At 37.2% G+C, this 121,896-nt stretch overlaps 1 protein-coding gene across 3 annotated transcripts; it reads right to left on the bottom strand.

Annotated features, from left to right (window-relative positions):
• Window positions 1-5,501: 5,501 nt before the first annotated feature.
• Window positions 5,502-76,338, bottom strand: Il15 (interleukin 15). 3 transcript variants are annotated; one of them, XM_026386189.2, is made up of 8 exons: window positions 75,916-76,338; window positions 53,931-54,052; window positions 14,869-14,967; window positions 13,659-13,756; window positions 12,571-12,655; window positions 10,884-10,928; window positions 8,883-9,020; window positions 5,502-6,194 (listed from the first exon to the last, which is right to left on the bottom strand). In XM_026386189.2, the coding sequence occupies exons 3-8, from the start codon at window positions 14,878-14,880 to the stop codon at window positions 6,084-6,086; spliced, it is 489 nt and encodes a 162-aa protein (XP_026241974.1). In that variant the 5' UTR covers window positions 14,881-14,967; window positions 53,931-54,052; window positions 75,916-76,338; the 3' UTR covers window positions 5,502-6,083. The 3 variants fall into 3 exon arrangements, with proteins under 3 accessions (XP_026241974.1, XP_026241973.1, XP_026241975.1); XM_026386188.2 differs by lacking the exon at window positions 75,916-76,338 and adding an exon at window positions 75,422-75,888; XM_026386190.2 differs by lacking the exon at window positions 75,916-76,338 and adding an exon at window positions 74,199-74,239.
• Between the last annotated feature and the right edge of the window lie 45,558 nt (window positions 76,339-121,896).

The raw sequence follows: 121,896 nt of genomic DNA, 5'->3' as shown, positions 1-121,896 counted from the left end.
AGTCTTGATCATGCTGGAGTCTTTACTAGAGCCTTTAGTGTTACTTGGTATTTAGTAGTACTTTTTCTTCTCCATTATTAAAAATGCAAATTCTGTTGTTTGGAATTTTGCTAACATTTCCTCTCTTCTTCAATGTCTGTACCCTTAGGACAGGACTCATTATCAGTGTAGTTTCATGTTGCTTTGAGTTCCCCATGCAAATTTATTTACAAAATTCAGAATAATCATGAAATAGTTGCAGTTTAACAAAAGTACTACAAAAAAAAATAAGTCCTTCTAAGTTTATGGAGAACTAAAACCACAACTATTTATTTTGTTTACATCTACATAACAGTTTAGACTTTGTTTAATAACAAGTTTGATAGAATAAATAAATTATGCGAATAACTAGAAACTAGTAAGTAAATTTTAGCAAAACTAAAACATCTGCAAAAGATGCATATCAGGCAACTACAAAATTATACCACTAATATAAACTTTTATTTTCTTTGGGTTTCCTTTAGTTTTAAATCCAACAACTCATTTCAAAGTCAAAGATACTAATTGTGTTTAATAAATTATCATTTGAGGAATGAGCCAACATTTGAATGGACTAAACTATTACACCACCAAATTTACTGGGGTTTTTTTTCACTATTTTGAAAGTTAAATACAAATTGAAATCTCTAGCAAACACAAAGAAAAATAAATTGAAGCAAGATCAGTTTCCTCATCTTCACAGTCAGAGTGCTATGTAATTGTTTATTCCAATCTATTTAAGTGCAAAACTCTGCAGGACCAGACCAGTAAAAACAGTGCCAACCATGTTCCAAACTGGTATGAATAAATCTGAGCCCTGTAGAAATGAGAGTTGACCACCTAACCAAGGTCACCGAATGAACTTCTCTGTAGAGCACTCATTTAAGAATACATACAAAATATCCTAAATGGGATTTTACATGTGTATCATTAAAAAAAATGATAATCTGAGCAATTGCTTAAAATTTAGAGTAAAAAAATTCCTTTAGGGAGGCGTCCCCTTTCCCAGTCAGTGTCCACACATGGGAATCCTGAGGCAGAGGATGCACCAGTTGCAGAAAGGCAGAGAGAGGGCTGAGACGGTGGCTCAGCGGTAGAGTGCCTGCCTAGCACATGCGAGGCACTGGGTTTGATCCTCAGCAACACATAAAAATAAAAACAAATAAAAATAAAGGTATTGTGTCCAACTAAAAAAGTATTTAAAAAAAAAAAAGAAAGAAAGGCAGAAAGGTTCTTGGTTTTATTATCTCTGCATTCTCCACAGAGAGTGAGCTTCCTTGAAGTCTTCACTGGGAACTTGCATCCCTCGTTCTAGGTGTCACTGCTTTCAAATAGTCAATCCTTTGAGCCTATATTATGTTTGCTGTTAGAAATAAAATAAAGGTGATTAAGAAATGAAGTGAATTCTTAGGGGTGATTGGGTTCTGCTGAGAAATGGTGTCCTCTCGGAAAACTAAGTCATTTCCCACGGGAAGTTGGAAGCCCCACCAGAGGCCCAGGAGTCTTGATTTCATCACGGGGACAAGGGCTCTCCTGCCTCTCACCTTTCCTGGCTCAGGCACTAGAAGGCCTCTTTGTGAAGGTAAAGAGCTCTTCTGCTTAGCAAACCACTCTCTCTTAGCAAACAACACATCTCTTCTGGAATGGCATATACCCTCTCAAAAAGCCATCCAACTGAAGAGCTGAGAATGGTATCTTGTGGCCCTTTAGAGCAAGGCTGTGGGTGCCCGCTCACTGTCTGTTTGTAGGGAGAGGTGCTTTGCTGTCTAGATTCCCAACATGCAAGGCACTGAAGAGTGAGGGCCAAGGGATCAGCAAAGACAACAACGATTTAAAAGTGTACTGTCTCTGGTTTGCTGTTTTGAATTGAGTACTTCAGAGACAGTGTGACATTTTTTTGATGCCACAGTGTGGATAACAGGTCTGTGGTTTTCACTCTTTAACAATCTCCGAGACACCAAGAGTTTACCATATATTAAAAAGAACAGATTTCTTTTCAGATGAAATGTTTGAAGCGATGCTATTAATAATGCTGTGTATAACAGCTGCTTTCATTTATTCATAAACACTGCACAAACATCTTACTTGTCAAAAGGAAAGGATTTTCTCTTACTATAAAAAGATAATTAATTCAGGCTGGATACACTTAATGGTGCATTTGCCATCTGGGCAGAGCAAACAAGACACTAGAATAGGATTGTTCGAAGGAAAAATATCAAAATAGGGAACTAAAATATATACTTAAACTTTATTTTGATTTCTGGAATAACAAATAATTTCCCCTCCTGAGTATTATACTCATGCTTATTTAAAAAGAAATATAAAAGGCAGAACGGTGTAGAAAAATACACAGCTGAACTTGGGCACAATTTCAGGTCATTTCTTTTTTTTTTTTTCTGTATACATCAGTGACAAAAGTAAACCATTTCTGAGGCTCCGCACATCTTCTCCTCTATGCCCAAGATAGATGGACAATCTCACTGAATAAAATAACATAGATAAAAGTGTTTTGTGAACTTTGAAGAATCACAACTGACTCTCGGCCAGGTCCTTAGAGAGAAGAACCCACAGACATGTTGGGGGCTTTGACTTAATAGTTGAACTCAGGAAGCTGAGCTTGTCTGATAACCTCGATCTGGAAAACCATAGAAAACACTGGTGCTTGTCCTGCAGGACCGTCACCAGGCTGACACTCTCACTTCACCCTCAGAAGGCCAGCTGACTCTTCTTCAGAAACTCAGCTTCCTGCCTATGCTCTCCATAAACCCACCCGCTTTGTCCCTTCTGACCCTCCGCAAGGCCAAACTCTGATTATATGCAGTGTCATTGTGCTTCTAGAACTTTCTCAGCCTGGCCACATCTTGGCTCTGTCCAGCTCCCTCTTTAACTTAGCAGAACACAGTCCTCATGCTCTTGAGCCTTCTCCTCTACCCTTTCTCCTGATGAGAAGAATTGGCTTCCCTTATAGCAAACTGTTCTCAGTGAAGAGTGACGTAGAAAGTCCTTCTTTCAAGAAGTCTTCCCTGTGGCAAAATGTGGAGCATAGACCAATTCTGAAAGTCCCCAGAACCTCACAAATTAACCCTGATGACTCTCATGTCCTGTGTGCCGTGAACACTAGTGTCGATGGAGAGTCATTACTTGTGAGGTTGCTTTCCATTAAGAAATTTATTAAATGACTTCAGTGATGGAGCTCTTGTGAGATGACGCTCTTAGATATAATTTAATGAAGCTGAGATTAAGTGGTGAGATTTTTTTTACTCTTCAACTCTTCCCTTGACAGTGGAAAATTCTGCTTCCAATATTTTTTTTCTATGCATGTCAGAATAAGGGTCCTATTTGTTTGGGGATGTATAGCAGAGCCTGTGACACCAGTTGATATTGACCTTGCCAGCTGTCCCTTGCAATCCTTTCTCCTTCCCTGGACATTTTAGACTTCCTTTCATAGAAGCAATAGAACAGGCAGCAACCCAGCAAGCACTCAGCTGGTTAGGTTGATAACGTGACTTTCCTAATGAAATGGAGACGCCATGGGGGCTTTTTCACAACTACAACTGTAGTCCCTAGCAAAAAGTTTCCATGTAGTAGGCTTTCAATATACAAGGTTCCGAAGTGATTGAGAGTGAATTCCTTAATTAAGGAAGAACAGTGATAAAACAATGATGATGAAGACAAGCAACTTGCAGGTTGACCCCAGATTCCCTGATGATAATATGCTGATAGGGTTGACACTGTTTACAAAAACCAAATGTACAATTTTCATTTCTGCTTCTGTGTAGCCATTTCTTCTTCACTACCTTTGAAGCTTATTTTAAAATTCAGTGTTGAAGGAGTGAAATGTAAGATATAAGCATGGCTCTTTATTAATGATTGGTTAATTTTTCTCCTCTGTTGCACTAGAGAATGCAGTTATGATTAGAGGACTTCTTTAGGCAGTAAAGTGTAATCTTGAATAATAAATTCCCTAGTGAGGACCCGGTTGTCAAGAGACACATTCAGAAACATTGAACCAAATCTCTATGGAAATGGGGTTTCCTTTGGGCCAAAGATTTACATATGGCATGCATTGTTAATCATAACTCACCTGTGTGTGCAGAGAGCTATGCTAAGCCTGATATAACAGGAATAATAAATAATGCATTCTCTAATATTTCTGTGTTGGGTGGGGGCAGAGAGGAGGGAACAATCACATTATTTGATTTTATATTGTATATTTTGGTTTGATATTATGAATTATTGAATCTGATGACCATAAACAGTAACACATAAAAATAGCAGTAACACATGAAAACATACAAGCTCATTTTTTTCAACTACATCATCATCACCATCATCATCATCATTAGCAGCAAAACAATCCCCTTGATTCACTTTTTAAGACAAAGAATAAGATTATATACAAGTAATTGGGTTTTACAGATTCTCCTGACTCCCTAATTATGCACTGGTTCTGCTACATTTCCACGTCCCCTGCCTTCTAGTCCTTTCTGTTTATTGCCAGGGAGAATGTAGAGATGATTTTTTCTCATATATTTTTTCTTTGCCTGCAATTAAGAAAATGCAAGAACATAATTCATCAATGTGACTTAGAACTGTAAATCTAATTTTTATTAGGCTTACCTTTACTATTTGAGGTTCAATATATGATTTTGTACTTTCTTTATTATATACAGTGTGTGGCAAATATTTTCAGCATTTAGGGCAGTGGGCCAGTAAACACAAGATCCTCTAGGCAAATGACACTGGGCAGGTAAATCAGGGTGGAGATATAAAAAGGGAAGTTTTTAAAATAAGATTGATTTTTTTAAGAGCACAAAGCATGAAAAATAAAATTTAGACTGTTATATATGATTGCTTTGTTTCTCATGCTAAGAGGGTTTTAAATAAATTGCAAACTTATGCCCTGAGTTTCCTAAGATCAATGGAATTGATCCAGACTAAGTAGCTAATTTGAGAATAATTCTAATTTTGAGCACTGGAAAATTCCAAATTTTATATCCACTGTATGTATATATGTCCAAAATGGGCTAATGGCCACTATAAAATATTATGGGAATACAACTGGTATTACAGTTTTTCCTTCCCCCATCCCAATGAACTTCAGGTGGGGGACTAACCTTTATCTAAGGATTAGATTGGAAACTTAGAATTAAAAATGGTATTTTTAAAATTTTTAATACTTTGCACCAATAGAAAAGCTAGAGAACTTGCTAATTTTACATAGTGAAATGCAAAGAAATTATAATAAAGTGTCAACAGAAAATTACAAACCATTATTTTCTGTTCAATAAGTTTGACTCTTACAAATCAGCAGTTTTTATTTTACAACATAAAATGCCTCTACTTGGGAAAGCATGAATATAAATGTTGTTGAAACCATCAGTTTTCTGTTCACTGTTCTGCCTTTCAGTGAAGGTGTGTTTATTACCACTACCACCTAAGATTTACTGGTACACACTGTACACCAGGCATTGCAATGTCTTTCTTTAATAACAAGTGCTGTATATATCTATAACTAAATTACAGCAGAAAGCACAGGGGGCCCATATAGTTCCTCTTTTGTTGGTAGCCAGTTCCTTCTCTGGGTGCTGCAGTGACTGGAGAAGTAAATGACAGCCAGTAGTCAGTGGTTCCATACATGCCCACCAGCCCAGCTATGGCATTGGTCAGGCCCCGCTATGCTATATAATTAGACTAGACCCTTTAAACAAATGCTGCCCCCCAACCCGTTTTCCTACAGGAGGTAAAATATCAGTGCAATTTCAACTGATGAAAAGTACACAATTTTATTCACAATTTTACATTATGTTACAAATATGTACAATTTCAATAATAAATTAAAAATAAATGAGGAAAATAAGTCTGAGAAAAGTGCACAGTTAACTTTGTCACTGACATTTTTCTGCCTTCATTTCTAGGAGTTCACATGATCCAAGATCCTGCTCATCTTCTTGCTGGAACATCTTGTTTTGGCAGCACATTTGAAATGCAGAGTGTTTTGTTGCTTCTAAGCATCGGGGAAGATGTTTGTTAATAACAGAAACACTGAAGAGGATCAATTGCAATCAAGGAGGGTTGATGAACATTTGTACAATATGTTTAAAACTCTCCAAAAATTCTGTAATATTTTTTTCCTCCAGTTCTTCACATACTTTGCATCCAGATTCTGTTATATTCTGCCAAATAAAAAGGAAGAATTACATTGTTGAGTCTAATATACTTCTCTCTTGGAATATCACATCTGAACTCTATGGTGAGGTCTTGAGACATGAGAGCTTTGACAAATTAATATCATAGAAAGAAGAACTATGAGAAAAGAGAATTGGGACTTTTACGATACAGCTTATTTTTCCTCTAATGGATTAAGGTCATTGAAAAAAGTAAGCCATGCCTATCAGACTTCCTGCTTAGAGTGCTTCCACGGTTTCTTATCATCTCCTCCTAGCATGGTATAGGGCCCTTTGCCTCCCTGCATCCTGCATGAGCCCTCCAAGAGCTGTTCCTATTCCTGTCGCCTTTCCCCACTGCTTCAAATGTTATGCTCTGAGAACATCCAGTGAGCTCCATTACTCCTCCCCAGGCACACAGCATGCTATTGAAGGCCTCTCTGCTTCTGTTTTTCTGTTAATTTCTTCCTATTTTAGCTACTGCCATGTACCTCTAAGAATATTCGACTGTTGTCTCCTTTAGGAAGGTTTTTCTGAATCCCTGAGCTCCTTACGGCTCTGCTCCATGTCCTGTCTCTCAGAACTCCTCGTTTAGACCTCTCTCATATCCACTTCCCGTTTTACATTCACTTGATGAAGATTTACCCCTTTTACACTACTAGACTCTAAGCTCTCCCAGGAGGGCAAGGTCATCCATTTCTGCTTCTCCAGCATGAAGCATAGGGCCTGGCACACAAAAATCACTCAATCCTTATGGGTGGCATTAATCCACATAGGCAGATACTACAAACTGTTGTAATCCCACAACACTATCATGAATAACCAGAATATTCCAAATGTAGCAATCCCGAACAAACATTTCAGAGGTCATCTGAACCAACCATGAAGGCTGTGCCAGCAAAAATTAGAACTAGATTTTATAATCAGGCACTTGGAATTCAGATTCACCAATATTTGTCAAGCACATACCATGTGCTAAGTATTGTCAGATTGTATATACTACTGTCCTATTTGATCTTGAAAATAATCATCAGAGAGGAAGGCGAAGATATTAAGTGATCCAGCTCCGTTGACATATTCAATTGAAATTCTCCACATCCAGGTCTTTCGATTGTGCAGACCTGCTCCCTTGAACCACTACACACATTCCACACTGTGCACTGTGTCCTGAGGGAGCTGACTGTCCACAAACACTTTAAATGGTTCCACATTGATACTGTCATGAGTTATCTGTTGTATGATTCACTCTCTCCACTGATAAGATGGAGGTAACATCTTAAGTGTTAAGCAGCCATAACTGTGTTTGCAAACGTATTGGCTATTGAGTACAGGTGAGCCATTATTCTGAAAATTGGCATAGAACACTGAGAAAAATGCCTTACCCTTTGAAGCTGACATTCTGAGGGGAAAGAAATGGACACTATTCATTAAGTAAAGTGCATGATATGTCAGGAAGTGGGACGTACACAGGAGGGGAAGGAGGCTGCTAAAAGGGGGAAGAGCTTGCATTGAAAACAGGTGACATTTAAGCCAAAGACCTAAAGTAGCCTGGCATTTTTAGGGAAAAGTCAAGGTCTCCAGCCACGCTCCCTCTGAATCACTATTCTTTCAATTGCCTCTGCCTGAACATACTTCCCCAGACAACCTGAAGGCTCATTCCTTCCCATCGTTGTCACAGGTCATCTTAGGGAAAACTTATCTAAGCCTACAGCCTTTGCCTGTTCCCTTTACCTGCCTTCTTTATTGCCACTGGACTTAATGAATAACTGACTTTTTACTCATTTGCTTCCTGACTGGTTGACTTCTATTTCCTCCCTCCTTAAGAGCAGGGGTCATGGGTGTTTTTCAGACCGTATCCTGAAGGCCAAAATGAATTTATTAAATGGCCTAATTTGAGGACACCCTCTCTGTTTCTGTCATTTTGCCTTTGCCACGAGTGTTCTGCCACGAAAGCCATGATTCTTTGTGCTTTAGGACTCTGCCCAGCTGGTTCCCCCACCTACCATGGCTCCAGAGCATCAGCTCTCTTAGAACCCTCTATTGCTTACGTGGCCTGGGATGTCCTAAACTACACTCCAGTCATTAATCATTAATTATGATTATCCTTTTCCAGCATCAGGAGACAGACTCTGCTTGGTTAGAATTCTGGCTTCCCATTTTACTAGCTACATGAATTGGAGCAAATGATTTAAGCTCCCAATACTCCAGTTTCTTCACCTTTCAACTAGAAATGAGGTTCACTGGATTTAAAAAAAAAGATATAAGGATAATAATCTCACAGATTTATTTTGAGGATTAAATGAATATCAGTTTAAAGCTTTAAGAACAGTGTCAGGAAGTGGGACTGAGTACACAGTAAGACCCCAATGTGAGTTACTGTTACTGATGTTGAACATGTGATTATGTAATTAGATTAATGTTTATTTAAAGCACCTGTTTGGTTCACCACTGTGACTGCAGCACTGAAGCACACTGCCTGGCATTATTTAGCAAATGTCTATTTTATCAAATCAGTCAATGAACAGTTGAGGACTGTGAGTATATGCCAGCTATGGTACCACTTTTGGATGCCACTCCACTAGAAATGAATTCTTTCTCCTGAGCACTGCTGAGAAAGACCTGCTTGTCTACTAATAACTTCTTGCAATCAAGCCAAAAACATCAGATGTAGCACTGTAAAACTATTGGATAACTCACCCCATTAGAAGATAAACTACTGTTTGCTAGGAGGATCAGGTTTTTTACTGTTTCCTCTATGTCTCCATCTCTGGACTCATGTGAAATGACTTCTAGCTCCAGGAGAAAGCAGTTCATTGCTGTTACTTTGCAACGGGGCTAGAAGTAAGAGTTACAAAGAGACATTTTGAAAAAAAAATTTTCATTATTCATTTTTACATTGATGTCAGTTTGATTATATAAAAAATCAAGCCAAATATTTTATAAAGACATATGATACTCATAAAAGATTTTACATAGGAAGCAGCTTAATATTTTTTTCTTTTTGGCTTTGAAATCAAAACCAAACCAACCAATCACAAATAAGAAAGGTGCTATTATGCAGGAGAAAGAAGTTAATACCAGAAAACATGAATGTACTCAACTGTTTTCACTGTGCACATTTCCCTCGTGGAAAGCATGATAACACTGGCCCTAGACTTTCTAAACCTCAGTGCAGATAGTCAGTGAGAATTTTGGAAACAGATTTATGTTAACATTTTAAATAGTGGTAGCTGCTAATCACACTATTCCTAAAATTTCCCAAGTTCCAGAGGCAGAAGGGACTCTAAGAAATATAAATATAAAGAAGGAATAGTGTTGATTCAAAAGTTGGCCAAATCATAAAGGGACCTTAAAGTATACTTTCCACAACAAAAACCTAAACTTAAAAGAAAAAAAAAAACATTAAATGATGATTTGACCATGACTTATTAGACTTTGGGTACCCAAAGCCTGGTACAATATCTATATCCCTGCAAGCACTTATTAAATGCTCACTAAATGGATGAATAAATGGACACCCCATGTGCCTGCCCCTACAGTATCCTTACCTCCCACTGCAGCTGCTCATGATTGAAAGGTGGACCCTATTACCATATAAACAATAATAAAACTGAGGTTCAGAAATGTTAAGTGACTTCTGAAGTAACACAGGTAAGAAGTGGTTGTGTCAGTTTAAATCTAAATTTCAATTTCCCCAAAGCCCACGAGTTGCAAGGTTTTCTTCTTGCAAAAAAGTAACCCCAGGATGCTGAGAGTTGGTGGTTCTCTGACTGATTTCTGTTTAGAAAAAAAAAATGCAAAGAAAAACAGAAAACGTGCTGAAGCCAGGGGAGGGAGACAGGAAACAATTTCCATGTTCAGCAGCACTACCCAAGTGTTTGATGGACATCTGCTTTTCCTGGTTTTTAGCTACAGATTCTTTTCAGTGCACATGAAATGTTAGTGGGGGAAAAGCCAATTTCAGCGAATTTCTAATTGAAGAATAACAGAGAGGACACTGTTTTGAACACATACAGCACAGAGTGTGTTTTTTCACAAAGAAATTGAGAACTCATTTCTTGGTTTTAGTGATAATCCGGGGAGAAAGACTAACAGGAAAACCAAAAACCTACAAGCCCCAGGCAATGTCGGTATATTAATGAAACCAATTCATCATTTTGAATTCTGGTAAGTTTTATGAACTATGTGTATATTCCCTCATACAGAGAACTTAATCAGAATGCTTTTCTGACATATGTAAAGATCCATGCAAAATATGGAACACGAATGCTCCTAAGCAGTTTGTACAAAATGCGATTTGAGATGATGATACATGACAGCCTAGAAATAACTGATGTGGGGATACTTTTAAATTGAATCAGTTAACCTGACTCTAGCATCATGATTTGACCACATCACAAAAGCATATAATCTATTTTGTTTGACACTGATGGAAAAGGCTTTTGTGTATGTGTGTGTGTGTGTATTTTGATTGGCACCATTAAAAAAAAACAGTATTTATGTAGCTCTTTGTCCCCAAGCCCCACAACCTCAACAATCACATCTAAAATTTGCAGATGTTAAGGACATAGCATATGTTATAAACACACATCAAAGTTATATTTGAAAGCTATACACACTTCAATTTTGAAAATATGCTTCTTAGATATTTGAAAACTGAAAAGAAAATCAATTTTGAAAAAGAAAAGAACTACTTACATGGACATCACTCTCTGTATATAAAGTAGCATCCATATGTAAAGACTGAAAAGAAACAAAATTACATAACATGTAAAACTTTGCCCTGATTCAGATATCATGAGAGCAATTTACTGAAAACAGTAAATTAAGCCATTTAAATCATTTTTATAACTTCTGCATAATTTTAGATTCCTATGCAATTTTGAGAGAAAACAGAGGGATCCTGTGTACCCTTCACCAAGTTTCCCCCAGTGGCAATATCTTGCAGAACCATAGTACAATATTACAACCAGGGAATTGATAATGACATAATCTACCTTCGTTTTTCAACTTTACCAGTTTTATGAGCAATAATGTGTGCATACATGTGAGTGAAATTCTTATGTGATTCTGTCTCATAGGTTCACATAACCATACCATAGTTAAGATACAAAATTATCACCATCAACCCAAAGATCTTCCTGCTATACTTTAATAGTCAAACCCTTCTTCCTTCCCACATATCATTATTCAACCCACTACAGTACGGTATGTTTTCTTCTATTCTGTAATTTAAGGCTTCCCGTCATTATACTTGAAGAAGCTTCTTATAGATAGCATAGCTAGCCTGTGTTTTCATATCAACTCTGCCTTTACTTGGTGGAACCTCTCCTCTTCTTCTATGAAGCCCATATCAGAAATGCTGGATTTTTTGTCATTGTTGTTGTTATTGTCCCCAAGGTCCCTGAGCCTCCCTACCTCCTTTTCCCTCTCGTATTCTATCTTCAGGTTCACTGTCTTGTCATAACCATTCTGCTAATGAGCCTTTCCAGCTTGTTCTGTGGTTCAGCTATCCCAGTTTTTAGTTTTATAATTTCCAACTGGTTCCTTTTAGATTTTCTAGTTATTTGCTAAGGCTTTCTATTATTTTTATTTGTTTCAAGGATATTTGTAGCTGCTTTTTGAAGCACGTTTATAATGGCTGCTTTGAATCCATGTTAGATAGTTCCAACATCTGGTCCAACTTGATTGTGATGCTCCTCTTCTTGGTACAGTGATTTTCGTTGGTATTGTGGCACTGTGACTATTATGTTAAGAGAACCTGGTCCTGTTTAAATCCATTTTAACATGCAGTCAGCTTCTTCTGATTTGGCAAGTTCTGACCTATTTCTGTATGTAGTGATTCCAATGGCAGCTAAGTTTCAGGATCTTTTTGGTGTCACCTCCTGTGGTAGGAGGAATTTCTCTCGGCCAGGCTGCCTGGTTTCTTAGGCAGAGGATGGGATACCCACATCCCCCTGGGATAAAGTGTACCACTTCAGACTGTTGTTTTGTATGGGGCCCCTGCTCATCATATCTGAGCTGATTCTGGTGGTATTTCTTGGTGGAAGAAGGGGGGGTCTTTAGTCTAGAGACAAGACATCCTTTCTTGGAGTCAGGTCTACCCCGTGTTTGCCTGCAGGTGGCTACCAAGATACCTGGCAGTCTGACCTGTGAAAAGTGGAACTTTTCAGGTAGGCCACTTTTAATTAAATTTTAAAGATAACCAGAACCTAAAAATACTATGGAAAAAGATGTATTTTCAGACTATAAAATGCTAATAAATTTCCACAAAAACATTATTCTTTAATGTGACATTTCATTAAGGTTGATAGAAAAATATAAGGAGAAAAAATACACCCTAGAAATTATACCAGCTATTTATGGAAAATAAATGAGTACTCACTTGAATAAGATTTTCAATTTTTTGCAAATCCCTTCTTACATCTTCCCAGTTAGCCTCTGTTTTAGGAATACCTGCACTAATACAGCTGGGGAGGAAAAAAAAAAACAGAGCAAAGCATTTGAATGATATATTACTGTCTTACTATAAGCAACAGAGCAATTGAAATGTTTTTATTCTGTCCGGTGTGAAGGTCAGTGTTATCCCAGTCTCTGTGCATTCAATAGTCTTGAAGATGAACTTAAGCACTGAATACAGCGCGCACCTTGACACTTTGGGTCAATTGCAGGACTGGCCAACCTCAAGGATTACCGAAAAGTCAAATTAATGAAGCAGAAACAATACAAGATGTATGGCCATGCTCAATAACTGTTCTTGAATGAGTTACTACTTTTCTTTAGGTAGAGGCTCCAGGAGCCTACTATGCAGATCATTTTCATATAACAGCTGTATCAGTAAATGTTCTTTCCAGTATGTTCAGTTCCATGGTGCTCACACTATTCTTATGCTTGTAGCAGTTTCCTTCATATACTTTGCAAACTTTAGCCTGATCTGGGCTAAATGATTATATTCTTAGTAACTTTGGTAAAATTTGCAATTTAATATCCAGGTGAAAGATACTGACCATGTAACTGTGGAATAATTGCTAGAGTTTGGGGGAAAACAGTCTTTTTTGATGGATCTTGTACAGAAGCATGATAATCAAGGCTAATCTAGTTTATGAGGAACATTTACCTGAACTAACCTATGGTTCCCCATACTATGAAGGTATTAGTGGAGGAAAAGTAAACTGTGATAAGATTAGACAATAACAAATCTGGTGATGGTGGCCAACTGGGTGCAGTTGGAAATCAAAGGTGAGGGGCAAAGACTTATTTGAAATATTAGGAGAATGGAGAAATGCACAGTTAGCTGATCACCCAGCCTCCTTTGAATTGCTATAATCTAGCCCCTCATACTCCAGATTCTTCGTTCCTAGAGATAAGAGCAAACTGACCATTTTTCTGGGGACAAGTTTCATGGGGAAGACATTCAAGGACAACAGTCATAGCCTTTGATATGCTGATTATGATATCTAAAGGTAAAATTACCCCAAAATGAAGACACGCATGCCAGCCTCAGTTAAAAAATGAGTATTTAGAAGTAAACACACATAGCACTGGATGGAAGTAATTCTCAAATGTGGTTTCTGAAAAATATAATCATAGACATATAGTGAAATATTTTTAATTGAAAAGTTAAATGTAAAATAACATTTTATATTTATAGGTTCAAAAATGTAAAATTCTTATTTCATGATTAATATTCTTTATCAAATCATGAAACTAGAATTTATTTTTTTCTTTATCACTCACCTCCAAATCTATCTGTATGCTCAAAATTATTTTTTCTAAACATTAATTTTTTTAGTTATAGGTGGACACAATATCTTTATTTTATTTTTATGTGGGGTTGAGGATTGAACCCAGCACCTCATGCATGCAAAGTAAGTGCTCTTCCTCTCCGCCACAATCCCAGCTCCTCAAAATTGTTTAATAAGTGTTACTCTGGATGCACGTTTCTGATAATCACTTAACAAAGTTTACATATTTAGTACTATAGTTATATACTAATGTCACTTAATTTTTTCTATTATCTTTCAAATCCTGTCATCCTTCTCTTCTTTTTAATAGACCAACATATTTTATGCAACACAGATTTAAAAAATGCACTGATAACAGGTACACCAGTTATATATTAGTTTCATGCCACAATTTGAAAATTAATAACATATTAACATGTGATCACTTGGAAAAAAACATATATGAATAGATTCAAATAAAGATGTTTTATTCTATTCTAAGAGCCTCAGTATAAGAATTTTTCTTGGTGACTTAGGAAAATCATTTATCTCAGACATTCCCAAAGTTTCAATACTTTTGCCTACTCTTTGTGTTTTCAAAGCTTTTATAGTTCTGTGCTTCATTTGGTCTCCACAGAAGAGATGAATTATTCTCAGACCTTGCCCTCAAAGACTGCACAATTTACTGCACAGACAGACATTTTAAGAACAAAATAGAGTGGAATGAGTGACATAATGCATTTACAGTGACACGAAAGGCCTCGCAAAATTGTTAATCTTGTTTTGAAAACTCCATTTAATTTATTTTCAAAATAAAGACAATCCTAGGTGAACAGATATCTGTGACACCCCAAGGTCTTTCGCAACTAATCGTATAGCTTGTTATGAAGTGTCTGAGATTCAAATGACCTTTGAAAGAAAAGTGCATACGCTATTTTCCTCCTTTTTTTTTTTCTTACCGAAATTCTCATTACTCAATGCCAGAGTAAGTCCTCAGGTATTGAAGAAGAGCCTGCTATGGTAATGGGTTTCCAGCAGCCATCCATCCAGAATACCTCCTGTAATACAATTCCAGGTGAAGGACAATCCATGAAAGTCACGAGGAGACGTTTTGGAAAGAAAGGGAAGGAATTGATGTTTACTGAGCACCTACTTTTTAAAAAGGAAATTCCCTGCTCTATGCTTCACATTTAATCCTCATGACAGTCCTGTGGGGTAAGGTAAGCAGTTTGGGTAAGCTGCCCCAGCCCCACGTCCTGTATGTGGCAGCCAGGATATGAGACCTGGTTTGTCTGATTATAAAGAACAAACATTTTCATTATATTGTGTCCCTGAACTGAAAATTTCTGAAACCAGATTAGTGAAAAGTAGATGCATGTAAATTCTTAGATTTGTATGACTACTCTTTGACAATCCAATTTCCAATAGCAGTAGCTACTCCTACAGACATTGAACAGATGTGTTCAATCTCTGAAATAAGTCATTGCTAATTGGAACATCATTTGAGAATTTCTTAAGTACAAAATTCTATTTTTTATAATTTAAGGTATGGGAAGAATGCAAGAGTCAAAATATATTCACCTCCCTTATATTAAATATTTAAAATAAAAAATAATTCATTGTTGTTCTGTAGAAATAATATATAAAATAATACAGATTTATAGGCCTCATCCACAAAAATATCAAAATCTGCCACATCTCCTGAGATAAGTGTTTACTACAACTATTTCTTTTCTTTTTTTTTTTTTTTTTTTAAAGAGGGAGTGAGAGAGGAGAGAGAGAGAGAAAGAATTTTTTTTTAATATTTATTTTTTAGTTCTCGGCGGACACAACATCTTTGTTGGTATGTGGTGCTGAGGATCGAACCTGGGTCGCACGCATACCAGGCGAGCGCGCTACCGCTTGAGCCACATCCCCAGCCCAACTACAACTATTTCATAAGGTCAAACAGGTAAATTCTTACACTTTTAAGATCTTTCTAAAACATAAAATGATTGCTTTAAAAATCAATAATGTACTAGTTTAAAAGGAAAAACAACTATTTATCAAGGTATTAAACAAAATATTACAAGGATATGTTTGAGGAGTATTTTTCCTCAAGAATGTATTAAACCTAATTTTCCTGTACATCTGACCTAACCGGCCCATTGATCGATTTATTTAAAACAATAAAATTGCTGTTCTTACTGTTCTCATTTCATAATCATACTCTGTCTACATTATTTCAGTGTTCAACATTTCTTACATCATTTCACAATTATTGTTGTAATTTCATCCAAATCATCTTAAACTCTCTACATTTTTTTATAGTATCCCAGATTCTACATTTAAAAAAAATACTATTCATTGATTTGGGATTGAAAAAATGAATGCTAAGAGTGATGCAATGTTTAGTAAGGCCTTGGAAAGCTACTTTAATAGAGAATGAGGCTTTCTTTCCCTCCTGGGTTTCTGTAGCAGTGACCCCCTCTGTCCTGTCTGGCTACCTCCTGCTGGCATGAGGAAAAGAAGACTAAGTGCTTTAGCCAGAATGTTCCACAGTTGCAAGGGGTTCTCAAGCATGATGACGGAATGCGGTAAGAAATGTCCTCAGAAGCTTCCAACAACATAACCATAACAGAAAACCATGTAGCTGAAAAAGGAAAACATGTTATGGCTCTGTCTGGCATCTGGCAAAAGGATGTAAGTATCTTTATGGTTTGAAACAGCAAACCTGGCTTTCACCAGCAGCTTTGGAGGTATTCAACTTGCCACATACTATCATTCTATGGAGCACCAATTCTCCTAAGAACATATGTGTTTGTGAGTGGATGTAATCCCTGGGGGTTAAAAAAACAAAACAAACAATTTTTTTTCTTTTACTAAAATTTTTTATTTATTTATATTTTAAATTGTTCTAATTAGCTACATATGACAGTAGAATGCATTTTGACACATTGTACACAAAGGGAGCACAACTCCTCCTTCCTCTGACTGAACATGTTGTAGAGTCACACAGGTAGTGGGATCACACAGGTATCTAGGGTAATAAGGTCCGATCCATTCTACCGTTCTTCTCCACACTCCCTCCCCTCCCCTCTGCACAATCCAGAGTTCCCTCATTCTTCCCCACTCCATTCCCATTATGGATTAGCATCTGGTTATCAGAGAAAACATTTGGCCTTTGGTGTTTAGGGGATTGGCTTAATTTGCTTAGCATGATTTTTCTCCAGCTCCATTCATTTACCTGCAAATGCCATAATTTCATTTTTCTTTAAGGCTGATTAATATTCCATTGTGTATATGTATCACAGTTTCTTTATCCATTCATCTGTTGAAGGGCATCTAGGTTAGTTCCATAGTTTTTGTGATTTGAGCTGCTATAAACATTGATGTGGCTGCATCACTGTAGTATGCTGATTTTAAGTCCTTTGTTTATAAACTGAGGAGTGGAATAACTAGGTCAAGTGGTGGTTCCATACCAAGTTTTCTGAGAAATTTCCATACTGCTTTCCATAATGGTTGCATCAATTTGCAGTCCCACCAGAAATGTATGAGTGTACCCTCCCCGCCCCCAACCTGCATCATTGTCAACACTTATTGTTGCTTGTATTCTTAGTAATTGCCATTCTGACCAGAATGAGATGAAATCTTAGAGAAATGCAAATCAAACCTTCGATAATTGCTATAGATAATGAAAAAATTTTTTTCATACGTTTGTCGATCAATTGTATATCTTCTGTGAAGTGTCTGTTCAGTTCCTTAGCCCATTTATTGATTGGGTTATTTGGGGTTTTTTTTTTTTGGTATTGTTTTTTGAGTTCTTCATATATCCTGGAGATTAGTGCTCTATCTGAGGTGCATGTGGTAAAGATTTTCTCCCATTCTGTAGGCTCTCTCTTCATTTATTGTTTCCTTTGCTGAAAAGAAGCTTTTTAGTTTGAGTTCATCCCATTAATTGATTCTTGATTTTACTTCTTGGGCTTTAGGAGTCTTGTTAAGGAAGTCAGGTCCTAAGCTAACATGGTGGGGATTTGGTTGTACTTCTTCCTTTGTTAGGTACAGAGTCTCTGTTCTAGGGCCTAAATCTTTGATCTACTTTGAGTTGATTTTTGTGCAAGGTGAGAGATAGAGGTTTAATTTCATTTTGCTTCATATGGATTTCTAGTTTTCAAGCACCATTTAGTGAAGAGGCTACCTTTTCTCCAATATATGTTTTTGGCACCTTTGTCTAATATGAGATAACCATATTTATGTGGGTTTGTCTCTGTGTCTTCTATTGTGTACCATTGGTGTGCATGACTATTTGGGGGCCAATATTATGCTGTTTTTGTTACTATAGCTCAGTAGTATAGTTTAAGGTCTGATACTGTGATGTCTCCTGCTTCACTCTTCTTGCTAAGAATTGCATAGGCTATTCTGGGTCTCTTATTTTTCCAAATGAATTCCAAGATTGTTTTTTCTAGTTCTATAAAGAATGTCATTGGGCAAAACTATCATTGTTTTATAAAACAGAACATGGTAATCATTTTCAATAAAGAGCCAAATAAGAAACACCTTAGGCGTTGCAAATCTTGTGGTCTTTCTCATTATTACTTAGTAAGACCACTACAGTGAAAACAGCCATAGACAACACATGAATGAATGGGTTTGACTGTCTTTCAATACAACTTCCTGTGTCAATGGGTGATTGGGGCCTTGGATCTCCCAACCACCTACGTAAGTAAAAAGTTCATTTATTGATGATCTTATGCATCCCTTCATCAGCCCTAATTTGAATATAGCCCAGAAAGTATATTTTTAAGTGTCATGAATTGTGCTGGCATTTTTTTTTACACTAATTGCTTCTTTCAAATAAGAGACTCCCTCAAACACATTCTAAGTACAATATTAAAACTAAAACATAAATCATTATGAACTCTGTTACCAGGGACTACTGCTAAATTTTCAAAAATTAATTTATAAAATTAAAAGACCTGAAGTGGGCATTTAATTATTCGCTAATGCTGCACAACATATTCAAGGGCCTTGCTATGGTCTGCAATGTCCCTCAAAGGTGCAGGAGTTGGAAGCTCGGTCCTCTGTGTGACAGTACCAACAAGTGGTTGAGTGTTTAAGAGGTAGGGCCTGTAGGATGTGGTTAAGTTGCTGAAATTGTGCTTGTGGAAGGGGCTGATGTTCTCAAGGCCTCCAGCTGTTTCTGTGAGAGTGAGTTATTATAAAAGAACAAGCTTGACTCATGAATCCCTTGGGCTGAAAAGAAGCTTTTTAGTTTGAGTTTCAGTTTGTCTCACCATGTGATCTCTTCTTCTTTAGGGCACCCTGCAATTGTGATGCCACCTACCACGAGGCCCTTGGCAAATGTCAAACTGATGGGACTACCCAATCTAAAACTTCCAGCCTCTGAAACAGTGAGCTAAATAAACCTCTTTTCTTTAGCAGCCTCCAGCTTCAGGTGTTTTGTCTTAGCAACAGAAACATACTATTATAGGCCTATAAATCTCACAGTATTAACAAAACAACAAAAACAAATGACAAGTCAGAACGTTTATTCTTTTAAAAAACAGCATTTCATACATAAGTGTATAAAATACCTAAAAGCATGCTAAGAGTAGCATATATTACATAATTTTGGATTTAACTACATTGGGCCCATTCTCACAACCACCAGCTTCTTAGCTGAGCTTGCTTCCCCATACCACAGGTGCCTTGGTCCCTGCAATGCTTTCCCAAGTAGATACTAACATCCCCAAATACTTTGTCTTTCTCCAACATTCATTTTGCCCATTTCACATTCCAATCTGCTAAGTATTTGTGAAAAAGAGTAATGTCTTTATAATTTTATGAGCTCTAAAAATTAAAAAAATCTGAAATCATACCTGCTACATTATATGATTACAAACCAACAATAATAATATCAAACTACTGAATGTTTAGTTACAGTAATTTCAAAAATACTGAGTCATCAATCTCTGCAATCTGTTAATTATTTCTTACTCTCCCTAACATCCATCCCTACGTCTTGAAGTCAAGTTTATCAGGGTACCATGTCAAGATAATAAAATCTACACACTTTAAGCAAATAGTATGCAGAGTTCTAACAATCCATGTTTTCATGAAATCAGCACCACCACCATGATATGGACCGAATTGATAATCACAAAACATTCTCTGTGCAGTTTTTCCATCTTCAACCCCAAGTCAGTTACTGATTTAATCATGCATTTTCAAATAGCAACGTAGAAGGAAAATCATGGATAATGATGTGGAAAAAGGAAGAAGCAGCAAGTCAGGCAATGGTTATTGTTTTATCTGGGTATTTGAAACATATTCATACTGATTAATGGGAAAAGTCAAGAGAAAATTTAACTATGGAAAGAACAAACAATTTCCAAACTCATAAAAATAGGAGAAAAGATGAAGATACCTTGAGCAATCTAACAGAAGGTGGTAGTGGTGGGTTGTGGCAATCAGAGAAGGAGAAAAATAACTCTTAGAAAAAAAAAGCACAGTAGGTGGGTAGGTAGGTATGTAGTTAGGTAGATAGATGATAGATAAATAGCAATGTGACCTATCTCAGAAATACCCATATACTATTATTTCTCTCAGCTCCTGTTGGAAAACTCTTGGCTTCACGACTTCCTCTAAGGACTCCTAAGTTGTTTCTATATAACAAAAACACTCTAAAATGGTCCGTGTATGCTCTCTCCAACTCTCCTCCCCACAGAATTTCCTTCCTTCCAGAATAGTGCTTGGAACACAGGATGTCCTCATTTTTTTTTTTTTTTTGGAGTAACTAATGAAATTTTCTTGTTTGTTTAATAGACATAGAGTGTGCTGAAATTAATTAATATTAATTTATTTTGTTTACTGTTCTCTAGAGGTAACATTCATATAAGTGGCTCAAAAAATACTTACTGAATGAATGAATTCTAAACTCATCAATTTTCACAGGGATATTGAAAATATAAGAAGAAATGAAATCAGGAAATGCACAAGGGTCTCAGAATCTACTGGTCTTAGTGCTCCCCAGCAGAGGAGTATCTGGTATGTGACAGGTGCTAGGCCTACAGGCAAATCCTTATAGCTCTGTCCTTTAGAAACATAGCACAGGCTTTCGTTGTAGTCTTATAGGTTGAAAGGAAACATTCCAGAGATGATGAAAATAAATTACTTTACAGGATGATCAAAGTCAGGCCAACAAAGGAGAAAAGGGCTCTCTGGTCACAGGCAAGAAGGCATGGAAGATAATGGGCCAAAGTTCGGAGGCATGAACAACAGGAGGCCCACGGGGAGACCGGAGCAGTCCACCTTGCCTAGCACATCAAGTTGGAGAAAGGGAGTGGAGTGGCGTGGTAAATGAGAAATGGGAGTCAGTCATGCAGACCTTGGCTGAACCTGACCGAAGTTCCTTTTCATTGCGCTCAGGCATATAATGGCAGGACTAGGTTTGCATTTAAATAGATTGTCTCCACCACTGCACACAGGGTATGCTTAAAGGAAGTAAGACCAAAGGTAGGGAAATGAGCATTTATTATTGTCGAATCTCAACCAAGGAGTGGTAATAAGAGTTGAGGGTGGCTGGGCCTGGGGGCACACCCGTGTAATCCCAGTGGCTCAGGAGGCTGAGACAGGAGGATGGCAAGTTCAAAGCCAGCCTCAGCAATGGTGAGGTGCTTAGCGATTCAGTGAGATCCTGTCTCTAAATAAAATATAAAATAGGGCTGGGGATGTGGCTCAGTGGTTGAGTGCCCCTGAGTTCAATCCCTGGTACAAAAAAAAAGACTTCAGGGTGGAGGTGGAGCTAGTGGTGGGGCATGTGCTTGGCCTGCAGGAGACCCTGGGTTCAATCCTCAGCACCAAAAACAAAGCAAAGAAATGAAAAGAGAGACCTGGCTGGGGTGATTCTTCATAAGCCAAGTGGAAGATCTTGACTGTGTGGCTATGTAGCGTGAGGGAGGGGAAGAGTCTAGTGTGACTAAGATGTTATGGCTTGGAATATCAGGATAGTGGTGCCACTGACGGACATTGGAAACAAAATGTTAACTCTGCGACATCAGAAGGATATCAAAGAAAAGGTTCTGGCAGACAGATGAATAAGTAAACCAGAACTCAGGAGAGGGCAGGACTGCAGATGCAATGTAATGGCCCAGAACCATGAGTTCAAAAGAGATCAAGCCAGGAGCATATGTAAAGAGAAAACTGAAGCAAGGAGAGGACAGATCAACCGTCTTTAACCTTTCTTTAGATAATGGCCTAATGAAGGCTTCTAATTGCTTCAAGTGGTTGGTCATAGCTAAAACGATCATGCAGCAAGCAATTATAGCATTCTCATGGTCTCCGAGGGCTTTTTTCCTTGAAGGTAAGAAACATGTTTCGTTTCATTTTGTTTTTTTGAGGGGAGGAGAGGTACTGGGGCTTGAACTCAGGAGCACTTGACCACTAAGCCACATCCCTAGCCCAATTTTGTATTTTATTTAGAGACAGGGTCTCACTGAGTTGCTTAGTGCCTTGCTGTTGCTGAGGCTCACTTTAAACTCGCGATCCTCCTGCCTCAGCCTCCAAGCCGCTGGGATTACAGGCACGTGCCACTGCACCTGACTGACAGGTTGTTTTCTATTTGTATATTTCTGAAACTGGGTTTCATATTCTAAAGGCTCTTTTCTTTCATCCTCAGAAAAGCAACCATTAAAAAGATTGTGCTTCTTAACAGTGGTTCTTCAGGAGTCTGAGACAGTTTTTATGCATGCGAAGTATATGAGGACATGTCTTAAGGATATCTGTGTGGAAGAAGGAAGATAGTTTAACTGGACAGAAGGAAGAGAACCGAAGTCACTGTGCAATCATTAGCAAGAGGCTCTGAGGCTGGGATGGAGCCTGAGAGTTGTACCGAAGTGGGAGAATGGGAACGGAAGCCTTTAGGAACCACCCCCCCACCCCTCCACTTCCACCCAAGGAACACTGGGCAAAGGCTGCCTCCAGGGAGGTGTGACCTTGGGCAAGAGGAGTTTGTCCTCAAGAAACTCTAGGACGGCTAGAGTTGTCAGCTGGGAACCAGCAAGCAGCAGACCCTGGCAACTGGCCTAACAGATTCTTCATTCTTGAAGGGGATAATGGCCACAGAATGGTGATCTACAAGTGATATTTAAGGATAAAGGGAATGTGGCTTTTAAAATCTCAAGATGATTTGATCTTAATCTGATCATGAAGCACGAACCTAAATTTGTTCACTCATCTCAACATGCACTTTAGGAAAAGGCTGGGTTACCTGAAATCCTACCCTGTTCGGAATAAAGTAGAGAAAGAGAATTATTCCTCAAAATGAAATCATACACAAGATCAAAAAGGCATTTATTGCAAAATTCCTAGAGACTGACTGAAAAACTCTTTGGCAAGGAAAGAGTAAAATAATAAGGGAGAGTGTTAACTGACTGAACTCCTAGAAACAAGGCAGAATTTTCACGAAACCGGAGCTTAGATTTCAGCTCTACTCTCCTGCGTGCTTGTGGTGAGAGACCACAGCCTGGTACTATGATGGAGGCATGGAGGGCAGCCCCGCCCGGTGCCCACCTTCTGCCTCCTGAAATCATCCTGGCCTTGCAGCAGGTAGTACCGGCAAGGAGATGCGGGCATTTCCTTCACTCTATCTACACTCCAATGACAGCCCGACCCCAGTAGACCTCAGGCAGAATCCAGACCTGACTTGGGATCTTAAGGATATCAGGGAAAAGGCTTGGACATCACCATTTCTCAGGCCCCTTGGCTATTCTCTTCTTCTTCTCCTCATCTCTCCCAGCAAGACCTGCCCAGAAGGGTGAGGATGGAGAGTCAAGAGGGAGCCAGCCAGTTGCACCTCCTGACTGAGATCATGCCCAGGAAGACCCAGAAGCTGGATTTCTCCATGGCTTCCCCCTAAACAGGCATTGCTTGAGCAAGAAGCCACAGAGCAAGTTAGGTATGTGATGTTTCTGGTCATTATGGAGGTGAGTGAATACTTCCTAAACCATCAATGACAAAAAAAAAAAAAAAAAAAAAACAACCAAAACCCGCCCCCCCCCCAAATTCTCAATTCACTGTGCTAGAAAAAAGAATGATTTTTCTTTATATTATTTTGTGGAAAATATTAAAATTCATAAATGTCTGAAAGAGAAAATTTGAGTATAGGTGTCTAAAAATCTTTAGGAAAGGAAATATTATAAATATGAGTCTGAAACTTAGTGATGATAACTTTTTATGGTATTTTTCAATATCTGTAATTTGTGATTTCTTTCCCCACTCTGAAGAGATACCTAAAAAGTGATCCAGTTAACTAATTCTGCAGTTCTGATTTGGGAATCTTTTGCAGTACTGAGGACTGAACTCAGGAGTGCCCTATCATTGAGCTACATCCCCAGGCTGCCTCAAATGTGGGATCCTCCTGTCTCAGCCTCCAAAGCAGCTGGGAATACAGGCAGGTGTCACCATGCTTGGCTTTCTTTTTCTTAAGGAGCCTGGATGTAGTAAGTGCTGGAGACCCCTCCAACTGGATCATCCCTTGCTTATGAAGTGCAAGGGCTCTTCCAAGTAGCCAAGAAGAGACAGAGAACCAGCCTCATAACTCCGTGCATGCCTGAACTTGTCTTATACTAATTCATTATCTTTTTTTTTTAAATGACATGATCATTGCCACTGTGGGCACATTTTTATAGTGGAGATAAAATAAGCATTCAACTACAAACTCAGCATACTAATTGATTATGACTCTACATGCAATAAAAGTTTATGGTTAGGAGAAGACAGTACCTATAACAGAAGGGACTCAGTATATATTTGTTGTATGATTGGGAATACATGTATAAATGGGTAATAAATAATATTTAATAAATGCTGTTGCAAATAGAGAAGGTTTTTGGTTTATGTGGAAATTGAGGTTAGTTCTGAGGAGTGGATAAAACCTGAATAGAAAGGAGGTTATCCCAAGCTAATATAGACCTGCATAAATAATATTATATTATGAGAAAGCCTAAAAGATGCCACTCACTGAAGAGCATTGAAGGAAGCCAAAGGAAATACACATGAATAGCACCTTGGAAACAGATTGCCCATGACCTTCAAAGCTGAATTGAGGAATCTAATTTGATTTGCTATGCAATGCGAAACTACTTCAGATTCTTAGTGATGTTACCTCATAATTATAATTGACAGGAATTAGTTGTGAATTAAATGAATTAGTTGTGAATTAAATGAATAATCGATTAAAGAGCAAAAAAAAAATATGTATCAGCTAGTATAAAAACTCAGGCCAGATGTGTACCTCTTAGAAAACTATGACTCTAATCTTCTCAGTGGCCTTTCTACTTGAAGGAATTACTTTGTGATTCTTGGCTACCCATGATCATTCTTTTTACAAGAAAGGAGAGATTATCAATTATTGAAGAATGAAAATTTATAGTTGACCGCATCGTAAAGTTACATGTTAATTATTAGTTCTCTAGGTAAAGAATTTGGGGATAATTAGTTGAAATCTAATTAGGCTTAAAATCTTTCAGCCTCCCCAACATATATGTCCAACAGAGGCTTCTATTTGGACGGTGACACTGTTATGTTTTGAATATGAGGTGTCCCCCAAAAGCTCATGTGTGAGACAATGTAAGAAGGTCCACAGGAAAAATATTGGGTTATGGGAGCCTTAACCCCTGAGGGGATTAACTGAGTGGTACTGAAGGTGGGTGGGGTGTGGCTGGAGGAGGTGGGTCATGAGGGCTGGGCCTTTGAGGTATCTATTTTGTATTTGGCAAATGAAGTCTCTCTTTCTGCTTCCTAATCATCCTGGGAGCTACTTCCCTTGGCCACACTCTTCCACCACGGTGTGCTGCCTCACCTCCAGTCCTGAGGAATGGAGTCAGCTGACTATGGACCAAGACCTCTGAAACTGGGAGCCCTCAAATAAATGTTTTCTCCTCTGATTGTTCAGGTCAGGTCTTTTAGTCACAGTGGTGATAAAGCTCACGAAAACAGATACTATTTGTAATAGTAGCTGTGTGGTTTTAAAAACATTTGTTTTATCAAGTACTTATACTATTTTTGCACTTTGGCCTGCCTCCTAAAGCTGGACATTACTCAGACCCCTATAAACCATGAATTGTACTCTCACCATAGATAAAAATTTAAAAAAAAATAATTGCCCTAGAAAAATTTTAACATACTCTTTCCCACCCAAATGTCTCTTTTGCTACTTTAACTTTACCTTCTTCATTTAAATCATTATTCGACTAAATGAGAAACTAAATTTTGGAACTTACCCTTATACATTTATACTCTGATACCTGGAATCCACCATGGATACCAACATCTGTAGATGCTTAATACAGACTTAATGACCAACGCGCTTCCTCCCAAACACCTGCTATCCTCTCTAGATTACTTATAATATAGTGTAAATAGCTATACTATTTGTTTAAGAAATAATAACCAAAAAATGTTTTTACATGTTCAGTAAAGACACAATTTTTTTCCAAATACTTTTCATCTATTGTCAGTTAAATCATAGATGTGGAACTCATTCATATGGAGGGATGACTGTAAATGGACAAGATAAAAGTCAGCCAGAAGTTATTAGATGATTTGTTCCAGGTTCCCTCAGTAAGGTTAGTAGAACAACCAAGGGAAGACACCGATTCTACTTTACTCACTGCTAACAAATGTTCCTATTATAATCACATTGTCTCTCAGCTTTCCCAAGGTGTCCAGAGAAACCTTACAATTTGACTTTCCACTCGCTATGTGCCACTGTAGAGAACAAAAGGAATGAAATCCCTTTCTTCATACATATTATTTATTTCTCAAAGCAAATGTACTCCTACATATTATTTATTTCTCAAAGTAAATTATTTCTCAAAGTAAATTAATATATTATGAATATATGTCATAGACCTATGGAGAAAAATAGAAGTGACTTTCTGATAGATATATTTTAGTCAGAACTTAATATTTTAGATAGTTTTGATCAAAAGATTGAGGGAGTGGTGACACATTCAGTTACTCAGGAGGCCCAGGCAGGAAGATGCTGATTCAAGGACAGATTCAACAACATAGCAAGACCCTGTCTCAAAGTGGAAAAAAAAAAAAAAGAAAAAGAAAAAGGGTTGGGGATATAGTCAGTGGTATTATACCCCTGAGTTCAATTCCTAGTTATGACCACCAAAAAAAAAAAGTTTGTAGTTTGTACTATTCTTGATAAATTTAATTTTTTTATGGTTAAATTAAGAAGAGGGAAGTATCTAGAAGTATATAGGTAGAAAACAAAGGTGGATGTTAGTGGTTAAGTGCATTAATCATTTACATGAGGATAATAAATTACCTTAGTTTTGTTGTTAATAAATGTTTATGAGAAAACACAGATCAGCAAAACCCATTTCTGATAGAGAAAGGAACACTACAAGAAGAAGTCTTCCCTGAGTAGTCTTCATCTTCCAGTACACCAATTCACACGATCTTTGTAATGTCAACTCTTTAAAAATTTGAACTACTCTCTAGAAAAAAAATTGCTTCTTAGCAGGCATCATTTCAAAAGTTTGTGAATTAAACTGAAGTTTGCAATCAGTAAACTCCAAAAGAGAATGATGATTCTTGGCCTCAGGAACAACTAAAAGGGTCACTTAATTCTGGGAGTAACACACAACCAATGGACAGAATAAGCTCTCTTGCAGTCAAGTACCCTTAGTCAAACCAATTAATGACTTAACATGAGCACCTAAAGAGATACTGTGCATTACTAACTAGAAAGGATGTCTTTCCATAAGATAGAAAGGCTATGCAGGGTAATTACCTTTGGGGGGAAAAAGTGTTTTCTCAGTTTCTAGTAGAAATGTGTGAAACATAAATTGTATAGGAATAAAAAATATGCTAAGAATCTTGTTATTTCACTTTAATTCCCTGAGGCACCTATTATCATGCCGGAACAGAATGTTTATATCAAGTAAAAAACATTAGCAGGAAAGAAGATGAAAGAAATTCTTTTCTTGCTTATAGCATTTCAACATATGGGCTACCATAAGGAAGGAAGGCACAACTAGCTAGCCTGTCTGAGCTGCCACTTGCCTTTTTATTTATTTATTTTTAAATGAAAAAGTTCTTGTGTAGTTTAGATCCCCTTTGGACACTGAGCAACCTGTTCCCATGCAAAGCAGAAGATTAATATTGACTTCTTTTACCCTTAAAAAAAATGTTTTCCTTCTTTTTACTCGAGGTAATTAAACATGAGAATTCTATTAGCATTCTCTAGAGGAACAGAATTGTTAGGATATATGTAGGTCATATATATATAATTATACAAGGGAATTTATTAGATTGGTCATTGGCTTACGTGACCAGAGGCTGGATAGTCCTACAGTGGCCATCTGCAGCCAAGAGAGCAGAGCAATCAGTAGCTGTTCAGTATAAAACGCTGGAGGCCTCAGAACAAGAGAGACCAATGTTGTGGCCTCAGTCTGAAACTGAAGGTGTGGAAACCCCTGGAAAGTCACTGGTATGAATCCACGTGGAAAGGCTGAAGATGGAGTCTGATGTCCACAGGTAAGGGCAACAGCAACAGATTCTCCTGCTCAATAAGACTGGAGCTTGCCAGCACTGGTAGGCTTCTCCCCCTTCCTCCATCCGAGCCTCCAGTCTAATGGATGATGCCACCCACCTGCCCATCATCTCTGGAAATATCCTCATAGGCACACCCAGGAGTTTACTATTCTTAGTTTACTATTTCTTAGGTTCTCTTAATATAGTGAAGTTGAGAACCAAAGTTAATCATAGGTACACCCCTTGTCAAATGGACATCCAACCATATCTCTATAAACCATGCTTAATCTTCAAATAAACACAGTAACAAGGTCACAACTCCACCTAACTCAATGTCATTATTCCTTGTAATGACATCTGTATCTACCACTGAAAATACACTCATTCCTTTCCCAGTAGGGGAGGCAAGGTTTTTGAGCGATGCTTACTCTATCTTGACAGTCTACAACTTAAATCTACAACAAATATTTTAAAACACTTAGGAATTGATATTAAATCTATTAATATTATGTTACCTAACAAAGGAATAAGAGCAAGAAAACAAAGATTCCACTTAAATGTTTCTGTGCACAAACTTATTCTTAATAAAATAGGAAAGAAACACTCATGACAACTACAGTCCTTGGTTCAGTCACTGGCCACAGGGCCACAGCGGTTTTGCAGCTACCTTCTTCTACAACACTTTCTCTTCACTAGAAGAGTGACCCACACCTTCATTCCTGAAAGGTCTTGTCCATGTGTCATCCTGACTGGATTGGGTTGTTGTACTTTCCCATTGACCTTGAAGACAGGACATGGTACTATTAAAAGATGGATTTCCTGCATCCTGGCATACTCTTTCTTACCTCCATTGTGGAGTGATAGTCCAATTTCCCCTTGGTAATCTGGATCAATCACTTTAACTTTCTCCCTTATTAGCCTGTTGACTCAGAGGCCTGAGGAGCTCAAAGTGGCCAGGGAAAGTCATTTCTTCCAGTTCAATGGAAACATTGTTGCACCTCCTGGCAGAAGTATTCTTCTTCTGTAACTAAGACTTGTAGTTCAGCAGAACAGAAGTTTGTGGGACAAGAAGCAAAAAATAAAATAAAACAAAAAAATAAAAATAGAAAAGGAATTGTGCTAGTGGGTCACTAGGAGTACTGGTGAGTCAACTATACCATTCCCCTTTGCACCTCTTAATTCTTGGACCCGTGAATCCTAGCCATACAAGAAAGAGAATCATACACTGAATGCTAACTCAGAGCACATGCAGCCTTCTGGAGAGCTTTGCCCCAGCCCTGCAAGGTACTGCCACCTCACTGGCACTTAAACTGCATTTTCAAAAGGCTATTCCACATTCTATCACATCAGCTGCTTTAGGATGGGAGGGAACACGGTAAGACCAGTGAATCCCATGTGCATGAGCCCATGGCTGTAATTCTTTGGCTGTCAAGAGACTTCCTTGGCCAGAAGCAATGCTTTGTGGAATAAGATGATGATGGATTAGGTATCCTGTAAAACCAACATGAGTGGTTTGGAAGCATTACATGCAGGGGAAGCAAATCTATCCCAGTAAGAACAGAGTCCTATCCCTTCCATGATGGAGGTGGTCCACTGTAATCAACAGCAACCTGATTGCTGCCTGATCACCTTGGCAGCTTAGTGCTAGTCTCTGCTGCTGGCCAACTGGGCACTCAGCAGTGGCCATTACCATGTCACTGGACGTAAGTAGAAGTCCATGCTGCTGAACCCATGTATAGCCTCCATCCCTGCCATAATGGCCACTGTGTTCATTAGCCCATTGGTCAATAATGGGGAGGTGTGGTGCGGCTGCGGAAAGACTTTGACTGCTATCCACAGACATGGCTGTCTTATCCACTTAGTTATTAGGAGGTTCTTCTCTATTGAAATCATTTTTTTTTTTCTGCGAATTTAGATGGCTCACAAATGTTTTCACATACTTCACCTATTGGAGAGGTCCAGCCACATACTTCTTCCCCAAATTTCTTGGTCACTAATTTTCTAATAATGTTCCTTCAAATCCCTGAATATCCAGCCAAACACCTGGCTAGTCTAGGCATCAATATATAGTAGCACATTTGATCATTCTTCCTTCCAAATGAAATGAACAACCAAGTTCACTGCTTGAAGTTCTGCACACTATGAAGATTTTCCTTCATTACTGTCCTTCAGAGATGTCCCAGAAAAGTTCTGTAGTGATGCAGCTGTCCACTTTTGGATAGCAATACAAATGAAGCAGAAACATCCTTAAACCAGACCCTTCTCTTCCTCTATGAACCACTCATATGGTACACTCCATGAGGTCGTAGGTTCAGGAAGGGACACAGAGGTATTGTAGCAGGGGTAAGAACCATGGACAATTAGGTCACTTCTTCATGCAAAGTACTTGTGCCTTCAGTATCTGACCACAGCCCAATCACATATGTACCATTTCCATTTGAAGATGGATTGCTGCTGCAGACATCTACTTCTATGGCTTGGTGGGAACTTGCTCTCATGGCAAGTTCCATCATGAAAAGAAAAGCAATGATAAAATTCTTCAAGGCTGCTGGTGCTCCCCTCACAAATCCGTTTGTTAAAGTATTGGTGGAGAACACGTATTCTGAATCCAACCAGCATGAAGGAGAAGGTTGTACATGGAAAATCCAGTATCTCTCTGAGCTGTTGAATCCTGTCATTAAAGGTAAACTGAGGGCTATCAGGGGTATATCTCCAGCTCATTCAGTGTGACATCTTTTCATCCATGTTCCAGTGACACCAGGAGTAACCAGCCAACATCATTCCATTTCTAGTTTTCTGGAAATATTCGAAAGTATCATGTATAGAGCCTCTGAACTCCTTGCCTCTCATGAGTGGTGAATTAGGAGTATTAAATGCATTTGTTTTGCATATTGCTTCTAAGAGTTCATGCCATGCATCATCAGCACCTTCTATACCCTCAGAAAGAGATTGTTTAGCAGCTTTAGATCAAACCAACTTAGAGAGCCAACTCCAGACACCACAAAACCAATTAAGGAAGGAAACTTATCCTTACAACTTGGTTTCTCTAGAACCACTCCTGGTACCAGAATCTGTAGTAGTCAGGGTTATCTATCTATCTATCCATCCATCCATCTATCTATTCATTTATTAGATTTGCTTACAATATCAGAGACTGGATAGTCCCACAATGGCTGTCTACAGGCTAGAGAGCCACAGAAACCAGTAGCTGCTCAGTCGAGGAAGCTGGACCCTTAGGTCAAGAGGGTATGATGATATAGCCCCAATCTGAGGCTGAAGGCCTGAAAGCCCCTGGAGAATCAAGACATATTGAAGGACTGAAGAAGATGGAGTCTAATGATGGAAGGCAATGGAAGCAGTGATAGATGCACCTACTCAGGAAGAATTGAACCTGCATGCAAAGAAGGGCTTACTCCCACTCTTGCTTTTCTGCCGTCCAGGTCTCAGCCTATCCTTTTCTGCCCACATGCGAATCACCTCGGGAAGCACCCTCACAGATGCCCAGAGGCATGCTTCTCCCAGGCACTTCTCAATACAATCAAGCTAAAAGTCAAGATTAACCATTAACTCATCAGAGAAGAAGATAGGAATTCTGTTTCACAGTGCCCCAATAAAAAAAATCAGAGCAAGAATCCAAAGATGTTCTTGGGAGAAGGGACAATCTGCATAGTGGAAGACAGGCATTCTCTCAGACTCAGCTTAGAGTAAAGCAGAATCACTAGTAAGTCACTACAGGAGGAATGCAGGTGTGTACTGGCTCAACTAAATATCATAGATTTCGGCTGGGGAGAATACAAAGATAGGGTAACGTGGCCACAGAACGGGAGGGGAGAACAAAAGGTTTTAACAAGGAAGAACGGGCAGTAAAGCAAGATTATTTCAATAGAAATATCTCCCAAATTAACAGCAAATATTCATTGAAACACTGCTTAACAGCTATCCCTGGGGTGATAAAATAGGTGAATGACTGAACCTAAATGGCATTGCAAATATCCAAAGAAGACACTCCAAGCCTAGAGTAGAGCAAGCAAGGGTCAAATGTGCCAGAGAGGGTGTGATGGGAAGCTGGTGGAGAGTGGGTCAGCAGGGAGACAAAGGACATATCCAAGTACTTGAGGCAAACACAGCTCCGCGTTAAAAACAACACACAGGTTCTGGGCTTTTAACACACACAGGATGGCAACCCATAAAGACAATTCTGATCAAATGTTATGGAACTTTATTTTATAGTCAAGACATAAAGCCATCTCCATGGAGGAAGCTTACAACAAGATTTTCTATCAAGTGTTTGACAGAAATGAAACCATCTGATATTAAAAAAAAAAAAGAGAGAAACAATATTCATTCAGTGGAATGAAGCCCATAAAACACAGGGGATGGCTCACTTCTGGACATGGTATTGGTGGCACTTGCCTGTCTCTAACGCACACAGGCGCATGTTCCCTCCAGCTATCATAAAACATTGCTATCAAGCCAGAAAATCAACACATTGGCTTCCAAAGCACATGGACTCGGTAGTTTCCCTAACAGAATCCTACGGCTTTATGAAGCCACGTAGTGACAGAATGGCAGTGGGGAAAGAAAATAAAAGCCAAAGAAAAACAGATAAACAGCTGTTTCCCCTTGCACAAAGGCATCATTGCAAATATATTGCAGCATAGGTTCCTTGCAGAGTGAAAATTCTTTTATTTTCCACGTACCGAATGACAACATGAATAGTTTTGTTCTGTTTTGGTTGCTATTTTTCCAAACTTTATTACCAGGAAAATCTTTCCCTGTGTGCATGTTGCCCATATTATCCTCCCTTCCAGGGAGACAAGTTATAGCTCAACCCCATTTCTAATTTTACTGTTCATTTAATTTTCTTCAACACTTTAAAACATCATGTGGCTGCTTTGGCTTGTCAAAACTGAGCCATCAATTTGTGGAAGAACTCATCAAACTGATATCACCAGGGCTTCACACAATATATTTCCCAGGAAAAGGCAAAACCAACTTTGCCAAGACAATGTGTAGGCACATTGACCATAAACTGCACCATGTCTGTTTTTTAATATTTTGTTACTTTAACTCAGCAGAAATATTCGTATCTCATTTAAAGTAAGTGCAATTATGAATAAATTGTGACAGTATTCAAAATAAATTGTGTTTCTGATTAAACAGCAACAAAGAAGAAACACATATTTGAGGAGACAAGAGTTTTATGAGAAGAAAAGACTTTAGTCGCCTGAAGAGAGAAAAACAATTCTACATCTTGATCAAACACACCAAGCCCCATGTACATGCCTATCCGTTTTACTAAAATATTCACACACACTTAACTGTAAAACTTTTACATATGTCTTTATAAAATCCAGGAAACAAGTTTCTTAGTAGTCTCACAAAATCAATTAAATTTTTCTAGCAACTCGGATTCCATCAAAGTATATCATAGCAGATATAATTTAAAACAACAGAGTTTGGGAATTTTCATTTTTATAAATTTGGACAATGAAATTCAAAGATAACTATTCCAATTACTTGGTATCAAGTAGACTAGGATCGAACTTTGTTTCACAGAAAACCCGGGCGGCTCCTATTTACTGGACCAGGATATAGTAAATGAGATCTGTCTGGGAATACAGCAAATCCCTATCATTGTCATAATGGGGATGAACTTAAGAGATTTGAAAGCTGTCAGCAAAGAAATCAATGATTCTCTCAAAAAGTATTATACCCAACGGCTACGAAATCTGTGCCATATATTTGTTTATGTTATTTAGATCAACAAAATACACACCTTTCTTTATCCCTTTGTGTATCAGATCTTTTTTTTTCCATAAAATTTCATAAGGTTTCTAGTTAAATGATCAAAGATGTGATTTTTCTTGATTAACTTTGTATCCTCTGCTGTTCCCTTAAGCACCTTGCTATGGGAATTATGGTCACTTGACTCAATTACTTCTGAAAAGGATTTAAAGTAGAAAAACTATAATTGCGCTCCAATTTCCAAAAGAAATCTGAGCATGACTTTTAATTAACCAAGTTTTAAAAGTGTGTTCACAAGACAGAGAGGAGATAAACTACAAAGCAGCAATCAAAGCTTGTAATAAAATAGGGCAGACCAACAAACACAGCGCTAATCACAGAAATATGTAGAGCATAACAAAACCCAATTTATGCAATTCTTGACCATCTGGATCTCCTATTTTATGGGACCAGCTTGTGTAAAACTTGTCCTGGAATCCTCTGAGGTAGTACTTTTTATAGCAGTATGTGGGACCAACTCTGTTTGGCTGTAGAGCAATTGGCTGGTTTCCATAATGCCCAGAGATAAAATCAGTCCCTCCAATGAGTGTGGTATAGGACAAAGTTCTGGGGTCTGACCCAAAGCAAGCTTGTCTTCCAGCTCTGCTAATTACTTATGGTAAGCAGAACTCTGCTTCTCCCCAAAGCATCTCCTCCCCTAGGTGTGCAAGTGGTGAGCTCTCACACCTGTGATTCCGTTACAGAGTGCAATTGGCCTTAAGTAGGGAGGTTGTTGAGGAAAGGGAAACCTAATCTAATCTCATGAGTTCCTAAAAGTACAGTACTTCCTCTGGCTGGTGGGAGAAGGGGAAGACAGACTCAAATCATAAGAAAAATAAGACTTGCCATTGATTGCTTTGAAGATCTAGGGAACCATGTGAAACATACTATGGACAGCTTCTAGGAGTGATGAGAATTTCTTGTTGCTAGATACTCAGCGAGGAAACAGACGTCACCCTACAGCTACCAGGAACTGACTTTTCCAACAACTTGAATGAGCCTGGAAGTGAATTCTATTTATTCTCTACATAAGTGTTCAGCCAAAACCTTGATTTCCATCTTGTGAGACCCCGTACAGAATATCTAGTTAAACCTACCTGGACTTCTGAAGTACAAAAGTGTAATAAAATTAATGGTGTTAATTCCAAGCCTCTAAGTTGATGATAATTTCTTACACAGCAATAGAAAATAATGTAGGGCAATTTATCTAACTTGCAGAACTGCTCAAAGACAGAAATAATAAGACAAATAATAAATGATTGTAACAAGGAGTAATGAGACTAGGTATGTCATGTGCCTGGCACAGCTTTTAGCATATGGTAAGAATTTAACCCATTGTCTGATTGTCCTATATGTAGAACACCTGTACAAGCCTATAAAATTTTATAGGACACCTATAAAATTGCTTAAGTTTCTATAGACATTGTATAATAGACTAAGATGGGATTACTGTACCTTTAGATATCTGATTTTATAACAAAAGAAATCTGAGCATGACTTTTAATTTTATGACACTTCACCAGAGTTTCTGACGCATTGTAAAAGTCAGTCTTTCTGAAATCTTTTGAAAAATTATTAGTGTATTAATTATTCCTAGGTTTCCCTATACTCTTAAGTTGATTTGTAGGTTTAGGTGAATTAAAATAAAATTTCACATAAGATTTCTCCAAAATGATAAAATGACTCAACAAAGCTCAACTAAAAATCAGCCATGATTTGTATTTCCATTGTGCTATGTTTTAATTGAACATTAAAAAACAAACAAAAAAATCCCAGATAGATCCCCTTAAAAAACCCTGGGATACTAGTAAGTCAACCAAAGACCTAAGCGCTCCAGGTTGAGGTTTGCTATTATAATAAAGATTGACTGAAGAGTTTTCTGAAATCTCTACCGGTCTGAGATGGACCTCAGTGAAACTCTGAACATTTCAGGAGCCAGAAAAGAAAGATGAAATGTCTTAAGAATATTCAATTTGCTTGCACTGTTTAGCTGGTTGAAATAATTCCTACTTATGAAAAAGTACAAATATGGGCTGGGATCAAAAGGCAGTTCATTATCAATGTTGGAATATTAAGAACAAGACAAGAACCTGGAATGTCTGACTTTTGAGGGAATGAGTTATGTCCTGAAATCTCTGATCTGCTGTCAGGATGAATCAAGTTTTATACGTATGAGATAAATGAGCAAAAGGAAGGAAAGGGGGATGCGTTACAGAACAGGAGATGGCATGCATTGTGAAATGGTAATAAACACAATGAATCTCACATGTGTTAAAAGAGGCAGATGGGAAGCTCCGAGGACAGCAGACATGAGGTTATAATCGTTCAGGGGGGTGAAAAGAAGCCATTAGAAAGGCTGTAGGAAGCAGAAGGATTTGGCCAAACCAGGAAATCAAGTGGGGAGGTTGGATACTGAAGGCACAATTGAGCTGTTTGATGTGGGTGATCAGGATTCTCATAGCAATGTGCTGGGAAACTGCACAATAATACAGAGTAGATCAGGAAAAATCATCTCCTGGATCATATAGTTACACTCTAACGAGAGATCATATGGATCCTGGTTTCCCTGTAGGAAGTTTACAAAGCAGAAGGTTTCATCTGTTGCATGCAATGAAAAAGCAGGTCATTGTGCGCTTTTCCTTTTTCAAAGGCAGAACTATGGGTCCTAATTGAGAAAAGAGGGTCTCTATTGTATTTTTATTTGGATGAAGCATATATAAAGGAAAGAGGGGAATTTTCCTGCAGTCTACTACAAGTTAATTTAAACCTCAGCCCCCCCCATTGCAATGCTCTCATTGCTGTGCTGGGAAATGATACAACAGGAATAAAGTCCATGTCAGGCCTGCTCTCCTGGAGCTCACTGTCTGGTTGGAAGACAGACAAGGCCTCAGCAACTGCACCACAGTGGGGAGCATCTGAGGAGGGTGCTGTGACACCCACAAGAGCAGACTTTCTGGAGAAAGTGACACTAGAGCTGAGCAGACTTTTAGGACAATAAGACACTCATTGATAAGGGGTCAGGGAGGGTTCCCAGCTCAGCAGGCAACATGTCTTAAAGGCCTGAAAGACTATGATTGACAGACATAATTGGCTATAAACTGGCTTATTTCTTCATTATCACGGCTCTTTTACATTTAAACTCTACAGTTCAATCTCACTACAGTGATTTTTTTTTTCAATGTAGAATTCTTGCTTTTCCCCAAATGTTTGAAATCCCCTGTTTTAAGCAAAATGGACATGTTTATGCTTTCTGTCTTATACACACTCAAGAGATTGTGGCCTATAAATTATAAAGTCATTGAAACTATAAAACAGCAAAGATAGATCAATGAAAGAGAAAATTTTCTGTTGTGAAGTTCTTAAAAAGTAAGATTATGCCAGAGGCGCAATAGTGAACATCTGTAATCCTAATAGCTTGGGGGGTTGACACAGAAGGATCTCAAGTTCAAAGTTGGCCCGAAGCGACTTAGCGACTTAGCGAGACCCTATCTCAAACAAACAAACAAAAAAATCAAACTAGGCTGTGGATGTAGCTCTGTGGTTAAGCGCCCCTAGGTTCAATCCTGGGTACAACAACAACAAAAATAAATAAGAGGGTTGGGATTGTGGCTCAGTGGCAGAGTGCTTGCTTCCCACACATGAGGCACTGGGTTTAATCCTCAGCACCACATAAAAATAAATAAGTAAAATAAAGATATTGTGTTCATCTACAACTAAAAAATATTAGAAAAAAATAAGTAAGTAGATAAATAAATAAGATTATCTAATTAGAAATAACATCAAAACTATTCAATTAACAGAAAAAAAAAAAAAACCTAAACCATTCCCCATCCTCAACTCTAGGATCTCTAATCTTTGGTTATGCATGGAGGTAAGAGAAAAAAAAACTGAACTAAAATATTCATCTTCTTGTCATGGATGTATAAAAGCGAGAGTTGAGAGAGTAGAATTTACCTCTTATTACTAAACACTGAAGACAGTGTACCTATCAAGTAAGACTTCAGTGCTCTCAAACTACTAGATTTTCTCACAGGCACACACAGAACCTTCCCTCATGACACACCAGTGAGCAGTGGTTGCCGAATCTTTTAATCACGAACCATTAGCATGAACTTTAAGAGGACTTAAAGTTTATCTTGTTTCATGCTATTATTTGCTAGTAGGGATTACTGAAATTAAAAAAAAAAATGTTGGCATCATGAATAGAAAAATAAATTATTTACATTCTTACCACATGGGAAATTAATCCTCGCCACATATACAATGTGGGTTAATAAGTGAAACGGCTACAATCCCTCCCATCTCCTCTGTCCTTTGGTACTCTGACTTTGCCCCTTTATCTGCTTCTCCTTCTTTTATATCTTCGAGGGCCTGTCCCTATAACTAGCTCTGATCAGGAGGATATGGTGAAAGGAGTGTGTGATTTCTAAGGCTAGGATCTCAGAGACCTTGCCATTCTGTTTGCTCCTTTTTTGAAAGTTTCTCGTGGCATGTGAGAAAATCCAGCTGGACTACTGAATGAAATAGTCCATGTACTAGTAGACTACTGCATGACTCATAACTCAGGCCACCACCAGACCCAAGGCCCCAGGCAGGGCAGTGAACAGATTTCCAATGAACCCCCATATCAGTCAAGCAACAAAATCATGAGAAATAACAAACGTTGTGATTTTCAATTGCTAAATGTTGAATTTTTTAAAATCATTTTTTTCTTTTTCACAAAGCAACAGATAACCAATTCATTATATATGTTCAATCTAAAGATTCTGAAAATATGAGTTTACAATCTCTCCTCAAAAAAATATCCCTATGATATAAAGTATCTTTTACAGCATTTTTTACTACTTTCACAATACCTCATTCTGCTGACAGGGGATGACTTTCTGAGTCAGATATCATTATCCAGAGTTCCAGAGGAGAAAACAAAAGCTGATTAGTTTACCTAGCTAGTAAGTACATCCTTGAACCTGGGAGCCTCGGCACTGGAGTAGGAGCTTCTCTAGTGAAGCCTATACTACTCAACCTTGGTTCTCTAGTACATGCATGATGACTAGATATAGAAGGTTATATTTTTAAATTATTTTTAGTTGTAGGTGGGCACAATATCTTCATTTTATTTATTTAATTTATTTTCTTAAGTGGTGCTGAGGATTGAACCCAATGCCTCATGCATGCAAGGTAAGCGTTCAACCACTGAGCTACAATCCCAGCCCTAAAAGGTTATTTTTTAAAGAAATTATAATTGAATGGAAGGATGTATGTGTGCATAGATGGATGAATAAATGGATGGATGGAGAGACAGACAAATGAATGAATAAATCTACTTCTTCATCTGATATTTTAAATATTTCAGACAACTGTGATATACACACAACCCACCCGTATACCGAGGCCTTTCATGACTCTTGTTTCAGTTATTTTCACTTGAATTAGTTCTTAGATATGTTATATTCCCATTATCTTTAAAAACAATTAAGAAAAATGTGATTTGTCGATGTTTCTCTCCATCACTCAGGTACTCAAGTGCCTGGCACAATGTTGAGTCCAAAACTACTTTCAATAACCTGAACTTTTGCATCTATATGAAAGTAACATTTTGCAGCGATCATCAGTTTATCTGGACTAAGGAATCATTTTAAAAGAAACAAAAAAATTTCTGGTTGTATTGGGGGAAAATACAACATATTTCTGGAAATATGTTGGTTAAATTTGCAATCAATAAATTCTACTAGGAAAGCATATTTAATCTCTAGTGATCTACTTGAGTTAAAAGAACAAATGAGTCATTAATTATGGCTAGTTTGAGAGGTTTCTTCAAATCATACCCTTGATTTTTTTTATTAACTTGGGCTGAATTACAGAACCAAAACTTTTTATTTAAATTCTAAACCATATCCTTTGGTCAATTTTAGAAGAACAGAACATTCTTCAATCCCATAAAGCATAAGTATTCTAATTCCTTGATCCAAGTGGAGTTTGCTACAATTCTTATGGGCTATTTTATGATAATCTCATAAACCAGAGATATTACTTTTTCTCTCTGTGATAAGTAAACATTATTTTGCATTAATTTCCATAGGATTATAAAATCAGGAATTTCCTGCAATATTATGTTCAATTCTAAAAAACATTTTTAAAAATCCTCATTAATTTTACTGAATCTACTTTTATATCTACTTGCTAGAATTCCTGGGCTCACAAGAAGTGGGTCATGATTTATAAAATCTAATTCTGGACAAAAATTCTTATTTCAATAGTTATGTAATTTAACAATAATATTTTAATAATGCATATCCATGCTGTGTCAAACAAACAAAGAAAAAATAACATTCAAATTCAGTTTGTCCTACTGTGTGTACACTCACAACAGATCACTTCTAGAACCCAAAAGTGCATGGGTATTTCTCCCCAATAGCAGGAAACCAATCAATTCTGCAGAGGATACCTGCTGGACATTTGCTAATTTGATTCCAATCTGCTCTATTTACCTAGAGATTGTGTCAGATCCCACAAGGTGATGGCTCAGTCCTACAAGACTGTCATTTCTGACACCTGTCACAATCTGGACCTCCAGAATCTCTGATCAACTAGCTCCAAGTTTGGGTTTCCATGCACCCCTCTTTAGGCTCCACCAATTTGCTAGAGCAGCTCACAGAATTTAGGAAACACATTTACCAGTTTTGATATTTTAAATGATGCAAATGAACATCCAGGTGATGAGACACATAAGGCAAAGTCTGGAAGGCTTCTGGGCACACATGCGTGAAGTGGGTTTCGACCTCCCAGCATGAAGTTGAGTGCCCATTCACCTTCCTGTGAGCCTCCAGATGTTTGGCTTTTGGAATCCCTATCCTTCTGCATGTTTTCATGAAGATGTCATTGCACAGGCACAACTGGAGCATAGACAACTGCGTGGAAATGTGACTGAACCACACAGGCATAATCTGCTACCAACAGACCGAGTGGGGAAACCCAGGAAGGCCTGTCCATTCAGTTTCTTCTCATCTCTCTGGGAAGCAGTCCTTCCTTGCAGGTATGGGGCAGAACCCCTTTCAAATAGGGTCTAATGATTTACTATCAGATAAGGTACATCACAAAGTATCTTTATGTCCATTTCCAAGACAAAAAGGTAAAAGAAGATAAGTATATTTTTAGTTTCCATGGCCTGCACTGGGGAAGAAAAATTCTAGTTTAAGTGGCTTTTCTTGGGGAGAAAAAGAAACTAGTGAATGAAGGGCAGGAGAAAATCATAGAGAGACTTTACTTGGAGCCTAAGGCACTGCAGCCCAAGGCACTGCAACACTGCAACCAGGGAGTGTCTTTAGCCTTCATCCCTGGTACTCTAACAAAAGATGCCGCATTGATCTACTCACACAGAAAATTACTAGGGCTGGCTGTGTGGGTTACAAGCCAGGCACCATGGACAAAAACAACACAATAACAAATATACATAAATATATAATACTACTCATGTTCACTCATGATTGTTTAAATTATTCACATGCTGAAGATTAATCTAGATCTCTAGATCCCACATCTCAGTCCAGCTTCTGTTCTTTTGAAATAGACCATGGAAGGGGATGCCAGATCAGGTTACAGCTGGTTTTTGTTTTGCATATATATATATATGTTTTTTTTTAAGAGATTAGGAAAAAGCATTACAAATGATATTTGACAAAGACCCTATCTGGTCTACAAAGACTGTCTGGCTCTTTATTAAAAAAAAAAAAAAGTTTGCTAATTCTGGATTTGGGGATATTTTTCTTTGAATTTCCCATTACAATCTCAAAGTTGAGAAACCTAAAATTAAATTTTTTCCTCCAGACAACGCCCTGTTCTTCCAACTCTCCAGTTCTACCAAATCCAGCACCAGGCAACCACTATCCCACGTTCAGAAGCAGCCTTGTCCAGATGCCCTCTGTGATTGCCGACAACCCTCTCTGGTTTCCTTTGTCACCGCTACTAATTGCAATGGCACAGTCCAGGCCTGCATCACCTCCAGGCTGAATTCCTGTAACTATATCTGTTTCATGCTTTGGTTATCCTGGGTTAGCTCCCGATGAACTAATATAAACCATCGAGCTACTTTTGTAATACAATCACTCCAGTGTTTACAATTTTCAAGTCTTCCTGTTGCTTATCATGGTATGTCTAAATTCTATGGCACTTTCAAAGCCCTCCTTAAAGGCACACACATTTCTAAATCTGTTTTTTATTTAATCTCCAATAGGAAGTCACCTGTTTCCCTTCAGTTACCAATGACCTTACCATATTCCCCTCACATTCTACCTCTTCAAATATAGAAAAGAAAGGCAAATTTTTACTTTTAATAATAACATTAAAATAATAGTAGCTAGCCAGGTGTGGTGATGTACCTCAGTAATGCCAGTGGCTCTGGAGGCAGAAGCAGGAGGATCACAAATTCAGCCTCAGCCACTTAGTGAAGCCCTAAGCAACTCAGGGAGACCTTGTCTCTAAATAAAAAATAAAAGGTCTGGGGATGTGGCTCGGTGGTAAGTAGCCTGGTGTTCAATTCCCAGTACCAAAATAAATAAATAAAAAATAATCATGCTAGTTAACTAACAGCCAGTGCTATCTTCATTTTCTATTCTCAGCTATTCACGTGTTATTAACTAATTTTTGTTTTACAACAACTTTGTAAGGAAGGTACTGCTATTGTCATCATTTTAAAGATGACAAATTTAAGGAACAAAGTAATTGCATAACTTACCCCAAGTTACACAGCCAGTAAGTGGCAGCCCCAGAACAGGAAACCAGGCAGCTTGGCTTGCGTCCTTGTTATCATCACTCGCTCTACTCACTGAACTATGTTCCTTTGAGAATTCAACCAGTACCACCTCCGTTTCGAAAAACTCCTACTGCTTAGGGTTCCCAAACCTCTGGTCTTGAAAATGAAACTGGACCTAGATCTGGTCTCTGGATTCTGTAGTAGAGAGGGGAAACACCATCTGTCAGCGGAAGCTGAACACAAGGTTACCCTCAGAAGGATGTGATGCAAGCTGGCACTTCAGCCAGGAGGGTGAGAAGGCAAAGGAAAACAGAAGTAGAAGAGAGGCGTGGACCACTTCTCCTTCCAGAGCAGAATCCACGGAACGTGGGGTCAGAGTACATTCAACAAGCTGAGTACTGATCATGCCCAGAATTCCTGTTGGACTCCAAATGGGAGGGTAATTCCACCCATGGAGCAGCCAGATATGACAGGGTACCAGAGGGAAGGCTTCAGTAGGCAGAGAAGGATGGAGTGAACCATCCAAGTCTCTGTGGAAGGAATCCAGAAGTTTCTGCCAAAGTTCACAGGAACATGGAAGACGGCTGAAGAGAGAATCAGAAACTTGCCCTGAACAGCAATGGCAAGGAGGCATGAGGGAAGTTCCCCCTACCACGTCAGAGAACGCCTACTAGCATGGCGTGGGCAGGTAGACAAAGGCATGGGGAAATCACAGCATCTTTCTCTCAAAAGTCCCTCCATTCTAAGGAAAATATCTCCTCCAACAGGTGTGCATATATTTTTGGTATAAGTGGCACTTTTATCTCTATTACATAATCAACCATTTAACACATGCTAACAAAATTAGAAGGTGGTTTAACTACAATTGTAAAATACATACTAATAAAATGAAATTGTATATGCTGCACAATTTTCAGTGTCCAAATTATATTTCTAGCAAACTGAGTGAGATTTATTAACTGTGACAGTGGACAAAACTTAATGTCCCATAAAAATGCTAACAGTATCAGGTTAGGTTTCCACAGAACACTAAAATAACCTATTATAACAGAAAATTAAAATAAGGGAAATAACTTAAGAAGCTCACTAATGGTAGGTGGTGTTGAGGTTCATGCTGACGGGTCTATCCATACAGACTAAACTTTCCAGTGCTTTGAAACTTTCTAAGTATTATGTTCATTAGTATACCAAGATAAAAGCACACCCACATATCTACCATTATAAAAGAACTAAAAAAACAAAGTGTTTCAAAAATTAGTATTTGACTTAACTCCACCCTTCCTTCCTCTAACTGAATAAACAGAGCCCTCAAAAACAGAAGACAGACATGTTTCTAAACCTTGCTGATAGACAAAGCAAACACATTATTATTTTAAAGGTGAGTATCAATTGAGAGTGAATTCCAATCTACTGAGAATTAAACCACAGTACTCAAACATGAGGTGGACAGACAAGTGTTCTTTTCAAATTGAGCCACGGCTGAGATGCCAGTTCGACCTTCTTCAATGTAAGTTGCCCTGTGGATAAATCATCCCATCACCTTAATAGATGACAGTAGCCATTGTTTAATGAATGTCTACTCTATTCCAACTGCAGGCAAACCCCATTAAGGGTTATAAGTCCTATGTCATTCATAGGATCCCTGTGAGGCAGATACAAAGATCATCTCCATTTTGCAACTGAAACTGAGAGCAGGAACAGATGACCCACTGTTGTGATACTATCCCAGTAGGTGGTGGAGCTGGGCTCCTAATCCATTCAGCTCAATCTTTATACATGGCATTTGACAAAATCCAGTACACATTCCTTAAAAAAATAATTATCAATAAAATAAATAGACTGAAAATTCTGAACAACTTCAAACCTACTAGCAAATCACAAGTATCCTTACTGTATTTCAGAGTAAAGATAAGACACCCTGGTACCTATTCTTTGCAAATAGGGGAGAAAAAGAAGAGATGACAATTATAACTACTCCAAAGGGAAAAACATTCTATGAGCATGCCAAGGAGAACATAGTAACTTTTTTCCAATCACGACAAAGAAATCTTCTATAACTAAACCTCTACCCGAGTCCATTTTCCCATATTCTTTGTCATTGCACCATAATTCCACAATTATGCAATAAAGAAAATTAAGCAAATTACCCAAGATACCATAAGAAGTAAAATATCAAGTTCTGAGAAGTTTGGAGACAAAATAAATGATGAATGAAAATTAAATAATCAATAAATATCATATACATCATTCCCTATCTCAGCAATATGCAGGGGAAAATCTACACAATGCTCAGGAATGAATATGAAAAGGAATGTTCTGGTCTGGTACTATCTAAAAAACCAATAAAACAAGATTAAAAAGACAAAGGGTAATTAAATAATTTGAGAAGCAAACTTGATTCCTGAAAGAAATGGTGTATATTACGAATCTATTTATTTCAAATTATTTCATAAGAAATGTAATTGGAATCTAAATTGACATAAAAGAGTTGACATAGAAAGTGGAATTAAAACTGTGATCCTTAAGGAAAAATCTACTGCTGAATGTAATTTTTAAATGGAAAAAGAATAAGAAGGAGCTAGAAAGAATAGATGTTAAATGTACCAAAAAATAAAAAGTTTGGTTTATCAATACAAAGGTATTAATGAGTGACTCGGCGAAACATTATAACTCTGAACTTGAAACAGGTGAGTTATTATTTAACAAGGATCCCAAGAAAAAATAGATTAGCTCTCTAAGAGAAAACTTATAGTATTTTTCCATAGTCTATGACAAATAAATTCTGACTTAAAAAAAAAAATATCCAGGAAAAAAGCAAATAAATTTTTATCTGGTATCTGAATAGTAATATAAAGTAGTGTGTTTTTTTTAAAAAAAATTCAACAAAGGAAAAGCAATAGTTTTGGCAAAATAAAAATAAATTGATAAGTTAGTATATAATGAAGATGATAAGTTGATTTTTAAAAGTAAAAAATATGTTAAATACACAGGCTCCTTAATACATTAAAGGATCATAAAATTTAATATGAAGAATTAAAATACCTCTAAACATAAAGAACTTTAATAGATAATTGCAAGGTGTGTAACAGCAAATGAACACTTTATAGAATTAAACTTTTATAGTATTAGGAACAGTGTCATCTCTCACTTTACAAATGTGTGAAAATAATTACTAATTTGCATTTTGCTATATTTTTTCTTTAAAGGTAGTATATTCACATGACTGAAGAAAACAATATGAGAAGGTATTTATGTAAATTTCAGTTCCTGTTCTGTGGACTCCATCCTCCCTTCACTGGGTCTCTCTAGGTAACTATTCCTGTTACTTCCTGTGCTTCCTCCAAAAGTACTTTATAATGCAAGCAAATCTAGAAAGAGACATTTATATTCCTTCACTTCCTAAGCAAAATTAAATAACAGCTAGCATTTTATGTCGAGTTGAATATCTCTCTCTTTTTTTTTTTTTTTTTTTTTTTGGTATCAGGGATTGAATCCAGAGGCACTTTACCACTGAGCCACATAACCAGACCTTTTTTATATTTCATTTAGACACAAGGTCTCAATTAGTTGCTGAGGCTGGCTTTGAACTCATGATCTTCCTGCCTCTGCCTCCAGAGCTGCTGGGATTACAGATGTGCTGCATGCCTGGCTTAAATATATCTTTATAAGTTGAAATGCAATTTATTTCTTTTTATACAGAACGTCCTTGGTGTTCTTTCCCTATGGCTCTATTGCTATGCACTCCCCACAATCCCACCCAACTATTTCTAAAAGTTTTTGTTACAGCAGAAAGAAAACACCTGGTAATGTTTCTCCCCATTAGTCATTTTGAATTTTTCTCCAGTTAATCATTTTTATTTTGAATTTTTCCAGACTGGTTCTCCAACTCCCAACCAAAGGACTTTTTTTAATGAGTCAGATTCATTTATTGATCAGTCCCTATCCTAGATCCTAAAATTGAGTAATGGTTAAAAGTGTTTGGGTAGATTCTTTGGGAGTTTCTAAATATTTAGTCATCAAAACATTTTCCTTCCACCTGTCTAAAACTCAATTTTTTTTTTCTTGTATGCTTTGTTGGAAATCTGGTACAGCATCACCAGTACGGTTATACATCTTTATCTCATTTGGCATTTTAGCAAGGATGGCAGCTACACCTCTAGTATTTTGCCATAAATTATGATCCTATCTTTGCACTGAGATTGTGTGTGTATGTGTGTGGGTGCGCGCACACCTGTGTGTGTGTGTGTGTGTGTGTGTGTGTGTGTGGTAGCAAGTGTTTACATGCAGGTGTGTGTAAGCATTTTGTCACGGTCATAAAATCTTTAATTCTTACTTTATTGAGTTGCCCTTATTTGTTTAAACATAAAAATAAACCCACAATGATTGCTGAATTTGCTCAACTGAATATTTAGCATATATAGAGATTAACCTGTATTTTTTCTTAGATCCATTAATATGATTAATTAATTTAACAGTTAACAATCTTTCATCCCTAAAATGAACCCTACTTTGCCATTATATATTACTCCTTCAGTGAGCTCCTAAATTATTTCTGCTAATAATTTACTGATGAGATTAAGCTTAAGTATCAAAGGCATGCTCACTTCATGAAAATAATTTGAAGTTTATATTTTTTGAGAAGGCTTTAAATCACTCTGCAATTATTTCTCATTAAAATAACCACTAGATAGAATGCAATTTTGAAGAATGTATGTTGTAATATCTCAGTAAAAACTAATGTTTGGCCTGGCATGGTGGCACATGCCTGTAATCCCAGCGGCTTGGGAGGCTAAAGCTGGATGACCTCGAATTCAAAGCCAACCTCAGCAAAAGCAAGGTGCTAAGCAATTCAGTGAGACCCTGTCTTTAAATAAAATACAAAATAGAGCTGGTGATGTGGCTCAGTGGTTGAGTACCCCTGAGTTCAATCCCCAGCACCCCTCAAAAAAAACAAAACAAAACAAAACAAGAAACAACAACAACAAAAACTGATGTCTGGCATGTAAACTAAACAAGATGCATGTTATAACATATGAGGTTATAGAGTCTAATAGCAATTATTAACAGAGTAGTAGACATAAAGGAGAAATAAAAAGTTGATTAATCTAAATAAAGGCACAAAAGGAAAAAGCACCATAAAGGACTGAGGAAATGGTCAGATAAACACATCTATATCAGTAATCATACAAATGAAAATGAACTAAACACTCTGTAAAATACTAAGATTGCCAAGTTGGACTAAAGACAATAACACGATCTATAGCTAGCTATGTGCTGTTTAAGAGGCAGGCCTGTGACATAAAAACAAACGATGAACGTAAATGGCAAAGAAACCAGGGTAGCTATATTTACACCAAAGGAGACTTTAAGTCAAATAGCTTATTAGAAAGATGGGGGTGGGGTGGGGGCATTTCAAAGCCAGGAAGAGGCCGATCTCCCAGGGTGTTATGGTTTGGATCTTATGTGTTGAAGACTGGCTTCCCAGCTCATGGTGTTATGCGGGGTGGGGAAACTTCAAGAGGTGCAGCCTAGTTGGAGGAAGTCAGTCACTGTGGCATGCCCTTCAGGAGAATATTGGGACTCCCTGCCCCTTCCTCCCTCTCTCTGTCTTTTCCACTTCCCACCTACCATGAAGGATGCATCTTGCTCCATCCTGGGCTCCACACCCCCATGATATTGTGCTTTGATACAGCCCATAGCCAAGGGTAACAACCAGGGACTGAACCCTCTGAAACTGTGAGCCAAAATACAACTTTCCTCCTTTAAGTTGTTTATCTCAGATGTTGTGTCATAGTGATGCAAAGCTGACTGACACACAGGGGGATATCACAATCTAAAATCTAATTTCCTGAAATCATAGCTTTACATTTACTAAGTTAAAATTAATAGAACTAAAGCAATTTCACCATCAGTGTAGGTGTTTTAAAAAAAATCTTTAAAAAATGCACATAAAACAAACAGTAAAAGAAGAGTTTAATAAGAATAAAGCAGATCTGAAAAAGAATTAATAAACTTGATCTACCTGGTGTTGTATAGTACTTGCCACCCAACATTGACAAAATTCACACTTTTTTCAAGTCCTCTTGGAACATTTGCCAAAATTAAGCATATGCTGGGCCATAAAGCAGGTTATTAAAAATTAAAAGGACTTAAATTCTGGCTGTGATATCAGTAAACACAAAAGATACCTATGGAATGTTCAACAGCTGGAAAAATTAAGCAACATATTTTTAAATAATCTGTGGCCTGAAAGAAATTCCCATGGAAACCAGAAAAACAATAAAAGTATGACATCATCATTAGACACAGAAGCATTTCGGTAAGGAGTGCAATTCCAGGAAAGCGGGAGGAAGTAAATAAGGGGAAAATATCAGGATACTGAAGAAAAGCCCCTACCAGGAAGTGCTGCAGAGCTGGCCATTTCTAAGAGCACAGAACGACACAGACACAGACTGCACCATAAGGAATCACTCCCAGGCAGAGGACAGGGGAAGGGTGTCCTGCTGACATCTCCATTTCCTTGGTCAGAGCCCAGACACATAGGCTGTCCTCTTGTGCACATTTCCATGACAGAAGGAAACCCCAGACAAGACATACACACACTGCAGGCAGGTATCTGACTGCCTGTCAGGATGCACACTGTGAAGTTCATTGGAACTTACAAAAGGGGTGTCATAAGTATCAATTCTGAGCTCCTCCAGAGTCATCACTGGAAGCTGCCACCATGGGCCACAGCCCCTTCCCACCAATGCATTTCTCTCCTTTTCAAAAATGTGCTCTGTGAGCTCTCCCACTTACAGATGCAAAAACATCTTTCTCTTTTTCTCCCAGCAATGATTTCTGTTCAAGGTTAGTGCTCACAGAGCAGGTCCTTTTCTTTCTTGCAGTATTTATCTGTTGATGAGCACTGATATCAATGGGTTCCTTCCAAATTCCCATTCTTCCCTGGCACTCGGCAGGGTTTCCTGCACAAATTCTGCTGGCTTCAGTTGTTTTGCCTATAAATGACATATTTTGGGTTTTATGGTATTTCACTGTCTCTGGATTTTGCTGTACGCTTAGTTTGTGAGTCTCCCCCTCAATCCAAATTCCCTGGTTTTCTGTAGGGTTCCTGAGATACTCACATGTGGCATAAACTATTATCCTATTCCTCATGGAACCAAAAAGGATGATTAAATGTTAGGATGGATGAGGAGACAGGCCACCAAGACCCACAGAGAGATGACAAAAGTGTAAATTTGCACAGGCTTTCTGGAATACGTGTTGAGCATCTTTAACTTATTTCTAAGTTTGGACATCGTAATTCCCTTCTTTCAAGGTTAATTTTGGTCCATGGCTTGACTGAACGGAGGAGATGGTAGGAATAGGTAAAGCACACTTCTGGGTGTGACTATTAGGGTGTTTCTGGAGAAGACTGGCACGTGGATCAGTGAACTGAGTGGGAAAGACCCTCCCTGAATGCAGGAAGCACCATCCAATAGGCTGGAGGTCCAGGCGGAGCAAAGGGCAGAAGTGGCCACTAGAAAATGCTTGGCTTTCCCTTCCCAAGCAGGTGGAGTCTTCTGCTGCTGCCACTGGCGGACATGGAACTCCACGTCCTTCAGCCTTTGAATGCACACTTGCACCAGGGGTTCTCTAGGTAGCTTTCAGGTCTTTGCACTAGCACTGGGGCTGCACCTTTGGCCTCTTCCTTTGTTCTGAGGCTCCTAATTCCTTAGACCAAGCAGCTCCCACTTTCTTTGACTCTCCAGACTGAAGACCGCGGTTGAGGGACATTTTGGATTCCCTTGTCATATGAGACACTCTAATAAATCCCCTTTTATAATTATGAATTCTATTGGTTTGGTTTCTCTGGAGAACTCTAATACACCCTGCTAAGAAACTTTCCTGATAAAATTGTCAGAATTATGGACAAAGATCTATCCAAGTATACATTAGATGGTGTTGCTTTTAATAATTAAAATTAGGGAAATTAATGATGGTTTCTGATACATTTTAACTTGGATTATTATATATGCATTGAAATAATATTTACTTATGTAATGCCAAGGAGAAATGTTACAATGTTCTGTTAAACAAGCAAAGACACAATCTTTGTATCTTTATATATATATATATATATATATATATATATATATATATATATATAGTTGAAAAATAACACTGGAAAGAATAATGTAATCAGTTATTCCTTAGAAATTATATAAGTAGTGAAATTTTTCCACTGTATATATTTCTGTGGTTTTTTACTTTACTATAATGAGCATGTATTACTTTGATAATCAAAAATGTAGTAAGAAATACTGTTAAGTTTTAAACAAATTGAGTTAAAAACATGTTTGATGGCTTCCCAACCCTGTAGACTACAGTTGTAGGTAAAATAAATAAAGAGGGCTTTGGTGAAAGCATGTAGATATGAGATCCTTATGAACTTACCATATATTCCAAATTCTTATTTATAAGTACATTTGTTCTCAGAATTAACTCACCATATACCCAAATTCTGATGCATAAGTACATTTATTCTCAGAATGTAAAAAAAAAGTAAAGATCATGATAAACACTGCAGGTGAAATTCAGTTATACAAATGTCATTTCAGCCAAGGTTTCTTTATTATGAAGCCTACTATGCTAAATTGATTTTCCAAAATAAGAGCTGCTTTGGAGAGGAAATCCTGTACCAATTGTGCTTTACTGGGTCCTAGTTACAGTAATATCAAGGGTCACTAAGGAATAAATGGCACTTGATTGCCTGCTTTTTAGTATGCAAATTGAGATATTTGAGGTCTCTCTACCTACCCTAAATTTTCAGTCCTCACTCATATTAGACAGGAATACTAGTCACTAGTCACCCCAAGTGACCAATCAAAAGGCCTCTCTTTGTTAGAATACCAACAAAGGAAGCTGAAGGAAAAACTGAGGAATCAGAATTCATCAAAAAGAAAAAAAACAGAGAGCATATGAGACTTTTTTCTTACAACTTCAAACACTTATTTATTACTGAGATAATAAGGGAGGAGGTTCCTCTTGGAATTTCTTGCATTTTCAACCATGATCTCATTTTTAAAAAAAAACTCTCCTGTCCCCAAATTTATCAAAATGGAATTTTTTAAATTAATGACTAGTTGCTTTCATTAGTATCTCATAGTGACAAGATAATTCAAAGCTACATTGCTAGTGCTTAAAAAGTCCCAAGTTCTATACCCCAATGATCAAAATGTCCTGTACTTTCTTAGAACCCTCAGTGCAGACACCCTAATAAGCATGTATCCAAAAGACCACCAGTAAATTGATCCTTGAGTTCAGGGGAATACTTACCAAAATTCCTACTAAAAAGTAGTTTCAAGGAAGCCTAATGAAGTTAAGGGGAAATTGTTAGTTTATAGGTAATTACTGCCAAAGGATATGTTTTTTCACACTTTTTGTTTCACTTTTTAATGTTCTTATTTTCTGGCACCAAAAAATGACTAAGCAAAAGAGGAATTACCTTTTTCTCATTAGCATTTATGTAAAGAGTTTCCGTTTATGTAAACCCCCTTTCCTTCTGCATTATGTACACAATACAAAATTTTATTTTGAGGAATTACACAGAAATTATAACAAAATGTAAGAGGAACAGGGAGGAAGGAAGGGAAAGGGATACTACTGGGATCTGAATGAGCGCAAAGTATGTTCATGCTTTTATAATTATGTCAGAATGAAACCTAATATTATGTATAACTAAGAGGAACCAATAAAAAAATTTTAAAAAAGAGATATGTGTAGGTTTACCAATAAGAATCCAGGTGCTTGAATTTTCATTTCTGTGGCTTTATTTTGTTGAGTTCTTGAGACTGAACTTGATCTTATATTATCTTTATATATTTTTCAAAAATTTCAATTAGTCATTAAATAATCTCATCAATATCAGATAGTCTCTAATTTCCTTAAAGTAGTAAACTAAGAAGTTGGAAAATGGAATTATATTATTGTGTAATTTGAAGCATCCATTTCTTCAAAAGCAAAGTAGTAAAGTAGCAGAATGTGAGCTGCAGAATCTCGTCATCTTATGTTCCTAGGATTGGCAAAGTGTGATCTATAGCTCAAATTTCTTCCTGTTATGGTTCAAATATGAGGTATCCCCCCAAAAATCTCATGTGTGAGATGATGAAAAAAAAATTCAGAGGTAAAATGATTTGATTATGAGAGCCTTTACCTAATCAGTGAGTTATTCCACTAATATGGATTAACTGGGTGGTAACTGTGGGCAGGTAGGTTGTAGCTAGGGGAAGTAGATCACTGAGAGCATGCCTTTGGGGTTTATTTCTTTGTCCTTGGTCAGTGGAGCTCTCTCTGCTTCCTGGCTGCTATGTCCTGAGCTGCTTAACTCTGCCACACATTTCCACCATGATGTTCTGCCTCACCTTAGAGCCAGAGCTAAGGAATTGGCCAACCATAGACTGAACCCCTGAATATGAGCTCAAATGAACTTAACTTCTCTAATTTTTTTATCATTTTTTTTTTTTTTTAGTTGAGAAGCTTACTAAAATGCACCCACTAACTAGTTCTGTTGGGACTGAACAGACACATCCATGTCTATGGCTGCTTTCCATAGAGGAGAGTGGACTAGTTGAGACTGACCATTTAGATTAGAAAGTTTAGAACATTCCCTATCTGAGTAATTGGCGATTCTTTGGAACTACTCAGCAGATCTCCGCTGCTCGGTGCTCTTAGCACTAGCAGCCCTTCATGTGGCCAGAAAAAAAAAATGTCTACTTTTCTTATGTGCAGTATTCTCCATCCACAGGAAATGCTTTAAACAGTCTATGAAAATTGGCATTTTCTTTTTCATCCAAGGTGCTCAGTTTACAAAAATTCTGATTTATGTATGACATTACCAGGTTTGCCCCACTCTACTTTTTATTAAGTACATAAAAGTGTTTATATTGCATAATATGGTTTTTCAACTTTGCTTACATGACCTCCTGTAGCCTGGCTGTCTGCTGGCATGGACTTCTGTACTCCGTGGGACATCACTAACATGGAACAGGAGGAGACATTGCTTCACAGAGCCAGATGGCCACACGTCGGGATAGATTCTGTAAAAGTCAAAGGTGGGAATAAAAAGATCAAAAATTAGGTATTGAATCCTCTTCTCCTCAGGTTAATGGTTTACTATGTTCCTGATTATGCTATAAAAGACATGAAGTCTTGCATGGAGAAGGCTTCAAAAGTTAAGCCTGAATTTTCTGGGTGAATCTTTCCTGAAGTCTTGAGAGTGTCCCATAATCTAACTCAAGCTAATGTTGATTAGAAAGTATAATGCTTCCCAGAGTTTTCTAGCAAAATGTTCTTCATTCTACCACAAAATGGCATAAGGAAAATGTCAAAGATACATGTGGGCTTCCTGTTATGTTACTGTCTAAGGAAGATATTGAATATAGTTTTGAACATCTATTCTAACAATGAAATATAAATCTCCATTCATATATTTAATATTAAAACACTATTATGTATGATATCATTTTTCAAAGTACATTTGATTTAAGGGGTTTAAATATGCTAACAGATTGTACTATTAGAAAACCTTAAAATAGTACGCCTCCTATTTTTACAAATGGTATTTCAACTTATTCCACTTTAAAAAAGTAAAGCAGTATAACTTCTATTTTATAAAGTAAATTAAGAAACAGCCAGATTTCAGTATGGCTGATGGTATAAAGAATATTTACAATAAGAGTAATAATTAATTTTAAACAATCTTAGTTCTGATCACTACTGAGGTAGCAAACGTTTAATATAATTGCAAATCCAAATTTAGCCCTTCTTTATGCCTACCTGAAAGCCAGAATTCTTCCAAATTATTCATTTAAAGAAACATTTATGCAAAACTTCCTATATCTAAGGATCTTTGCTTGGTGCTCTAATAATGGGTTTTAATCCTTAAGAAGCTCATCAACTAGTGGAAAAAAAAACAGAAAACAACAGGAAAAAAAATGCTCTGAATGTTTTGAAAGGGGAATGAAGAAAGTCTCATGCAAAATCAGTGTGTGAGGCCATGGATCCCATGGGGATGAGGAAGATGAGGAACTGGGAAAGATTTCAGTGAACATGAGACATTGGAGGTGGCCTGAGCGAGCAGTTTTAGTAGCAAAGGAATGCTGCCTGCACTGGCTCAGAATTCCTGGAGGAGGAACAGGATTTCAGTAAGATTTGGCATGAGATTTTATTCTTGTCCTAGAATTGGTGGCTAGAACTCAATGTTAAGGACAAATAAACATCAAGTTATACAAAGTTATAAAGAGAGTTCTGGGTCCAGACATCTGCTCCAAGGCTAATTCAGAGGTGGGAAAACATCTCCTACTTACTACTAACCCCCACCATCAACCCACTCTGAGACTTTATCTCTGATCCACATAGAAAAAACTAAAATATCAGGAAAGTATAGCCGAGGTAATGACTGGAGTCACCATTCAAGGACATGATGGGAATGGGTGGTTTATACAAGCAACAGGAATTTGTTTCTCAGTCTATGACAGTTTTTTCTTTGTTTTATAAGCCTATATAAAAAAAAAGAAAAAACTGTCATAGACTGAAATGTGACTACATGCCTCCACCAAAATTCATATGCTGAAGTGAGAACCCCAACGTGATAGTATTTGTGATGGAATCTTGTGGAAATAATGAGGCTGAGATGAGGTCAGAAGAGTGGGCCCTTAGGGATTAGTGCTTTTATGAGAAGAGACACCAAGAAGCTAGTTTGCGACTGCTTCTCTTTCCTCTCCTCCCTTCTCCTCCTCCTCTTCCACCTCCCCTCCCTCTTCCTTCTCCTCCTCCTTTCTCCCTCTTCCCCTCCTCCTCCTCCTCCTTCTCTACTGTCTCTTTCTCTGTCTCTGATGTGAAGACATAGAAAGAAGGCAGCCATCTGAAAGCCAGAAACCAAATCAGCTGGCATCTTATTGCTGGGCTTCCCAGTATCCAGAACTAAGAAACAAATTCCGGTTGCTTGTATAAACCACCCATTCTGTAGTAATTTGTTACCGGAGCCCCAGCTAATACAAACTGGCATTTCATCCCCTAGTTGGACATCACATCAGCTCAGGACGAGACCAATAGGAAGACCCAACTCTCTCCAAGGGATACTTTTCTACTTTTCTGTTCATTTCAAACAGCCAAAGCAGCTTGAGGGTGGTAGGAATTGGGCATCATTGTGTCTGGTTGATCAACTGATATCCATCATGTCCCTCCCCTATACCCAGGTACTGTAGCCAGATGGCCAATCTAGCCAGGGTGACAGCAACAGCCAGGATGACATCAGGCTGGACGGGGACCACTGCTGTCATCCTGGCAGTCCCATGTTCCGCTGAGTAGCGACTACTCTTGCTGCCACTCCTGCAACTCCACTGGGAGCCTCGGCTGGTGCTACAGGGCCAACACTTCTGCAGTTGCCACAGACATCACTGATTCCATCGCTGCTCCTACAGCTGTCATAAAGGTCGCTGATTAGACTACCACTGCTTCAGTAGTCCAGTTGGGCTGTCTCCATGAACCTGTTCCAAAAGCCCTCTTCTAGCCACCACTGCTTTTGTGATTGCCATTGCAACTGCCCATGGCTACCGCAATCGCTGTCAAATACCTTCACTTATGCCAGGGATGCTCTAGATGCCTCTGCCCTGTACTGCTCTGGACGCCTCTACCCACACTGCAGTCAATTGCATTATCTCCACTCCAATCTGAAGAGCACCCATGCAGGGAACAGCAGTGCAGAAAGTCTGCAATTAGCAGACATATGATAACACAGCTAGCCTTGTTGCCAACCAGCTGAGATTTCTTTTGCTCAATTCATTCAAAAAGATGAAGTGCAGCTACCTTAGTGTTAGTATCTCTGAGCTTTAAGTGCTGCAGCTCTCCGTCTCATGTTAGCAGCTCTCCCACTTGCCTTCAGAAGTCAGAGGCTCTCGGCAATTCTTTGGAACTACTCAGCAGATCTCCGCTGCTCGGTGCTCTTAGCACTAGCAGCCCTTCATGTGGCCAGCTCTTAATGCAACCATCCCAGCCTGTTCAGCTCAAGATAGAAGGAATGAAGAGGCAAAACAAAACCATCCCAAACAGGGTTTTATTGTTTTTTTTTTAGGGTTGGGGAGTGGGGTTCATGCTGCAACATAAGGGAGACCAGTGTATGGGATAAATATTTCCCAGACTGATGCAGTGATACGAAGACACTATTTATATAGACAAAAGGGGCAGGCACACAGTCATCTCTCTGCTGACTGCAGTCTGATTACTCAATTATTACCAATATGAGATAATATTCCTAGGAAGACCGAGGGCCAGCTACTTCAGTGAATACATAATAACTTGTGACTGACATATTTAAAAAACAAAAGCACCCCTCCTACTCAGCTTGGTATGGTCTGGATATGGAGTGTCTCCCTGTGTGTTGAAGGCCTTTCCCCCAATGCTGCAATACTCAGAGGTGAGGTTTTTGGAAAGTGATTGAGTCATGAGGACCCTGTCCTCATTGGTGGATTGATCCAGTGAGGATGAAATCATTTGATGGTATTATGGGCGTTTTAGGGGGTGGGGCCTACTTGGAGGAAGTAGATCACTGGGGTTGTGCCCTAGGAAGGTATTTTTTCTCCCCATCTCCTTCTGTGTATTCTCTCATTCTCTTTCCTTGTGCACACCTGTGTGTTCTCTCTCTCTCTCTCTCTCTCTCTCTCTCTCTCTCTCTCTCTCTCTCTCTCCTTTCTGTTGAAACGAACTGAGAAGCTTTCCTCTCTCTTGACCACCATGATGTTTCTGCCTGGAGTCAGCACATCATAGACAAAAACTTTGGAAACCATGATCTAAAACAAACCTTTCCTCCTCCACGTTTTTCGTGTCAAGTGTTTTGGTCACAGTGACCAAAGATTACTAACACATGTCTCCTAGGCCATATTTTGCCCCTAAGAGGCTTCCCAAAGTTAGGTGCCATGCACCTGAAAGCCCTATAAAAATGCACTTTCTCCATCATTGCACAGCAGTAGTATGAAAGCTTAAGGTTGACCTACACACCCATAGTTGACCTTGATGTGGCCAATCATGTATTTAGGAAAATTTATCTCTGACCTTGAATGTAATCAATTCAATGGAACCAGAAAAAGAGAATATTAGATGTTTCAAAAAATTTTCAGTTCAGCATTCATATTTCAGAGAGCAAGAAACTGGTTTCCAAAGTGACCTAGTGACTTGCTCTAATCAATAAGACCATGTAGTAAATAACAAATAAACATTTACTTAAAAAAAATGTTAAGATGCTATTCAGAGTTGTAGTCAACAAGGAGGCACTCATTTTGCCAGCTGACAGCGCATAGTTGTGTCCCTACCCAGAAATGCTGTCATCAATGAAGGTATCTAGTACAAGGTCATGACCTTCCCCTGGAAGAACCTGGCCTTCTTCCCCAGGGTTGGACCACCTCCCATGGGGCTTCCTAGCTCCACAGCCTTCCTCACCAGATCTGCTGAATCCTCTATTGCAACTGTATTACAATGTCCCCTCTGCCTACTTTGTTTCTATCTGCCCCAGTTCCATTAGGAGTTGAGAACACCCACTGCATGCAGACTGCACATAAAATGCACATCTCTACCCCGGCATCTGCTCCCTAGAAATCCCAACCTACAAATATAGTGTATTCTGTCTTTGAGAAAATGTAAGATGGGAATGCACCTGTATCAAATCAAAACAGATTATCACAGAACTTCTTTTAATTTGACAATGTACATGATGAACCACCAACAAATGCTAAAGTTACCCAGTTACTTAATCATAGAATTTTTTTTTTATATTCAACATTTTATGAGACTTATGGTCTCTAAAATATGCTCTGGGAAACATGAATGCAGTCCACTCGGGATGACTTTTGAATCTAATCATTGAAGTTACTCATGTCAATATTTCCTATAATAGAAAAATAATGGAAACATTCTAAATTTTCACCAATAAGGCATTACTAAATGAATTATGATGCATTGGAATATTATACAGTCATATAAAAGAATGAAAACTTATTTAAATACTAATATGAAAAACTCCAAGGTATATTTTAAGTGAAAATAGCAAGTTTCTTCAACAGTTTATACTTTTTGAAAAGGGAAGAAGTAAATACATATGTGCATTTTCTCACAAGTGCACAAAAGTATTTGTAAAGGCATACACTAGAAAATGACAGCACTGGTTGTATCTATAGAAAGGAACTGGAAAGCACTTTATACATTTTGAAGTTTAGAACATGTGAATTTATACCAATTGATATATTCAAAATACAACATTAAAATTAACAGAAAAACATGACAAAATATTAGACATTGGAGATTGAAACACTTTATTAATTGCATATGAAAAGACTATGAAAGAAATTATAACATTTATTAAGTTACTAAATGGGTGAGCTCCATAAAGTTCAAAACCATAACTTATTCATTTAGAATGCCCAAAATTTAGCAATGTCTCAACCAAAGGAGGCAGCAAGTAACTTTTTAAAGAAGTAAAATCCCGTGCTTCTAATACAGCAACAAATTTAAGACACTCTTTTTTATGAAACGGGAAAATTCTAGAAATGGATAAAGAATAGTATCTTCTATAAATATATTTTTCTGATATGGTTTCTCTTTTATTGGCTCATATTCGTCAATATTTAAAAAGTATCCAGAGCTGTGTTAACAAGTACAGTAGCTACTAACCCATGTAGCGTTTAAATTTAAAAGTAAACTAACTAAAATAAACTAGAAGTAGAAATCATTAACTAAAATAAACTAAAAGTAGAAAATCCTGTCCTCAGTCCAGCCACTTCAAGTGGTAAAAAGCCATATACTTTTAGTGCCCACTATGTGGGACAGAGAGGGATAGAATATTTCGTTTTCATTCCTGCAGAAAGTTCCACTGGAGAGGTATAGAACAGAACTTTGTCTCAGACAAAGCTGGGTTTGAAATCTGACTTAACTACTTATTACCAGTAACATTTAGGGCAGATTATTGTTTCAGGAGCTCAGTTCTTGTATCTATAAATTGAGAAGCATGGCATTACCCATCTCACAGGATCTTTGTGAAGTTTAACTGAGCTCATTCATGCAAACTTCATTAAACAAATCTTAATACACATGAGCACTCAAAAATCAACTCTTTATGGGCAATTATCCCCATTGTGAATGAAGCATCACACTATAAACCAGCCGCATCATCCCCCACGCTTGGGCTATTCCACCAAGAGAAAAAAGTAGCTGTTAACATCTGCATAGTTCAGTGCTATTAATGTTCAGTTTGTAATGAATAAAGCTCACAATGACTCCTTCCTCAGGAAAGTCTTGCTATAAGGAAAACATCAGTAAACTAAATGTGTGTTAGTGATATGGTTGATTGATACTCTGATGCAAATTTTTTTATCAAACGAAAGCCTAGGAACATTTTTATACTTTCAAAATTGGAATGGTTCCAGTCTTGTTGGGAAAACTCACCACTGGATAGAATTCTAAAATATAAAGGGCATCCAAGTTTGCTATGAAAAATGCCAAGACTCATACAGCAAAATGGGAAATGCAGGGATTTCCTGAGGCAGCAAGATGAAGGGTCTATAGTTGGTAAATTTGAGCTCGATTTTGAAGAACATAAAGACCATAATGGTGTAAGAACAACGGCAGGAAGACTATGATAAAGGAATCATATAAATGTGGAATGGTTTAGATATTGGGTGTTCTCCAAAAGCTCATATGTGGGCCAATGCCAGGACATCCAGAAGTGAAATGATGGGATTAGGAGACCCTTCACCTAATCAGCACATTAATCCACTGATTGGGATGCTCACTGGAGGCAGGTAGGTTGTGGCTGGAGAAGGTGAGTCCCTGGCACATACCTTTTGGATTTATATTTTGTCCTTGTTCAATGGATCTCTCTCCCTCCCTCTCCACACCCCTTTCTCTCCCTCCCTCTCCACACCCCTTTCTCTCCCTCCCTCTCCACACCCCTTTCTCTCCCTCTCCCTCTCCCTCTCCCTCTCCCTCTCCCTCTCCCTCTCCCTCTCCCTCTCCCTCTCCCTCTCCCTCTCCCTCTCCCTCTCCCTCTCCCTCTCCCTCTCCCTCCTTTCTGCTGTAATGTCCTGAGCTGTTTCCCCTCTTCCACGCTCTTCTGCCATGATCTTCTGCCTCCCCTAGGGCCCCCAGGAATGGAGATGGCTGTCTATGGACTGAGACCTCTGAAACTGTGAGTCCCCAAATGAACTTTTCCTCCTCTAAAATTGTTCTTGTTGGATCTTTTTGTCACAGCAATGAAAAACCTAACTAAAAGGAAAGAATAGAAAGAGAGAGGAAAGAAGCCTTATAGCTTTAGCCCCTTAAGACTAAAGAAGTGTCTGCCTCTCATTCCAAAGGCCAAGCCAAACCTTGTTTACTTAGGTATGCCTGAATTTAGAAGTGGCCAGTTTTGGCTTCCTTATTCCTTCTATACCTTATCTGCTTATGATAGAAATTATTATACGTATATATCATGACCTTAAACTCTACCTATACATATGGAAAGCTATTTTGATGGGCTTCTGAACTTCATGTATTTTCAGTTAAAGATAAATGAGCCTAAAAAAGAAAAACAAAAAGTTCCCAGATAAGCATTTAAAATGTCTTTTGGATTCTTCAGGCACTTATATAAAAAGATCCATATAAAACTTCTTCTTCACCATTAAAATCAGCCAGTCATTACCCAACAATACTGCCACTCTAGATAATTGTTTAACTATTAAAATGCACGCTGTGATTTATAACAACCATAATGACACCAATCTCTACAGGACCGCTCATTGCTGAAGTGGAAGATGTACATCATCTGCTGTAGCAGGAAATACCACAAGATAATTTGCAATGATGCACATTTCCTATTACCTGCTGGGACTAACCTATCAATGAAAACAACAGTTTAATGGTACAGCACATCTCCTGCTGGCGAATAACTGGATTCAAACATTTCTATTGTTTCTCTCTAATTCCCTACAGCAGCAAAGAAGCACGATTACCACGAATGTCAGGAACAACACTTACAATTAAGTAAAATGATTTAGAGCAAGGTTGATCTTGTATTAAACCCAGATGCACTGGAGACCACATAATCCTACCCTGTCCTCAGGCAGTCTGACTAACACTGGCAGCCATTCTTCTAATCTTTAATTATTCTTGCCAATTAGACCTCTGGCATTTCCCATTCCCAGTACTTGGCTTTTTATGAAATCTATCAAGTCGTTTACACTGAACATGGGATCTCTGGAACAACAGAGCAGCCACCAATTTGCTGCAGTAGTCCCAATATCTTATTTCTAAAGCACTGCTTCCCAGGCTCCTTCCTGACAAGCAACCTAAACTTCTCAAGTCTACCTAGCAAAGCAGTGGTGCTCACAAAACTTCTCAGCATAGGCTGACTCTGTTAATAAAGTTCATCTGACAGTTGGCAGAGAGTTTGAACTCCTGACCTCTAGTGTGATTCACATGGCTAGTTCAGAGAACTCGTCCACCCTGATCACACACTGTAGCTCTTTCCTCTCCACCAGGGCTATGTATACTCATCTAGACAGAGCTCAAAGAATGCCCATTTCCATGGTAGGAAACAGTACTTTACCCCTCCTCACTGACCTTAATTACATATTATTTAACTAATAGTTTCCAAGCTATTGCTCTAAAGAGATTGTCATTTGCAGCTTCTAAGCTCCAGGTCTGTTCCATGGTTAAGATTAGCAAGATTTCAAATTCTGCCAGGGAGCCTTCTTCAGTCTCAGTGTTACATGAACTACAGTATTGGAAACTGTAACATTTTAAAGACGAACAGAATAGAAAAAACGGTGGCCCTTGTAGGAAGCACATCACTTTCCCACAACACATCCAGAGAGATTCACCATGAGCGAAGTACCTCATACATCAAAACCTCAGTTATCTTATCTTCAAAATGAAATTAGATTGGAAGTGACTAAAATTCAATCCAGTGCCTAAGTAACATCTATAAAGGTATAGTTGATAATCTTAGAAGATATTGAATTGTTATGCAAATCCTTAGAACCACCAAGGATGGTTTAACACCCCGAGGGGGAATTTCTCCTTTCTAATCATCTTACTTTCAGAAGAGGAAAAAAAAAAAAAAAGTAAATGAATTTTTTGCCTAGATTTTTTACACAAAGGGGTTAAATTTTAACAATGCATTTCGGGTCACTATTTGTGTTTTGGATTCCCATTTTAATTCTACACTAGAAATTCATTCAGTTAACAGACGCACCAAAAATACATATGGATTATACCACTTCTCTATATTAACTTCAATTTCAGGATGAGTCTAATATATAGATAGAGTCTATACATTGTAATCTGAGTCTAATCTACAGCCCATATTACAATGTTTTGTACTTGAAATTCACATAAATTGACCATATTACAAAGGCAGTTATTAGTGAATTTTGAGCTTTTTGCATTTCATATCTTAGAGCTAACTATCAACATCATCCTTACCACCAGCAAAACATGTCTATAATTCAAGTGGCTCCCCACCACTGATTTCCAAATAGCTGCTTTCTGGGTCAGAAAAACAAACATTTCACCTGCGATTGCTCCAAACAAGTCTTTTCAACCCTGACTCACTGTGGTTCAATTCTTATCCTTCTTCCCTGGAGGAGTGGGAAGATGGACCATTCACGCTGTTCTCACCAATAGCTAAGCCACACTCATGTTTACTGTCCTGCCTGGCATATAGTTAAATGCTCAATAAAAATGTGCTGCTATCATTATCTCTGTCTTTAGTACTCTAAGGGAATATCATACCAACACTGGTATCCTCCCTCTCTCTCAAACTAAAGGAAATGTTTTTCAAGTTTTTGAATTACATTCGATTTTCAGTACAGGCTTTTCATAGATAACACTGTATCCACTTTTGGAAGATCCCATCTATTCTTATTCTTCTAACAGTTTGATATTATTTTTTCCATATCACAAGATTATACTGATACATTTTCTGATATTGAGCTATCTATACAATCCTCAAGTATTTTACTGTAGTGCGTGTGTTCCTGCTAGGGTAGGTTACATGGTTTATTTGTTTTACTATTGTTATACTATATACTATATACTATATCTTATTTAGAATTCTAATATTTTTTTCTGGCAGTGCTGAGAATCAAACCCAAGGTCTCTCACATATGCTAGGCAAGCACTCTACCACTGAACTATACTGCCAGTCCTAATATTTTATCTAGTATTGCAAAGTGTCACTAATTTTCTTGATCTTCTATCTGAAAACCTTGGTTATTCATATGGCTTGAGTCTGCAAATAATGGTAACTGGATCTCCTCTCATTCAATCTTTCCTTGTATCCTCCCTGTGGAGAACACAGGCTCTAGAGATAAATTCCAGTGCACATTCAGTTCTACCACTTCCTAGCTATCAGCTCCCTGCAAGTCACCTCACTTCTTGATGCTTCAGTTTACTCATCTGGAAAGTAGGAAGAAAGTGCCTGAAGAATTGGGAGGATTAAACATGTGAAAATGCTCAGCATTTTGGATGGCAACAAATGTTCACTACACAAATATTTACTCAATGAGATTAAGAATGGAAAATGCCTAACCCAGGCTTAGAGGTTTAGGGAAATATTTTCCGAGGAAGTATTACTGGAGACTTTTGCACCAGCTAAAAAGAGCCAGGAGGAAGAGGCATTGGATGAACTAGTGTACTACCTATAAGGCAGCATGCCCAGATATCCAGCTATGCAAGCAAGCATGGTGTACTTAAAGGTCAGGCAGCCCTTCAACACACGGACTATGCAACTCTTTCCATACATATAAGAATTGCTCTACTAGATAATAAATTCCTGGAGATTATTATGGCTCCTTGTTTGTATCCCGTCCAGCACATAGTAGAGAGTCATGTACAGAGAAAATGATCAGTATAAGTCTGCTATTACATAGTAGAACTTTGTCCACGGTCAGCCTTCCTGGACTGAAAAAAAAAAAACATGTCCTGGAAGCTGTGTTTATAAATTGCAGTGACTGAGAATAACATGGCTTGAATTAAGAGAGCTCAGGCTTTATAAGATATACGCCTTACGATCAAGTCAAATAAGCCACCAGCAAAACCGTGTCTCAAAGTTTAGAGGTCCTAGGCATACAATAAACTAGGATCTTGCTTTTCAGGAGTAAAGTCCAAAGATACAAAATACAGAATTTTTTGTACTCTGATTTGGGGTTATGGTAAATTCTGAAGTGACATAATAATGCCGTTAGGGCTACATATTTGTTATCTTGCATTCGTTTTTTTAAACATTTTTTTTTTAGTTATAGTTGGACACAATATCTTTATTTATTTTTATGTGGTGCTGAGGATTGAACCCAGTGCCTCACAGGTGCAGGCAGGTACTCTACCACTGAACTACAGCCCCAGCCCTTTCTTGATCTTTAAGAGAAGAGACACTAATCTATGTGCTACTAATACTTCCAGTTTTATAAAATTTCCCTTATCATTTTTGTACTATTGAAATAATCGTGTTTTTTTTTTTTTCAAAATACTGGGTAAATGGGATTAAGAAAATGAAAGGACTTCCATTTGAAGGAATTTGGAGAAAATAGGTGTGCCTTGTTTCAATTTCCTTTCATTTGTTGAAGCACTTACTTTGTGATAATAAAATTATCAACTCTAAATAAAACTGGCCTGCAATATTAAACAGCTCTGATTTTGTTTTCTGTGCATATTTGTTTCAGGGCTAAAAACTCTTACTCCTAATGATAAATATGAGGATTCTATCAATAGCCTGGGCCAAATTAGGCCCTCAGGAAAGTTCTTTTCCCTTCCCGATCCAGACCATGCAGAATATGCTGGAGAGAATTTTCTAACAGCCACGTATCACAGGTAACTCACTTTGAGTCAAGTCTAGTTAAGTTCTTTTTCCTGACTGTGCCTCCCCTTCTCTTCTGAAAGCTTCTGAAAGCCTTATCTCCCCTCAAAAGGTGGAAATTTGAGACAGAAAGTTCTCTCTCTTCTTCAAACCTGGTTTTAAAATAAAGCTACTTCCTTTCCAGTCTTTCTCCCAAATTTCTGTAGAGCACCAGGAGGTAAGACCTTTCACCATGGTAACAAGACAGTGCCAGGTGTTTGGAGAAGCTTTGAGGGGAGCCTTGAGGGAGGGCGATCTGAAGTTCACCAGCCAGGAAAAGCTTCATTGCAAAGGAGATATTTAAGCCAGGCCTTTAAGGAGGTAAGAAGAGTGGGTCATATCTGAGAAATGAACATTCTAGGCAGAAGGAAGAGCAGGTTCAAAGACTTGGACACAAGAACGTAACATTATGACTGATGAGTAGAAGAGCCACCAGGTGACTGAATTAGTGCTCTGGGAAAGACAGTGGATGAGACGATGGCTACAAATCACTTAGGGACATATTGATCACATATCAGTTACTTTTATAACAGAAATATAAAAATAACAGAATTTGGCTTTTACTGGAATGAGATGAGAAGGCAATGGATAGTTCTGAATAAAGGAGCGGCGGCAAAACCTGGTTAATGTTTTAACAAGATCACATTTTTGGCAGATTATCTGTCAAAAGTAGCTACCATACGTCAATGCCTTCCCATCATGAACCTGCATGACATGCTGCCCATTAAAAGGTAGAATCTGTGTCTTGTCCTCTTGAACAGAGGATGGTCTTCTGACTTGTTTTTCTCAAAAGAATGAGATAAACGTGGTAGTCTGTGAAATTCAACTCCCAGGCCTGAAAAGCCTGCAGTTCCCACTTTCTCTCTTATAGAAAATGAATGTTAGGCAAGGAGTCTGACAGCCATGAGAGGTTCATGCTATGAGGAAGCCCAAGCCAGCCACATGGAAAACCATGGAGGAGAACCAGGGAACCCAGTCAACAACAACCAGACTTGGGATCCCATAAAAGTGAGCCAAGGTCCACTGAGTCCTAACTGCTGGGCCACAGACATTGTGGGGTAACATCAAATCATCACCACTGCGTCCTGTCCACATTTTTACTTTGAGAAAATAAAGTAGTTCTTATTATACACCAGTAGGTTTGGGGGTAGTTTAAAAATTGATAACTATACCAGAAACTGATACGAGACTAGGTGGCAGGTGAACATCTGAAGAGAATCAAGGACACTGTCACTAAGGCCTAGAAAGTCAGCAGGGAAATTGTCATTAGAGGCTGGAGAGAGAACAACTCGTGTCATAATGTGACAGGACATTGGCAGCATCGTGGCCTATAATAATAGAGAAGATAAAAAGAATGTGCTTCTGAAAGTGACAATAGGTTTCATTCAGTGCACCATGAGTAAGTGCAGGAAGAGAATTCAAGCCAAATTTAGAGGAAATAGCTCAACCCAAGATTTGCTGGCTGAGAAAATAAAACTAACTCTTGCTTTTCTAGGCAGCAAAAAATATTCAAAGAGAGAAGTAGTCATAGAAAAGAGGTCAAATCCAAGGTTTACTAAAACAATGTGATCTCAGGTTGAAGATCATATCGTAGGCGCGTAGCAAAAAGATCCTTCAGTAAGACCTTAGAAAGTTTTAAAGTGCTGCCTTACATTTTGTCAGATTGGGCCCCTAAAAATCCTAAGGGCTTCTTCTGTAGCATTCTCACTTGCAGCGAAAGTAAACAGGAGCCAGTGTTTAGAGTTTTCAGGTTACAGATAGATATAGATATAGATATAATGTTTTAGTCAGCTTTTTCACTGCTATGATTAAAAGATCTGACCAGAACAATTTTAGGGGAGGAAAAGTTTATTTGGGGGCTCACAGTTTCAGAAGTCTAATCCATAGATAGCAGGCTCCATTCCTTGGGGCTTAAGTGAGCCAGAACATCATGGTGGAAGAGTGGAAGCAGCTTACATGATGATCAGAAGCAGAGAGAGACTCCACTTGTCAGATACAAAAAAAAAATATATATATATATAATATTTTTTATTATATATAATATATATTCATTGTATATATACACATTTATATATTTATTATATATTATTGATGTATTATATATTATATATTTATTATATATTATATATAAAATATATTTTTTTTTAATCAAATGGAGTTAAACTCAAATTAAAAGGAAGTCCCCCATGTCTTAAGGAGATATGAATTTAAACACAAGAAACAATACATCAACAGCTAAACTAAAAGAAGTATAAAAATTTCTAACTCTCTAAGGGTAGAAAGCAGGCTACTCATGCAAATGTAAATTAGGCATCTAGAGAGGCCAAACAGAGGAAGGCTAATGGCTGGCCAGTCTTTAGCTTTCCAAATATTCTAGCTGAGGTGACAGGAGAATGAAGAAGCAATTTTGGGTATTTGACCCTAACAACCTAAGAAGAGTCAACTAGCTAAAGGTAGCCCAGATTGCTGAATCATGATAAATAACAAATGAATGAGGTTTTTAAGCCACTGAGTTCTCAACGGTTATTACATTCCATTTTTACCTTATGATAGTCACTTTTAATGCACTACCATTTAACGGAAACAATATGGCTTCTGCATTGAGAACACGCTGAAGTCGGGCAGAGGGAAGCAAGTGTGGCAGTGGTGAGAACAACTCTTGCATTTATACTGTGAGAAATGATACTTGTTTGGGCCCAGGTGGCAGCAATGTTGGTGGTGAGAAAAGGTCAAGGGTGGGCTATATTTCAAAAAGCATGGCTAAATGATTTGGTGGCAGATTCAAGTAGGTATGAGAAAAACAAAGTCCAAGATGACTCCAGGATTGATTGATGATTGATGATTGATTGATTGATGATTGACTTACTGTCTATTCATTTTAAAGAATGAATCCTTATGGTTTGGATGGGAGGTATTCCCCCAAAGCTCATGTGTGAGACAATGCAACAAGGTTCAGAGGAGAAATGATTGGGTTGCGAGAGTCTTAAACAAATCCGTGAATTAGTACCTGATGGGATCAACTGGGTGGTGGCTGAAGGCAAGTAGGGTATAGCTGGAGGAAGGAGGCCCTGGGGGTGTGGCTTTGGGGTATATATTTTGTATGTTGCAAAGGGAGTCTCTCTCTCTGCTTTCTGTTCATCATGTGAGCTGCTTCCCTCTGCCACACTCTTCCACCATGATGTTCTGCCTCACTCAAGTCCAGGGAATGGAGCCTGCTGTCTGGGAATTGAGACCTCTGAAACTGTGAGCTCAACATAAACTTTTCCTCCCCTAAAATTGTTCTGATCAGATCTTTTAGTCAGTCACAGTAGTGAAAAAGCTGGCTGAAACATCAAGTAAGATGGAGAAGACAGTGGGAGAGGCAGACAGGGAGGATCTTAAGGAATCCAATGAGTATTAGACATCTAATCGAGATTCTGGAGAGACTTTGGATATGAGTCTGGAGTTCAAGGGACAGGTCATGGCTGGAGACATAAATTTATGACTCATCAGTATACAAAGGCATTAAGGCCATGAGACAGATGAAAACACCAAAGTAGTGAGTATATTCATAGGGTTAAAGCCCTGAGGGCTGAGCCCTCAAACTCTCCTATATTTCCACACTCAGTAAATAAGAAACCAGTCAAAGAGACCGAAATGGCTGCTGGTGAGGAAAAAGGAAAATAAAGAAAGAAGAGGGGTTGGTCTGCCGGAGAACTCTCAGGTCCTGCTGAAAGAGCATGGGAGAAGAGAGCCAAGAACTCACCACGAGATTTAAAAACAGAGAAGTTCTTGTGTCCTTGACAAATGGATTTCGATGCACCAGTGGGATGACCACCAGGCTGGTTCAAGACACAGTGAGAAAGAACAAAATCTCAGGTAAAGAATATGGTGAAAGTTCTCCTGAAAAATGGGGGCACAACACCCAGGTGGTAGGGGAAAGAAATGAGGAAAATAACACAAGGCTATTTTTTGCTTAATAGGAGGAATTATAGCTTGGTGATATGGTAAGGGGAAAGACCCATTAGAGAGAGAAAAAAAATGATGGAGAGAAAGAATTATTAGAGCTATAAACCCTTGACTAGATAATGGGAATGAGACCACACACCTGAATTAACTGCATGGATTTCTATCTGGTTTTCTGATCTCTAAATTGCCTTTTTCTTCAACAAATTCTTGCCTTGAGCTAATTTTCCTCAAATATTGTCAGCATTTTATTAGTCCAGCACTGGTTTTTTTTGCTATGTTGCTATGCCTCTTCCCTCCTTCACAGTCATGTGCTTAGCTGTCCAAATTTTGAATGATCCAACTGACTCTCACGGAATCAATACGAATCATGCATGTGACCAGTCCTCTGCAAGGCACACAGATCTTTTCTTTATTTAAAATGCAAGTACAGAGTCAGACTCATATCAAAATGAATTTACAGACATAAAAAAATATTATAAGGGAATACAGACAGCACCAAATAAATACATAAAAGGAAGAAAGTAGTTCTTCCTGGGCAGAGGATGAGGACACAGACACTACAGATGATAAGCCCTTTGTGCAGGACCCTGGCAGGCTGGCACTGAGGGGCAAGTATGTATAGAAGACAGCAGCAGTGTGCCTGGAGCTGAGGCTAGAAGAGGAGAGGGGGATGCAGAGGTGATTACAGCCTGCATGAAAGTATTTCCTACTGCCAGCCAGGGAGGAGGCTCCACAGCAGACCCACTAGGTCCTTTACCTCTGCCCACAGGCCCCAAGTACTTAGCTTTATGTGCAGTAAGCCACAGCAATCCAGATGTCAAGGGGATAAGGCTGAACTAGATCAAAGTTCTCCCAATGGAACAAAACATGCCCCTGGGTGTCCTGCATTTTCCCAGGGGTGTGTGGGTACAGAGCACTAAAGGAACCAAATTCCATACCCACTGCTTACTGGGACTCCCGTACTATCAATGCCATGCCTGCTGGACCTGAGACAAGCAGATTTCTAGCAAGTTCTCCTTTCTTACTTCCCCTTTCTTCTTTTCCCACTTTATGAAAGACACATCCCTCCCCCATGCAGAATCTGACCCTTTGGCTTGCCTTGCCAGGGTGCCACATAAAGAAAGGAGCAACTTGAAAAAGTGATGTAAGAAAGAGCTTTTAATTTAAATCAAACCAATGTTATCAATCATCTCTATGTCTAGCTATCATTCACATTTCCACTATAGCTTTAGTTTTATGCCTCATTGCTGCTTACAAAAAGTTAAAGGATTATTTGGTTAATTGTACATTCATAATAGGTAAAACAACATAACCAAGAAGATATTTTAACAATGGAACCCCTTAGTTAAAAGGATTAAGATTGAATTTATAGACTTTTGTAGGGAAGTAAGGGAGAAAAAAATGGAAAATATATTATAAAATCCATAACTGTAAAAATGTTCAATTTAAGAATAATTATTTGAAAATTTTAGAGATCATCACTAACAGTGTGCAAGGGCTACTTCATTTCTCAAATTTCAATTTAAAAATATGTGTGTAAAATTCCCATTAAGGAGAAGTATAATTCAGTGCTATGAGAGATCTGGGCTTTCTCTGGGCATTTTTGTATGTGTCACTATGATAACTTCCTCCCCCATCGATCTTAAAATCATCATATCTTCTTCTTCTAGGACTATTTTCAGTTGCAATTCCTTCTTTTGACAAATAATTTCTTTCCCCTCTGATCTTTCCCAATACCTATCAGGACTTGAAAGAATCATTAACATTGTGGAGAGGACACAACCACATATTGTATCCAAACTTTTGAGTCCTTTTTAATTTAGACTATATGCAACCCTCTATCTCTGCCATGGGCTAAAACACTATAAAATAGATGTATACAAATACCTTGCCTTCAGATGTAAAATGTGTACAAATAATATTGTTGAACTGAACTGAGCTCAAAGAACCTCTTATTTACTATTTCTAATCCCAGCAATGAATAACTTTTTTTTTAAAAAAAAGAACATCTTTTAACATAAAGCTAAGTAATAAATATCATTAGATTATCCCAGTGATGATCACCATCTATTTCATGGCAAGGATACAAGCATTATAGTTTTCATTATACTGAACAACTGACTTCCGGAACCCAGAAAAGAAAACATGTGATATAAAAAAAAGTATTAACATTGTAAACAAAATAAATCTCAGCAGAATGTCTTCTTAGCTATGTCCTAATCCAAGTGAAATTCTGCATACCAGTACAATGTTTTTTGTACAATGAAGATAAAAATGTAGTTATTATTAGAAGTCCATGAGGTCATGCAGATGAAATATCAATGTGGTGCGTGAAACTTCCTTTGTGTTACTTCCAGATTCACATTGGTTTCTACTGGAATGATTCTCTTAATAACAATAATTTGTACTTCAGACTCTGTTAAGATTTCTGGGCTATCCCTGATTCAATATGCTCCAGAAGCAGAGTGAAAAATAGCCCTTATCTGTCCCCAGATGTTAACAGGTGATATGTACATGCATATACATATACACACAAACTTAATATGCTTACACATGCACACACACATACAGAATATACACAGTTATGCATATGTTTACATATGTATATACACTTGATGATAGTTCATTAGTGAAATAACACCATCAAATTGTTATTAATTATTTAGTTAATTACATTCCAGTACTCACCACCACACATTTTCTCTCAAAGGCCCTATAGAATTTTTCCATCCAATCAATTTAAAAGGCTAGCAGCAAGCATTTAAGCAATGTTCAATCTCTAAAACCTCATGCAGTTACTGTAATCACTGGGTAAATAAATCTAAGAATGAATGGATAGCTAAAGAAAGAAGTTGGCTTCTTCCCAGCTTTTCTATCATAAGGCCTTCTGAAAAGGGGGTTTCCAAAATAGTTAATGTTACTATTTCCAGCTGTGATGCAATAGGAAGGTCTTTCATCCTGATCCCTTCATGAGTCCTGGCCCTTCTACCTGGACCAATGGATAAGTAAATAGGTGGATACAGGTATATGGATCAATCCAAATTTGCCTACTGTTATTCTTTTATCAGTTAAAACTGATATGAATTGGACAAGTGTTTTCATTCAGGGAACATAAAAGTTATTTCCCCAGGGAACTAAACATATAGATACTTATATGAATATGATTTGATTAAAGAGAATTGTTAAATATGTACTTAATGATGTCATTTATATAAGTGTCATACAAACATTACTTTAAAAGCTACATTGTAACACTATAACATTTCCTCAAAATGAAATATGACTGTCACTGTCAAACTGTAGGAAATATTTGAGTGAGGAATATTATTGTAGGAAATAATAGTATCCTTGAATAAATACATGCTTTCTTTACCTAGTAGGTCTCAAGTATTCAATCCTGCAAATATTTCAACAAAATATTAAAATAAGTTGGAAATCATAACCTAGAGCTCATATATAAATTAACATGAATTTATGTTATTATATCATAACTATTATAATTATATTTTTATCATTTTGTAATCATATTATCATATTTAAGTTTTTTATAGGTTTTCCACATGTAGGATAATGAGACAAAATGGGTTAAACCTATGTGAATTAGAATTCCACTTTCTAAGCCTATCCCCTTAGGAAAGTTATTTACTCTATAATTTCATAAGCTACAAAATATAGTTTGCACCACGAAAATATATCAGGATGGTTTTTAAAATGCATACTTAGAGGGCTGGGCATGTAGTTTAGTGGTAGAGGATTTGCCTACCATGCTGGATGCCCTGGTTAAATTTTCCAGCACTGCCAAAATACAAAAACCAAAACATACTTAGAACAATGTTTGATACATTAGTAAGAACTCAACAGGTGTTGGCTGTTAATCCTATTATTGTCCAAAATGCAACTTGTGGATCTGAAGACAGTACTCTGTATTATCTATCACTAACTAACCTTCAGAAGAGTAGTTACACAATAAACAAAGAAAGAGAAAGAAAAGAAAACACTCAGAGAAATGGGTGGAAGGACAATCTTCTAAGTTCTAAAAGTTTTGTAAACTTTTTGCATCAAAGATCCATTTAAAAAGCTGATTAGAAATATGGGGTATTCTCCTGAAGAAAATCTACATCTACACAGCATGCCACTTCTTTTACAGACTTCCTGTAACCTACCAGAGGCAGCAAACCTGAGATGGGGAAGCTCCAGATGTTAAACTCTTCTACTTCCAATAAACTTAAAATCACCAGTTTTCTCCATCCTTCAAAGCAGTTTAAAAAATACATTCATTGACAATATTAATTCTTAAAGTACTAGTTGATGGCTTTCTGCTATACTAATTTCAGGGATTTAAACAAAAAGTATCATATTATTTTTCTTAAGCTTACCAGTAATCTGCAGGTAAATTCTAATGAGAACATCAAATCAAACACTGGAGTTGCTCCTTTAAATTTGCAGACAGCAATGACATCAAAATCATGGAAACACCCCACCTATCTGAGATTCTGTATCTAGGGCCAATCTAACCCTTCTTAGTCACTGCTGCAAAGCAGATCATGAGTCTGAATGAACCTCAGAAGGAGAAAAAGAAAAATATAAGGACATGACACAAAGAATCCTAATAAACCCTAAGAATTTTCTGACACTAAAATTTCAGCTTTTTCTTTACTTTAAAACCCTAAAATGACTATTGCTTTGTGTTCAGTCCTTTACATATCTTGATATTTCTTCTGTTGCACCTCCTCCCTCTACCATGTCCAATGCACTACTTTATAAGAAAATGACAGAAGTTTAAATTTTAATGTGTATTTTATGTTGATGATTTCAACAGAATGGTCCACCTTACAGCTTCTGCACAGTAAGATGTGTAATAACCATCCTGATCTATTTATTCCATAATCCTAACACAAGAGTTCAGCCAGCTCAGTTGGGTCTCGTTCTGTACACTGAAAGATGAGAGTGACCACAACTGCAAGAAGTGGCCATTATCCAGTATCATAATATTACAAAATAGTTTAGAAACACCTAATGGGAAATTGTTGGTGACAGCCACTTTTGCTTCTAGTTTTAACTTGTGACTCATTCTGTTTAACAATCTACTTCATTTATAAGCATCAGTGAAGAACTATTTTGCTTGACACATACTTTGAAATTAGCAAATTTTAAATGCATAGAATCACAAAAATTTAATTCAAGTGAACTGAAAATTCTTGTAATAATGGAGCTTCAATAAAGCTTGAAAAAAAATTAATTAGCTATTCATTCAAAGCCTCTTGAATAAGGGTTTTATTTCAATACCATTCTCTCAAATTTCTTGCAAGTTTCTTTTTCCTTTCTTTTTTCTTTTTCTTTCTTTCTTTCTTTTTTCTTTTTTTCCCTTCATTCCAAATACTGCTTTTCTGAGAGACAAGCGACTTGTGCAGATTTGGCGCGAACACAGCGCCAGGCCTTAGTGCCAAGCAATGATCACTCCTGCATAATTCTCTCCCTAGAAGACATATCCTGATCAAAGACAGATGTAATTTGATTTTGCAAAGGTAGTGAGAGAGGCGCGCACGCACGAAGAGCAAGGCTCTTGGGGCGACAGGGAGCAAGCGGAGAGCGGCGGTACCTTTCTTGACCTTTCTGTTGAAGAGTAGGTTCTGGAAGAATCAGTGCCGCGGGAGCGCGTCTTCTTGCAAACCCGCTGCGTGGCTGGGACAGCCAGACACCCTCCGCCAGCCTGGGCAGAATAGGTGGCGCGCAGGGGTCCGGCGCTGTCACTGCTCGCCCGCCACCGGGAAAGGCAGGATTGGAGCGCACCAGGGAGACTCACGCAAGGCGCAAAGGGACGCGAAAATGCGCTCCTCCGGAAGCAGGCTTATGGGCAGGCGAACCCACGGGACAAATAAAGGGTCAGGAGGGGAAAAACCGTCTGCAAGACGTGCAACCGAAAACTGAAGTCCCCGTCAAGTGGGCGGGGCGGCCCGGCTGCGGCTGGTGGAGGAGAAGTGTGAGTTGAGCCGCAGCTGGGAGGGGCCCGGGGCGTAGGCTTTCGGGGAAAATTCCACCGCGTTTTCAAGCAACACCATCTCCATTCCCAAAGCGGAGAAGCTGAGCTCATACCTCCATGGAGACCTGGATGCAGGGTGGTCTCCTTGCAGCCAGCGCCACGTACCAAGGACAGGGCTAGGGGCTTTGACGGCAGCGAGCGTGCGAGTCAGCTGTGATTTCCCCCGCCGCCTTCCAATCGGGGAGTCCCAACTCTGGCAAAAAGAAAAGTGAAAGAGAAAGAGCCAGAAGCAATGTCAAAGATAAACACCACCAGCGGAGGTTGGGGGAGGGGCGGGTGGCAGGCGGCTCCTGGAGCCACAGGTGGAGTCGCGATCACCTGCAGGTCCTGGGGCACAGAACCTGAAAGGGGAACTGGATACTGAAGAAGCCCGGAGCCGCCTTGATGCGCTACTGGCCACTGGCCTTATCTGCCTCCTGGGACACCTACAAAGAAGTCTGAATCGGTAGCGTGGAGCCCACAGGCCACGGTCACAGCTACTGCCGCCTTAGGGAAATTTATGCAGCAAAGCCCGAAGACCCAGGTGGGGTGGGCGCTCGGAGGAAAGCAAAGGGATTTCGAATTGGGATGGATAGTTACTCCAGAGAAGCCAGTCTCCCTGCAGCAGAAGTAGGAAGAAGGAAGTTTCTGACTTATTAGAGGAAATTGTTGAAGACACCTGAGTGACCCATTTCTTGCAGGCAGTTGTCAGGATCAGTGAACTTTGCAGGAACTGTACCTCTCTGGAATCCCTTTTTCAGTCTAATAGGTAGTGGAGCTTAAAACATTACACGGGGATCCCATTTGATGGAATCCTGAGATGTTTTATTGTATGTTCAAATTGGAATGATGTTTTTGAGGCTGAGTGATCTGCATGTGGATCTGAGTTAGCAGCAAAGGCAGAATGCCCAGTTCTTGGGAGAATCTGGCACGCATGTGAATCACTAAAAATCCCTGTTGGAAGGTGCTTCCCAGAACCTTTCAGAGTCAAGGCACCGAGAAAATGATAAGACTCCTTGGAGCCCCGTTAAAATTTTAACTATTTTTTGTATTAAATTAATATGATAAAAAAGTGGGGAAATATTCAAAGTGATTATTAACTGTGCAATAAATTCCACATAAAATCATTTATTGCTTTTTATGAAAAAATTTGAGTTTGTTTCCATAAACTTACCTTTCCTATATAAAGTTTTATGTTTGAAACAACTGGTAGACTTTTTGATAATAATCACTTCAAACTTTACATAGCTATAATAGCAAGTTACTGGAAATATGTAAGACCTTCTTTTACAACCTCTCTAAATTTTTTCATAGTTGAAAATTATATTTAAAGAAGTGAAAGAATCATTTTTTCTCTGTCCAAGCAGGTAATGTTGAATTTTCTTGTGATGATACTCATGAATTTCAACTCCAATCCGCCTTTCTCATAGCAATATCAGAAAGCTCTGATTTGTAAAATGCATGCCCATCTGAAAGGCTTGGTATTCCACTGCAGAACTATATAGCAATTACAAAAGAACTGATATGTGAATGTGTGTGAAGAAGGAATAAGGATGGACAATATGCAAGGTGACCCCTGACTCAACTTGGACTACTGCTGAACTTCTTGTGTTCCTGCCAAGTGAATTCCTCTCCCTTCTCCTTCATGGGCCACACCCAACACCACCTAGCAGAGCCAGAGAACACATGGCATCCCAGATCCTGCCCCATTGGGCTGCCCAGGTGCTCTAGAGGATGCTCCTTTCAGCTGGGGATCACTAGTCTTTTGGGGCTGTCCAGTCTGATGGCACATTTTTAACCCATTGCAGCCACCACAATGTTACATGTTCTGAGCAACTGGGGAGTTTTTATAACACTATGAACGGATGGGAACTTTCTTCATACTTAAAAGATCAATCTGAGGATATAAGAAAAATGAAGTTCTAGAGTTACTGATTCAGCACCTAATATATGTTCTGAAATAAGATGGTCTGAATGATATAAAGCATTCAGTCAGATTAGGGAGATAAAATAACAAATGGAATGAAAAGCTATTATAGCCAAAGATATGCTTTGCTTTGCTACTTGCCTCCCAAATATATATGTCAAATTTGCTTTCTTAATTACAGACACAAAAGGGAAATTTTTGAATTATGAGTGTCTACAATTCATGAAGTTGAGTTTGTTGCACAATTTGTTTTTGTTGTATTGCACTCAAATGGAAAAGTCTAATGTATGTGTCTTGTCTTTTCAGTTGCCACAGGCTGTTTGGCAAGATATTGAGAATTATTCAAGCCAATGAACAAGTAAATTCCCCTTCATAAATTAAAAGCAAAGGCAAAGATTGATGAAATAATTTGAAGCTGCCTTACGATAAAATCATAATGTAGGAAGAAGTAAAAATTACCTAAATCTTACAGTAGCGGCCATAGTAATCTTCTGACTTCAAAGAATGAACAGTAAAACCACAGTTTAAATAATGTTTCAATATCTGATTTTTTCCCCAAAGACAATATTTGCCAATAAAATAGTTATGTTTGAAATAAATCAATCACATATGTTTTCTATAGCTTTTGGACTAAGCTAAATGTTAGGTCATAACATTTAGATTTAGTGTTCAAAGTCCATAACAGACGCTTTATTATGGTCCTCCTAAGATTAAATCACAAGCCAAGAACAAGTTGATCTGGTCTTTGGAAAGTGTGGGCTACACAAGATCCCTCAAGTTTTCATCTTGAATAAGTGGGATTGAAATGCAGCATTAAACCTCAGGGAAGCTCTCACTTCTTTTTGTTTTGTTTTGTTTTGATTGTCTCAGCATTAAAGGAATACTCATGCTTTTAAAGGTGACTTAAGTTTTCAGGAACTTTAAGAGTTGTTGCATCTTTAGAGGTATAAAAATGTTAGCAATTACTTCTACAGTACTTAAAGTGTGCACCTAGTACTGTGCTCAGTACAATTTCTAAAATTTTGTTATTTTTTATCTCATTGTACTTATTTAAGGGGCACATTGTGATATTCAGTACCTGTGTACAATGTAAGTGCAATACGTTAACTTAATTAAATCCTCACACCAATACAATGAAATATGAACTATCATTATCTCTATTTTACAAATGGAGAAACTAAGGCCTGGAGAAATTAGACAACTTGTATCAAGTCTCAGGGCAAGTGACTGCCCCAGCAAGGACTTGCACTCTGGTAGTCTGGCTTGACAACAGACCTCCTCCCTCTGCTGCTTCTGCATTGGTAACTATCCTCCAGTGCTTCTAAACCAGAGCATACATGAGGGAAGAAGCCCACTGACTCTCAGGTAGTGTTGTTCTGTCTGATATTTGTTTGCACGGGGTAATTTTAGGCACCACCAGGGAGGAAACTCATCAGTTTCCTTGAATTGTTTCCTCTTGATCTCCTGTTTCTGTAAATGAAACTGTCCTGGGGGTTGCAGGCCTGCTGCAGATATAGGCTATGTAAACAAAGTGACTGACAGAGGTTGGCAGAGTTTTGGTACAGACTTTGGCCTATTCCTAATAAACATGGGTGAATTTTTAAAACCTAATATACCCCAATACACCAGTGGCATACAAGGAAAATACATTGGTCTCAAGCTGGAGATGCCTCAAAACCAATAATATACATTGAATTCTTTGTATATTTTAAATACATTGAATGTTAAATGCATTGGAGGATGGAGAAGAGGTTTAGAGTCAAGAGTTAATGTGCTAACACCAAGCAGTGCTTTAATATTTATCTTATCAGTCAAAATCCAATTCAAAAAACATTAATCACCCTATTTAGTTTATAATAAGAAAGTATATCATAGAGGTATACAATATGAATGATCTTGTTGACATTTATTTCAGTGACAAATTATAAAAATAAATTTTGCTTTACATCACATGCTTGTGGACACATGGTCCATACTTATCTTGAATTAGTTCTATGGTTTAACATGTTTATTTTATTTCATTTCATTTTATCTTATTAAGGTATGGCTAAGTTGTAAAGGGTGGTCGCAAACTCTTGATCCTCCTGCCTCAAGCTACCAAGTGGCTTGGATAACAGATATGTGTCACCATACCCAGCTAAATTTATGTATTTTTGGCAACGTATCATAACATTAACAATCAAAGAATGTAAGATAAAGTCGAGGACAATAATACCTCTGTGTCAACAGGTGAAGTTAAAATGATGTTGATTTTGGCCCTGTGACTGGGAAATAGTAGATCCTCAATTAGTGTTTATTGAATTTATTTTGTCAAAATTAAATTCACAGTTTTAAATGTGTGGTAAAAGCAAAATCTGAGCACCTAGGTATGTATGTATGTACATACATACATTTAGACACATTTTGCATACATTTATATAGATAGATAAATAGGTATATATGTGTGTATATAATGGCTCTGAGAAGGTTTACACATAAGGGTCCTGTAAAAACTAGGAGACACAATGTAAGAATGTTCAGAGGTGAAACAATGGATTCACTGGGTAGCAACTTTAGGCAGGTAGGGGGTGGCTGAAGTCAGGGTCGGTTCCAGTTTGAATTTATATTCCACAGAGTCCAAGAATGAACACCACCAATGAATACCAGGTAATCAAACTAGTAAGAATTGTATTTGAAAAGAAAGAAAATGAGAACACTTAGAGCTTCTGGTGCATTGTTGGAGTGCCCCTGCTAGGGCCGACCATCCAGCTTTTATGGCCAGAAAAGAGGAGCTGCTTGGTTTTTAAAATTCCTGGTTGGGATGTGAGGCTGGGGGTCTTGGCATTCTGTGATTGAAATCTGCTGCCGGGGTTTGTTGATTGGCCCAGCCTTGAAAGCCCAGGCTGCTTGGGCAACTTGTTGGTGATACTGTCTCCTGTGTTCCTAAGATCAGGGCCTTTGGTAACCTGGAATAAGGGAGGCAGAGGGGAGACCTGCCTGGGCCAGCTGGTCCCTGTCTAACTGCCTGGCATGTCCACTATCTCAGAGGTAGGTCACGGAGAGCAGTCCTTTGGAGTTTATATTTGGTCACTGGTGAGCAGACCTTCCTCTCTGCTTCCTGGTGGAGCTACTTTACTCTGCCAGGAGCTTCTGCCTGGTGTTCTGACTCACATTGGGCCCAGAACTCCAGAGTTGACTGACCATGAACTGAACCCCTGAAACAGTGAGCCAAAATAAACTATTCCTCTTCTAAATCATCCTTATCTGCTCTTTTGGTCACAGTGATGGAAAACAAGCTCTTTGCAAATATCATGAGATACTTTGATAATTTGCATTGCTTTATTCTGTGGATTATATGCATATCTAATTCTACCATCTCTTTATTGAGTTTTTAACCTTTCCTCAAAATATCAAAATCAGATTTTGAAATACTCTGATATATATATATAACAACAATACCAAAAGAAGCCTCTCATCATTGATTATTAAGATATCATTGGTTTTGTTATTATGGCAATGGTCATGTAGAAAATAATCTTAATGAAATAGTAGCCTCCAATTTCTATCCTAGAAGTCTCAGAAGAAAACGGCTTACAGACCCAATGATGATTCTCAAATAACATGGTCTATTAAATCAAGTAAAAGCATACAATGTGAGGCAAAATAAAAGAGATGGGGTATTAGGTTAGATTATGAGTATGTGAAAGGATCTTACTACCCTAATTTTGGATTATAAAATGTTGATATACTACCTCTGTCCCTCTCCTTTCCTCATACTTCCTCTTTCTCTGTCCCAAGGCAACCTTCTTTGCTGATTCTGTGTTGATTCAGACTAAAGTTGGGGTTTGAGTAAGGAAGGAATGCACAGATGGAAATTAACCGTGGCCAAAACCTGTCCTTGCTCTGTAAGAAAGACATAGCTGCAAGCAATCATTCTCCTGAACAGTCACAGGGTTACCTTCATTTCATGGACACACAACAAGTGAAGTTAAAATAGGGCCATACTGGATATCAACAATGAATGGCCAATTTTAAAATGTTTTATAAAAATGTCTTCTGAACTCAAAAAGCTTAACACACACACACACACACACACACACACAATCAATGGGCACAAGAACAGACATTTCTCAAAAGAAGAAATACAATGGCCAACACAATTTGAAAAAAACTGTTCCCTGATTTAAAATCAGAGAGTTGCAAATGAAAACTACCTTGAGATTTTTCTAGGCACCATCTCTTACATCCAGGAGCCCAGCTTTCTCTGCTGTACAGGTGCAGGAAGATCCATGGGGAGAAAAGGAACACCCTGAAAACCAGGAGATGAACATGACTACAAGGTTACACCTTGATTAGAGGAACTCTGGGAAACACTATTAATGAGGTTTTGTTTTTTTCCTAAGTTTGAATACTGTATGACTTTGTTCTGAAATGATTATAATAAATAAATAAGACTCAGTGTCTTCTCTCAAAGTGGTGCCGATACTGGAAACAACATGGGATGCACACTGAGTAAGAGTTATCACTACCTGGATATTTGACCAGGCTGGGACTCTTAAGAGAAAGAAGTTCATTAGATAGGCCCTTCCATAAAAAAAAGAATGATCATTCTACTAAATGGTAGACCTACAAGCAGTATGAAAAAGCAAAAGGTACAAACCATTCCAAACGGCCTGCAACACTTCAACAACTGACCCCATGGTCACCACAGAAGAGAAAATGTTGGAGAAAGAATTTATAAAGTTCTTAATTTTTTCCCGTATTAAAGTATATAATCTTGAAAATAAAGAAAAAATGTTAAGATGACCAGACTATTCAATAAATCTGGAATAACATCAAGAGAACATATTTAGACTCATCAGGATTGAAGAAAACTCCAAAATACAAACTAAAGGAATCTACAATCTCTTCAATGAAATAATATTATAAAACTTTCCATGCCTCATAATAATGATCACAAGGGACTCTACAGTTGCAAAATTTGCCCTGAGTTAATTGGAGTATGATCTCATAGACTTACAAATCGTCCTAACTTCCTACATCAATAAACTAGTCCTGGTTTTCACTGATAAGATTATTTGTTACTGTCCTCATGGTTTTCAGAGACTGACTGAAATACTATTTGCCTTTGTGCTAATTGTTTACAAAAAGTAATGCTTTATTGTATTGTTTATTCTTGGCTTAGCATGATCCCTGCCCTCTGTATGCCTTGTCCAGTCACCAGCCATCAGCCACTGTAGACCTCTGGACTGCTCCAGTGTTGAATGCCCTTAACTGTCCACACCCCACCTGATAGAGAACAAGGACTTCGGATTACTTCCCCCAACTTCACCCCTTTTCAGCAAGAAGCAGTTTGGAGATGTCATTGCCCATTTTTTTTAAAAAATAGAAATGGAATGTAGAAATTAACAGTGGGGAAATGTAACAGTGGTCTACTTTATGCTTTGAATATAGCCCTTGCTGCTCCTCCACAGCAACTTATTTTTAAAATGGACATGTTTCTTTCTCTTCCTCTCTCCCTGCTCCTCCTTAATCTCTCCTCCACCGTAATCTCAGGGGAAACAGTATTATCTTTCTTCTCCATTTTAGGCATATTTTCCTGTCCTTGAGCACACACCCACCATAGAAACCAAGTAATCCAGACTTTGGAGATGGTACCAGAATATCTCAGAAATGACTCTCTCCTAAATTAACAAGTGAATTACAACTTCAACAGAGAACACATGAAATGTATAGCCATTGAATCCCCTTTTTAAAAGCCCCCTCTTCCTGCTGATGGGCAGAATCACAGCCCCTGGGAAAGTTATCCCCTGTGTTTATTCTTTGCTAGCAAAGCAATAAACCTTCTTTTTCCTTTTTCTCATAAAAACCAAAAATCAATACCAACAACAACAACAACAAAAAAAACTTTCCAAGTATTAGAAATGAGATGGAAATGGAAATACAAGAGGCATATAAACATCCAAATAAAGCAAGATAAAAATGATCCTCTCCAAGTCACATTATAATAAAAATCTTAATACACAGAATAAGGTTAGAATTCACAAGATAAACCAGGCAAATCACATTTAAAGGTAAGCCAATTTGAATTTCAACTGATTTCTCAACCCAGATCCTATAAGCGAGGAGAACTTGGAATAATGTATACCAAACACTGAAAGAAAACAGGTGCCAAACAAGATTGTTGTATGCAGAAAAATGAACTTTCAGAATTTAGATGAAATAAAAACCTTCCATATGAGCAGAAATCAAAAGAATTAATAACCACTAACCCAGCACCACAAAACATATATGATGAAATATTTCATGCAGAAGAAACAAAAAAATAAATATCTGAGCCAATATATGGATGAATCTCACAAGAATAGTCAATTAAAAGAATCAATTCTGAATTAATCAGGATATATTAATCAATATGGCAGAAAATTAAAATAATCTTTGTATAATAACACTGAAAATAAATGGTCTAAACTCTTCAATCAAAAGGCAAATATTGGGGTTGGGGTTGTGGCTCAGTGGTAGAGCGCAGGCCTGGCATGTGTGAGGTTTAATCCTCAGCACTGAATATAAAAAATAAAGGTCCATCAATAACAACAACAAAAAGAAATTTAAAAAAAAGGCTTATATTGGCATATGGGATTAAAAAAACAAGACCCATGACGTGTTGTTTATAAAAAAGACTAACCTTACAGATAAGGATTGTCCCAGACTGAAGATAAAAAAAAATGGATAATATATACCACACAAATGGAAACTGAAATCAAGCAGGGTAATTACCCTCATATCAGACAAAGTAGACTTCAAGCCAAAATAGATCAAAAGAGACAAAGAAGGTCACTTCGTATTGGTTAGGGGAATACCTAACCAAAAGATAAGAGGATTGTAAATATTTACGCCCCAAACTGTGTGAATCTACCCCCATAAAACAAACCCTTCTCAATTATAAAGAATCAAATAGACTCCAAAGCAACAACTGAGGTATTTCAACATACCTCTCTCACCATTGGATACTTCATTCAGACATAAACAAAGTAAAGGCTCTTCAGTACTCAGAAATACTACTAATCAAATGGAAATAACTGACATTTATAGAATATTTCATCCACAAACAACTAAGAATTCAATTTCTTCTCAATGGCTTGTGGAACATTCTCTAAAATAGACCATACACTAGAGCACAAAGCACATTTTAGAAAATACAAAAAAAAAAAAAGAGTTAATTCTCTGCAGCCTATCAAATCATAATGGAATGAAATTAGAAATCAGTGACAAGATAGAAAACAGAAAACATTCTAATACCTGGAGACTAAATATTTTTAAATGAGGAATTGATCACAGAAGAAATCAGGGGAGAAAAAAATCTTAAAAGCAAATGAGAATGCAGATAAAACACATCAAAATCTCTGGCACAGTATGAACTAGCTCTAAGAGGAAAGTTTATGGCACTGAGTTGTTCCTACCTTTAAAAAAATTGAAAGGTGAAAAATAAATACTCTAATCTCATACTTTAAAGCTGTAGAAAAACTAATAACCAAAATTAGTAAATGAGAAAAAAACAGGAAATAATTAAAATTAGAGCCAAAATTAATGAAATTGAAAATTTAAAAATAAATACAAAAAAATGGAACAAAGAGTTGGTTCTCTTAAAAGATAAACAAGATTGATAAACCCTTAGTCGAACTAACCAAAAAAGGAGAACACTGACCCAAATTAATAAAATTAGATATGAATAAGGAGATATCATCACATACTCTACTGAAATCCAGAGGATCATTAGAAACTATTTTGAAAATTGATACTAAAATAAACTAGAAAAATTTGAAGATATTGACAGATTCCTGGAGACATGTGACTAACCCAAATTGAACCAAGAGGATATAGAAAACTTCAATAAACCAATATCAAGTAATGAAAATGAAACAGGTATTAAAAAACCTTCCAACAAAGAAAGTTCCAGGCCCAGACAGATTCTCAGCCAGGTTCTACCAAATCTTTAAAGAAGAACTAATGTCAATCATTCTTAATTATTGCATGAAACAAAAAAGAGAGAATGCTGTCAAATTCATTCTATACAACTAGTATTACCCTGATACTAAAATTAGACAAAAACACGGCAGGGAGGAAAACTTCAGACCAATACCATTGGTGAACATAGATACCAAATTCATAACAAAATATTGGCAAATGTTATTTAAAAACATAGTAAGAAAATAGTACACCATGATCAAGTGGGTTTCATTCCAGGGATGTAAGGTTTGTTCAAGATACACAAATCAATAATACATAGAATTAAGGACAAGACTCAAGGGATCATCTAAATGAATGTAGAAAAAGCAAATGGCAAAGTCCAGTAGACCTTCATATTTAAAATGCTAGATAAACTAGTGATAGAAGAAACTTAAGTTATACTAGACCAACCCAAGGCCAACATCATACTTAATGGAGAAAAACTGAAAGCATTTCCTCTAAAAACAGAAACAGGACAGGAAGCCAGCTTTCAACACTCCTACTCAACATGATCCTTGAAATTCTAGCACATCAATCAGACAAGAAAAGGAAATTAAAGGGATACAAATAGGAAAAGAAAAGTTCAAACTATCTCTGCTGATGACATGATCCTACATTTAGAAGACCCAATAAAACTCCACTAGAAGACTTCCAGGGATATAGATATAGATATAAGATCAGCACTCGTAAATCAATTGATGTCTGTACTCCAATAAAAAATCTGTTGAAAAAGAGAGTATGAAGGTGATTCTATTTACAATAACTTCAAAAAAATAAAATAAAATAACATACTTAGGCATAAATATGACCTAGAAGGTGAAAGCTCTCTCTAATAAAAACCATAGAACACCAAACAAAGAAATTAAAAGAGGGAAAGACCTCCCATGTTCTTGGACAAGCACTATATCAAAATGCTTTCTTTAAAAGCAGCATACAGATTCGATGCAATCCTCATCAAAATGCCAATGACATTCCTCAGAGAACTAGAAAAAAAATTGTTATGGCTTTGATGTGATGTGTCCCCCAAAAGCTCATGTATGAGACAATGAAAGAAGGTTTAGAGGAGAAATGATTGGACTACTATAGCCTTGACCCAATCAGTGAATTAATCCCCTGATGTGGATTTACTGAGTGGTAGCTGAAGGCAGGTAGGGTGTGGCTGGAGGAGGTGGATCATGAGGGGCATGCCTGGAGGGTATATATTTTGTATCTGGCAAGTTGAGTCAGTCTCTCTCTCTCTCTCTCTCTCTTCTTCCTGATCATTATGTGAGCTGCTTCCCTCTGCTACACTCTTCTGCCATTATCTCAAGTCCAGTGGAGTGGAGCCTGCAAACCATGAACTGAGACTTCTGAATCCATGAGCCCCCTAATGAAACTCTCTAATTGTTCTGGTCAGATCTTTTAGTCACTGCAATGAAAAAGCTGACTAAAACATAGTCCTAAAATTCATATGAAAAAATAAGAGGCCAAGAATAGAAACCTCAATCCTGATCAAGAAGATCAATTACAGAGGCATCACAATACTGAACATCAAATTATACCCCAGAGCTAAGGTAACAAAAACTGAGGTATTGGCATCGAAACAGCCAGGAAGACGAATGGAATATAGTAGAAGACACAGGGACAAACCCACATAGATATAATCATCTGATTCTCAGAGAACATGCCAAAAAGATATGATAGAGTAAAGATGAACTTTTTAACAAATTGTTCTGGGAAAACTGGATATTGAAATGTACAAGAATGAAACATGATTCCTATCTTTCATTCTGCACAACAATCAACTAAAAGTGGATCAAAGACCTAGAAATTAGATCAGAAACTCTGCAAATCCTAGGACAAAAGGTAGGCTCAAACTCCAACATATTGGCACAGACTTTGACTTTCTTCACAAGACTCCTAAAGCTCAAGAAATAAGCCAAGAATAAACAATTTGGATGGTATCATATTAAACAGTTTCTGCACAATAAAGCCTAAAAATGAGAGAAAATCTTTGTCACCTGCTTCTCAGATGGGGCATTAATATGAGAGAAAATCTTTGTCACCTGCTCCTCAGGTGGGGCAAAAAATAAAGAACTCAAAAAGTTTAACACCAAAACAACAACAACCAAAAAAGAATGAAAAAGAAGAATCCAAATAACCCAATCAATAAATGGGCAAAAAACTTAATAGACATTTCTCAAAATAAGACACAAATGGACAATAGATATGAAAAAAGTGTTCAATACTTCTGCCAATCATGAAAATCAAAACTACACTGATATTTCATCTCATTCCATGCATAATAGTGATTGTCAAGAATACAAATAATAATAAATGTTAGTAAGGATGTAGGGAAAAAGATATACTCATACATTTTTGATGGAACTGCAAATTAGTTCAATCACCCTGGAAAGCAGTATGGAGATCCCTCAAAAAAACTAGGAATGGAGCCACCACATGATCCAGCTATCCCACTCCTTCATTTCCAAAAGATCTAAAATAAGCATACAATAGGAATGCAGCCATAATGTTTATAGAAAGACAATTCACAATAGTCAAGGTATGGAATCAGCTTAGGTGTCTGACAACAGAAGAATGGATAAAGAAAGCATGGTATACGTACCCACTGGAGTTTTACTGAGTTATAGAGAAGATGAAGTCATGGCATTTGCTGGTAAATGGAAGGAACTTGAGAACATTTTGCCAAGTGAAATAAGCCAGAATCAGAAAGACAGGGATTAATGTTTTCTTTTATATGCAGAAGCTACAGCAAATTAAGGGAGGAAAGGAGGGAGTGGATTTCATATATCCTAAGGACAGAGATCAGTAGAGTAAAGAAGGAGATTGAGGTGGAGGGAGGAGGGATAGGAAAGAAGAGTAAACACAGAATGAATTTGACAAACTTATGTTATGGGCATGTTTAAATATACAACAGTGAAACCTATCTTTATGTATATTTATAAAACACCAATTAAAAGTAAATAAATAGAGAAAATAACAATAGAGTAGAGGAAGAGGAGTAAGGAGAAGGAGGAAGAGAGGGAAAGAAAAGACCTGGGACTGAAATGGAGCAAATTAAATACCAAATTCAAAATGCCAAATTGTATGATTATTTCAAAATGACATCAAGTATTATATGTAACTCTAATGCACCAATAAAACATTGAAAAGAAGGTAATAGCCATTTCTCAGAAAAAAAATCTGAGAAGAGGATTATCATAACTGACTCTGTTTCTGTAAGTGGTATTTTTATTTGTTTTGCCATATTGCTCTAGTTCAGATCTTAAAGATCCAAGTGTCTTAGCTTCCATCTTGGCACTATTGAAAGGTGGTGAAAATTTTGAGTGGGGCCTAGGTGGGAGGTCTTCTAGTCACTGCCAGCATGCCCTTGAAGAGATAGCAGGACCCCAGGCCCTTCCTATTCCTGTCTTTCTCTTCCCAGGCATGAGGTGAATGGTTTTTCCTCTGCCAAATGATACTGCCACTGCCACCTGGCACCCCTCCACCAGAGCTTAAAAGCAATAGATTCACCTGACCATGAACTAAAACCACCACTGTGATCCAAAGCCAAGTTGATTGCCTCAGACAATTATTACAGTGATGGAAAGATAACTAGTGCACATAAATTTTATTTATTGCATTTATCTACCTTTAGCATGTCTCCCAGGTTAGTAACTTACTATTTAACATACGTTATGAATTTTGCCACTAGCTTATTTACTATGACTGTGGTTCATACTTGTATACAAGTTGCTTTTTTTCTTGTCCTTTATGGAATTAAATGGTGTCTGATAATACAACAAAGTTATTCTTTGTATGATTAATTTTATTCATTTGAGACTTGTATTCTGTAATAGAATGTTTATAATATTTATTTTTTTTTCTGTATCAAGCAAAATATCTCAAGACAAAGGTCTCCTGATAATTAGTGTCATGATTACTCTGATTCTAAAAATATCTTGATCACACTGTGCCCCTTCCTAAGATGAGCCTCAGTCTTAGATAATTCCCTAGAGTAAACATGTATCCCTATATGGGTAGGATGCTTACATACTTTTTTCCTTTGGATCACCTCTGGGGCCATCTTCTCCCCATATTTTGTATTCCAAACTGCATTATATCCTAAGTGTAAATAACAAGAGTGTTCTGCAATTTCCCAAGGCATGTTCTGACAATTTTCTGAATTAAACAAGTTTCTGAATAAACCATGGATCAAAGAAGAAATCACAAAAGGAATTATAAAACACTTTTCACTGAATAATAATGGAAAAATATATCAAATTTGAGTGATGCAGTTAACAGAGTGCTTAGGAATTTATAGCTATAAATACTTATATTAGAAATAAAAGTGATAAAAGTCAGTGGAATAAACTTAATCTTAAAAACCTGAAAAAAGGAAAACCACAAAATAAACAATGAAAATGAGAACTGAAATGGGAAAGGGAAAAAATGATAACACATTATTTATTGGAAATTATCAATAATATTCTTGGATAAAATAAATCTTTTGTTGAATTGATTAAAAAGGAAAGAAATACAGATTACCAATAACAGAAATGAAGCAATATTATTACAGACATCCAAAGAAATGAGGGATAGTAAAAAACAACTTCATGGCAACAAACTTGACATCTCCAAAGAAAGGGATAAACTCCTTGAAAGTCACAAGTTACAAAAACTGACACAAAAGGAAATAGAATGTCTACATTGATCAATATCTTTTAAAGAAATTACATTCATAATTAAAATCCTTTCCACAGAGAAAACTCCAGGTCCAGATGGTTTAATTGGGAAATTCTCTAATTAGGAGAAAATTCAGCCAATTTTACACAAATTCTTCAAGAAATGTAGAATAGGAAATATTTTCCCACTTTTCTTAAGAGGTCTGAGTTACCTGCCAAGAACCAAACAAAGATATTATATGAAAGAAGTGCACATATAAATACCTCTTTTGAGCATTGCATAAAAATTCCTGACAAAACATTGGCATAGCAAATCTAATTGACTTATACAGTTTTAAAAAAAAAACAGGAACAACTGTGTAATGCAAGGCTGATTTAACATTCAAAAGTTGATCAATACAATTATCAATATTAATTGAGTGGAGAAAAACATTTGACAAAATTCAGTATTGAGTCATGATAAAACCACTTAGGAAACTAGAAATAGAAAAAAAAAACAACAAAAAATAAATAAAAAATAAAAAACATCCCTGAACTTAATAATAGGAATCTATGAGAAAATCTCCAGTTAATATGTTACTTTGTAGTGAAAAATGACTGTCTTTTCCTGGAGTCAGCTGTTTGCTGATGTTTGCTGATGTTGTCAGATGTTTGCTCTTATCACTCCTGTTCAACAGGTACCAGAAGTCCTGAGGAATGCAACAAAACAGTAAAAAGAAAAAAAGCTCATAAAGATTGGAAATAGGTAAACTGCCATTATTTGCAGGCAATAGGTTACTGAGAAATCTACCAAAAAATTACTAGAAAATTCAGCAGAGCCATGGGATACAAAGTAAATATTTAAAAACAAATTATAATTTTATATGTATCCTATTCATGATTATGATGTTTTAAAAATATAATTTATAAAACTATCCAACATAAAATAATAATTAACTAACAATACTGTTGGGAATATTTGAAGATGATCTATATCAGAAATTAGCAAACTACAGTCTATAGTCTGTGGTCTATTTTTGATTTTATAATGCAGCTATGCTTATTTTTTAATTTTTATTATTGAATCCAGAGGCACTTAGCCACTAAGCCACTTTCCTACCCCCTCTTTCATATATGTTTTTTATTTAGAGGCAGGGTCTGGCTGAATTTCTTAACACCTCTCTGAGTTGCCTCATCTTCCCCAGCCTGTGAGATTACAGACATGCACAACTGCACCAAGCAATACAGCTATGTTTATATATATATCTGCTTTTGCCATTGAGGTGTTGCTATAGAGACCATATAATTTAATAAAGCATTAAAAACTACTGCCTTACCCTTTACAAAGAATGATTGCCAATCTTTCATCTAAATGCTTTGAGAGATATATCACTAATTGGAAATTCAACATTAGTAACATTTGAAATGTACCTAAAGTTATCTATAAGTTCAGTGCAATCCCAGCAGATTTTCTTATACAACTTGATAAGAAGATTCAGAAATTGATATACAGGTGCAAAGGTCCTAGAAGAGACAAAATCCTTTGGAGAAAGATCAAAGATGGAGAATCTGTACTACCAGATCTCAAGATATAGTATAAATCTGTAATAATCAGAGCAATGTGCTAGAGGTCTGAGGTTAGTAAAACAATGGAACAGAGAAGAGAGTCTGGGTAAATCCACAAATTAATGGCCAACTGATTTTGACAATTGGGTCTGGGTAAGATAGTGAAAAGATTAACTTTTCAACAAATTATATAGAAAAACTGGGAATTTTGAAAAAGTATTATCTATTCTTTAACTCATTAATATACATAAAATTTAACAAAAAAAATGGTTCATAGACCTAAATGTAAAAGCTGAAAATTGTAAGGTTCCTGAAAAAAAAAAAAAGCATAGGAGAAAATCTTCACAAAGATTTCTTGGATAAGGCATAGAAAGTATAAACCATGAAAAAAAAAGGGATGTAATTAGATTTCCTCATTATAATACCTTTTCTTCTCTTTCTGAATTATAAAATTAATACCAATATGTTGAAAACTCTATAGTGTCCTGACATAAAAAAAATCCTGGTTATTACTGTTTCACTTGTTTCTCACACTTACTGAGCAAAGAACCATTTAACAGTAGAACATCAATTAATCTTTTACAGAATTTGTAGTGCAGAAAATGTACTTGCAAGGTACTATTGAAGACACATTATTTTCTTTTGGAATAAACTCTATTATCAATACTAATTGAGGAAGAAGAGCCATAACAGTTGAATAGTTATTTTTGCTACAGAATGTGCTGTGTTCCATTTATTTACATTTCACTATGACACATCTAATGCTTGTGAATTATTAATATTCTCTATAGCAATAAACATTATTATAAAACAATACTCTGAAATAACAGTACAACTTAAGTATTCCCTTACTTATAAGTGTTTATAACTTGATTAATTTTGGCTAAAATTAAGAACTCTTCATATAAAATTTGTCTAGAGGATCTGAAATTTTAAAATTAACTCACCCTAATACATCTTAAGACATATTACTATGATGGGGTCATAGTCCTAAAACTCCAATGAAGGAACTCATATTTATACTACGTTTTGAGAAGAACTGAAAGACAGAAAACAGAGATTATTCAATTATAATGAAAAATCCAAATAATGGAGCCAGGACAGTTGTTTTAAGAAGGACAGAGCCATCAGTATAGATGTTCAATTAAGAGACAATAATAAGGCCAGGTACAGTGGTGCATACCTAGAATCACAGTGATTTAGGAGGCTGAAGCAGGAGGATCGCCAGTTCAAAGCCAGTCTCAGCAACTTAGTTAGGCCCTAAGCAACTTAATAAGACCCTGACTCAAAATAAAAAATAAAGGTATGAAAATGTAGGTCAGTGGTTGAGAGTCTTTGGGTTCAATCCCCTGTAATGAGAGAGAGGGGGCGGGGAGAAATGATTGAGTTCCAAACTACTCCCAATACAGACTAACAAAAACCAACAATGGAGGGATCAAGATGGTGAGTAAGATGCTCCAGTGTTTGTCTCTCCAAAGAGACGCCAAGATGGACAGCTGTTCTTTTACCAATCCACCTTCACAAGAGCTAAAGAGAACACAGTGCCCAGTTTTAGCACAGCAAAGAAAGAATAATACATGGAAGAAGGCTGAAAGGAGGAGTTGCCTGCAAGATCCACCATAGCAAAAGCCAGTGTATTACAAGGCACCAAGTCTCCTGCCCCCTGAGTATTTGGATCCTCCTTAGTCAAGTGGCCAAGGGAGTGTCTGGGCCACTCTTTCCTAAACTTCGGGAAGAAAGGCGAAGAATAATACTCCAACAGGGAATAGTATATAAAAGTAAGCATAGGACTTTGGTTGAGATCAGTGTGGGCCCACCATGATAAAACCCAGCACCGGATAGAGCCCAAAGGCCCCAATCTCTAGCTCAGTGCTCATAGGTGGAGCCTCTGGACCTATCTGGCATCAAGCAGTGACCTCTGCCCTGATAGGACGGGCTTGTGCTTTGGGCTGCATCATCACCAGCTCTTTGTGTGCTTGGGGTGCCCCCATTGATTATGCAATTTAATCAATTCAGCTGCAGAATCCCTGTGGCTGTGAGACTCACATGTAATCCAGTTTAACATCAGCCTGGACAGCCAAAGCACTGCATCCAACAGCACCCCTGACCTCAGGCAGCAAAATGAGGAGCAAGATTCTAGCTGCTGAGGAGTGGAGCAAGAAAGTGAGCACAGGACTGTGTCTTGGAACTTAGTGGTAGGTCAATCAAACTTAACCCTGGGCAAGTCTTTACAGTCCTTATTCCTAGGCCAGTACCTGAGGACGGAGCCTCTGGATCTGACCCTCTGCTAGGTAGATACCATCCATCTCTGTTGGTCTGACATATCCTAGCCAGCATTACCTCCAGCTGGCTGCAGCAGTGTCAATCCTTGACTCTACCCCAGCAGCAGGCAGCCCACAGCACAATCGGCCTCAGTCCTAATACCACATCCACTGGTCTTGGTAAGCTGTGGGCTCCTGGTAAGATCTGGTGTTGGTGGCCACAGCCCATACCAATTTTTCCTCAACCCCAGGCAGCATACCATGGAGAAAACAATTGACCTGTTGCGGGGAGAAAGGAGATGTAGTCACCAAGTTATTGTTTAGGAGACTGGGACTAGTCTTGCCACAAGGAGGCCCATATCCTCACAAATCCCAGCCTGGCACCAGGCCATGCCCTCCACCTCTGGAAAGTGGTCCTCTTCTTTCCAATAATTTCTTCTTTCCTGTATCTGTCTGGAACAGCCTCAAGCTGCCACCTGGCTCTTGGTATTCTGGAGGGTCCCCTATTTCCTTGGTGAAGCATTTTCCAGAAAATTATTGAGATCCAAGATGGCGTCACAACTAATACCAATTCTCTTAAGTTATTTTTAAAAATTGAAGAGAAGGAAATTTTTCCAAAATCATCCTAAAAATCTAGCATTATTCTGATGCCCAAACCAGACAAGGACACACACACACACACACACACACACACACACACACACACGGAGAGAGAGAAAGCTACAGGTCCATATCCTTGATGAACAAAGATGCAAAAATTCTCAATAAAATACTACTCACACAGTAAATAACCTTTTAAATAAGCTGCATAAATACAAATATATAGATATAGCTTATTTAAAAGGTTATTCACCATGGTCAAGTGGGATTTATCCCACTGGTGCAAAGATGATTCTATATACTCAAATTAATAAATGTGGATGCACCATGTCAACAGAATAAAGGACAAAAACCATATGATCATTGTAATAAATGCAGAAAAGTCATTTATTCAATTTCCCTTTATGATAAAAAATTCCCTTTATGATAAAAATTTAATTCTCCTTTATGATAAAAACCCTAAGCAAATAAAACATAGAAAAAACATACCTCAATATGATAAAGGTCATGTACAACAAGCCCACAGCAAAAATCATACTGAATGAGGGGAGACTAAACAAGAGAAGGCTGCACACTTTCACCACTTTCATTCAATGTATTGGAAATCCCAGCCAGGCAAGCAAAATAAATAAAAAACACCCAGATTTGGAAAGGAAGAAGTCAAATTATCACTGTTTGCAGATGACAACATCTTAAATGTAGAAAACCTCAAAGATTGTGACAAAAATTATTAGAACTAATAAATGAATTCTGCAAAATTTCATGATATAAAATTAACATACCAACATAAATAGCATTTGTATACATCAATACTTAACTATCTGAAATAGAAATCAAGAAAGCAATCCCATTTACAATAGGTACAAAAAAGTTAAAATACCTAACAATAAATTCAACCAAGGTGAAAAATCTCTATAATAAAAGTTATAAAATGCTGATGAAAGAAATTGAAGAGGACATAGGAAATGTAAAGATATCCCATGCTCATGGAATTGGAAGAATCAACATTGTTAAAATGTTCATACCACCCAAAAATAATCCAGAGAGTCAGTGTAATTGCTATCAAAATACCAGGGACATTTTTCACAGACTTAGAAAAAGAAAATTCCTAAAATTTGTGTGGAATCACCAAGAAACTCTGAACAACCAAAACAATCTTGAGTAAAAGGAAGAAGAGTAAGAAGCATTTCACTGGCTGATTTCAGGATATACTACAAAGCTATGTTGATTAAAATACATGAGATGGGCACATAAACAAGCACATGGACCAATGGACCAGAATAGAGAATCTAGAGAAAACATTCACAGCCAACTGATCTTTTTTTTTTTTTTTAGCATTCAATTTTTTTTTATTGGTTGTTCAAAACATTACAAAGCTCTTGACATATCATATTTCGAACATTAGTTTCAAGTGAGTTATGAACTCCCATTTTTACCCCAAATACAGATTGCAGAATCACATCGGTTACACATACACATTTTTACATAATGCCCTATTAGTAACTGTTGTATTCTGCTACCTTTCCTATCCCCTACTATCCCCCTCCCCCCATCTTCTCTTTCTATCCCATCTACTGTAATTCGTTTCTCTCCTTGTTTTTTTTTCCAATTCCCCTCACAACCTCTTATATGTAGTTTTTTATAACAATGAGGGTCTCTTTCCATTTCCATGCAATTCCCCTTTTCTCTCCCTTTCCCTCCCACCTCGTGTCTCTGTTTAATGTTAATATTTTCTTCCTGCTCTTCCTCCCAGCTCTATTCTTAGTTGCTCTCATTATATCAAAGAAGACATTTGGTATTTGTTTTTTAGGGATTGGCTAGCTTCACTAAGCATAATCTGTTCTAGTGCCATCCATTTCCCTGCGAATTCCATGATTTTGTCATTTTTTAGTGCTGCGTAATACTCCATGGTGTATAAATGCCACATTTTTTAATCCATTCATCCATTGAAGGGCATCTGGGTTGGTTTCACAGTCTAGCTATTGTGAATTGTGCTGCTGTGAACATTGATGTGGCAGTATCCCTGTAGTACGCTCTTTTAAGGTCTTCAGGGACTAGTCTGAGAAGGGCAATAGCTGGGTCAAATGGTGGTTCCATTCCCAGCTTTCCCAGGAATCTCCATACTGCTTTCCAAATTGGTCGAACCAATTTGCAGTCCTACCAGCAATGTACAAGAGTACCCTTTTCCCCACATCCTCTCCAGCACTTGTTGTTGTTTGACTTCATAATGGCTGCCAATCTTACTGGAGTGAGATGGTATCTTAGGGTAGTTTTGATTTGCATTTCTCTGACTGCTAGAGATGGTGAGCATTTTTTCATGTACTTGTTGATTGATTGTATGTCCTCCTCTGAGAAGTGTCTGTTCAGGTCCTTTGCCCATTTGTTGATTGGGTTATTTGTTGTCTTATTGTCTAATTTTTGAGTTCTTTGTATATTCTGGATATTAGGGCTCTATCTGAAGTGTGAGGGGTAAATATTTGTTCCCATGATGTAGGCTCCCTATTTACTTCTCTTATTGTTTCTCTTGCTGTGAGAAAACGTTTTAGTTTAAGTAAGTCCCATTTGTTGATTCTTGCTATTAACTCTTGTGCTATGGGTGTCCTGTTAAGGAATTTGGAGCCCGACCCCACAATATGTAGATCAGAACCAACTTTTTCTTCTATCATATGCAGAGTCTCTGATTTGATATCCAGGTCCTTGATCCATTTTGAGTTAACTTTTGTGCATGGTGAGAGGAAGGGATTCAGTTTCATTCTGTTGCATATGGATTTCCAGTTTCCCAAACATCATTTGTTGAAGATGGTATCCTTCCTCCATTGCATGCTTTTAGCCCCTTTATCAAATATAAGATAGTTGTAACTTTGTGGATTAGTCTCTGTATCCTCTGTTCTGTACCATTGGTCCACCCGCCTGTTTTGGTACCAGTACCATGCTGTTTTTGTTACTATTGCTCTGTAATATAGTTTGAAATCTGGTATTGCTATACCACCTGATTCACACTTCCTGCTTAGAATTGCTTTTGCTATTCTAGGTCTTTTATTTTTCCATATGAATTTCATGATTGCTTTATCTATTTCTACCAGCAATGCCATTGGGATTTTGATTGGCATTGCATTAAACCTATAGAGAACTTTTGGTAATATCGCCATTTTGATGATGTTAGTTCTGCCTATCCATGAATAGGGTATATTTTTCCATCTTCTAAGATCTTCTTCTACTTCTCTTTTTAGAGTTCTGTAGTTTTCATTGTATAAATCTTTCACCTCTTTTGTTAGGTTGATTCCCAAGTATTTTATTTTTTTTTTGTGGATATTGTGAATGGAGTGTTTTTCCTTATTTCCGTTTCAGAAGTTTTGTCGCTGATATACAGAAATGCCTTTGATTTGTGTGTGTTGATTTTATATCCTGCCACTTTGCTGAATTCATTTATTAGTTCTAGTAGTTTCTTTGTAGACCCTTTTGGGTCTTCTAGGTATAGAATCATGTCATCCACAAATAGTGATAATTTAAGCTCTTCTTTTCCAATTTTTATGCCTTTAATTTCTTTCGTTTGTCTAATTCCTCTGGCCAGTGTTTCGGGAACTATATTGAATAGAAGTGGTGATAGAGGGCATCCCTGTCTTGTTCCAGATTTTAGAGGGAATGCCTTCAATTTTTCTCCATTCAGAATGATGCTAGCCTAGCTTTTACGATGTCAAGGTAAGTTCCTGTTATCCCTAGTTGTTCTAATGTTTTGAACATAAAGGGATGCTGTACTTTGTCGAATGCTTTTTCTGCATCTATCAAGATGATCATATGGTTCTTATTTTTAAGTCTATTGATATGAATAACATTTATTGATTTCCGTATATTGAACCATCCTTGCATCCCAGGGATGAATTCTACTTGATCATGGTGCACAATTTTTTTGATGTGCCTTTGTATCCGATTCACCAGAATTTTATTGAGGATTTTTGCATCTAGGTTCATCAGAGATATTGGTCTGTAGTTTTCTTTCTTTGAGGTGTCTTTGTCTAGCTTCAGAATCAATGTGATGTTGGCCTCATAGAATGAATTTGGAAGAGCTCCCTCTTTTTCTATTTCCTGGAATAACTTAAAAAGTATTGGTATTAATTCTTCTTTAAAGGTTTTGTAAAACTCCGCTGTATACCTATCCGGTCCTGGGCTTTTCTTGGTTGGTAGTCTTTTGATTGCTTCTTCAATTTCATCCATTGATATTGGTCTGTTCAAATTGTGTGTGTCCTCCTGATTCAGTCTGGGCAAATCATATGTCTTAAGGAATTTATCGATGTCTTCACTATCTTCTATTTTATTGGAGTATAGGTTTTCAAAGTAATTTCTAATTGTCTTCTGTATTTCTGTAGCATCTGTTGTGATATTGCCTTTTTCATCCCTTATGTTAGTTATTTGATTTCTCTCTCTTCTTCTATTCGTTAGCATGGCTAAGGGTCTGTCAATCTTGTTTTATTTTTTCAAAGAACCAACTTTTAGTTTTGTTAATTTTTTCAATAGTTTCTTTTGTTTCAGTTTCGTTGATTTCCGCTCTGATTTTAATCATTTCTTGCTTTCTGCTGCATTTGCTGTTGTTTTGCTCTTCCTTTTCTAGGGCTTTGAGATGAAGTGTGAGCTCATTTATTTGTTGGTTTTTCCTTTTTTTGAGGAATGACCTCCTGGCGATGAATTTCCCTCTTAAAACTGCTTTCATTGTGCCCCATAGATTCCGATAGGTTGTGTCTGTATTTTCATTTATCTCTAAGAATTTTTGATTTCCTCCTTTATGTCTTCTGTAACCCTTTGATCATTCAGTAACATATTGTTCATTTTCCATGTGATATTGAATTTTCCCTTCCTTCTTTTATCATTGATTTCCAGTTTCATTCCATTATGATCAGATAAAATGCATGGTATTATCTCCACCCCTTTATATTTACTGAGGGTTGCCCTATGGCATAATATATGGTCTATTTTTGAGAAGGATCCATGTGCTGCTGAGAAAAAAGTATATCCACTTGATGATGGTTGATATATTCTATATATGTCAGTTAAGTCTAGCTTATTGATTGTGGTATTGAGTTCTATAGTTTCTTTATTCAACTTTTGTTTGGAGGATCTGTCCAATGGTGAGAGAGGTGTGTTGAAGTCACCCATAATTATTGTGTTGTGGTCTATTTGATTCTTGAACTTGAGGATAATTTGTTTTATGAACTTCACAGCACCATTATTAGGTGCATAAATATTGATAATTGTTATATCTTGTTGCTTAATGGTTCCTCTTAACAGTATATAATGTCCTTCCTTATCCCTTTGGATTAATTTAGTCTTGAAGTCGATTTTATTCGATATGAGGATGGCCACCCCTGCTTGCTTGCGAGGACCGTGTGCATGGTATATTTTTTCCCAACCTTTCACCTTCAGCCTGTGTATGTCTTTTCCAGTCAGGTGTGTCTCCTGGAGGCAGCATATTGTTGGATTTGTTTTTTTAATCCATGTTACCAGCCTATGTCGCTTTATTGGAGTGTTTAAACCATTAATGTTTAGAGTTACTATTGATATATGGTTTGTACTTCCAGCCATGTTTTATTATTTATCTCTTTCTTTTTTTTCCCAATTTAGTTTGTTTCTCCATGATTTGCTTTCCCCCCTCCGTCTGTCTTTACTGAGGTACTTCCCACTGTTGGCTTTGGTTATTGTTTTTCATTTCTTCCTCGTGTAGTGTTTTGCTCAAGATGCTTTGCAATGCTGGTTTTCTGGCTGCAAATTCTTTTAGTTTTTGTTTATCGTGAAAGATTTTTATTTTGTTGTCATACCTGAAGCTTAATTTTGCCAGATACAGGATTCTTGGTTGGCATCCATTGTCTTTCAGTGTTTGGAATACGTTGTTCCAGGATCTTCTTGCTTTCAGCGTCTGAGTTGAAAAATCCGTTGTTAACCTAATTGGTTTACCCCTGAATGTAATCTTTCTCCTTTCTCTTGTAGCTTTTAATATTTTCTCTTTGTTCTGTATATTGGATATCTTCATAACAATGTGTCTTGGCGTTGGTCTACTGTGATTTTGTATGCTCGGTGTCCTGTATGCATCTACAATTTGTATATCTGTTTCCTTTTTTATTTCTGGAATGTTTTCTGTAATTATTTCATTTAGTAAATTACTCATTCCCCTGGTTTCAATTTCTATCCCTTCCTCTATCCCAATGACTCTTAAATTTGGTTTTTTTATATTATCGCATATCTCTTGTATGTTTCTCTTGTGATTTTTAACCATCCTATCTAAGTTGGCTAGACTCTTTTCAAGTTGATATATTTTGTCTTCATTATTGAACGTTCTGGCTTCTAGTTGCTCCACTCTATTAGTGATACTCTCATTTGAGATTTTAATTTGGTTTATAATTTCCTTCATTTCTAAGATTATTGTTTGATTCTTTTTTATAATCTCTATCTCCTGATAAAGATGCTTAACTTCTTCTTTTATCTGCTTATGTAATTCATTCTCAATGTGTTCTTTCGCTGCTTGAATTTGCTGTCTCGTGTCCTCTTTAAGGTTCCATTCCATCTGTCTAAGGTGTTCCCTGAGTTCTTTATATGACCACTTTTCTGATGACTCTATGTTGTCCTGAATATTTAGGCTGTCCTGTGTTGTTTGTACTCCTTTTCTTCCTTGCTTTTTCATATTGCTCATTTTGCTTCTTGTTCTGTTTGACTGTTGAGTTACTGTCTATTCCTATAAATTTATTTGATGCTTGGGAGGAAAGGTATTAGCAGGGAAGGGAAGAAATCACCAAAGAGAATGAGAGTAACCAGGTAGAATTCAAGGAAGGGGGAATGAGAGAATTGAAAAGAAATGGAGGGCTGGAGATGTGGCTCAAGCGGTAGCGCGCTCGCCTGGCATGCGTGCGGCCCGGGTTCGATCCTCAGCACCACATACCAACAAAGATGTTGTGTCCGCCGAGAACTAAAAAATAAATATTAAAAATTCTCTCTCTTTCTCTCTCTCTCCCCCCTCTCTCACTCTCTCTTTAAAAAAAAAAAAAAAAAAAAAAAAAAAAAAAAAAAAGAAAAGAAATGGAAAGACAGAGGAAGAGAAGAAAGAGAAAGAAAAAATAGAAAATTAAAAAGAATTAAAAAAATAACAATAGTAATAATAGAGATGAGGATTAAAATTAAAAAATAAAATAAAATAAAATGAGTTTTAAAAACACTTTTTTAAGAAAAAACAACAACAACAACAACAAAAACCCAACAACATCAATAAACAAACAAACAAACAAAAAATTTAATAAATGCAGTCTTAGAGTCCGATTCACTATTCTTCCATTAGGTGAAGCTGTGCCCACTGGGCTAAGCTTCTCTTCTCAGTAGGTGGGAGCCTGTCACTGTGCAGCAGCTTTTCCTCCCGGACTGGGTGGGTCTGCTCACCGGTAATGCTCACCATAATACTGGCTACACGGCAGGTCTGCTGCTCCTGTGTGCCCTGTTTTCATGGCCACCTGGGCACGCTCTCCCTGTTTGCCATTCCCTGGGATCCTAAGTTTGTAGGGCTTGGGGTTGAGGACCCGCAGCGAATTTACTTGCACTCTGGTAGTCACGCCCCCGGAAACTGGTGCAAGAGACCTCAGATGTTACCTCTGGTGGGAGCCGTAGCCGGGAGTTCCGTGCGGTGGGTCCTGCGCCACTCCTGGTTCCCCCGTGCGGGCAGGGCTGTTCGAAGTGCCCGGCGGTCAGGGTGCGTTTGTCCGTTTGCCGTGTGGGCGGGGCCCTTTGCAGAGCCCGGTGGGCGGGAGTTGTTCACAGGAGCGGGGTGGGGGTGGGGGTGGGGGGTCGTGGTTTGCAGCTCCGAACCGGTTGGGGGTGGGGTGGGGTGGTGGGAGTGTTGTTCCTAGCGCCAAACCGCCAGAGGCAGTTCACAGACTCAGGCCTGCGGGGCCCAGTCCTGCCGAGGCCGTTCGTATGTTCGCTGCAGTTCAGCGGAGGCCGGCAGGATTGTGTCCGTGATCCGCGTTGCCTAGATTCACTTGCCTGAGACAAACTGACCCCTCACACAGACTTACTAGTTATCGGCAGGTCTCCTTTCAGTGGAATATTGTTAGAAGTTCCTCAGCAGGTCCCATGCAAGAGTATTTATGTGTCTCTCTGATCCCATTACTGCGGAGGTATAGAAAATGCTGCCTGCTCGCCGGCCGCCATGTTGGAACCCCCGCCAACTGATCTTTGACAAAGGTGCTACGAACGCACATTGGAGAAACGACAGTATTTTCAATAAATAGTGGTGAGAAAATTGGGTAACTGCAGGCAGAACAATGAAACTAAACTTCTGTCTCACCCCATAACACAAATTCACTCAAAATAGATTAAAGACTAAATATAAGACTTAAAACTTAGAGAAAACTTAAAGGGAACTCTTTGGAGCATTAGCATAGACAAGGATATTTTGGACAAAACCCCCAAAGTGTAGGAAACAAAAGCAAAAATAAACAAAGGGGATTTCATCAAACTAAACAGTTCTGCACAGAAAAGGAAACAATTGTCACAGTGAAAAGACAACCTGTAGAATGAGAGAAAAAGGTACTAGGCATATAGTTCAGTTGGTAGAGTGCTTGCCTAGCATGCAGAAAGTCCTGGGTTCAATCCCCTGCACTACAAAGAAGAATGGTAGAAAATATTTGAAAACTGTTCATCAGACAGGGCTAATAACCAGAATATATAAGGGAATCAAACAACTCAATAGGGAAAAAAAAAGTCCAAATTGAATTTGAGTGATAGAATAAACATTTTTCAAAGAAAGACACACAATTGGACAACTCATACATTAAAAAATTCTTAACAACACTAATCATCGGGAAAATGCAAATTAAAACCACAATTACTTCACCCTGGGAAAAATGACTATTACCAAAATAAATAAATAAATAAACAAATAAATAAATAAATAAAAGATGGAAAGCACTGGCAATGATGTGGAGAAAAAGAAACCTCCATGCACAGTTGGTTTGAATATGAGTTAGTAGAACGATTGTGGAAAAGAGTGTGGAGAGTCCTTAAAAAGTAGAAAAGAACCTACTATATGATCCAACAATCCTGCTCCTGGGTGTATACCCACAGGAGATGAAACAGGTCTTTCAAAGAGATATCTACACTCCTATATGTTTAGTAGCAGTGTTCTAAGTACCCAAGAAATAGAAACAACCAGCTGTCCGTCAACTGATGAGTGGCTAAAGAAAATGGGGTACAGAGCACAATGGAATCTGGTCATTTTCAGCAACCTGCATGGTAGTAGTGGTCTTTATGTTAAGTTAAATATACCAGGCAAAGAAAGACAAATATTCCACATTATTCATATGTGGAATTTAAAAAGGTGATCTTTTAAAATTTAAAATTAAAATTAAATTAAATTAAATTTTAAAAGAATGGTTGTTTCTTAAGCCTGTGGTGACTAACAGGACAGGAAGGATAGGCTAAGCTTAATCAGTGGGTGCTAAGTTACAGTTAGAGGAAAGAATTTCTGGTGCTTTGGTGCATAGGAGGGTGACCCTAGATGACAATAATGTGTTGTTTACACACACATATTTTTTAAAGCTAGAAGAGAGGATTTGAATGTTTTCACCATAAAGAAATATTAACAGAGAAAGTAGATATGTTTAATTGATTTAAACTTTGCATAACATATACTTGTACAGAAACATCACATGGCACCCCATGAATATACAAAATTTACATGTTTTAGTTAAAAACAAAAAATAAAAAATGATAAAAGCTGGTGAAAATTCACTGGTCTAGGGAAAGAAAGGGTTGTCAATGAAGTACATTAATGAACATAATACAAAGCAGTAAGGTCTCTTATGCAGTTGAAGCAGCACTTTGGAGGTAGGCGTAATATACTATTTGGATTCTTATCTAAAATAACATAGAAAATGTGCCATTAAAGATTTACTTTTGATAGTATAAAGTCAGAAACTCAAACTGAATGGCCATTTCCCTGAAAAATGACTTTCAAAGCAGAGGGTTGACATTTTTGTTCTATTTGGAACATGAATAAGAAATGAGATTATCAATCACATAAACAGAAATCACGTTTGCAAAGTTGGCCTTTATGCTCAAGCATAGTGAAAACAGAAAAAGATTTGGAAATAGTCATGAATGATATTTGAAATACTTTCATCCATCCATAAATAATTGATATGGGTATATAAGTTGTATTGGAAACTTGGCTGTTTTATTTGCATATCTTGCCAAACATACATAGGTCTACCCCCTAAAATCTACATTTGTTTGTATTTATACCTAAGCATAGTTTGCGAAGGCAAAGATTTGTGGACTGTAAATAGGTTTCTGACAGACTTAAACCTCAAGTTATGAGATCATCCTTTTTCTAGCATTTATTGATTGTTAACTCTGCAACCAGCATCTACTACATGATGCAGATTGCACAGCAGTATAAGCCATAATCTTCCCTTCCCAAATGGACAATATTTAACATAATTGTTACTATGGTTTACAATGTGTTGTGGTTGACTTTTTAAGTTTAATGTAACTGCAAATAGTGTCTTTTTGAATAATCCTGTGCAAAAAAGATTTGTATGTGTATATGTGTGTATTTATGTTATTAAATATAGGATGATATTTTACATGCACTCAAAATCTACGAAAAAGGAACTCTGTAATTAATGTGTTACAGATTCTATAATATGTTTATGAAAGAACCATGAGTCATACAAACTTATCTCTTAGATACAGACCCACTAAGATAGGTACTATTTTTGATACCAGTATGATGTAATATGGAAAATATAAAATTGTGAAACACTTTAATATTGGCCAACGGTTAAATCTATCTGGCCTGAATTGCTGCTTCACTAACTTAGAAACTGAGGATCAGATATACACTTTTCCAGGATCACACAGAAAGTAAGGGAGGAATCCAATATTTAATTTCCATCTGCAAAAGCTCATCTTTCCTAATCTACTGTGAGCTTGACGTGGACTGACTTATACATTATTCACGAGGACTAGTTGCTCAGCCCAACCTGAGGGCCTCATGGCTTCAATGTCTCATTCTTAATCCTAAAACTAAATTATTTGTTAGAGATTGTGATTTTTAGTTTATAGATGGTAAAAATGGGGTTCAAAGAGTTTAGGTAATGTGCTAAAAAACATACAGCTAGAGTACTCCATAGTTCTTTCTTATTTTTTCATTTACAATTTTTCATCATAGTATCATATATATATATACATGATATTCAATAAACTTTTATTGAATTATTGGATAAATTAATGAATGTGTGCCTAAAAATAATTTAAAGTACCATTTTGTTAATTTTACTTTGCTTTGCTTGAATAAAACACAACACACATACACACACACACACACACACACACAGACTTTTCACATGCTGTAAGATAGAATCAACAATCAGAATAAAACAGGTCATGGAAAAAAATCTTGTAATATTATTTCAAAGTCATTGCAAAATAGACAAGTATTTTTTGGGGGTATCTATTTCAGCTTTATAACTCGACTATTTGATCTTTTGTGTAGTCTAAATAAATTCATCTTTAATATATTTGAGGCAAAAACTCATGTCTGCATCTCAAATTTCAACTAAAAATCTCCATGTAACCAACAAGCAGATTTTATTTGGTAGCTCTTTTTTTTTTTTTTAGAACTAATGTAGAAAGAAATAGATGACAAAGTGCTAATTTTGACTTAAAAGGAAAGCCCAGCAGAGATTCAACTCTGGATTTACCATTTAATTTCTGTGTGATCCTGGACAAGTCCATTTTATATCAGCTGTTTCCACATGTAGAAAGTGATGAAAAGCATGTGACATTGTGGACTGGATCTAAGACAATCTGTGTGATAACGCTTTTATTGGTGTGAACAAATAGAAACTAGGCTGTCATCAAGTGGACCGCTATCGGGTTGTGTTGAGGCCTTGCCATGTTAAACATAGCAAATTTTATATAATCCAGTTGCTTGGTCCAGGATGGCGTCATCTTAATGTTGAGCAGCGTCAGGATGCTACACTACCAGGTGTCCCGTTTCTGAATAACCAAGTCAAGTCACCATGATATTTCATCAGAACACTCTTCTCAGGCAGTGAGTGAATGAATGGACGCCATCCCGCCAACGTGTTCCTTCCTGTCCTGTTTCTTTACCCAGATATTTTATTATAAAGGGTTTTAGTTATTAAACAGCGTTCTCTTAGCAGACTTTTGTTTCCTTCCTAATGGTAATGAATTGCTATCAAATACAGCCCTGATCTGGATAACCCTCTTTTCTCTCTCTCCTCTCCCTCACTCACTACCTATTTGAATTGAATATAGAAATATACAAAGAAGGACCTGGAAATAACTTGTGTTCTTGGTACTAAAGGATGAGCAATGTGAGGTGCAGCATTAACTTTTTCTTCTGAAGCGATCATAGTATATAGGCAAGGTCATTCCAAAATTTATTTTAAAGTTGTATTTTTTACAGTATAGAAACAATATGCATATGTAGATCCTTCCTACTCAACATACAAACATTCTACATGCAAACATTTGACATTCTTCAAAATTTTAAAAGATTTAATGAGTATATAGTACAGTATTTTAATTAAGATTCTCTTTTTAATTAGACATTTAGAAATATTGTTCTTTTTAATTTTATAGACTTAAGATCATAGTAATCATCTTTGTCATATGTTATTTTTGTTTCTAGCTCTTTTGAGGACAGACTCCCAGTAGTTAACAATCACATGATCTTAATTAATATTGCTAACTAAAAAAGTAAATGTTCCCCTATGTGATATTATATGAGAGCACCAATTTCCCCATTCCATGGCAATGTTCAGAAATATTAAATAGTCTAATTTGCTAAGTTAAACGTTCTTGGATTTTACAATATGTACAATGTGTAATCAGACCATCTGTATATAATTATAGTTTAGCTTACCTCCCAAAATTATATTTGTTAACAATTTCTTAATATACTTATAGAATGGGCTATAATTTCAGAATAATATTAAACATTAATAGTCTTCCTTCCTTATTGACAATGATTCTGGGGTTTTAATCTCAAATGTAGCTTTGGCCGTTAATTAGGAAAGTGTTCTTGTTATACGAAAGAAGTAAACTTATTTACATTTAATAAGATATTTTATTATAAAGGGTTTTAGTTATCAAATGTCTTTAAATTGCAACTTAAATTACCTTGTAATTGAACTCCTTTTGTTTGTATAAATATGTTATAATATATATAAATTTTGACATGTTTAAATTATTATCTATATTCTAATAACAAACTATTCATGTAGTTTTGGTAAAATCTTTGTTGACTTTGTGGCTTATTCGTTTGCAATTTTGATGAATTTAATAACTGTCAACTTGATTTTGAAGATCTTGCTTTCACATTCATGAAATATATAGGTGTCTGTATCTGTTTTCTCCTTAGATCTATATGACACACGCACATGCACTCACACACATATTTCTATGCTGTATTTTTTTGAAGAATAAAGTTTTAACATTCTTTTCCATGCTGATAATTTGTCTACGAATGCAAAATGACTTCCTTTATACATAGTAGGTTAACTTGAAGTTTATTTCGCTTGATATCATTATTGAAAAAGATAAATTGTTCAAACATTTGCAACAAAAAAACTTAGGTTCAAATTCCAGCTGTGGTCTTTAGCAACCTCTTCAGGGCTTAAAATTCTCTTTTGTAATTGTGGCGATAATGTGAACCTCAGGTTGGTGTAGTAGTAAGTAAGATGATGATGTGTTAGTTTTGGCCCCCGGCCTGCAAACAAGAGGCACTCAATAAACACGCTGTGACTATTCTAATGTTTTTTTCCCCCACTGCTGTCTCTGATGTGTTCCTGTGCTCCTTATTTTTCATGCTGATTGGACTGTCATCATTTTCATCACCTTATTATTCTATTTTGCATTCTCAAAGAGCTGGGAAACTTTTTGTCAATAAACAAGGGGACTTTTCTACATCCAGTTTTCAGCAGGGCCTTGCTGTGATGGCTGCCTTATTGTCCAGTGACTGCTCCTCCCATCTCCCTTTGCTTCCTAGCTCTGTATTCTGGCTTAGCATCCCTTTGTCTCCTCAACTTGCTCTTTGCATATGACTGATGCTCCTATTGCACGCGAACCACTATTTAAGCCCTGTTGTGGAAACACTTATCTACCACAGTTTGTCCAAACAGTTGTCTAAAATTTTCTTTTGCTTTATTTCACAAATTATTTACAGAGATTTTATTTTCACTGACTTTTAGGGATAATATTCACCTATTTCTTTTATGCTAAAATATTTTTTCCACAGGGACCATATGATGATTTTCATCTATTTTCAAAATTATGAAGCATTTGGTACCCATATGAACATATGTAACATAACATGTATTAAAAAACTATACAGTGAAATAGGATGTTATGCAGACTGTTGAAGCTCCCTGTAGGCCCTCTGCACTTGCCTCACTGTTTGCCTTATTTCTTTATGTAGCTCATAACTTCCTTCTAGAATCTTCCTAATCTTTTTTAAAGTGCATTCTTGTTAAAATGTATGCTAAGATGTTCCCACAGGACAATCTGCTAGTGGTAAAGTTCTAATTTCTGAAAATGTCTTCAAATTGCCTTTCTTGGAAGATGTTTTTACTGGGTAGATGATTCTAGGTTGAAAGAACTTTCGACCCTTGAAGATATTCTTCTGGTGATTTCTGTCTTTCATTGAGAAGTCAAGACTAGTAATTTTATGTAAATAAAATATGGGATGAAAACATTAGAATGAAATGTGTATCAAAGATAAGCAGGCATAAATGAGAAAAAGCAAAATTGAGCTTTTAGAATTGAAAAAAATATATATACAGTCAGTGAATTAAAGATCACTGGAGTGAACAATGAAGAAGTTCTGGATAATGTTCTGTTTTACTGGACTTCTCTGTGGAGAAGTCATCTGTTAATGTAGCTGTCACTATTTTCTTCACAATCCACTTTTTCTCTCTGCCTTTTGTAAAACCCTATTCTCTTATTTGGTGCTTTTCATACACACACACACACACACACACACACACACAAAGGTGTGTGTGTGTGTGTGTGTGTAATTATGGTAATTTAACCTACCTGAGATTTGTTGGTATGCCTGAGTGCATCAATTCTGGGTAATTCTTAACCATTAACCATTCAAACATTGTCTCTCTTCAGTCCATTATTCTGTCTAGAATTTTGATTGTGTGTCTGTTGGACTAGCTCATTCTATGTCCCACATTCCTCAAGCTCTCTTTTATACATTTCCATTACTTTTTCTCTCTGGGCCCCAATTGTGTGATTTCTTCATTTATATCTTCTGTGTCATTAATTCCCTTTTAAGCTATAAATGTAATTTTAATTCACTGACTTTATTTTTCATTTCTAAAAGCTTGATTTTGCTTTTTCTCAACTATGCCTGTTTATCTTTGATAGATATTTGATCTTCGTGTTTTCATTCCATATTTTATTTATAAAAAATTACTAGTCATTATATTTCTAATGATTCCCACACATTTACTTTCGTCTGTTACCTGTTGGGTTCTCCCTCATTTACAATGCCTAGTTGATTTGTTCAGTGATTTTTTTTTTATTTTGAGCACATGTTGATTAAAACTCTGTAAATTTATTGAGACTCGATGTGACAGTGTGTTTACTTGAAAGCATTTGTCTACTTTCTCTGAGTTCTAGAAAGTTATAAACCCAGATCTTTAAATTAAAAGTCTTTAATTGTGGATAATGTGAATTCAAGTCCCAAACATATATAAAAGCATATCTATGACCCAAAATATTTTTGGGAAGCTACTGCATTCCTCTATAACTAAAGTAAATCCTACTCAAAGAAGTCCACTATTTTATCCTTTCCTAGACTTAGGCCTTCTGGGATTTTTACAAGGGTTTCCAGTCTAATTCCTCATTATTCAATGGCCCTAGTCTAGTGCTTGACTAGCTCTTACGCAGTCATTAAAGCCAAAGTTTTAAGCTACCAGAAATCATGTCCTGGGACAGTGGGAAACCTCATAGATTTGGGTTCACTCTTTATCCTGACTTTAAAGAATTCCCCTTGATTTCTTAGGTCCCATGAATTTGTGTAATTGCTATTTTTAAATCTTATTCAGCATTTAAAAAAGACTTTTGACTTTTCTTATAGAATTTTTCAGAATATCCTACTGGTGACCTGGTATGAAGATTTTAAAATCATGAGGGGCTTCACACCATAAAAGCTCAGCAATAAAAAAGTGTCTAGCAGTTTCTGTTTATTTCTACTTTGTACATGATGGAGGCTTTGTACATGTCTTCACTCCCACCTAATGTGGGCACGTTAAAGTCTGGGATCACTGTGGAAGTCTGAAGTAGGAAATGGTCCACTGGGAAGGTCTCCTCTGTCATACTGCTCAATGTGGGATCTCTATAATATCTTCTACCCTTACCTCTTGGCTCATTTCTTCCTTACATTTCTATGTGCCTTCTCTTTCCCTAAGCCCCAATTATGCTTAGCTTCTATAGCAAAAATGAAGATACTCTGCAAGGACACATGATAAATCTTTCTAGGCCAGTTGCTCCTCTGGGTAATTGTTTTTGCTTCTGTCTTGACCCATGATGGAGATGGAGAGATAATGAGGAAAAATCTCTCTTTAGAGTACCTATGAGAGAACAAAGGTGGAGGAAAATGCACAGAAAGTGTGTAAATAAATTTTCCAAGATTTTAGGCAAAGATTCTTAAATTCTTGTTGGAATTGGTTCCCAATGGTACAAGTTTTATAGGTAAGGCTTTCAGAAGTCGATTGGCTCAGGAGGCTCTGATCTCATCAATGGCAGAATCCATTGGCGGGTACAAAATTGAATGGACTATTGGGAAGTGGAGGAATCTATAGGAGGTAGGACATAGTTGGAGGAAGTATGTCACTGGGGCATGGCCCGGCATGGCATATCTTGTCCCCTGTCACGTCCTTACTTTCTCTGCTTTCTGACTGCCATGAGGTGACAGCTTTGCCTGGCCACACTCTTTTGCCATGATGTTTCTGCCTCATCACAGCCCACAAACAATGCAACCCGCTGACCATGGACTGAAAACTCTGAAACCATAAGCTGAAATGAATCTTTTCTCCTATAAGTTGATTTTCTTAGGTATTTGTCACAGTGACAGGAAGCTGACCAGCCTAGTTGCCATTGCTTTCCCTTAAGGTGTAGAGGTAGCTTTTGTTTTTCTCTTGGATTTTATGCCAATGATTTCATGTCAAAAATATTTGTGTCTTCTGGTTCATTACTATTATTTTTCAGTTTCCTGTGAAGAAGCATATGGAGTTATTTCAGTTAGTCCTACAGAGTGTTTTCTGACGCCCTGTTGGAGGTGATCTGTTCACTGCAGCCTGGTGGCTATTCTACAATCTCTGACTCAGGAGACTAATGGAGTGCTGTTGCCTAACAGGCCTGATTTGTTGGTAACTGGCTATGCTCCAGCACTTTGCCGTTACCCTTAACATTCACTAAAGTCAGAGTTCACGGGAACAATACTGCTCAAGAAATACCATGTGGTAACTTCACTTCATCTAGGGATGTGACCTTCATTCGATTCTTTCAGTCAGATCTGAGGTTTGCTTTCCAGTTATGAGTTGACTGAAAACATTTTTTAAAAAAATGAATATTTAAATCAACTCTTGAAGCAGGGCCCAACTCTTACAAATGCTTTGCAAACTGATAAGAATGAGAAAAGCAAGTATAACAAGTCTTGTCTTTTACTCCTGAAAATGTGTCTGTAACATCCATATAGGTTGATTTCCTTTCTCTCACTTTTCTCCTCACTCTCAGGTATGCTTTGACTTTCTATGGGTTGAGAGATAAACCAGAGTTTTCAAGATATAGTTTGCTCATGCAGAGAAAAAAGCTTTTCTGACAAACATAAGGTAGAAAGTCCAGAAACTGCAATAAGTTTAAATGGGGAAAATATGAACTTGGCACTAGAAATTTCTATCCTTTATCCTCTATTTCAATGAGTTATATCTCTTATTAAATATGATTTTTATTAAATACAGCCTCATAATAAATTATTTAATTTGATAGCATAGGTTTTAAAAACTGTTAAAAACAATTTACAAGTTTTCCAATGTGATTAATAATTTCCTAGGACCATGCCATTTTTTAATAGCCTGGAAACTCTGAGAAAAGAATAAATATGGTTATTGAATTATATCTAAGTAAAATAAATTTGAAAATAGTTCATACTTAATTTCTAACTTTGGTATGCTGTTAAACCAAGATAAAAAATACTCAGAAAAGGACTCTTAGTTATTGGAACTGGCTCATTAAAGTTTATTTTAAGTCTCAACTTCCTAACTTAATGTTGTAAAATAGCTGCCATTATGAGCTTCTTGATTTGTTTATGAAAAATTCATCATTTTAAAAAATTTCTTCAGACTCAACTCATGGCAAAAATTCTCATTTTAATTGATAAACTCATTGAGCATTTATAATATGCTCAGCATTTGGTTGAAAGCTTTCCCCGTGTTATCTCATCACCCAGCACTGCAATGATGTATGGACAGCACCATATTAATTTTAGACTTGATGAAAGCTTAGAGAATTTAAATGACTTGGTCTTCAGAGAGAAAGTAGTGAATGCAGGATACAAATATGCATGTGGCTGGCTTCAAATCATTTATTCCCCTCTATCTTGCATTTCAATAATTTTCATTATGAAAAATACAGAATACAAAATTTGATGGCATCCTTAAATCTTCTAGCTATAAAAATGTTTTCTTGTGTATGAATCTCTCTCAACATGGAATTATAACACATCAGTGTTGACAGGTTCTACAAACTCGGGGTCCTCTCATTCCCATAGTGTGGGTCAATGTGCTTGGTCCACTGCCACCAAATAGCACATTCAAACTTGGAACATTAGAACTTTTCAAAGGAAATACACCGATATCTGATGGTTTTCAATTTGAACTACTATATCAAAGCACTTCTGAATCAATTATAGATTAATATTAAATTGCATGAATTACCTCTTACCTCAGGTGACATCAGTATATTGTGAAATTGGGTTGATTTTCCAAGGTCAAGATGATAAGAAGAAAGTCTTACCAGATAATCAATATGTAGCTACAGATTAGGGTGGGTGGATCAATCTGGTTTCAAAGTTTATAAAGTTGTACAGTTCTCAACCAGTGCACAAAGACCATTAATAAATAGTGTGATTCTTTAGGAATGAAACAAAATTTTTATATCAAATTATTTTTATTCTTTTTTTTTCCCAATGGATACTGAGCTTTGAGGATATAAATACCTGTTAAATTATTTGGATTTAACTACTTACAAAAGGAATGGTTTCTTATTTTGGTCTAGAAGTGCCAGTAAGGAAAGATGGCAGGAACAACAAGAACAACAAATTGGAGAACTTCTGATCCAGGAATATTTCACACAGGCACTGGACAGACCATGTGAATATAGTCAAGAACTTTTAGATGACACAGGTCTACTGAGAAGCCAGAAAACCATGCCAAAAGCAAACAATGTAACTATTATAGTACTCCCAAATCACGACCTGACTTAAAATGAGGAAACATGGCACATTTTTAAGGCCTTGTAGCTTCATAAATTGACCCTGTTCACATTTGCTCAGCCCAGCAGTATTATATTATAATAAATAAATATATTACATTATAATTTATATTATATTAATTATTATAATGCATAAATAAGTTATATCCCGATTTATTTTGTTCTATATTTCACTAACACACAGATTTTGTCATCTTTAAAAACGAGAGGTCTGGTAATTTGCAGATTAAATTATAAATTACTTTGTTAAACATTCAACACACAAAAGGGTGTCTATACAAAAACCTCAAACTATATATGAATATAATGTAAACTGTGTAAGAGCCCACTCAGTAAACTTCTTTCTCTACTCTCTACAACATTCTTCTTCAGAAGTTACACTCATCTACACTGTGGGGATGTCTCCTTCCATTATCCCAAGCATTTGAATGCACACAGAGTGGGATCATATTTTCTGTTATTTCTGACTTTAGTGACTTGTTTCCCCTTAGGCATAAGTATTTTTAGGTTTTTTTTTTCCAGGTATACAAACAGACTTTTCCTGGGTTTATGGTTTTCTACAATGTGGATTTATCATAATTTATTTAGTTAGTCTCTTAATTATAGCTTTTATTAGATTGCTTCCATTTTTTGATATCACAGTAATATTTCATACAGCATTCTCATATGTCATTGTGGATATATGTGAGTAGTTTTGTCATGTTTTTCTAGAAGCAAAGTCCTTAAGGACAAAATACAAGCATGAATTACCTCTTAATAGATAGAGCCAAATTGTCTTACAGACTGGCTATAACCATTTGTATTATCAATGGTGATAGAAGCCATTTGGCTACAAAAATTTATGGAAAATGCAATTTTATTTGTAGTTTATCATATGATAAAATTTCAATTAACATTGTAAGGGTGTTTTTTTAGTTTTAAAGTCCAATATTAATAACAAAGTAAACCAGATCATGTGTATAGATAAATTTTCTCTATTCTTTGATAATTTTTGAGAAAACTGTACTAAATTATCCAATATGATTGGACATTTTTTATAAGATATTTTTTAAATTTCTAGTTGTTTTTCTGTTACTTTTTATTCATGAATGGGGTTAGGGGTGTAGTTCCCTGGTAAAGCATTTAACTAGTATGAACAAGGCCCTGGGTTCAATCCCCAACACTGCAAAAAAATATCATTTTTTATGAAATATAACATTAGTAGATTATACCTTATAATGATGTATAAAACTGTCCTACTGACTTTCTTTTGTCTGATGGAAATATATGTTTTGTAATATGACCATAAAGTGTTTTCTTTAGTGGGTTTTGACTGTAACATTATGTTACACCTTTTGGGCTTCATATTGTTTTATGGGTATCTCTTGCAAAAATCAATGGCTGGAATTTTGGTATTTGCTTCTAAAATTGATTTGCTATTTACACAGTCAAAAAACTTCTATATTTTGAAAGAGTAATTATTTATGATTATTGATATGTTGTAACTCTTGCAGGCCTCTGTTTTATGCTTTCTATTTGTACATATTCTTGCTTTCTCTTTTATGTTTTCCTTCATTGGTTTTATTCGGTTTGCATTTTTTTTTAGATTTATTTCATTGGTTTTTATTTTTTCTTTATGTTTTTTCCTTTATTGCTGGCTTGAATTGGGTTTCTTTAGTTTAGAAATTTCATGTCACATTTTCATTCATCTAGTAGTTATATTTAATTTTTATGCACGTACAAAGGTCTAATATCCAAGCAAGTAAGTTACAAAGAACTTGCACATATAGTTTGATCTGTTTTGAAAACATTCCAATATAAGCTGTGTCTGACTCAAGAGCTCTGGCACTATACCAACCAGGCTTTGCCACACAGAAACAAACACTGTTCTGATTTCTGTATTCATAAACCAGTCATGATAATCCTGGAATTTTGTATGAATTGAAGCACTCAGCATGTCCACTTTTCTGTCTGCCTTATTTGAGTCTGCATGGTTTTGGGTTTTTCACTGTGCACATAGCAGTTCATTCTTTCATATTGCTAAGTAGTGCCTTCTTGTATGAAATACCAAAATGATTATAGATTCACCTGTCATAGGGTATTTTGTTGCTTAAAGTAAAGAAAGTTACAATAAATGTTCTTTCATAAGTGTTTCTTGGTGGATATACATGTCATGAACTGGGAAGATTCTGAAATTTTACCAAATTCTGTTTGGCATTGTTCTTGGGTTCTGGCAGAAGATGTCAGACTTCTGAGTCAGAAACAAAACACTTTGTTCTTTAGGACACAGCAATCACCATAAGTGTAGGCATATTTGTGTTAGTTCCCCTGACCTCTGAGTCTTGTGGGGTGGAACAGTAGGTGGAGGTCATGTGTGCAATGAGTTGACAGCTAATAAACCCTAAACTTGGGCAATCTGCCTCTTTTATATGAGGCTGGAGCCAAATCTGTGTGAACTTTGCTCAAGAGGGAAACATTACCTTTATTATATTGGATAGTAAACAAAGTTGCCCTTCGCACTAGAGGGAGACACTATGTACATATTTCAAAATGTTTTGCTATAGAAAACACCCTAGGTAAAGACTTCCTGCTTCCAGATCATCATGCAAAGAACTTGTAAGTTGTTATTATGATCTTCACAAAAAGGAAAAGAGGAATAAACTGAAAGCAACTCTTCCTAGTCAGAGTGGGAAACTAAAATGACAGAACAAACCCAAGGCTCCCAAACGGGAAAGACAGGAAGCTGCAGGGAACCTCCTTTCAGCAGGAGCAGAACCTCCCAGAAGAGCCAGAGCTGGTAGGAATGCCTAATGAGTAACTGATGAATTGCTGAGGCTGGAACAGACGGACAGACAGAAACAACTGAAGGTCCAGCCTTACAGGAGCAGGGGTGCCCCACGCTCTCATGCCTTTTAATTCCAGGAGCCTCACTGTGTTCCAGGGTGAAGACCAGAGAAAAATCCCTTCATGAGTCTCCTAAGGGGAAGAAGAGAGAGTCATTTTAAAATATGCTCAGAGAATTCCCTGAAGGGGGAAGTTTCCACCATGGCCTCACACGCAAGGGCTTTACCAGAGCCTGACCAGCATGGGGAAAGGGAAACTCTGACTCCACTGGCCCAGATAAAAGAGGCGGGGGACCAAGAAGCAGTCTGAAGGCACAACCTCTGAAAGACTGAGTGCCATCTTGCCACCACAGCAGCAGGACTCATGTATAATAATAGGCTTACAACTAGAACAGCTGGGATGAGACTCTAAGAAGGATTCTCTAGGAGATCCAGAGACAACAGGGGATGCACACCAAAGGACACTCCAGGAAAGTCAGATGCCGATAGCAGCTGTGAACCATAAACACAACTGAATTCCATACCAGATCAACAGAGAACCTCACAATAATGCTTAATTCCATTCATTGTACCTATTATATTATTTATAACTTTTAACAATGACAACAACAAAATTTCAAGTCATACTGTTATGGGCCAGCCTATGTGAGCAATGACCAAACAGACTCCATTTTACCCGGAGACTCCATATCATGTAAGAAATGCTTCTTGCATGGGAAAGCCAGGCCTCTGTACCCATTAACAGTCACCTAGCGTACATACGTGGCAACACAAAATAGAAATTCTTATACAATATAAAATTTTTCTCTTTGGGTTCCATTTCTCTTGATAATGTACCTTGTCAGAGATTGATTGTCTAGACGTTAATAACCATTCTCTAACTTGTACTGAACTAGGGTCATTTAGACCCACTTCCCTTCTGTTTGCCTGATGCTATGCCAACATGGAAAGTCCCCTGGGGAACACCAATGTACCTATTTCATAGTCTCACTAACTGCCCAATTAACTTCTGTATGTGCTTGCTTGCAGCTACATCAACCCAGATGTAAAGTTTGCTTTTAAATATACTAAAATGCTCAGGCTTGAGGCTATTCTTTGCAGAAATAGTTATGGGTGCTGCGAGGAGTAGTCCCTGGCTGGCCAGCTAAGTACTCTTCAATCTGGAGAGGCTCGAGGGACAGCTGCAGCATCATTTTCCCAAGTCCAGTGCTGTAACAAGATGTCACTTGGTCCTCTGCTCTGGTTTTTCCTGGCTCCTCTGGTCCAAGTCTGGTTTTTCCTCAGTCCTCTGTTCTAAGTCTGGTTTTCTGTCAGTTAGATTTGTCTTTGGTGCCTTACCTGTTGTGTGTTTTAATGCCTGTCTTGTGTTTTTTGTCTTGTCTTGTTTGTTATTGTTTGTCCCCTTTTTGTTTTGTGTTAATTTCTATATCAGTTTGTTTCTAATGTTAAAAAATGGTTAAAAAAAGGTTTTAACTGTGCTCACTAAATCTTGCATTAAAATGTACACGGCTGCCAACAGAACTAAAAACAAAAAAAAATGTCAAAAGTAAAAGCTAAAGATGAAAAAAGCATTCTAGAGATTGCCTTCATTTAGAAACTGGGCCAGGTGGCCAACAGGGTAGACCATGTCAATTCCTATGGAGGGCAGATTAGAACTAAAGTGCTTTATAAAATTATTATTTCTAAATTGTATAACAAAAAGCATAATTTTGTCTAGGAAATTTGGCTTTTGTCTCTTGGTATTTGCAAGCATGAATAACTCCCAACTATTAAAAATGGTCCAAAGATTTTTTAAAGTCAGGATAAAATTTGGTGGCTGCTACCCAAGAAATCAGAAAAACCAGTTTAGAAGGGGACCCCAACCTGGAGGGACTCTCCTGAGGAGACCAATGGAGCTGCCTCTTGGGGAAATTCCCCTATTATTTGTCAATGTTCCCTTAACTCTTTTCACCTTTGATGAGTTGGACCTCCTTAAGGCAAAGGCTAGGAAGGCTTTTAAAATTCTATATTTGTTAAATTCATGATTTTGATCTGACACGTCTTGTTAATATGTTTTTCTGATTACACTCTGTTCTAAGGCTAACTTACAAGGGCTAACTCTCAATTTAATAGGTTTTTAAAAAATAACCTACAAGGCCTTTGTTTGTGTTTCTTTTGTGTAGGTGCACCGGTGTACCGTCCTTCAACACGTATTGCCACGTCTACATATATTTGGTACTAAAATTAACATATGAGCTCATAAATTAAAATTTAAAAAATGAATTCAAATACCTTTGGTTCATATGATTCATAAGGTTCAATTTAAATTGGGTAAATAAATAAAAGTCAAAATGTCTTTAAAGTTACCAATGCATACTTTTGTTTCTAGGTGGTCAAATAGTTGTTAATAAAATGTTAATGTCTATAAAGTGTCTAATAACCATTTTTTCTAGGATTTTTCTCCAACAGGAAAAGAAATGACTAATGCTATTCAATGCACTTGTCTGATATCTTGTTTTTTTAAAAAAAAAATATGTAAATTAGATTTGACATGTATGGAATTAATCATGGATGTGTTTGTTAGAGACATCTGATTGGTTTACAAAGTTAAAATGCTGACTGTTAAATACAATGTCAAGTACTCTTAACTCCTTAAATTCCATAAGGTAAAATACTTAAACATTATTGATGTTTTCATAAATTATTAAGTTAAAAATGAATTTAAAATTACTTTGTATCATCACTAAAACAATGTTACTAAAAGTTAAAAGTCCCAACATTTATAATTCTACATACAAGGGTCCAAAAGTTTCAACTGCATTTCAATTAGAGTACTGTAAATAACATAAAGTATTTCATCTTATTAAAATGGAGTAATTTATCTAAATTAAAAAAATTTAAGTGTAATTTCAAAGTATAAACAGAAAGAGGAATCAATGGTAAATTATTAAAAGTTTTTAAATATAAAGATATATTTAATAAAAGGGAAAAATGTTTCCAAGTAAGAAAGTCCTTATGTGGTAAAGTATAATTGTAATACATCTAAGTAAACAATAAGAGGGTATAATTAAGTAGTATAAAGGTCTACATAAAGGATAAATATTAAAATGTTTATATATAACTAATTTGGTTATATATATGTAACACAAATAGTTGCAACTATTCAAGGTTGTTCCCTAATAACAAATATTAATGTGTTGATATAAACCAAAATCCTTCTTATATGTTAAAATGACAAAAAACTTTTTAAAAATATTAGTTACATTGTGTCTGTTAAGTTTTATACTCTAAAGCAACTAATCATGGAGAAATTAAGGTTTGTACATCTGTAGTTAGACAGAAACTGTTATTTTAAAGTATTGTTCTTCATTACAGAGTCTACATTTTTCTTTAAAGGCTAATTTGTTTAATATAAAAACATCAGATTTACAGAAGTGTTTTATCAAGCTGGTGTTCTCCAAACTAAAGTTATCTATAATAGTAATTTTAAACTTAAAAGGATAACAGATTTTATTGGGGATTTATTTATATCATTTTGGTGTCTTATAACCAAACCTTATGATAACTTTTACACTGGGATACAAAAGTTTAAAAGTATTTTAAAAGATAATGAGAGCCTAATCTGTTTAAAGGTTAATTTAATATTGTAAGACATTTTGCCACTTTTCCACAAAAAGGAAAGTTAAAAGCTCTCAGCCCTTCCTTAATTCTCATGTTTTAGATGTATGTCATATTATGTTCACTAACATTTATACAAATTCAGAAAAAACGATATATACAAACTTTATAAAATTATATCTAAAAAGAGAGTCAAGGATCAGCTTCAGAACTAGAACACTTTAAGATTTTTGAAGAGCCCTGTCTTACCTGAGACAAGGCTCTGCCTCCCACATGACTCCATGTCAAAATGACTCAAAAGCAGGCCAGAGTTCAGCTTATTTAAAATTGTAGTCAAAGATTGATTTTATTGTAAAGATTACTGTGACCTCAATCAGGGGATATAATGTATAACCCAACCTAATTCAAGATAGCTATTACACAAATTAAATATATTTTTTACTCTTGTTAATTTCACTTTGTATTTTCCTTATGACTGATGCCTGTTAATATTTGGCAGAGGTAATACTTCAAGAACACACAACCTAAATTAATTTGAGATATTAAGCCATCATCTGTAGACAGACAGTAATTAAAAGGGATTAAATTAAGTGTAAAGTTATAAACATTAAAGTTAAAGCCCAGCTCTTAATTTAAGATTGATAAGACTGACTTGCTGGATGTTTAAGGCCAAGACTTAAAGATTAAGGTTAAAATAAAGGGGACAAGAAAACCAGTATTTGGCTCTTGCCCTCTGAGTCAGTCTGAACCCAGGAAAAGGGGAAGAGCTTTGCAACTCTGGGTTGCACAACCTCCTGATCAGGGAGATTAATGAGACCATTGAGAACAGAAAGCCAGTCAGTATGCCTGCTGCAAAAGAGGAGGGTCATTGGAAGGGGGAAACATGCCTATTGCTTCCAAGGGAAGCCGCATGGTCAACAAGACCTTGACCCATCCTAACGCAGATAGCACTAGCAGAGCTAAAATGCTGCTCACGAGTTCCCCAAGAGTGTTCACCAAGGGAACTGAGCTGTCTCTTCACAATAGATAGGAGCAAGTTCAGTTTGACCCGCTTGATCGTAAACACCCAGCAAAAACAGTTAAAACC

Source organism: Urocitellus parryii, chromosome 10 (genome assembly GCF_045843805.1).
Source record: "Urocitellus parryii isolate mUroPar1 chromosome 10, mUroPar1.hap1, whole genome shotgun sequence".
Taxonomy (NCBI): domain Eukaryota; kingdom Metazoa; phylum Chordata; class Mammalia; order Rodentia; family Sciuridae; genus Urocitellus; species Urocitellus parryii.
Note: the sequence above shows the minus strand (reverse complement) of the source record. Positions and strands in the feature narration are given on the sequence as shown.

Excerpts from the sequence above, each read along its gene's own strand:
- Il15 (XM_026386189.2), bottom strand. Across the intron at positions 12,656-13,658 it reads ATGCGTGTCTTCATTTTGGG|CTGTATTAGTGCAGGTATTC; the intron begins GTAATTTTACCT and ends TTTCCTCCCCAG. Across the intron at positions 9,021-10,883 it reads ATACAGAGAGTGATGTCCAT|CCCCGTTGCAAAGTAACAGC; the intron begins GTAAGTAGTTCT and ends TCTTACTTCTAG.